At 29.7% G+C, this 138709-nt stretch overlaps 19 protein-coding genes, 2 long non-coding RNA genes and 1 other non-coding gene across 31 annotated transcripts; 13 read left to right on the forward strand and 9 right to left on the reverse strand.

The window, feature by feature from the left end:
• Window positions 1-18122: 18122 nt before the first annotated feature.
• LOC141533687 (uncharacterized) lies at window positions 18123-20195 on the forward strand. The gene is made up of 6 exons (XM_074252698.1): window positions 18123-18557; window positions 18653-18905; window positions 19172-19352; window positions 19420-19597; window positions 19715-19849; window positions 19942-20195. The coding sequence occupies exons 1-6, from the start codon at window positions 18143-18145 to the stop codon at window positions 20124-20126; spliced, it is 1347 nt and encodes a 448-aa protein (XP_074108799.1). The 5' UTR covers window positions 18123-18142; the 3' UTR covers window positions 20127-20195.
• Window positions 20196-21902: 1707 nt separating this feature from the next.
• LOC141533738 (uncharacterized) lies at window positions 21903-23019 on the reverse strand. The gene is made up of 2 exons (XR_012480338.1): window positions 22892-23019; window positions 21903-22169 (listed from the first exon to the last, which is right to left on the reverse strand). It is a non-coding gene; the product is annotated as an uncharacterized LOC141533738 (long non-coding RNA).
• A 13258-nt stretch (window positions 23020-36277) lies between these two features.
• On the forward strand, window positions 36278-41288 carry LOC141533900 (putative phosphorylase b kinase regulatory subunit alpha). Of its 3 annotated transcripts, none has more exons than XM_074252994.1 (11): window positions 36278-36426; window positions 36495-36985; window positions 37036-38011; window positions 38073-38182; window positions 38279-38426; window positions 38868-39046; window positions 39111-39261; window positions 39435-39742; window positions 39818-40031; window positions 40099-40907; window positions 40999-41288. In XM_074252994.1, the coding sequence occupies exons 1-11, from the start codon at window positions 36414-36416 to the stop codon at window positions 41224-41226; spliced, it is 3627 nt and encodes a 1208-aa protein (XP_074109095.1). In that variant the 5' UTR covers window positions 36278-36413; the 3' UTR covers window positions 41227-41288. The 3 variants fall into 3 exon arrangements, with proteins under 3 accessions (XP_074109095.1, XP_074109094.1, XP_074109096.1); XM_074252993.1 differs by lacking the exon at window positions 38279-38426 and adding an exon at window positions 38621-38768; XM_074252995.1 differs by lacking the exon at window positions 38279-38426 and adding an exon at window positions 38621-38768 and having other exon boundaries at window positions 36289-36426; window positions 36473-36985.
• A 1-nt stretch (window position 41289) lies between these two features.
• Mrpl28 (mitochondrial ribosomal protein L28) lies at window positions 41290-42792 on the reverse strand. Its single transcript, XM_074252997.1, has 5 exons — window positions 42658-42792; window positions 42341-42507; window positions 41871-42129; window positions 41649-41792; window positions 41290-41583 (listed from the first exon to the last, which is right to left on the reverse strand). The coding sequence occupies exons 1-5, from the start codon at window positions 42679-42681 to the stop codon at window positions 41344-41346; spliced, it is 834 nt and encodes a 277-aa protein (XP_074109098.1). The 5' UTR covers window positions 42682-42792; the 3' UTR covers window positions 41290-41343.
• A 655-nt stretch (window positions 42793-43447) lies between these two features.
• Window positions 43448-45752, reverse strand: LOC141533905 (uncharacterized). Of its 2 annotated transcripts, none has more exons than XR_012480353.1 (4): window positions 45585-45752; window positions 45314-45497; window positions 44537-44591; window positions 43448-44027 (listed from the first exon to the last, which is right to left on the reverse strand). It is a non-coding gene; the product is annotated as an uncharacterized LOC141533905 (long non-coding RNA). The 2 variants fall into 2 exon arrangements; XR_012480354.1 differs by having other exon boundaries at window positions 45595-45654.
• Window positions 45753-47314: 1562 nt separating this feature from the next.
• On the forward strand, window positions 47315-48993 carry LOC141533902 (uncharacterized). Its single transcript, XM_074252998.1, has 4 exons — window positions 47315-47504; window positions 47584-47769; window positions 48564-48714; window positions 48791-48993. The coding sequence occupies exons 1-4, from the start codon at window positions 47427-47429 to the stop codon at window positions 48922-48924; spliced, it is 549 nt and encodes a 182-aa protein (XP_074109099.1). The 5' UTR covers window positions 47315-47426; the 3' UTR covers window positions 48925-48993.
• A 969-nt stretch (window positions 48994-49962) lies between these two features.
• LOC141533903 (uncharacterized) lies at window positions 49963-52207 on the forward strand. Its single transcript, XM_074252999.1, has 4 exons — window positions 49963-50200; window positions 50282-50461; window positions 51412-51562; window positions 51652-52207. The coding sequence occupies exons 1-4, from the start codon at window positions 50123-50125 to the stop codon at window positions 51735-51737; spliced, it is 495 nt and encodes a 164-aa protein (XP_074109100.1). The 5' UTR covers window positions 49963-50122; the 3' UTR covers window positions 51738-52207.
• An 885-nt stretch (window positions 52208-53092) lies between these two features.
• LOC141533670 (uncharacterized) lies at window positions 53093-55186 on the forward strand. Its single transcript, XM_074252670.1, has 4 exons — window positions 53093-53356; window positions 53446-53625; window positions 53686-53836; window positions 54533-55186. Exons 1-4 carry the CDS (start codon window positions 53279-53281, stop codon window positions 54616-54618), a joined length of 495 nt encoding a protein of 164 aa, XP_074108771.1. The 5' UTR covers window positions 53093-53278; the 3' UTR covers window positions 54619-55186.
• A 651-nt stretch (window positions 55187-55837) lies between these two features.
• Window positions 55838-57286, forward strand: LOC141533736 (uncharacterized). The gene is made up of 4 exons (XM_074252761.1): window positions 55838-56014; window positions 56099-56278; window positions 56677-56827; window positions 56916-57286. The coding sequence occupies exons 1-4, from the start codon at window positions 55943-55945 to the stop codon at window positions 57008-57010; spliced, it is 498 nt and encodes a 165-aa protein (XP_074108862.1). The 5' UTR covers window positions 55838-55942; the 3' UTR covers window positions 57011-57286.
• A 964-nt stretch (window positions 57287-58250) lies between these two features.
• LOC141533904 (uncharacterized) lies at window positions 58251-59968 on the forward strand. The gene is made up of 4 exons (XM_074253000.1): window positions 58251-58403; window positions 58467-58646; window positions 59196-59346; window positions 59437-59968. Exons 1-4 carry the CDS (start codon window positions 58326-58328, stop codon window positions 59520-59522), a joined length of 495 nt encoding a protein of 164 aa, XP_074109101.1. The 5' UTR covers window positions 58251-58325; the 3' UTR covers window positions 59523-59968.
• A 1929-nt stretch (window positions 59969-61897) lies between these two features.
• Window positions 61898-62791, forward strand: LOC141533698 (uncharacterized). Its single transcript, XM_074252714.1, has 3 exons — window positions 61898-62126; window positions 62190-62452; window positions 62520-62791. The coding sequence occupies exons 1-3, from the start codon at window positions 62079-62081 to the stop codon at window positions 62629-62631; spliced, it is 423 nt and encodes a 140-aa protein (XP_074108815.1). The 5' UTR covers window positions 61898-62078; the 3' UTR covers window positions 62632-62791.
• Window positions 62792-62966: 175 nt separating this feature from the next.
• LOC141533697 (uncharacterized) lies at window positions 62967-65554 on the forward strand. Its single transcript, XM_074252713.1, has 5 exons — window positions 62967-63793; window positions 64196-64824; window positions 64879-64983; window positions 65213-65371; window positions 65451-65554. Exons 1-5 carry the CDS (start codon window positions 63601-63603, stop codon window positions 65511-65513), a joined length of 1149 nt encoding a protein of 382 aa, XP_074108814.1. The 5' UTR covers window positions 62967-63600; the 3' UTR covers window positions 65514-65554.
• A 613-nt stretch (window positions 65555-66167) lies between these two features.
• LOC141533695 (uncharacterized) lies at window positions 66168-68210 on the forward strand. 2 transcript variants are annotated; one of them, XM_074252712.1, is made up of 6 exons: window positions 66168-66239; window positions 66287-66591; window positions 66992-67620; window positions 67690-67794; window positions 67864-68022; window positions 68099-68210. In XM_074252712.1, exons 1-6 carry the CDS (start codon window positions 66178-66180, stop codon window positions 68159-68161), a joined length of 1323 nt encoding a protein of 440 aa, XP_074108813.1. In that variant the 5' UTR covers window positions 66168-66177; the 3' UTR covers window positions 68162-68210. The 2 variants fall into 2 exon arrangements, with proteins under 2 accessions (XP_074108813.1, XP_074108812.1); XM_074252711.1 differs by having other exon boundaries at window positions 67864-68182.
• A 158-nt stretch (window positions 68211-68368) lies between these two features.
• On the reverse strand, window positions 68369-75258 carry Liprin-beta (liprin-beta 1). 4 transcript variants are annotated; one of them, XM_074252708.1, is made up of 9 exons: window positions 73511-73796; window positions 71843-72450; window positions 71193-71354; window positions 70993-71124; window positions 70660-70921; window positions 69823-70178; window positions 69122-69670; window positions 68932-69028; window positions 68369-68565 (listed from the first exon to the last, which is right to left on the reverse strand). In XM_074252708.1, exons 1-9 carry the CDS (start codon window positions 73569-73571, stop codon window positions 68522-68524), a joined length of 2271 nt encoding a protein of 756 aa, XP_074108809.1. In that variant the 5' UTR covers window positions 73572-73796; the 3' UTR covers window positions 68369-68521. The 4 variants fall into 4 exon arrangements, with proteins under 4 accessions (XP_074108809.1, XP_074108811.1, XP_074108808.1 ...); XM_074252710.1 differs by lacking the exons at window positions 68369-68565; window positions 71843-72450; window positions 73511-73796 and adding exons at window positions 74043-74206; window positions 74335-74538; window positions 75111-75258 and having other exon boundaries at window positions 68789-69028; XM_074252707.1 differs by lacking the exon at window positions 68369-68565 and having other exon boundaries at window positions 68789-69028; window positions 73511-73797.
• A 629-nt stretch (window positions 75259-75887) lies between these two features.
• LOC141533825 (clathrin interactor 1-like) lies at window positions 75888-81221 on the forward strand. The gene is made up of 8 exons (XM_074252907.1): window positions 75888-76131; window positions 76387-76484; window positions 77824-77903; window positions 78010-78131; window positions 78665-79661; window positions 79793-79909; window positions 79988-80209; window positions 80304-81221. Exons 2-8 carry the CDS (start codon window positions 76444-76446, stop codon window positions 80369-80371), a joined length of 1647 nt encoding a protein of 548 aa, XP_074109008.1. The 5' UTR covers window positions 75888-76131; window positions 76387-76443; the 3' UTR covers window positions 80372-81221.
• Window positions 81222-81380: 159 nt separating this feature from the next.
• Nop56 (Nop56 ribonucleoprotein) lies at window positions 81381-84152 on the reverse strand. Its single transcript, XM_074252908.1, has 2 exons — window positions 83968-84152; window positions 81381-83129 (listed from the first exon to the last, which is right to left on the reverse strand). Exons 1-2 carry the CDS (start codon window positions 83968-83970, stop codon window positions 81645-81647), a joined length of 1488 nt encoding a protein of 495 aa, XP_074109009.1. The 5' UTR covers window positions 83971-84152; the 3' UTR covers window positions 81381-81644.
• Window positions 84153-84443: 291 nt separating this feature from the next.
• On the reverse strand, window positions 84444-86830 carry Eif3m (eukaryotic translation initiation factor 3 subunit M). The gene is made up of 6 exons (XM_074252909.1): window positions 86651-86830; window positions 86316-86495; window positions 86016-86110; window positions 85436-85923; window positions 85096-85239; window positions 84444-84873 (listed from the first exon to the last, which is right to left on the reverse strand). Exons 1-6 carry the CDS (start codon window positions 86693-86695, stop codon window positions 84650-84652), a joined length of 1176 nt encoding a protein of 391 aa, XP_074109010.1. The 5' UTR covers window positions 86696-86830; the 3' UTR covers window positions 84444-84649.
• Window positions 86831-87538: 708 nt separating this feature from the next.
• LOC141533823 (uncharacterized) lies at window positions 87539-91127 on the reverse strand. Of its 2 annotated transcripts, XR_012480350.1 has the most exons (3): window positions 90957-91127; window positions 87805-90409; window positions 87539-87665 (listed from the first exon to the last, which is right to left on the reverse strand). XR_012480350.1 is itself a non-coding variant. In XM_074252904.1 (2 exons), exon 2 carries the CDS (start codon window positions 90374-90376, stop codon window positions 87890-87892), a length of 2487 nt encoding a protein of 828 aa, XP_074109005.1. In that variant the 5' UTR covers window positions 90377-90409; window positions 90957-91126; the 3' UTR covers window positions 87695-87889. The 2 variants fall into 2 exon arrangements, 1 of the variants encoding a protein (XP_074109005.1); XM_074252904.1 differs by lacking the exon at window positions 87539-87665 and having other exon boundaries at window positions 87695-90409; window positions 90957-91126.
• Window positions 91128-93270: 2143 nt separating this feature from the next.
• Window positions 93271-94188, forward strand: LOC141533857 (uncharacterized). The gene has a single exon (XM_074252949.1). The coding sequence runs from the start codon at window positions 93271-93273 to the stop codon at window positions 94186-94188; it is 918 nt and encodes a 305-aa protein (XP_074109050.1).
• Window positions 94189-94596: 408 nt separating this feature from the next.
• On the forward strand, window positions 94597-97784 carry Cysrs (cysteine--tRNA ligase, cytoplasmic). Its single transcript, XM_074252905.1, has 6 exons — window positions 94597-94728; window positions 94864-95049; window positions 95168-95989; window positions 96068-96425; window positions 96797-97144; window positions 97223-97784. The coding sequence occupies exons 2-6, from the start codon at window positions 94874-94876 to the stop codon at window positions 97718-97720; spliced, it is 2202 nt and encodes a 733-aa protein (XP_074109006.1). The 5' UTR covers window positions 94597-94728; window positions 94864-94873; the 3' UTR covers window positions 97721-97784.
• A 13559-nt stretch (window positions 97785-111343) lies between these two features.
• Kr (krueppel) lies at window positions 111344-117041 on the reverse strand. Of its 2 annotated transcripts, XM_074252706.1 has the most exons (3): window positions 116837-117041; window positions 116631-116710; window positions 111344-113741 (listed from the first exon to the last, which is right to left on the reverse strand). In XM_074252706.1, the coding sequence occupies exons 2-3, from the start codon at window positions 116668-116670 to the stop codon at window positions 112444-112446; spliced, it is 1338 nt and encodes a 445-aa protein (XP_074108807.1). In that variant the 5' UTR covers window positions 116671-116710; window positions 116837-117041; the 3' UTR covers window positions 111344-112443. The 2 variants fall into 2 exon arrangements, with proteins under 2 accessions (XP_074108807.1, XP_074108806.1); XM_074252705.1 differs by having other exon boundaries at window positions 116631-117041.
• A 19763-nt stretch (window positions 117042-136804) lies between these two features.
• On the reverse strand, window positions 136805-136876 carry Trnae-cuc (transfer RNA glutamic acid (anticodon CUC)). The gene has a single exon. It is a non-coding gene; the product is annotated as a tRNA-Glu (tRNA).
• Window positions 136877-138709: the final 1833 nt, after the last annotated feature.

A 138709-nucleotide genomic window follows, 5' to 3' on the forward strand; every position in this document is an offset into this window, starting at 1 on the left:
TTCTGTAAGAGACCATAAGGCTGAATTTATTGTCAGACTGACGGCATCTGTCTCTCTATCTTTAATAGAAAGAGAAGGAAATAAGTTAAGGGTCTGCTGTCCTTACCTGCATTACAGACACACACAACAGCTCGATCTGATCTGGAATAGAGCCCATAACCTGAATATTATCCGTCTCGTCTACAATTCAACATGTCATGTTCGTCATTTCACTATTATAATTATTTTCCAAACATCGTTTGAAAGTTTTATGTTCCCAAAAGCCGACCATGAAACAACAAAAATTTATTTCAGATTTTTATTTCTTAAACTCAGACTATTTAGTGGATAAATAGTGAGGGCTTTTAAAAACGGAGTAATTATTATTTTTTGGTATCATTTTTCTAAATCTACATTGTAAATGTCGATCAAAAATCTTGAAAGCGCCGCCAAAGTCGCGTGTCGGGATTTAAAATGTTTTTCAAGGGATTAACTTTTGTCGGGAATTACAAGCAGTGTTTTTATTTAGATAGTTGGTAGTTGTAGTCTAATGCTGAGGATATTGAATGTAAATCGAGGAATTGAAAAGTTTTGAGTGGGTGGTCGGAAATGAGTCCTAGCATTTGGTACAAAAGATTAAAAGGCCAAATGCAGGCGGAGTATTATATCCTCCTTCCGGATATATAAGGTGTGGTACCTCACAAGTTGACTTTTTTTAGTTATTATTTCTATCCCGCTGATTTAGAATTTTTATTCATACAAAAACATTGTGCAATTGAATTTAGATACTCTTTATTGATGTAATTAGTGTGAATTAAATTATTGTGAAAGATTTTAAAGAAATTATTTGTTGTCTAAAAATGGTCAAATTTTTTGGGTCTAATTTTAATTAATTTGAAAGATGAGTAGCATAAAATTTTTTAATAGAGAAAAAAACAAAACAGAAGTTTTAAATTGGAAAAATTCAATAAGAATTTTTTTTATCCCCCAAATTTTTCACGGTTATTATCTAGTCATTATTTCTCAGACAAATAAAAAAAAAAAAAAAAAAAAAAAAAAAAATTTTTTTAATTCTCCCTTAAAAAAAAATGTAAATTAAAATAAAATATTTAAAAATTAATTTATAAAATAACAATATTTTTTTTACACTAAAAAATCTTAAATAAAAAAAAAATATATATAATTTATTAAATACTAAAAAATAATTCGCGATCCGATTTGTTGGGAAAAAAATGATTTTTTTTAATTATCAATATTATAAAAAGAATTTTTTTTTGATAAAATAATTTTTATCTAAAAAATTGCATTTAAAAAAAGAGAAGCTGCGTATTTATATTTGGACTTATCCGGAATAACACCCAGGGGTAAATATTGACATATAGGTGAAGAAATAATGACTATTGTAGCTATTATACCTGAGGTGAGGTATGTTGGTGAAAAGATTAACGGGTTGTTGTTAATTTAACGTGAGCAGAGATTCTGTTTACGGAGACAAGAGTATGGTAGAGGATATGACAATAGGTAGGACGATGAGACATTTAACATTGGGCGTGTTGTGCATCCGGGCCTATTCACCCGTTTGATAAAGGCTTCTACGCGTACGTGTCTTCGGGTATACACATAACATAGCAAACGGCTGGCTCGTTCACAATGTCAGGCATCTATACGTATATATTAGAGGTATACAGGCATATAGGTATATTAAGGCATCCCGGTGCGGGCGGTTGGCAAATATGTGCATCCCGAGTACATGTTGACTGTACCAAGGCGATTCAATGTGCTCAGGCACCTGTGACCTTTGTTCCACGTGTTATGCTACTGTTTAAGAAGAAATTATTTTTTATTATTTAATAATAATCAGTTTAAAAAAAATTAATTAATATCATCAAAGAATATTTTAAAAAATTGTGTGTGTTCTTGTGTAAACGCGTCAGAAGTTATACTTGCCTAAAGAAATATAACTTAAAAAAAATTTCTAAAAAGTCATTAATTCCTAAAAGTTCTTAAATTTTAAATAATTTTTTACTATCGAGAACACATCCGTAATAAAAATGATCAATCACAAAGAGCTTGTTGTTTTCTTCGAAATTTTTTACAATTCTATCCTACGAAATATTATAAAAAACAAGTAAAATTTAAATTTCAATATTTTCGTAACAATTTTATTTTACCCACATATCCGGCACAATAACGAGCTATTAAAAACTGGTCAAGCCGAAATTTTTAATTTTAATGGCAAATAAACTAGATGACCGTAAAAATGAACAATTGCCATTATAAAAATTCTTGAGTTTATTACGATCTGAGAGATTAGATTTCTAAGCCCTTCCGGGTGATAAAATTCCAGATTCTCCAAAACTGACTCACTGAAAAAAAAAAAAAAAAATAAAATAAAATAAATAATAAAGACGTTGATAATTTTTAAACAAACAAGCTCGTTATAAAATTAATTAATTTGTAAGCTTGTTACCTAGAGCAGCTGTCATTACTCACGTCAAAAGTTGTTTTACGACCGGAAGCGCCGAAACAAGAAATCGAGAGCGGTCATTTCCTATGTGTGAGGCTTGGATAACTATATTTATGAGTTCGGGTGTTATTATAATGTTTTTAAATGTAATAAGCGAGTGTCTAATGAAAATACTCATCCTAGCGTGCAGTCTGGTGGAGAATAGAATTATTATTAGTTTAAATTATCTAGGAAGTTAGAAGACGATAGAGACTTGAATTCTGATATGCTATTAGTCGAGCCGAGGTGTCATGGGCGTCATATGACCTTATGTAGTGTTAATGAGTGTCAAAATATAATTTATAATAATGACATTAGGGAGATAATAACGATAGTTAATACACATTTTATAAGAAGTTAATTATTAAATACACGGGAAGAAAATTGATGGAATTTTTCGTATTTTCGTTTAAAATATTTTTAAGTTACCGGTAATACAAGTATAGTCCAGCATTACTGTAGTTTTATCATTTATACTGTGTATAAATAATAATAACGTGAAAAAATAACAAATGACGTTTCTGCAAGCGAGAAAAAAAGCGCCACGGCGCCGCCTAGTGGCAAAACCAAGAACTATTTTTTTTTTATCGAAGCAATGAACGAGCTTAAGAAATTTTTTATACAAAATAAAATTCAATAAAAAAACTTTACTTATTTTTAATTAGAATTTTTTTTTTTTATTAAAAAAAAAAATTTTTTTTTTAATTAATTTTTTTTTAGCGAAAAAAAAATTATATATTCTTTACAATTCATCAGAATTAATTCATCAAATAATTATCTTAAATAATTAAAACGATGAAAATTTTAATTTTTACTTAAAAAATAATTTATAAAAAACAATATTGAACTTAAAGTCTGCATTACATCCAACATTCAACATTTATCTTTCTCTCCAAGTTGTCTTACTCTAGTGTACCCTCTAGACTACCATAATTATAACTGGTAGTTCATTGAATCGATGGTGAATAGATAGACGTAGATAACAACGTAAAAAGTTCACGGTATATCCACATCGACAACATCCACAGTCATAAAACTATAGTTTATTCAGACGATACTTGTTTATTATTAATTCAAAGTGGAGAGAACTTTCCGGGTGAAGTTTGCGAGCAAGTTCGCAAACTCTCCACTGAAATGCTTTGCCAAGCTCCACTATATACATTATAAGTTCCAATAACAAAGAGTACTGTACTCACTTTCAGTAGAGCAGTTGTTATTAACTACTTACCTAATTAATTGATTATTAATCTATAGTAGGTTGGATCAAAGACGGAGAGTTTTATTATTTATTTTGAAATTGTAATTGCAATGATAATTATTGTTCGTGATTAACTTCGAAAGCAGATAACATTGATTTAATTGTTTTGAATGTTGTTAAAGTGGCTATCTAAGTAACGAGTGTCGGTGGACACAATTGGGGTTAATAGGTCAAACGATTGACCAATAGAAGGATGGATTGTTATTTTCGTCAATCTTATTTAATTGGCTTTAAAATTGAGAAATCATTTTTGCAAGCACTCAAGAATGTCAAATAAAAAAAATTACAAGCCAGAATTTTTGTAAAATTAATTTGGAAGTAGAAAATAAATTGTCCTTTTTAAAAATTGATCTACACTCCAGTCACCAAATGCTGCAGACCGAAATTTCACCATAATTAGCGTAATAAATGTCCAATTTAAGTCGCCAATGTTTAAAAAAAACCACAAAATAGATGTAATTTGTTATTTGAATTGTTTGTATTGCTAAAGCCAAGAAATAATAATCCTTTGACGGACAAATATCAATCACCTGCACTTATGTATCCTCAATAATAAACCTAGAGCACGTGTATAAAAAAAAAAAAAATGTTCCTTCGACTGGCAGACTTTAAATTAGACTCGATTTTTGGTAGTTATCTTGTTAATAACACGAACATTCATGATTGCTCGGGGCACCGGCAACTCAAACTCTCCATTCCCATTCTTAACGCACACGATCATCAGCAAACATATTCAGAACAGACTTAGTATTAAAAATAATAACTGATGCATACTAACAAGCCTGGTTTAGCTCTAACGAATAATTACTAATCGGTGATCGTGGGTAAAATCGTTTCGAGATCTGGGCAAACATGCACCAGCCACTCCATACTTTTCTGTTTATACTTACAAATATTTTATTTACATCTCTATCTTATCCTTCTATTCTTACTGAGAGTACTAAAACGTACTCCGGCTCTCAAGCATGGGTAGTTGAATAATTTTGTTAATTTACTTGCTGTTTGGTCCGCTGTCAAGAGAATTTTTTGTTTATTCAGGTTTTGGTAATCAGTAGATGTTTGCTGAAAAAAGAAACAATAAAAATTTTAAGAAATATTAGTTATTTGATCAACTGCTTTTTTTTTTATAAATTTATCCATTAAAGCTCTGACTTCAGTGACAGTATTCAAGCAAGATATCAAGGATTCATTAAAATATTTATTGTATCGCAACTTATGAGCGTGCAGTGATAAAAAAGGGCAAAAAAAATTTTTCAGTAACGAAGGAGCTGTTATTGGTATTCGATATTTCTGTACAGTAAGCTTTGTATTTTAGATTTATAGAAATTAAAGTTTTGTATGCACTTAAGAGACCGGAAAATTTTTTCAATCATGTTTTCTAAAGAGGCTTTTTTAATTGATTAATTTAATATGATGAAAATGTACTGAGAGAAAAAAATTTTGGTTCTCTGAACTGGAAAAATCTAGTTAGTTAGCATCACCACTATTTAATTGAAGTTTTTATACCTAAAATAATTTATTATACTGTACCTTAATAACATAGTTACTTAAACTATTTTTAGTTAAATATATGGGCACAATAGTCATCTTGATTAACTTTAACTCAGTATGTCTAGATCTACATTTTAAGTTACTGTAACTCAATTATCCTTGGAGAGTTAATGATATACATTTGGCAGCTAATTTGTCATATAACGAAAAATTTTGGGAAAGGAGAGAAGAAAGGATAAAGAAAAAAGGGGGAACCACTCAGTGGGAATTTTTCGGCAACCGAAAAAATAATTCGGACAGCCCGGACCGGGAATCGAACCCGGATCTATTTGGTTACGCGCTAACAGCTCGGACAGTTAAGCTATCCGAGACATTGTCCGTAACTACCTTTCAGTCAGCTAATAATTTTTTCTTTAACAGTTATTAAAATGGACAGTTTGAGTTACTACAAGAAAATTGTAAGGTTTTAAAAAAAAATTAAAAATGGAGGATTTAATAAACCGAAAAGCGTCTCAAAACTTTTATAACTATCTGAAGAATAAATTAACGATAAAAAAACTTAAAATGTGGTTATTGGCTCGTTGACTTGCTGATTGTTAACTTGTATTGTAAATCAGCTTAATTTGGTATATTGCCGTTGTCTTGGCCATCAGCAGTACCGGCGCTGGAGGTTGGGAGAGGGGAGGCGCAGAAGTTGAAGTAGAAGGACTAAAAACAATTTACTTCTCAACGCTGAACTTTGTTTTAAGTAATTATAGGGTAGGACGGTGGTCGTCAAAAAAATTGGCGAGTACCGATCTACCGATCGAGTAGTAGCCGATCCGGTTTGGTATTAACGATTAAATTATGCAATAAAAATAAAAGCAAACACCGCTTTTGTTTTGTATGTATATTTATAAATTAAAAGAAAGAATTAATGTTAAGTTTAGTTGGTTGTCGACTTTGACGATCTTTTTAGGGCTTTTAATGATTTTTAAATGCTAATTTACAATTAATATTATCATTTTTGGGCTGAACTTTATTCGTTGTACTTTTAATGAATAAAAAATTTGGTGAATACAAATTTGCAGACCTTAATTAACATTTAATGAATGGAAATTTTTAAAAAAATTTTTTATTATATTTTTTGCAATGAAAAAAGCTTTAAGCTTGTTAGAGCTGATGCGTGTTCGAATTTTGGAAGTAAGTACAGCCTATTTAACTAATAATTAAAGGAACAAGTGCTCGAGATAAGGTTTTACACATAAATACACTGAGTGGAGATCAGTGACGTCGAAACAAGCTCGCGAATGGAAACAAACGTAAGAACGGAAGCACCTGTCCCAGCTTGGATAGCCCCTCGTTTATAAATCTAACATATAATCACGGGCTTTGGGTGGTGACTGAGCTGAGGAGCCAGGTACAGGCTAACAAGCCCAACTGAAATTAAGATTAAGACAGAGATGAGAAATATCTACGCATTTAAATTGCATAAGGAGTCTCTCGGCTGAAAAACTACAAGATGGTGATCAAGACCAACAAGATGATGGAGAATAAGGAGAACAACAAGGAGATTAAGAAGGTACGTCTTATTACTACCTTATTAGTATCATCATTCTACTGACATTTCAACTACAGCTGCTCTAGTTTACTGCTGCTCTCAGCAATTTAATCTTTAGACTCCAAATTTCTCGCTAGTCATATTTAAGATACAGATCTTTTGCCTTTTCTTCTTTGAGATATATTTTGACGTAATCTGGGAAGTATCTTTAGCTTTATTCTTATAAAAAAAGGATACACTTTTTTTTTTTTTTTTTTTTTGTTTTAAGGCTCAAAAAATTTTTGCTGCATTTCTTTATTATGACATTTTTACAATTAATCTTGTCAACAAGTCTAGAAAAATTTTTTAAAGGATTTTGGTGCAGGTAAAAAATTGCAATTTTTATTAACAATATAAAATGATATTTCGTTTTAAATAATTTTTTTATAACATAAAATGTGATTTTTAAAATTTGAAAAAATTCTACTATCTTCTTAACACTTGGAAGAATCGAGCCTTGAAGAAAAAAAATTTTAATCACCATTTTTCAAAAAGTTATATCAATTGTTAGCCTAAAAAAATTTTTTTCCCAATCTTTGTTGGCATAAACAATTGCATGAAAGGTATAAATAATTGGCTTAAAAATTTTAAACTTCGTGGAGCCCTTTTGATATATATATACTTCATAAGATCCTGGGATAAATTTTCATAAAAGTTTATTAATTTGTTAATTATGATTTTTTATAACTATTGAAAAATTTTAAAAATGTTGATAAAATTTTTTTTTTTCAATTAATATTTAGCTATGTCTGTTTTCACATTAAAATTTTTGAAAAAATTTTTTTTGCTCTTTTATTGTCCACAGAAAATTATGATTAAAAAAAAAATTTTTTTAAATAGGAAAATAATAATAAAAAAAAAAAATAATTTTGAATCAAAAAAATTTAACCGAGTTAAAAACAACACTTACTTGATTTAACACACTTCGAACTAACTTGAAAACAAATGCATTGAAACTTTTTACAATATCATCAACATCCGAAGCCATCTTACATATGTATGTTGGAATGTGTACATATAAAGTACGGGTAAGTTCAAAAACAAAGTAAATGAAGTAGCGTATCCGAAAAGCATCACCGGTGGTCTCACCGGTGGTCGATCGTCCTCTTCTTCATTCTCTTCTTCTATTAACTCTTGGACTCTCCACCCTTTGCGTTCCTCCCCACATAAATACATACACTTATCGAGTATTCTCACATTCTCACGCACTCTAACAACATAAAACATCAGCGAGCTCCAAAAAAAAAAAATGACCCATCGATTAATTTCCTCATCTTGAGCTGAAGCTGATTCGCTGGCGACTGGAGGCACGCGCTATCTTTTAATTTTTTTAGTTACGTCTCAGCAGACACCAAACACCATCCGCCAGACAAATAATTACAAATTACTTATTACTTTTATTTCAATCCCTTTCTTTTATGGATTCCGAGAGTACTTTCATTAATTCATTAAGTTGTTAATTAATTTTTCTACGGTACTAAGCTCCAGTTTCTGTAATTACGTCAAATTGTTCCACAAAAACAAAAAAAAAATTAAATTTTATGTTAAAAATTTTTGTATTAAATATTTAACACTTTTATGTGTTAATTTAACATTTATTGTGTTTTATTAAATAAATTAATATTTTAAATATTTTTTCGATCCACCACTCTGCATGCGAAAATTTTGAGCTAATTTTCGCTACCTATCGGCCGCAACGGAACTATTTTCCGAATTTTAAAATTACGCGCGAAATTTAAAATTTAAAATTTTAAAAATAAAATGAAAATCTTAATCATAAATTAACTATCGGCCAAAACAAGAAAAAAAAATTTTTTTTAGATATTCTTTTGCTTAAAATTATGGAAAATATTTATTAAACATGAAAATTTACAAAATTTTATAAAGAAATATTTTTCCGTGAAGATATAAATATCAGTTACTTGAGATACGACGCAAAAAGTACTTAAATTAATTGAAGTTCTTAAAAAAAAAAAAAAAAAAAAAAAAATATTAAGATTGTTTTGTAGAAACAAGTACAGAGTATAATAGAAATTGCTTCACCGTGCAATTATATTCTAAAATAATGCTGGTAAATAACATTGTCACGATCTTGAGGATCATCTAAGACGTGCGGTGAAATTCCTCCGTTACAACACGATTGCGAAAATAAAAGTACGAAGAAAAGAAAAAAAAAATAATAACGAGAAAGGATGAAATACTAAATGAGGTATCCCAGTCGAGTTGGGTTACACTAAAAACATGTAATGACAACTAGCAATTACCTCCGCTCCTCTTCTGCCTCCTCCTTACACATTTATTATTTTTTATTCCTATAAAACGTAAGTCGATAAATTTATTTTCGTCGCAAATTTTAACATGCTCAAAAATTTAAACCAGCTTATTATTGAAACAAAAAAAAACCGACTAAATATTTTTTAAAATCAATTATTCTGTCAATTTCATCACGATATTTTTTACTTAACTCCCAACAATTATTAGTTATTGCACGACTCATGATGCCCAAGCATATTAAAGTTGTTAATTTTTTTTTTTACACTGATAAGAAGACTTATTAAATATAAACAAATCCTTCTATCAGTGTAAAAAGCGGCAAAATTTTTCTAAACGTATAAAGTGCACTTATATCCCTCTAAATATGCAATTAACATCACTTAAACGCATCAACAATCTCTTGTCTCCCTTCTAATAGCATTACCACACAGGTGGTCGTCGCAACATACATTGAAGAAGCCTTACACCAAAAGCCTCGCAAATGATTACTTAACATGATGTTTTTAGTTCACTAGTGCAATTAACTTCACTAATACTCTCTTAATATAAGTCCCTTTCGAATCAAAAGGAGAACGATCTTGGATCTTGGATCTAATCTGATTAGCTGTTAATTTATTACATCCTTATCAAATCACAATTGAATATAAAGACTACCAATCTCTTTTTTATCTTCAGAAAATTCTCCCTAAAATTTATTTTTAAAAAACCTTGTGTCAATTTTAACAATAATTGTAGCTGAAATTTATCAACATGTATTATGTCGGCATTTTTGGAAAAATGGAAATGATGGTGTATTGTACGGGGGAATCAAAGGAGTTTAGGGTTGACATTGAGCGTAAGACGATTAATGTGTCTGTGATAATAAATAAAGTGAACGTTAAGTGGCCGTTAGTAGTTACTAGCATACAAACTGTTGTAAGAAGTAAATTTATAGTGTAACACGACTTAGAATATCCTGAGGCTTCTTCATTTGTGTGTTATTGTTGTCCGTGTATTTGATTGCTGGCAAACGAAACGCATTTCACGTTGCCAAGATCATTATCTGCATCAGTGTCGTCTCTTTTATTGCATGACTAATTTTTCCCATTCTTGTGGATTTTCTTCTACCGCTTTTTGATTGCTTGTTTTATTGCTTTCTTCAGACGGCAAGGGCTTACTTAAGTGAGTATAGAAGAATTTTTTTTTTTTTAATTTAAATTTTTAACAAAATAAGTCGACAATTTTTAAATTCTCAGTTATAGTTCTGTAACCGCCGATAGGTGGCGAAATGTAGCCTAAAGTTTCCACTTGCAGAAACTTGAATTTTTAAATATATATATTAGCAATAAAAAATGTTAATATTTGATCCAGAAATTTAAAATTCCTTTTAAATATTCTAAAGAGACGGAGGATGCGAATTTAAAAATTTTAATAGTCGATTTAAAATTAGATATGCATTAAAATAAATAAGACTTTGCCAAAAAAGGTTGCGGGAAAAATAAAAGATTATAAGTGAATCTTTTATTATAAAAGTTTCGTAGCTGAGACAGAAGACGATCAAAGTAAGACAATAAAATGCATGAAGAACAATTCTTAGCTTGGGTATCGGACGGCTCGAGAAAAAAAAAGGAAGCAAAATTCAATATAGTATTCTGAGGAGTAAGAGATTGTATAATAATTATTTTTTTCAAAACTTGGATAGTTTTTTTAATTTAACAATAAGGTCGATAGTTAAGCAAGTACAGTGCAATTTAACAAAATTTATTATTTAATAAAGCAAAATTTAATTTGTTGTAGAATTTTAAAAAACTGAGGATTTTCTTATGAAATACGAGAGTCTAATTGTGAATAGCATCGGGATCCACATTATGACCCCACGGGGTCATAAACTTAAAATTAGCGTAATAACCTTAGACGAGGTACTATGTATAGCTTTAAGGAGTGTTACTTAATTCTTACGTACATAAAGTTTGCTGGTTATGACCGCCCAGACAATGGGCGTAAAACAAAACCTATAATTTAAACCATTGGGTCTCTTGTAGCCAATAAAGCATTCCTCGGCACGCGCTGTTGACAATTACTATCCTATTATAATAATTATTAACTATTCCGAGCATTAAATACGTCTTTACTAGTTACAATTGTCATAATAATTTTTTTTCTTCATTTTCTTTTGATTCATTTTTTGTCATAAATTTTTTTATGAATAAAAAAAATTTTTTTTAACTTAAAATAATTTTTTTTTTATAAAAAAAAAAAAATTCAATTTTATTTTTATTTTTAATTATAGTTCGCAAAAAAATCAATTAAAATAAAAACTCTGATAATAACAATCTAAAAAAAGGTTTATAAAGACCACCCATCATCAAAACTCCAATTTCCGTGGATCTCGAAGGCCGTGTGGTCGTGATATATCGTCTCGGTGTGTCCTGGGGCCTTAAAGGGCCCATACTGCTCAGAGCATGCAATATACAATACACAATATACAATAACATCGTAACCAAGCTCCCAAGAACAGCCACCAGGGTGATAATTAAGATGGACGGTGATTTGCCGATAGCGAGTCGAGGTTAGGTCCCCTCACGACTCACGAGCTCCGACAAAATAAACCGAGACCCATCTTCGTTTTGATTTTTTTTATTTTTAAAATTTTCCACTCTTTTGGCCGAACAATGCAGCGCCTCTCGTGGCTTCCTCTTTAAATTAATAAGCTAAGATTTATTATCGTTATTTTATAACATCGCCATCTTGTATCTTGGTAGCATTTAATATTTTTAGACCAAAAGGAGGTCATATGATTTTTATTAATTTTTATTATTAATATTAATTATTAGATTACGTAGATTAAATTTAAGAATTTTTAGGAAGTCTTAAAAATTGACTACTTCACATGGATCTTCTTAATAAAATAGAACGATTTTTTCTTCAGAAAGTTGGTTGATTTTCGCGCTATTTTTGTATTAAATATCCATTGGTTGTGAATTGAATAGGTTTATTTATTACGTCGTGCGGAGGTTATAACGGATAAGAAAGCTACCGGCTGTAAGGAGTGTGCTGTATATATGTATGAAGAGCTGGGTTGATTATGACATTTATCATGAACGTGAGGCCTTAGATGTCTTCAAGTCGATCGTGACTGAATATTTTAGGTTGCTTTTTGTTGTTTATTTTAACTCTCCATTTTGCTTGATTTTTTTTTTTTTTTTTTTTAATAAAAAATTTATGTGACGGATTAAGAATAAGGAGAAGAGAATTCATGTTTTTTTTAATGGTTAATCTTGTTTATTCAACGAATTGCCCTGTTTTAGTCTTAGAAAAGTCAAGGAGAAATAACGCTTTGATTTCCTACGGGAAATTCTGGTGAATTTTAAATTACTAACGAATTAGATTGGATTTTTTGGGGAGTAAAGTGTATTTTTTTTTTTTTCGTAAATTAAGAAACTTAAATTTTAAATTGATATGATAGAAATCAACGATTAGATTGTTTCGTTAAAATGACGCGGTTGATATTGATACGATAAATTTGTGGTGGGTCGGGGGGGGGGGGGGGAGGAGTGAATCATAAGAGGCACTTAACCCCTGAGAAAGGTGAATCGCGACAGTCGTGGGTAGATAGTACCAGTGGTAGTGGAGAAAATACTTCTTCAAGCTCTTTATCACTTCAATACAACGGCAATACCCTATTAGACGGGCTGTAGAAGAGGATACTTCGAAGTAGAGAGTGCACGCTGGTCCATAAAGCGATAAATTGTGCTAAACTCACAGTTCGGTACAATGTGGTTCAACAGGCACTTAATGATGCGATGCCGGGACGAGCCCTCCAGCTTATAGCTCTTCTATATTTTTTCTTTTTATTATTATTCTTATTATTATTATTATTATTATTCAACAAATTAAAATTAAAAATCTAAGCTGCATTTAAAAATTCTCTAGATAGGTAATATAAGAAATGACCTTTTATCTTGTGAACTATTGACATTTTTTAAAATCTAAGCTCACCCTGAGCTTACACTCATCGAGACCTTTCATTTGAGTACCCACATCAATTTTTCATATATTTTATATATTTATATATATGTATATATGAAAAATATATAAAAAAAATCCATGTGGGCATTCAAATGAAAGCTCTTGATGAGTGTAACATCAAGATGAGCTTATATTTTAAAAAACTTTAATATTAAAAAAATTACAGTGCACTTTAACAAAAGTCATTATTTAATAAAGCAAAATTATATTACTAGTTATAATTAATTAACTGTCTAAAAATGTTTTCTAAATTTTTCGAGATTAATTAAGAATATATTAAAATAAATCAACAATAAACGGAAGTAATTAAATTATCTCTTTAAAAAAATTATTTATTACCCGTGTAATTAAAAAGAGTCACATAATAATGAATTTTTCGTAGCTCTTGCTCTCAATGTTTGATGCTAAAGCCTCGTTATCTCTTAATACAAGTTTATCATCACATAATTACACACATATCCTCCGAGTCCTCGACAAGTTTACTCGCAATTGGTAACCGGGTAAAATATAAATTACTTGGTGCAATTAAACCTAAATATCCCGGATTCAAGAAATTTTTTTTTTTTTTTGGAAATAAAATGCGTTCCGTTTAAAGGAGAATCGAATGTGTATTGTGTGTGTACACGGCGTGATGAGGTTATAAGCGAAATGAGGTTTGTATGTATGTAAGTGAGTAATACACCGGAAATTTGTAGTTTCGAAGGCTTCGTTAATCATCGAATAACAAGCAAGCATATATCCTTTTCGACGAAATTCACATCCAGACGATATTGTGTATTATGTTTTACTTAATGACGTCTATTTAACATTTAAATTGAGATATTAACCGGATAATTTCATTGGTAATTTATTTATTACGTTTTTTATCGGTACCAATTATTTTCACATTTAAGGATATTATTATGTGTGGTTTATTTATTTTACTCGATGGGAACATTTACATTATTATTGATAAAAAATTTATAAATCCTTTAACTGAAAAATAAAATTTATTTTTTGTCATTAAAAATGAATTTTTTTTTCTAAAAAAATTTTTTTTTTAGCGTACTGTTATTTTCACGGTAATGATTAAAGAAAATTTCCTTCCTTGCAATAATATATAAAATTATCCTTATGTCTATTTATAATAATTTGCTTCTTATTATATATATTTTACTCATATGTGTGTCATTATTGACGTTGTTTATTTTTCAATGTACAAATATCCGTAATAAGACATTTGTATAGTATTATATTTTAATAATACACTTCAACATATTTTCTATGAAATATACTTTCACGTAAAAAAAAATTTTTATATATTATTAATTATTTAGAAACATAAAAGGAAAAATGTCGCAACATATATTTTTTTTTTTAATTTATTTATTAGTTACTTTGTAAAAATTTTTTTTTATTTAAAAAAAAAGAGTTCAATTACTCTAACGAAATTTTCGCGAGATTAAATAATTCCGCGAGCGAAGGATACTTTGATACTGAACCCATTTCCAAATTAAAAACCGACTTTATCCGTAATAAACATAAAACTATCAGGCTATTATTCATTTTTTTCTCTCTGCTCACTTTGCTTCCGTTCATGTATAATTATTCGGTGTCAAAATGTCACGGGTAATTTTTATGATAACGAAAAAAGGTATTTAGAGACAGATATGGTATTAAGCTCGTTTATTCATGATTGAAGCACGGGAAAATTTTTTTTTTTTAATTATTATAAATATCAAGTAATGTAAATCATACTACGAACATTTTAAAAATTTTTTTGTTTCAAAATTTATTAAAATTGATATTTTACGAATTTTAGATATTTTTTAAGTGGCTATACAATAATTTTTCATTTTTTTTATTGACTATAAAGTAAATAAATAAAAAAATCAATAAAAAAAAAAATAAAAAAATCAATAAAAAAAAAATAAAAAAATCAATAACAAAAAAAAAATTAAAATAAAAAATAAAAATAAAAAAAAAAATGAATAATAAAAATAAAATAAAGTTAAATGTTAATAATTATTTACTGAGAAAATTTTTCAAAAATTTCTTCAAAAATGTTATTAATTAATTTAAAATATTACACTAGGAGGGTACTTGGATCTCCTTAAAAAAAAATTTAATAATATATTTTTTTAAAAAAACCTAAATTAATTTTTTTTTTGAATTTTTGGAAAAAATTCAAAACCTCTGCAATAAATCACCTGAAACTTATTTACCTTTCTTGATTTAATAATAAAATAACAATAACAAATGGTGCATGGTTATTAAGCATTTAGCCATTGACCACACACATAAATCGTAATTCTTTATCCAGAAAGGGGTTGGTCACAACTGTCGACGGTTCATTAAAAAGTAAAGATAATTATAATAACATGAAATAACAACATGCCAATGTTAAGAGTATCTATACAGTATTTTGTGTGTGTTAAACATACACAATAGACCAGCAATACATAGTACATAGTACACAGTACAGAGTACACAGTACACCCAGAAAGTATGTGATAGATCGCGTGACACTTGTGCTTATGGTGTGCCAACAACGACCCCCAGCGTATCGTGATATTTCATTTCATTGCACGACATCATACTCCTGAGCTTCGAGCTTAACTTGTTGGCTTATTCCCCAGTCACTATATTATACATAAATATGTGCTATACGGCATTACAACCGTTAGAATGTCTTTAATATTCACCGGGAGTATAAATTTAAGAGAATTTAACACTACTTAGTCTTTTTTCTCAAGAGATTAAGTATACCACACTTATTTTAACTTATTTTTTATCCCTATTGTTTATTAACCCTCCCCTTTCGTCGCTTCTCCGCTTTCAACCTCGTTTCTTATATTAGCAGCTCATTTACATTCCTGGGACATTCATTTGATAACAAACGGACATTTATTTCGTTTTTTTTTTCTCGAATTATGATTACTTTTAATCTAATGCTCTAGATTCTTAAATAGTATATTACACACCGAGGGAAGTAAAGTAAGAAATGTCTCAGATCACATGTAATTGTTGGCCGAGGCGAAGCCGAGGTCAACAAACATGTGATCTGAGGCTTTCTTATTTACTTCCCGAGGAGTGTATACTATTTTTTTCCCTGACGAAGGTGTAAAGCGGAAACTTTGTTTAGCGCAGCGGGGCTAAAGTTGACGCTTTACACCCGGAGGGGAAAAAAAGTTTTTTTTTTTTTTTTTTTTTTTTTTTCTTAATTCGTACTATTAAACTAATGAGACTTTTTTTCTTTAAGAAATTTTTTATTTCTCACTCTTGATAAGTATTTTTATTAAGAAATTATTAATTTTGTGCATCATTTAAAAATTTTGGAAAAATAGTTCCCGTGGCGGCCGCTAGGTGGCGAAAAGTCGCTCAGAATTCTCGCTTGCAGAATTGCAACTCAAAAAAATATATAAAGAGCTTAATTTTCTTTAATTAAGTAGAAAAATTGTTGAACTAAAAAATTATTCTTAAAGTTAATAAATTTTATTTAATTTTTGATCAAAAAAATTTTTTTTGTGTATTTATTTTACAAAGATTTTTTAATTAATATTCTTATTATTAAAATAATTGTTTTATAGGGTTGTATGTTAATAAAAAGTGGCTTCTGTAAATATTTGAACAAAGAATGTTTTAGGGCAACCTTATATTTATAATAAGCATATGAAAGAAAGAATGAAAGATTTGAGTCTTTTAGTACGCTTGCAAGCACTTCCTTTCTGGATTAGTTACCACAGACATGATAATCCCTGTTTTTCGTAAGTCTTGTATGACAAAAAACCCTATCTATGTCTAATTCTAAATCCCTCTCTGCGATGCAACTTGACAATAAAATAAAAACGCCAGCTGTTTTTTTAAAATGTATTTTCGGTTAATATAAATTAGTAGATTAAAGATAAATACTAAATTGCTGTATTTTTTTTTTTAATATTTTTAGAGTCAGATTAAATTATTTTGTAAAAAAAAAAAAAAAAATTTCAAACGTAAATTGAACTAAAAAATAAATAAAATCAAAATTTACTAATCCGCCTCTCAATTGAATATAACAAAAATATAAACGTATAAATTCCGTTCATCGAGCGTTAATTTTGCCGACATAAAATTAATGAATGCCCGTACATTAATAACCATTACTACCAGCGTATTGTTTTGTAACTTTTATTTCATTTCCACTTAGTAAAATTTGTTAATTGAATCCATTAAAATTTATTGAATCGTTTTTGGATTAATATTAAACTGTTTTTAATTTATCCAATGTAGGTTCATTTATATAAATTAATTAGGATAATAAATATAAATGGTGAGTGGAGAGTTTGCAAATGCATCTGCGGTAGTTGTATCAGTTTGATAAATTAAATTCATGTTCGCGGGCATTGATTTTCTCGAATTGAGTGAAAATTGATTAAAATAAATTTTAAAATCACAATAATAACTAACTAACTATTTATTTACATTATTATCATTAATAAGAATCAAGGAAACTTTTGTTCGATTTTTTTTTTTTTTTTTTAGAAAATTTTCCTTTGAAAATGGGTTCGACCCTCTTTCCAAAATGGCTCTTAATTTTCTTCTATTTAAAGCCGGATAATTTAGTGAAATTACTTTGAAAAGCATGAGCGATTATCAAAATAAAGACCGAGTAAATAAACAAAGTATAGAATAACAAAATAAAATATTTTCAAGTTTATGAAATAAAACCCCCTGGGCTCCGGCCGGCTGACAAAATATCTGACTCACTTAAATGAAATCTATCATTTGGACCCTTTTCTCAGTTCAAATATTAACACCAGGTGCGTTTAATCCATGCTATACAGCTCAAACTTAATAAAATTACTCTTTATTCATGCTTTTTATAAACATTAGTAAATTTTTATTAAATAAAATAGTAACGGTGGTCATTTAATCATTTTTACAATCTACTATTGTAAATTTTATTGTAAAGACTGCAATAAAAACAATAATGTCTCTCTAGAACTTCCTGCTTAGATATAAATATGATTAATACTGACAAATTCAGTATTTGAATATTTTTCAAAGTATTAACACGCAATTCTGTAAAATGGAGCCAAGAAGAAAGAATGTAGGCGCCAAACAAAGAAGAAGGAGTTTAGAACATAGTTTGAGGTTAATTATCAAACACATGAAGACCTCAACAAAGTTATTGAAGCTCCGCATCGTAAGCGAGTTATTTAACTCACTTATAAGTGAAAAATTAAATTCCGAAAGATTTTGGAAGAAACTTTGTTATAAACACGAAATAGTTCCCTGGCTTGCAAAAATAAAGAAAAATTTATTCTCGTTAATAAAAAAAGACAATATCCTTAATTTATTTTTAATCAATCAGAGTAACTGGAAAAAGATGTATCTTCATTACAGAAAATGGAGAAATATTTTTAGATCTTTGAATTCCTCTAGCTGGAGGGATTTGCACAATGCCGGTTATGGTGAAAAATTCCTTTTCGTTGCAAGCTTTGGTAAGTTTTAGATTTTTTGCAGCTAATTGTTGCAATAGATTTTATGACTCTTTTTATACTGCAATTACTAATTAATAATTATTGTTTTATTGTAGCGGGACATTTAGCCATAAATGTTGACGATAAATTTATTGACGTTATAATTTCAACTAAAGGCAAGACAAGAAAATTTCGATTGATCAAACCGGTGGCTCAAGAAAATTTTACAGTGGAAGAAATAGGTTTTTGGAATGCTAAAAACGGTGGGATTTTACTGTATGTACTATTGGATAATGGATACTTGTATTTCGGAAAACATACTATGACTTTGTGGATGAGCAATAGTCAAGCATTTGAAAATATTTTATGGTAATAATTTAATTAAAGTTCTTATACCTAAATTAATTTATTGTATTAAAGCTCTGACTTCGGGAACCGAAAAAATAATTCGGACAGCCCGGACGGGGATTCGAACCCAGATCTATCTGGTTACGCGCCAACGGCTCAGACAGTCAAGCTATCCGAGATATTGTCCGTAACTACCTTTCAGTCTGCTAATAATTTTTTCTTTAAGGAGATCCTTTTGCCGTCATTGTTAAATAAAAAATATTAAATTATTCTTAAAAAATTTACAGCACTGAAAACGATGCTTTGATATCTATCAAGGACGACTTTACACACCTGAAAGAACATCTCCGTTCGCCTAGTTCCCCGTACAATCCTATTGTTGGAAACTCTAAAGAAATTACAGGGCTACCAAGTAACATAAATTTGGATGAATACACAATTATTGGCATGTTTGGCGATGCCGACAATGTGAGTAAATCAATCGTATTCTCTTATTGGATGATTGGTTATAAATTATAACGTTGATTATTTTCAGCTTATATTAGCTTGTCTTAAGGAAAAAATGTTACTAAAAATAAGGATTAAAGTTCCTAAATCTGCTGAGTCAACTTACGAAATTTATAAATTCACATTATTAACCCTAGATGATTCCAACGCAAGAACCCCTTTTTATTGCTATATACCGCACAGTGATGTTATGGTGATAGCTAACGGTAATAACTATTTTTAAATCGTTCATAATTATTATTAGATTTTCAAATCAATTTTTTTTGTCAAAAAAAATTATTGCAATCATAAATTAATCTGTAATAATAATTATTGATAAATAGGCCCGCACTTGTGGATCTCTTGCGAGTACAAAATTTCCAACGATTTCAGTCACTACTTGCGTCATGTAAATTGCATAAGAGTTGTCACTTCTCTGACGATGCATTGCAATATTATACTCGCTGGTTTAGACAATGGTACAGTATAATTTTTTTTTTTAACTCTTTAAGTACAGTAAAAGGACCGATTGTTGACATAAAATAATAAAAATTTATTTTTTTTACTTCAGGAACAATTTTGGTTTTAAATTTCGAAAATTATCAGGATCACAATAAAAATCGTCTTGTTCTTATTAAAAGACTTTGGATTGATACTGTCAAAGACCCAATTATCTCTGTTAATATTGACGAGGTTAATGATCGATCAAGAATCATTGCTGGGACTAAATCTACAATAAAATATTTAGACTTTTAATTAAATTTGTAAATTACTGCAATTTTTCAGTAACTTTTTAATAAAAATAAAATAAAAAAATTAATTTATCATTTATTTATTTTTATTTTATTTAAGGAACCTTGTAAGAGTTTTTATTATAATTATTTAATTAATACATTGCAAAGCTAAAAGAGCGTATAATTTTAGATAATTAATGAACGATAGTAATGTCAATAGTTAATTTGATGGTACAATTAATTGATTAAAGTAATTAACAACGGACAATAACAGTAAATAACAATCCGGAAATATGTGATGGATGATTGGAATTGATAACCAGCTCATTACCTGTCGACCATACTTTGCGACAGTTAGACTCCGACTATTTCGAATGTTGTTTTGTGTTGTTTGTGTATAATTAGTGTTTGTGTCCATTAGAGATGATATTGTGAATTGCACTGCGGATAATAATCGACCACCAGTCTCTATTTTCCGAAATTATCATCTTGGGGGAAATATCCGCGGTCTAGTTGTGTAATATCGCGGAATTGTATGCCCACATTGTTGTAATTACATTATTATAACTAATGGAGAAAGAGAGAAAAGGGGTATTTTCCACTGCAATAGGTAATTTTAGTGTCATGGCGCCGGCGAATAATGTTTTAATTAAAAAAAAAAAAAAAATAAATAATAATAATAATAATAATAAATTGCAATATCAATAAATTTAACGGTGAATAATTTAAAGATACTGCAATATCTGTCATGGGAAATATACTTGTTACTGATGATGGCAATATAAAAAAAAAAAATCTTTAATTTTCCGGTCACTGGAGAAAATTCTTTACATTTTATATTAATTTTTTTATTTTTATTCATCAGCATAGATCTAAAATCTTTTTCTGTTGGTCATTAATCTCTACTAAAAATTTCAATACCAATTCAAATTACTATTTTAATTTATTGCATGCCTTAAAGAGATCCAAGTACCCTCCTAGTGTATAAAATATCTATAAAAAAGTAATACGTAGAAATAAATTTTTAAATTAATTTATAAGATTTTTAATCAAAAGCTTATTATTTTTTTAATCAAATTCAATAAAAATCAAATTTTTTTTAAATTGTTAATTGTATTAAATTTTTAACTAAATACACGGCTAGTGGAATTTTTATTTTACATGTAAAAATTACAATTTTCAAACTTAATTAATTTTTTTTAGATCAACTAATTGTTGTAATTATAATTAAAATTTATTTTAACAATCTTAAATATTTATAAATTTAATAATGAATATAAAATATTTTTTAATCTTAATTTCTAGGGCAGTTATCAAAAGTAAATTAAAGCGATAAAAAATTCCTCGGTAAAAAGAAAAAAAATCTCCGAAATCATAAAGCTGAATACCATCAGCTCTATTTATCTCTAATTTACCCCAACTTAATCCGGACACAAGTAAACAGAATGAAAAGCACAAACTAAACAGATGACCTGTTAAATCAACCGGCTAGACGCTTAGCGTAGGTGTGAGTGCCGAATATCTGACGGCGGTAAGATTAAGTCCCTCGGATCTTTATCGGGAGTCTCTTTATTTCAACTTTAACCAGGAAGGGGCAAGGGGAGGTCAGGTCTCTTAAAATGATCACGCGATATATTTTCTCCGCACGCAATACCGTCACTATCATACTTACTAACTTAATCATTTATAATTAACTACCAAGTACTCTGTTTATATTTATTTTTCATTTTTCATACTCTAAATAATTAAATTTACTAGATTCTCTTTTCAAGCGCATTAATTATCGGAGCTATTCAGATAATCCAAATCAATTTTATTTTAATTTTAATTATAATTAAATAATTTATTTATCAGCTCTTAATAATAATTTTACAGCAAGTATAAAGTTGTTCTATTAATTATTTCATTTCATGACGATGAACAACTGCGACGCCTCCATTGCTGCCAGCCTGCTCCTCCAAATGAATTCGCAAACTGCCCAAAAACTACGGCGTAGGTTGTCAGGACCAAAAAAATGTAAATTAATAGTAACATTTTATTTGCTGCCATTTTGAAGATTTTTTTTCTGGAAAAAAAATTATTTAATTATTTTTAAAAAAAGGAAAATTTGGGATCATTGGAAAAGTCTTGTATCGTGTCAACATTGACATTTTTGAAGATATAAGCTCATCCCGATGTTACACTCGTCAAGAGCTTTCATTTAAATACCCACATCAATTTTTCATATATTTATATATTTATATATATTAAATATATGTATATATGAAAAATATATAAAAAATACATGTGGGTACTCAAATGAAAGCTCTTGATGAGAGTTACATCAGAATGAGCTTATATTTTCAGAAACGTCAATATTTAAAAAAATACAGTGCAATTTAATAAAATTCAAAAAAGTGATAAATTTTTTAAACCAAAAAAAAAATTTTTTTTTAACCAAAAATTTAATCTTAACTCAAAAAATTTTTTTCTTGACTCACCAAATTAATTATTAAATTAATCCGCCATTTTTACGGATAAAAATTCTGGATCATTAAAAAATAATTAATAGCAATAATAATTTTTTAATTTCATTTAAAAATTACCCGAATTTTTTATATAATTATTAAAAAATAAAAAAAAAAATAATTAAGCCGAAATTTTTGTATAAAAAATTCGTAATTTTAATTTTAACTAATTCTTGAAATTTTTATAAATGTAAATTACACTTTTGTTATTCTAATAATAATAAAATGAGAAGAATAATAATTAAAATATAAATTTTTGTATTTTTTAAATAAAACATACCTGTTTTTAATTTTATAAAAAAAATTTTTTTAAACTTATAATTCTTAAAAAAACAATTTTATCTTTACGATTTTCTTCAGAAGCGCAATGTGCAAGAGCCTCAACACTTATGTCTCCTTTCCCGGGACTTGCAGGCTTTATATCTATAACGTGCCTCATTTTCGCTGATAACAAAACAATGTGTGTATAAAAATTGTGCTACAATAATCTTATGACGTGGAATTATTTACATTCAAATCACGTAGTGCTTTTTGACGATATACAATAAAATAAGTAATTATTTAGTTTGTGCCCTCAGCTAATAATATTGACTTATTACGTCAGCTTCGTATAAAAATTTAACAATTCTATCCGAATATTCATAACATGTTTATTATAATATTGTCATATTGTATGTATGAAATATAATTTATTGCGTACTTAACACTTGTATTTGGCACGTCATCTGTTTGAGAAATGAATCTGCCTTAATTTCCAGCCAACATTCTTAATCATGTATCTGTACAAATATTTGAAGGTTAGTAAATGGAACTCAATTGATCGGTCTGATTTATTACACAAGTTGTAACATTGTGAAATTTTTTTTTATTTTAATACACAAAAAGTAATTGATCTTGCATATTAATTTACGGTCTAAAGGCATATATTTGTTATTATATAAAGCGTGTAATTTTTTTTTTGTCTTCAATGAAAATTTAAGAGGTCTAGAAAAATTAAATTAATAAAATTTTGATTAATTATGTAATGACTTTTATTAAATTGCTCTGTAGTTCCTTAACCATTGAGATTTATAATAATATAAGCTCATCCTGATGTTACACTCATCAAGAGCTTTCATTTGAGTACCCACATGCATTTTTTTTATATATTTTTCATATATATTTATATATATAATATATATAAATATATAAAATATATGAAAAATGCATGTGGGTACTTAAATGAAAGCTCTTGATGAGTATAATGCCGGGATGAGCTTACATCCTTAAAAATGTCAATATTTCACAAGATACAAGGACATTTTTTTACTATACATTAATTAAAAAATTCCAAACATATATAAAAATAAAAGATAACTTCTCCTTCTTTTTCTAAATGACATTTTTCCCATTAATGTAATCTAAAGAAGCATTTCTTAAAAAAGTGTCACTATTTCACAGGCTGCGGTGTCGCGCCGTGCGAGAAGGTGTCGAGTAACTAATAACGGTTACAGTAGCTTATTCAGTGAATTGCATCGTTTTACCACTTGGTTGTCTTTATGTTGTAAGCTACATACTCCTCTGTATACATCTATACAACTATCAAGTGGAATAATATATTTAAGTGTGCTATACGCTTAGTAATATATTATTTTCAGCCATTTATCTTTCAACATATTAATCCACTGTTATTATTATTCTCTTAAATTATTATAATATTCCGAAGCTTTAATCCAGAAAATTTTATTTAAATTCAAAAAATTAGATCAATTTATTAATGGTCTATATGCTATTTAACATGTTACCCATAAATAGTTATTATCAATTTTTTATCTGTACTAATGGACTGATGAAATAATTTCAATAACGTCAAGGGATTGATAAAAACCTAATTGATAATTAATCTGACCCTGGAAAAGTCAAATTTTACGTGACTTTTGTCACATTTCTTTTTAATACTAGTAATTTTTGTTAAATAAATTATTTAATTAAAAAAAAAAAAATTACCGCTTAATTTTTGATTAATTTAAATTAAAAATTTTTTTTTTTGGTTAATAAAAAAAATTATAAACTCTTAAATTGTTTGATGGTTAAAGAAAACTTGAATAAAATATTGAAACTTTAGACGCAAATTCTTTATCGATCTTAGCCTCGAGTAATAAACGAATGAATAAATAAAATAATATAGATAAAATAAATTAAAAATTTTTAAGAAGTTAAAAAATAAAAAAAAGGAGTTTTTTTAATGAATTTTATCTAAAATATAATTAAAATTATGGTCTAATACTATTTAATAATAAAATTGAAGTAAAAACACTCGATTGAAAATTCTGCAAGCGAAAACTTTAAACTACAAATCGCCACCTAGCGGCCACCGCAGAAACTAATTAAAAAATTAATTAAATTTACGGCTTATGTGCAATAAGATAAGAATTTTTGTAAAGCGTTGCTTAAAAAAAATAATTTTCGCATCAATCGTATGTAACAGCTGATAAATCGATGAGAGTTCCTCTTAAAAGCAATCACTAGAATAATTAATTTTTAGCTGAAATAGTACACAAAAGAACAATGTACCGATTGGTAAAAAAGTAAAAAATATCATTCAAGTTCATTTAATTTTTTTTATTATTTATTGATCTATCGGCATGACCTGGATTCAATCATGCCAGAATTGAAATGTTAAAGATTGCATTTGAATTGCATTGAAATTTAAAACATCCGCTTCTTTTATCCTACCAATTGGTTTTTTTTTTTTTTTTTTTTTTTTTGTCACGCTCTTATTAATTTACACATCCAGCGAACACTTTCACGTGAATTTTTTTCATAAATTTATCCATTAAAGCTCTGACTTTAGTGACAGTATTTAAGCAAGATATCAAGGATTCATTAAAATATTTATTGTATTGCAACTTATGAGCGTGCAGTGATAAAAAAGGGCAAAAAAAAATTTTCAGTAACGAAGGAGCTGTTATTGGTATTCGATATTTCTGTACAGTAAGCTTTGTATTTTAGATTTATAGAAATTAAAGTTTTGTATGCACTTAAGAGACCGGAAAATTTTTTCAATCATGTTTTCTAAAGAGGCTTTTTTAATTGATTAATTTAATATGATGAAAATGTACTGAGAGAAAAAAATTTTGGTTCTCTGAACTGGAAAAATCTAGTTAGTTAGCATCACCACTATTTAATTGAAGTTTTTATACCTAAAATAATTTATTATACTGTACCTTAATAACATAGTTACTTAAACTATTTTTAGTTAAATATATGGGCACAATAGTCATCTTGATTAACTTTAACTCAGTATGTCTAGATCTACATTTTAAGTTACTGTAACTCAATTATCCTTGGAGAGTTAATGATATACATTTGGCAGCTAATTTGTCATTTAACGAAAAATTTTGGGAAAGGAGAGAAGAAAGGATAAAGAAAAAAGGGGGAACCACTCAGTGGGAATTTTTCGGCAACCGAAAAAATAATTCGGACAGCCCGGACCGGGAATCGAACCCAGATCTATTTGGTTACGCGCTAACAGCTCGGACAGTTAAGCTATCCGAGACATTGTCCGTAACTACCTTTCAGTCAGCTAATAATTTTTTCTTCAAGAAGATCCTTTTGCCGTCAATGTTAAATAAAAAATATTAAATTACGCTTAAAAAATTTCGCCCTTTGGCGGAAAACAAGTTAATTTAAAAAATTATTTAACCGACTGCCTTCCAGTAAAGCGAAGGTAATATCAAGGTAAAAACATTAGCTAGCCATAAAGCGACCCCAAGTACACAAGTTTTCATTGTAGGACACATTTTCTAAGCATTAGTACAGCACACAAAGTGCCGAGCGTCCATAGCCGGTGAAGTTGCTCTACTAGAGCCCTAGAAAGACTCGGTCCCTCAGTATTCAGTAGTCAAAGGTTAGTTGTTGTTATATTGTGTGCAGTCTATACAAAACTAAAGGGGTTACAGCAGCTCTAAGTAGCGCCCCGGGCTACTCATACACTCAGACTTATAGCCAAGCACTATTCAGCTTGCAATGTAATGTTACATTACGGATTTACGGCGAAAATGGTCTTTAACTATGCCCCGACAGTATAATACCACGCTCACTGTTTATTGTCTGCTTACGCTCGCTCATTTCTAACCATAGCCCTTACCTTTTGTCGAAAGGTTTTCATATAAATTAGTACTTTGTTTCCTACCATGCTTCAGTTTTAATTAAATTTAATAATTTCTATCTTTCCGCGATTTTCAGGGGATAATCAATTAATTTAACCTTTGATCAGAAATTTCAATGCTTTGTCCCATTAAATTGCTGACAATTATATAATTTGATAAAAGCACAAAATAAAAATTAAAAAAAAAATTTTTTTTTATTCATTATTTTTTAAATTTATTTTTAATAGTGTACAGTGGATAATTATAATTTTTTTTTTCCTTTTGTTAAATGTAATTTATTTTTATGCGCAATTTAATAAATATAAATCGGCTTTGCCATGACATCAAATTAAAGTTGGCTCTGTATTTTAAATTAATACACACTGAAGATATTGAATCTTATGTCAAAACATCAATTGTTACTCTAATAGAATCCTCTTTCAAGCTATGCTGCGAATCTGCTAATAATACTGACGTCATTTAAGTCTCTATTATGAACGGAAAAAATGTGGTGGCTTAAAATAGCAAAGTAAATTAGGTTATTAGTACTGTATTGAATTTTATGAAAAAAAAAAAAAAAGCTTCAATAATTGCGTAAAAATTTTTTTATTTCTTAATTCTTGACATTTTTAAAGATATAAGTTCATCCCGATGTTATATTCATCAAGAACTTTCATTTGAGTACCCACATGCATTTTTCATATATTTTATATATTTATATATATTATATATGAAAAATATATGAAAAATGCATGTGGGTACTCAAATGAAAGCTCTTGAAGAGTACAACACGATTATCCTAATAATAATAATAATAATAAATAATTTTTTTTAATTAAAATTAAATGATTATTAAGTACTTTGCTGGTCTCTAAAAAATAGAAGCGGAAATGTAAGAGCGAATCTTAAAAATTTAGAAATGATAAAATCAACAAAAGTATTCTTGCTCTTCTCAACGTATCAAATGACTATTTCTATTGATGAATAAAATAACAAAAAAAAAAAAAAAAAAAAAATAGAATAGATACAAATAAAAATGTATCAATTTCTTAGCAAGCCCAATTGGGAACTTTTTATCGAAATAGTTTACTAGTTCGCTACTGGTACGTGCCGCGTACTTGTCGAGGCCAATAAAGAAATGTAGAATGCAACAACAGAATTGTTAGGTCGAGTTATTGTGATTGTCGACCATCTATGATATACAAGAGAGCCATGAGGCATCTGGAGATCTTATCTTGGATACTATAACGACTATTTTCAATAGACTCGACTAAACTCGGTGTTTAAATTTCTGCAGGCCAGAGTTTATACAATTGCATTCATCGATATTGATCAAATAGCCGATTATTTCAACAGTTCAATTTCTGGATATTTTATTGCGGCGGCACTTCAATCCGAATTTTATAAAAAATAGTCTAGTGGACATTTTGGAAAATTTTGAAAATCTCTTAATTTTGTTAGAAAATTTTTATTATTTAATTTATTTATATTATTAATTAATAATTTTTTTAAATTATGTAATTTATTAAATAAATAATTAATTTATTTTTATAGCAAAATAATTAAAATCACCGTCATATAAAATTAATTATTTTATTACAAACACAAATTAACATAAAAAAATATTTTTTAATATTAACAAATATTTATTTCTATTAAAAAATTCTTTGTTAGCATTAAAAAAATTTATTTAATCAAAAAAAGTGACTTATTTAATTTTAATAGAAAATAAATTTTGCCCTAAAAAAAAAATCATTAAAATAATTTAAAAAAATCTTTCAATTTTTTTTTTTTTAGATTACACATGTAGTAGTCCGTAGAAACAAGTAGCGTCTTGACTAACAATTTGTTAAAAATTAGTGCACACACTAATTTTAAAAGACAGGTGATAGGACGATCCAAAGAACACATTATCGGAAATAAGTATCCTGGATTTTAAATATTTGACATTTAATATTAAATATTTATTTTTTTTCCGTCAAAGTCGACTGCATACTACAGACGCCGAGTGTTTTATTTGTTGTAGGAGCGACTGAGCAAATAGAGTAACTATGAATTTATCGTAGGAAAAAATGCGTTTATTATTTATGGGTTTATAGAGAATGACTGTGAGGAACTTTATTGTGGCAAAGTATCACCTGAAAATTAACCGAAAGGAAATTTGTAGACCCGGGACCGGGAAAGAAAGATAAAGAGTGGTCCTAGATAAATATCCTGGCTTGCGGCTCCTATGTAAATATTGATAGTCTAATGCCAACAGAAAAAAATCTCTGGCTTTAAATAAAAATTGTAAAAAGCTTAATTTTATTTTTTTTAATATTAAATTTAAAATAAAAAATTTTAATTATTAAAAAATTATTTGATAAACTATAGAATTTTTTTTTTTTTGTAAATGTAAAAGCAATAATTTGCCTTTTAAAAGACGTTAAGTACAACCAGCAAGTTCACTGTCCTCGAAAGTGGACAGAAAAATAAATTACAAATAAACAATAAGAAGAAAAAAAATTATCCGCAGTATTGTGAAGATTGTATTGAATATATTTGTCACACTACGGTCATTAAAAATGACAAATAAAATAAAATTAATAAAAGAGAGACGTATTATAAAGAATGGCGGTCAACTGTTGTGTGAATAAGAAAGATGTCTCTCCATGAATCATAGTCTCTACTTTTTTAAAAACTTTACGCTTTCAATAGACGCGGGATGTATGTATTATATTAATATATTTGTATATATGTATGAGTATATACGTGGATATAATAGGATAAATATATGGAATGACAACCCGAGCGGTCTTTTAACTCTTTAAAGCGATTACTCTGCCCTAGATATTGTGTCCCATAAGCTCTTTTTTTTTTTATTCTCAACACTAAATTTAATGAGCAGCAATGTAACAGGTCAACGATTTTTTTTTTTTTTTTTTTTTTTTTATTATTATTTTTCAATCCTTTCGAGTCTTAAATAACTCGAAAAATTTTTTTTTTTCGTCAATTTTAATAAACGGTCATTTGATTTTATACAAAAGAATTTTTTTTTTGCCAAATTTTATCCATGAGAATTTTTTTTGTAATTAATTATAAAATTTGTAAATGTTAAAAATTATCTGCAAAATTCCGCAGCTTCAAAATTATTATTATTATTATTATTATTATTATTATTATTATTATTATTATTATTATTATTATTATTATTATTATTATTGAGGCTAAAAATAAAAAATTAATAATAATTATTTAAATGAAAAGTCAGATGAAAAATAAAATTAAAATAATTTGACCAGCTGTTTTAATAACATAACAACATAACACCTTCCACACTTCTCTATTCTTCTCTATTTTATCAGCTAGCTTATTTACCAAGCGGCATAAACGGAACAAAGAGACCGCTTTTTATTGATACGATTAGAAAAGCCCTCGGATGAATAGAATTAAACCGCCAACACTTTTCCAAAGGTTGTTCTTCTTTGTTCGGGGTTAGATGATATAGATACCGACTAAGAGAACTCTTGTCAAAGGTGTCTATTGTTTCCTTTATTTTTTTCGGCGTTGGTGATAAGAACCAAGTGATATGTACCAGTTAAATATAATTTAATTGGACTAATTTATCGTTTATAAATTAGGTGTGTAATTTATAATTCAAATTTGAATTAAAAATTTTTTTTAAAGATATTCTTGCTGAAGAAAAAACATCGAAAAAAAATTTTTTTTTTTTTGTGAGGCCTTTCTGACTTTTAACTATAAAAAAAAAAAATTATTTTGATCGAATTTACAAATTTTTAGGAAGTTTTTACATTTAAATTGTTGGCCAAAAAAAAAATTTATTTTTTTTTTTTTAACGTTACGGTCTAATAATTAAATGCGTATTATTAAAGTCTAGCCAGGCCAATCCTTACGATTAGTAGTTAAATTCATCCTCTTTACAATATATAGTATAACGAGGTAAAAATAAAACTAAAAAAATTCCAAAAGGTAAAATAAAAAATAATTCTTTTAATTTCTTATCTATCTATTTAACGTTTTACACTTAAATAATAATAATAAATAACAAAATTCTCGTGTTGAATTTCTTCCTATCCATTATTATCTCTCCGACAATGTAATACACGTAACATGTAACACACTGACGATAACGAGCGGAGTGAGAGACCGGAAACTAGTTACACATGTTTGAGTATATTTATCTCTAGTCTCTTGGAACTAAGAATCTTAAACTTAAACTTAGAACCCTTGACTCTCAAAATTAACTCTTCCTTCGTGTATCTTAGAAAACTACGTCATTGTTAATTACCGATACCATTTTCCACGTCGGTTCTTTTTTTATTTTATTTTTTTAACTATTTTGTGACAGATACAGTTTTAAAATTCTGAAGCTTACGACATCGTAGATTTTTTTGTTAGTTTTTTTGGTGACATCTTAATTATAACAGACATTAATATTATACTTAAGGTTAATATTAGAATATACGTCAAGCAATTTATCAACTTTAAATGCCGACGTGATTTATTGCTCTGTTATTATTTATAATATCAACAGCTATTGATGGATTTATTTTTCAGTTCTACAATTTTATTAATTTTTTAATTATATTATTAATATTTTTAAAATAAAAAAAAAATATTTTTTTAATAATAATAATAATAAAATTTTTTTGACATGGGACGAATTTTATATTTTTAATTTCAATTATCTAGCATAAAAAAGTAAAATTATTGATAAATGAACTTTTCAATGAATCTCTCTGAAGAGAAAATTAGCTATGGAATTAATTCAAGTGATAATGAGCATCAAATACTAATCCTTACTCTGTAGCGGAGCTGATTAGTTCTCATGCTGACGTGGATCATTTTCAAAGTTAAATCCCTTGAAATAGTGAGTAATCTTCGGTTTCATCCCCTCCGATAGGGGGTCGAACGAGACAGGATATATAAGGCTACATCATCACTGTGCTCGAATTAGAGACGAAAACAGCAAATAGAAACGAAAGATCTACAAAGGGAATCGCTGAAGTAGAGTTCGGTTGGGATTATTGGGGTACGTTGCCCAGAAACTGAGACTCGATATACAATATACAAGCCGAGGGTGCAGATTCGATCACTGACCTAGGGATTTAGAGCATCCTGCTCTATCTGCTCTATATTATCTATCACCAGCGACGAAACTTCAGTTCTTATTCAGCTACGGAATAAAAGTGTCCAAAGATCTAGAATCCTCTCAAGGATCAAGCCCTTGTTAGTCTTGTTACACGGAGATAAAAATTTTAGATACAGAAAACAGAAATATGGTCGTAAAGGCTGATGATAATAATAATAATAATAATAATGTCCTGTATTATATGAAAATAAAAAAAAATTACTCGAGATGGCTGCTGAATGTTTTAGGTTTCGTTTTCGAGTTTATGCTTTTCTTTTACAATTTTCAGGACTTAACGTGGCTTCTTGGACAGAAGTTAATAATGAAGGGAGCGAAAATTGTTTTTCAATCCTCCGGGCTTAGATTTTTTTTTTTTTTTTTTTTTTATAGGAATGAAGCACAAATTTAATCAAAAAAAATTTTTTTAATTAATTTTTTAGTAAAAATTTTAAACAGTTATATCTTGTAAAATATTGGCATTTTTTAAGAAATAAGCTCACCCTGACATTACAATCATCAAGAGCTTTCATTTAAATACCCACATCAATTTTTCATATATTTGATATATTTATATATATGTATATATGAAAAATATATGAAAAATGCATGTGGGTACTCAAATGAAAGCTCTTGATGAGTGTAACATCGAAATGAACTTATATTTTTAAAAACTTCAATATTTAAGATCGTACAGTGCAATTTAACAAATATAAATTACATTATTTAAAAAAAATAATTTACAAACAAAAAAAAATTTTATTTTTACCTAAAAAATAAAATTAAAAGAAATTTTATTAAAAAATATATTTTTTTTTTTCAGTAGAATAATTTTACTTAAAAAAAAAAAAAAAATCATCTGCCTCGTTTATCAAATTTACACTAAAAACTATTGTGACGTATAATTACACGCCGACGCTTTCAAAAAGTAAACATAATATTAAAAAAAAAATTTCCACCTGCCATTTAGCACCGGAATTTTTTAAACAATAATTACTCGCATCTCTACAGGTGAACGTCCTGCAACCTGTAATTAAATGAAGAGGACTAAGTGGAAGTGGACAGCTACTTAATTCAGAATAAGAATTACCAATGACTATTCCGTTTGAAGATTATTGTAGTTGTAAGCCTAAAAGGGGGCGGTAACAATCGATTATCAGCTAGATAGGACAATCTCTCAATAATCAATGATAAATAATTTAAACTTATAAATAATTAATTATAAATAATTCAGAGTTGTAAAATATCAGGACAAGAACAGTGCAATAATTTAACTCCGACTTATGACAGTGTACTTTATATTTATGGATAGAACGGGGAGTTTATATATAAGTAAGTATATATTTATGTTTAATATCGCACTGGGAGTAGAGAATAGAGACAAAAGTTTGTATTTTGTATTCAATTTCATTTTTTATTTTTATTTCTATTCTTTTTAAACTTTCGTTACATTGTCTTGTTATTTTTCCGCTCTTTTTTACTCCGATGTTCTAGTTATGGAAACTTTTGTATATTTTTGTAACTGAACCAAAGTTTTTCATCAGTTGTGTATAATAAAAATACAGGATCAGAATTAATGAAAAAAAAAAAAATAAATAAATAAATAAATAAGTTTAAGAGTTTACTTTTTTCATTTTGTTATATAAGTGAAAAATATTATAGTTTAGTTATTAAGAAAAAAAACTTCGCCAAGTCACAGTATGCCTTCAGCGCTTTTAAATAAAAATTATTAATTAATAAATATAATTTTTTATTTTTAAATTTAAAAAGACCCGCGCAAATTTTTAAAACTTCTGAAAATTTGTAAATTTAATTTACATTGCCTAATAATTAATAAAAAAAATTTTAAAACAGTAATTTTTTAATTATTTTACAAAATTAAATTATTTTTTCGTCCAAAATTTTGTTTTTCATTTAAAAAATTTATTTTAAAAAATCTAACGATATTTTTGGGCAAAAATCGGGGTCTGTAATTAAAAAACCCATGGGAGGAGCAGGTAAAGCAGATCTGAAGTAAAATTCTCCAGACCTTAAGGCTTAAAATATAAACATAAAACACAAACTCAAAAATACGAAACAGATGAAAATTCAAAGGAAGAATATACAACAGACGGAAGAAATAATCTAGGCGTGGCATTTCAACAAACCTTTTTATTTTTAATCACCTTTATACCTCGAATACTTTCAATATAAATTCTTGCAACTGTCGCTTATTATTCTGCATTGTTTGCCCGTTTTTTTTTTTAATAAAAAATAACTTTGTTTGAGCTCAATCGCCATTTGAAACTTAACTACAGGCTTTTCTTCTCACGTCTTGATTGATAAAATTTTTTATTACTTCCAATTTTTTTTTTTTTTAAATTAATAATTAAAAAAAATAAATTTTTATTAACATCAATAATAATTTAAAAATTCAAATTAATTAATGTACTGAATATATACACACAACACTACCGCAGAAGCTTACAAATATGCTTCTTCGTACTAGAAATAGCCCTTGACACTTTTTTATTACATTTTTCTTCTTTTTCTCGGGTTTTTATGCCTCAGGAAATCTAAGAAGCTACTAAAGAGATTACTACGCGAGATGCGGTCTGTTAAATATTTCTTTCGGGTTTTTTTTTTTTTTTTTTTTTTTTTTAATTCGAGACCCCTAATCCTCCGCACACGTGGTTTGGTAATTATTTTATTTTAGAGGCGATAAATATTGTAAGTAGTCATTTTTTGAATTTTTTTTTTTTAATTATTAAGCTACGTAGATTGAATTTACAAATTTTCAGGAATTTTTTTAAATTTTATTATTAAATACTCAGATTTTAAAATTCTAACTGTGAGAGCTATAGCCACCTAGCGGAATTTTTCTAAACTAACTTTTTAATCTAATTTATTTTTAATTGTTTAGTAAATTAATTCTATCAGTGTATAAATTTTAATAAAATTTCAATTGTAATATTTTATAAAAAATTTTTTTTTTTTGTAAAAAAAAATTTTTTTCTTAAAAAAATAAATCTAAAAAATCTATTTAAAAAAAAGAAATTAAATTAAAAATTGATTAAAAAAATGAAAATTTCACACAATTTAATAAAATCTACAATATAAAAAAATTTATTCGATAATAATTTACAAGAAAAGTATACCCTGATGATATTTAATAGTCAAACAGATGTATAATGACGAGGATTATTCGGCTAACCGAGGAAATAGGTATGATTAGAGAGTGACTTAGTGACTACTTTATATTTTGAAAAATAGGATGTAACGATGGTTAGATCACGTAATGATGTTGTGTCCCGGGTTTGTTAATATTAAGACGGTGATTTTTAGAAAACAGCTGGAAGCCGAATGTACGGGGGACGTAGGTATAGAAGAAAAGTTAACTTATAGATCTAGTGTATAGACTTATAGCCCACAGCCTAGAGATACAATAAAAGCGAAGAAGCGCAATAAGAAGAAAAGCGACAGAAGATGGAGGAGTGTTTTTGATGTTGTAGATCTCGTTGGTTTTAACTTCAGGCTTTACATTTTAGGTCTAACTTTTAATTTCGGAGTAGGTGGGTCCAAATGTCTTGTAACATCTATAAAATTGATGTAGTACACCCGGTTTATTATTTATAGGTTAAATAATCATGGAGATTTTGGTTATTTATGTGAAAATCTTGGGACGTAGTCTTTATGGACCGTGATAAATAAATACGGTAATTAAAAGTTACAGGAGTTGATGGATATGTTACTGTTTAAATTTATTTATCGTTTGAATATTTTCTTTTTTTTTTTTTTTTTATTGAAAATTCTTAAAAAAAAATATTCAAAGAAATTTTATTAAAAAATTAAGAAATGACCTTGCATCTTGTGAAATATTGACATTTTTAAAGATATAAGCTCATCCTGACATTACACTCATCAATACCTTTCATTTGAGTACCCCCATCAATTTTTCATATATATATATATATATATATATATATATATATATATATATATATATATATATATATATATATATATATATATATATATATATATATATATATATATATATATATATATATATATATATATGAAAAATATATAAAAAATGCGAGTGGGTATTCAAATGAAAGCTCTTGACGAGAGTAACATCTGGATGGGCTTATATCTTCTAACCCGTCAATATTTAAGAAATTACAGTTCAAAAATTGCATTAAAAAAAATTTTTTTTTAAAATAAAAATTATACGTCAAAAAGATGTCTTAAATTTATTTTCTCTCACCAAAATTAACAGAGTTAGAGCAGTCGAAGGTAAAGAAATAAACTCCGTAAATATGGCTACTCAACTGCTTATCCTGGCGCCATCTAAGGACTCTTATTCAAACTCGGTACCCAAATCTTCAATTCGTTATCATCCATCTAAACAGAAACAAAACACTGTCTATTTATACGTAACATTTGACATTCGTTTAACATTGTCACAATAATTAATATTTATAAAAACAATAAGCCGAGTTGACTAATGTGTACATTATCAATTAGATAGAAGAGTAACAAGTGTCGCGATGAATATGTAAATGAGATTCCAAGGTAACTTATTGAATAATGAATTCAGTAAAATTTTATTTAAGTTCAGTGAAGTGATTTGGATATTTTAGATAAAAAAATGCGTAGCAGAAGCGACTCTGGAGTGAGGCTGGACTACTACCAGCGGGTGATCCACAATGTGATAATGAACCACCAGAACCCGGTAACAGGGCTGTTTCCGCTGAGCGAAGACCTGGACCACGCTTGGATCCGGGACAATGTCTACTGCATCCTAGCAGTGTGGGGGCTGTCGATGGCTTACAAGAAGATCGCAGATGTTGATGAAGACCGAGCGAAGACTTATGAGCTGGAGCAAAGCTGCGTAAAGCTGATGCGAGGGCTTCTGATGGCGATGATGCAGCAGAAGGACAAGGTGGAGAAGTTCAAGATCACCCAGAATCCGTTGGACGCGATCCACGCCAAGTATTCCTCGACAACGGGCCAGGCTGTGGTGAGAGACAACGAGTGGGGACACCTGCAGATTGACGCAGTGTCTTTATACTTGCTGATCTTGGCGCAGATGACAGCCTCAGGATTGCAAATTGTCTTCAACTTGGATGAGGTAAGAAACCTTTTATTAGATTGTCTGTCTTCTAACCCAGTTTGCTCTAGGTCGCCTTCATCCAGAACTTGGTCTTCTACATCGAGTCCGCGTACTGCATTCCAGACTACGGAATCTGGGAGCGCGGGGATAAGACCAACCACGGATTGCCTGAGCTAAACGCCAGCAGCATCGGGATGGCCAAAGCAGCCATGGAAGCTATGAACGAATTGGACCTGTTTGGCGCCAGAGGAGGACCTACATCAGTGATCCACGTGCTAGCGGACGAAGCCCAGAAGTGCCAAGCTGTTCTACAATCGATGCTTCCCCGAGAATCTAATTCTAAGGAACTGGACAGTGGATTGCTTTGCATCATAAGCTACCCCGCGTTCGCCGTGGATGAACCTAATCTGATCCAACTGACCCGGGACACGATCACCAAGAAACTCCAGGGGAAATACGGCTGCAAGAGGTTCCTCCGCGATGGCTACCGCACGCCCAAAGAAGATCCCAACAGGCTGTACTACGAACCTTGGGAGTTGAGGATGTTTGAGAATATCGAATGCGAGTGGCCTTTGTTCTACTGCTACCTCATCCTGGACTACTGCTTCCAAGGAAATGCCGGAGGAGTGGCGGATTATATGAACGCGCTGGAGAAGATTCTGGTCAAGAGGGAAGACGGAATTAACCTGGTACCAGAATTGTACGCAGTGGCGCCGGAGAATGTAGAAGCTGAGTACGCTGAACCTGGAAGCCAGCCGAGACTGCCTTTAGGACGCTGTCCCTTCAAGTGGGCCCAGTCTTTGTATATTCTCGGGAAGCTACTGCAGGAAGGATTCCTGGCTGTTGGAGAACTGGATCCACTGAACAGAAGACTCTGCAGCGAAAAGAAGCCAGATGTCGTTGTCCAGGTGGTCATTCTGGCTGAAGATGATGATATCAGGGAGAAGATTGCCCAGCATGATATCCACGTGCAAACTATTTCCGAGGTGGCGCCCATCGAGGTCCAGCCTGCTAAAGTTCTCAGCCATTTGTACACTTATCTAGGTAAGTGGTCAGATAGAAAGATTTTGATTGTAACCTTGGTTCTGATGTAAAATTGTCCTAGGCCGCAATAAGAAGCTGGGTCTTTCTGGAAGGAAGTCCAGGGACGTTGGGATCCTCAGCACCAGCAAACTCTACTCTCTCCAGGACAAGATTTTTGCGTTTACACCTCAGGTAGGTGAAAATTAGGCAGTAGCGAGTCTTTTCAGGACAATTGGGGAAAATTCGGTTGATGGGTCTTTAAAAGAAATTTACTTAATTGCTGAACAGTTAACCGATATGACACGTTTCTACATCGCATCAGACTACGAATTAATGATCGATATATTCAAAGGTGAAATAAACTTCTTGAAGTCTAGCTGGCAAAATATGTTAGGTCGACCACTTGTTGTAATGCCACTCAAGAATATCCACCTAGGTAAAGTAGGTCCAAACTACCCCTTGTCCTAATGTGTAATGTTTAACCAATTAGGTGTTTCATTGATCATCAGCATGATTGCTTCCAATTAGTTTAAATTTAAATAAACAAAAATGGTTGATAATAGTTACTTTTAATCGTTAATAGATCGATTAGTTAACAACCGAGTGTATTTTTTTTTTTGCATGAATCAGAATTTCGATGCCGAAGAATTTTACGTTACGAACGACGCCGATTTTTTAGCGAGTATTTTTACAACAAACTTGGCATTTCTCGGTATCAACTGGAGACAAATGCTTGGCAGACCGACAATAACTATTGTAGCTACTCATAATCACTTAGGTAATTCCGCAACTAATACACTTCCTAATGAGCATTTTTTGATCAGAATTGCTGTCAAATTTAAAGCTTAGCTAGAAAATTAAGAGACTTTGGTTCTAGATCACGGCAAAATCCCGCTAGCGATGATCACCACGATGAAGAAGTTGAAGAGTGGTTACATCAACGGTACTCGAGTGTCCTTGGGTAATCTCAATGACTTCTTGACCACTTCTTGCATCACCAATCTAAGTTTCTTAGGCAGCGCTGAAGACGGAAAACCAGACATACTAAATCCTCAGGTTCTTATCCAATTTTTGAATCAGAACCTTGGACAAGCTCTCCAATATTCCTTTCCTGTTCCAGGTTCAAAAGTACTTGGACGAGCACCTGATGCGCGCCTTTCCTCTCCGTTCGGGGCTTCTAGATCGTCCCGCAGTGCGCAGCGGTAAAAACTTGCGACGGAAAATGTCCTTCAAGGGAGCGATTAAGAAAACCCGGTCGATTGCTGTCGAACGTAAGCTCTAATCATTAAACTAGTTCCTTATTATAACCAAATTCTAATATGCATGGGCATGATTACTTACCAACCGGTTTTTCCTTCGTTTCGTTGAAGGGAAACGTAAGTTACCCCTAGCAACTTAGTGCGTTTTAGAGACGTAGATTAGAAAGAAATGGACTTTTTTTTAGCTGAAATTCTTGGAATGGCAGGCGAAGAACGGCGACCTTCTACCGTCATGCCCGTTAGTCCTTTTATTGAAGTCACGGATGCAGCTTCGACGTCTCTGCAAGCTGATGCAGAATCCAAGGCTCAACCTGAACCTGAGAAAAGGACGCCTTCACCAGAGATTCCAGCTGCTGGTGATGTGCTATCTAGGAAGCACAGAATTCGCACTCTTACAGAGACTCAGTACGCTGATACCGAAGTCGAGGAATTGATGGCGATGCTTCGAGAAACTGAGAGCTTGGAAGAGCAAGGGGACATTTTGCAGTATTTGGTAAGTTCCCTATCGTAAAAATTCATACGGAGAAACTTGATCAAGAATCTTGAGCTACATTTCCACAATTGGTAGGTTGATACCCAAGGACTGCAGTTCAATACAGGAATGATAGAAAACGGGCACCCTGTTTTGGTGAAGGATCTGTTGAAGGGTGTTTATGAAAAAGCTTGCCAGCAAAAAATGTGGGGGATTGTCCGGCACACAGCGGGGATGTTAGGAAAAAGGGTGGAAGATTTAGCCAAGGCTGTTACTGATCTTCTGGTGCGTCAGAAGCAAGTTACAGTTGGTAAGAATCATTAGATCTAAAAATAATGGATGTTTTCGTAAGAAAACTTGTTACCTTTTTCTTCCAGGAATGCCACCGACAAATGAGCAAACGATTGTAGCGCCTCTTCCAGAAAACGAGCTGCGTTCGCTAATCCACCAGGCCTACGGTGACGACGAGTCAACAGCGATGTTAACCCAGGAGCTCCTGGTCTACTTGGCGATGTTCATCCGAACGGAACCGCAGTTGTTCCACGAAATGCTGCGACTTCGCGTGGGATTGATCATCCAGGTGATGGCGACTGAGTTGTCACGAACCCTGATTTGCAACGGCGAAGAAGCTTCTGAGCACCTGCTCAACCTCTCGCCTTTCGAGATGAAAAACTTGCTCCACCATATCATGAGCGGGAAAGAATTCGCGATCAGCAGCGTCGGTCGCGGAAACTTTTCGATAATCTCCTACAAGTCGAACCGGGTGAGCAAGAAGTCACAGATCGGAGGGTTCTTGAACGATCAGGCGGACGTCAACGAGGCAGAGCCTGATCGTCAAGGTCAGTGGTTGAGAAGAAGGCGCCTAGATGGCGCTTTGAATCGCGTGCCCAGGGATTTTTATCCGCGAGTTTGGCAGGTGCTCGAGCGCTGCCAGGGGCTGGTTATCGAGGGAAAAGTGCTACCCCAGCACCTCACCCAGGAGATGACTTCAGGGGAACTGAAATTTGCTCTGGCGGTTGAGACTGTTCTTAATACCATTCCGCAACCGGAGTACAGGCAATTGGTGGTAGAGGCGCTGATGGTTCTCACGCTGATTACGGAGTACAATGTCGTCGCTTCTCTAGGGGGGATGATTGTTGTTGAGCAGTTAGTGCACCAAGCTAACGCCATCTTTCTTGAAGATCAGGTAATTTTCACCCATTTTTTTAAATAAACTATTATAAATCTATATTATTAAGAAATAACCTTTTAATAAATCAAAATTTCTTCTTTCAAAGATGAAAGTCGACGGAGACGCAACTCTATGCTGTGCAAAGCCCAAAAATCAGCGAGAAACAACGCCAATGGGAACTTTACTGTGCGGCGGCGCTGCATACATCTGCCAGCACTTCTACGACAGCGCTCCAAGCGGTAGTTTTGGAACAATGACTTACATAACGCGTGCCATAGCTTCTTTTTTGAACTTTCTGCCCAAGGAGGGTGACCTTGAGTGCAGTATTTCTTGATACTCGTCAAAAATTGTTATTGTAATTGTTATTAGTTAAATATATATTGAAAAGGAAACTAAGTAACTTGATAAATTCAGTAATTTATTGAAATTTTAATAATTACACATTACATAATTAAGCTTTTGGGCTTTTGGAAAAAGGATTGACTTTGTCGAGCCAGGAAGTGCTTTCCGGTTTTTCAACTTCTACATTTACGGCCTCGGCAATTTTAGCTTCTTTTAATTTGACAATTAACTCAGATCGGTATTTTATTTTTAAGGGTGCACTTTCTACTTTACTGCGTTCGATTTTGAAGAATTTTTTAACTGCTTCTGCGTAGGTGAGTCCGTACCATTCAATTTCTTCTCGCGTGTACTAAAATAATTTTTTTTAAATATTATAAATTGCTTTTCTAAAAAACAAATAATTAATTAACTTACAGCAGTTAAATATTCTTTGTACTGATTGTAAATTTCTTCACGTTTTTCAGGATCGTCTGGGTACAAAGTTTTGTCAGCCAAGGCGATTAAAATAAGACGCTTGAGTCTCAGAGCTAGCAAAGACCTCAAATCACAGGCTGGTGTCTTAAATTAAATTAAATAAATAATTAATTAATTTTTTAATTATTATTTGACTTAATAGGAAAAATTTTGTTGTACTACCTTCAACAAATAATGATCAAAGCCATAATGCTCGTTAATTAAATCAATAGTGCGATGAGTAACTACTGTTCTTATGTGTTTGTCTAGTACTTCGCTGTAGACTACGGATTTATGTAATCTAGGTACCCAAAATTTGGCAACTCGCCTTTTTTTCTGGTGTTTCTTCACGAACCCTTGGACTACGGCCTCCCCTCCCCATATTCCTTGGTCCAGTTCTTTTGGATAAAGCAATCGCAATGGGACATTTTGTACTCGAACTCTAGATACATAATTAAAAAAAATTTGAAATTTTTGGGTGATTTTCAACGAGCTGTAACTCCGAGGAAAATAATCGTATAGTAAAAAAAAAAAAAAAAAAAAAAATGCAAATTGTAGCTCCAAGTGTCTAGTTTCCAGGATATGACCATGAAAATTTTTTACTATAAATAAATTAAATAAATCTTTAATTTATTTTTTAATAAAATACTTACGGCATTCCAAGCTGCTCATCAAAATAATACTTCCTAGTATTAGGAACATAATGAACCGCTGCTGGTTGCTGGTTTTTCCATTCACGCCAAAATTTTTTGTACGCTTCTGGTAATGCTGCACCTACACCCTTCGACCATCGGGTTGGTTTCGGGAAATAATACAGTTTCTAAAAAAATATAAATGTATTAAAAAACCATATTTTTTTTTTTTTTTTTTATAAATTATAAATTCATTCAGTAAAAAAAATTACAATATTAAATAAAAAATACTTTTCAATAATTTATTGTAATTAATATAATTATAGTTAATTACTTACGTTAGTAATATTTGGTGTTGCCATTCTTGAATATTTTTAATTCACAATATTAATTAAATAAAATAATTTTTTCGCTCTTGTATTTTTTTTTCCTGCTCCTATTTTTGGGTTATGTTTATAAGTGAAAGCCACAAAAGTAATTTAAGAATTTTATTTCACTCCCTTCACAGCTATTGGCTGATAAGGGGCGTTGCTATAAGACTGAACGTTGATAGGATAGATTTTAGATGGTAAGTTTCTGTTGAATTCAATATGGCGCGAAGTGGAGCGTAGTAATGCGCATGCGCGACTTTTGAAAATTAACGCGCCGCTAATTTTAATAAAAATAAAGAAAGTGTAGAATTTTTTAGTTTATTATAATTTTTTATTTGAAATAAAATTAAATATTATTAATTAAAGGCCTGAAAAAATTTTTTCTTATTTTATTTAATGTAAGCACTGATTTTTTTTAAATTTTATTGAGTTTATAAATGATAAATAATACATCAAATTTGAGGAAATCAGGTTTTTTAACGATGAAATAATTTTATGTTCAAATAAAGAATTGACGAAAATATATATTAAATTAAATTTATTGTTTATTTATTTATTGATAAAAAATTAACAAAAATTATTTCAAGGCAGAAAATTTTTGAATTAAATAAAATTTACTTAAACCAAGAAACATTTCTTAGTTTAAGAATTTTTTTACTCAAATTAAAAAGATAAAATTATTTACTTGATTTAAATAAATTTTTTTTTATGTGTAGCTGTCTCATTATTTAATTATTATTATTATTAGTTCCTTGTACTTGTGGTAATATAAATAAATATAAGTGGAATTTAAAATATAAATTTTATTGATCTCTTAAAAATAACAAGGGTTAAATTATTACTAAAGTTTTTCCGCCTAAAAATCAATTCTATATTTTTACGAGCACAATTTTACGTAAAAATAATTAATTAATATTAAATTTATTATTAATTATAATAGTCATTACGCATAGACATTATCAATATAATCTACGCCTTAATTTACTAAAAAACTGTCGACTTTTAAAACCTTCGTGTAATTTAAGACCTTCAGAAAAAATATTTTTAGATGAAATATTTTCAAAGTCAAAAAGTCATTAGCTTCAATAAAAAATAATTTTGATTTGTCTTTTATTATCTTAATGATTTTTTTTTATTCTTGTTTCGTTAATTGCCACAATTGACATTGCTTCAGGCAATAGTTTGTCAGGTCGTAGATACCTCTTGAGAATAGTCAGATACAAGGTATTATACGAATAAGTTAAACAAAAAAATGATTGTGATTAAATTAAAAATTATTTCTGTCCTTTATTTATTTTCTGCGGCTTCGTCGATAAGTTCTGAAGAGTGCATTCCATCTGGAATAGAAGTGATTCAAATAAAATTAATTTTATGTACTGTAATTTATAAAAATTTATAAAAAATTTTTTACAGTGCAATTTGAAGGGAGACAACATAAATTGTTGCAATCCAAAGGAAAGATGTGTAATGAAAGAAAAAATTGTTAATGGAACGTCGAGATTCATTTGTTCACTACCCGGTAATTATTTAATTTTTTTTTTTTTTATTTATTCCAAAGCTTATTAATTATTTTTATTGAAAAAATATTAAATTAGAAAGTTAAAAATTAATTTTGTCGATTAAAATTGTCTAGACAAAAATCCAAAAATAAATTTAATAACTCTTTCGTAAGAATCTTTGAAAGTAATTAATTTAATTGGAAGAAAAAAAAATAAAGCTATTAGAAATTGTTGATTTTATTTTTATTGCGTTATTGTGTAATTGCAATGTTTTATTAGCGGTGTTAATATTTTTGTAGCTCTCAATTGTAAAAAAAATCACTTTGAAAAAAACAGGACTTGCGTACCAATGGTGGGAGCTAAGTGCAAAAAATCTCTCTGTCATGGTCTCGATCATTTAGTCTGCAGAAATAAAAAATGTCGATGTAAAAGAAATTATTTTCCCTCGGAGGATAATAAAGCGTGCTTTCCATACACATTAAGTAATTAAATTATTTTTTAAATTTATCTTACACAGAAAATTAAATTTAATCAAAAGAAAAATTTTTAAGTCAAAAAAATTATTTTGTAAAGTTGTATTTTTTTTTTTAATTGGAGGAAAAAAATTTTTTAGTTAAGTAAAATTATTTTAAGGGGGTATTTTGGTCCAGAAGCTTGAATTTAAGGTAATTTTTGAAAAGGAAAAATTGAAAAAAAATTTTTTCATTAAATTTTGGTTGTCTAAAAAAAAAAAAAATTTTTTTTATTACTTTTTTTGACTTTTTTGAATTTTAAAAAAATTGCAAAAATATTGAGTGCCTTTTTTTTTTTACGAATCTTCAAAAATTATCAAAAAAATTTTTCAAAATTATTTTTTAGGTTTAAAAATTTTTCTCTTAATTCAAATGAATTTTTTTTTCTGTAAAAAAAAATTTTAAACTAGAATAAATTTTTTTTTCTCACAAAAAAAAAAGGTAAAATAATTTTTTCCTAAACAAATTATATTACAGGAGTCGGTACTTTTTGCACAAACAATAAATCCTGCGAAAGGATCAATTTTTCCGAGTGCAAAGACTCAAAATGTCAATGTAGCGATGGTTACTCTTTAACAAACGGAAGATGTCTTCCAAAATTACGAGGCGCACCTTGTAACAGTGACGACGAATGTTCCCATTCAAACGGGCTCTGCATCTCCGGTATCTGCGATTGTTTTCACCAATTCTCAAATTTTGACGACCGCTGTCCGCCTATAAATTTCAGCAAATGCTCAGCCGAGGAATCCTGTATAATCAGGAACTCAAATTGTCACCCACTTGTCAAGATGTGTCTCTGCAACGAAGGTTACGTGTCCAATTTAAGAGGAGTGGCTTGCGAGAAGGTAAATTTCAAATTTAACACTTTAAAATTCTTTTTTACCAAATTTTACATTTTTTTTCAGCCGTTAAGATTCAAACCTTTGTATCATCGAGCTATGACCAATTCTGCCATGGTTTAGAATTAAAAATACTTGTAATTTATTTTTTAAATTAAATTAAATTAAATTAAATAAATTAATTATTTTGTTTAAAGTCGGAGGAATTTATTATCCCTGAAAAAAAAAAAAAAAAAAAAAAAGAAATAACGATCCAAAAAAAACAAGAAAATTTACTTTTATTTTAATTAAAGTTATTTTAAAAATACTTTTTTTTTTTAGATTAGCATCAAATCTAACAATTCAAGATCTCCCCTATAAAAATTTACCCTTGTAAAGTCACCAAATCAATAATTATACGGAAACCAGTGAGTTTCCCAAATGCGTAGGTTTAAATTGAGGGCGACTCATTAGGCGACACAAAAAAATACACAACGCGCGTGCGCTTTTTTTTTTAAGGGTATTCTTGAAAAGTTTTGTGCCAACGGATTATTAGTACGCGTCTGTTTACCAAAAGTTCTAAACATATTTGTATTCAAAAATGGTTGCGGTTCAAGATAAAAGCATTGTCGACAGATTTTGTGGAATGAGTTTAAAAGTTTCATTGATTTTTTTCGGTGGCGTAAGAATTGTAAGTATTTAAACAATTTTTGAAGATTTTACCAAATTTTAATCAAATTTTATGGATTAATAATAATTGTAATTACAGATGGGAGCTTTGGGACAATTAATAATACCTGTTAAAAATCATATTGAAGATTTATTAATTAAGAGTTAATTAATAAAATTTTTTAGAATAGTAATAAATTTCTGATTGCATCACTTGCTATTGACGCGTTCCAACTTGTAATTCTGCCGTTTGTATCATGGTACATTTTAAGTAGTTACGACAACCATGACTATGGCGCAGTCGTGGAGCCACTTGTAAATTACGCTTACATGGGTAAGTTCATAAATAAATAAATAAATAAATAAATTAATTAATTAATTAATTAATTACTTAAAATTAGCTTATAAATTGTTTTTCTTTCAGGTATCATAATGGTGTACATGATCCTGGCAATCAGCCGGTACGAAGAAATAAAGGCTTCCAAGATGTACTGCCCTGCTGACGACGCCGATGATCAAGAACCGACTGCTGATAATGAGGATGAGAAAATTTTACCTAAGAACGGAAACGCCGAAGGAAGTTCTCGGGGAACAAACGAGGGAAAACTAGAAAAGTTTTAAACTGCAATTGTTAATTTAAGCATAAAAAATTTAGTCAATTAAATCACTAAAATTTGAAAAAAAAAAAATTGTATTTTAATAATTAAATTTACCGCGTAAAATTCTATATTAAAAATATTACTACAATTTAAATTAATTCTTCGACTTACCGCTCTGCAAGCGAGAACTTTAGACTACTAAACGCCACCTAGCGGCCGCCAGGGAACTATTTTCTCATTCAAACCATTTTTTTCACCTAAATATTCAAAATTTTTGATTTTAAATGATTCTATTATTTTTTAAGATACAATTTTACTCAAAAAAAATTTGAATATTAAATATTTTACTTAAAAAAAATTTTTTTTAAGAATAAAAAATCGCACGTAAGCACGTAAACATTTATATTTACATCTACGAGAAAATTCCGTTGCATCTTATATTAGTCAGAGTGATAAAATAGAGCTCATGCGCACTGAGAAGAAGCAAAGTCATATTGCGACTCTACAAAACAGCCACCAACCATCAGAGCATTGTAAGTGACTCATTCGAGCAGTTGTTGAGTGATTTTAATTTTAATCTGAATAATATACATTGTAAAAATAAGTGAATCTACTACTTAACATATTTCAGCAAGAAAAATGTCGGGAATTAGAGTTTGTGGGTGCTGTGGCCACGATCTAAGAACTGCGACTCTAGTTATTGGAATTCTCTTTATCGTAAGTCTTATTTTGATTGAATAAAATGAATAAATTGAATAAATGTCTTGCAAAGCATACTTTAAAAGTATTTATTCAGGTTCTCAACATCGGCAACTTGATACGAACGCCGATAGAATATACCCAAGCATGCAGCAGTGGTATGACACTCGACGACAGTGTCTTTTGTTCGTGGACAAAAGATTCCTCGAACTTGGGATTGGCTATCAGCAGTTCTGTTGTTGAAATTATTTTAGAGGTGCTCATGATCTATGGATCCGAAAAGGTAATTATTAGGACAATTGTTTAGGCTGTTAATCATGATTACTTATCGCAATAGTCAGCAAATGATTTAGAGCAGCTATTTTTACTTATTTGCCAAGAGCTTAAGCGTTGCTATTTCTTCTTGAAAAATCAACAAGTTGATAATTTGTTTAAAACCACAAAAAAAAAAATAAACACTTTATCAAATCACTAATTAATTATTAAATGTAATTTTAGGATTAGAAGTAATTTATTAATTAGATCTAGTGCAGTTGGTCGGTAAAAATATTTTTTAATCTCGTAATATACAATTGGCTGCATAACAATTGACCCGCAGACGGAATATTTATTGTTTTTTCATTCTTTCTTTAAAATTATTTAAGTATGAGTAAGTTATTTTTAAATATACATCAATAGTATTTTTTTAAGAGGGAGGGGGGCGACCCCCTCCCTCCCCCAAAGTAATAATGATTCATAAATATAGAGGATGAAGAAAAAAAATCTAATTAATTTTTTTTTTGGTTTAAATAAATTTTTTTTTTGACCGACAATTTTTAATAATTTTAATGATTTAGTTTTCTCAATTATTTATAAGCATAAAAAAACATTTTTAGATTTTATCCAGCTAATATTATCGAAAAAATATTTTATTAAAATTTTTCCTGCTATTTAAATTATTTATTTCTTCTAATATTTAAAACAATTAATTTTTTTTTCCAAAGATTAATTCCAGTGCATTTAATATTTATGCTTACCTAATGATGACTCTTTAAATTAATTTCAGCACACTATCTAATTACAAAAATAATTTTCCAGGAAAAATACATGCTAATGCTACCATTGCTTGTAATTCATGCAATTGGACTAGGATTAACTTTCGGAGTTTTTTGGTTCATTATCACAGCAGTCGTTGATATTACCATGGGAGCAAGAGTAATGATACTATTGATTGGTCATTTGATATTCGGTAATTAATACCTCATAATTAATTTTTTAATTTCGTTTTTTAATTGACTTAAATATTAATAATTTCTTCTGTTTAGCTGTCGGTACGTATTTATGGATGATTGTCTTCAATAGATGCCAAGAAATCAAAAGACAGTCTTCAATGGACCCCGAGAAACATCAACTTCCTCCCTATGAACAATTTGAAAAGGATTATAAAGTTGCAATTTAAATATTCTACATTTTTTATAATCTATTAAATATAATTATCATTAATAAATAATTAATCATTTCAAATAAATGTTTTTTTTTTTTTTTTTTTTAACTTTTGTACATTAAAAGTTTTTTAAATTAAAAAAATTTTTTTCTGTCTCTCATTAAATAATTTTCCAAAAAAATATTTGTAAAATTTAATAAGACCAATTTTCAATAAAAAAATTTATAATAATTATTATAAAATTTTAATTTATTGAAAATTAATTCATTTTATTTATTTTTTACTTATTTTATTATAATATTATTAAATGTATTAAGCGGAAGAATATAGGGGTCATCCCGCGCGTAAATTAAATGTAAACAGATTGCTGCTGACAAGGTCATGACTGAGAAAAATGCTTGCGTCATCCGTTCACTGATAGTGAAAATTCATAACATTTTCTATAATATTTTCTTTTACACTTTCTGCATTAAATTCTGTAATTTTTTAATTTTTTTTCCACCTCGAGGAAAAAAAAAAAATTTATCCTAGTCTTAAAAAAATCTTAAAATAGTTTTAAAAAGATCTTAAAATATTTCAAGTTTGTGTCATATTTAAGATCTCAAACAAACGACAATTTAAAAAAATTTTTTTTTTACATGGTTTAAGAAAAAAAAATTTTTTTACAATATCAGATTAAATAAAAATGATATTTAATTTTTTTTTCTATAATTTATTCTATAATTACATCGACTAAGATAACGAGTTGTTGAATAAAATAAAATTTTATTTGTACAGTACTATTGCGCAGTTCAATTTTATTTTTTATCATAAAATTTCTATTATTAAAAAATAATAAAAATAAAAAAAAAAAATGTAAGTGTAGAAAAAATAAATTTTAAATAAATCCTTTAGATAATTTGGAGTCTTAAATAAAAATATATACGACCCACGATTAGCTTAATATAATCGATAACATTTTGTCCAGCCGAGAATTTTAATTAAACAAAAATAGATATGATTGTTTATTAATATTGATGTCTTGGGTCATTATTTGCATTTACAAATAAAATTATGCAACATATAAGTCTCGATAATTTCTGTGGTGCTCATGCGCAGCAGAGACATACGTTGAATCGCAGATAACTAATAATATTCAGTCAGTCAGCCGCAAACGTTTGTTCTGAGCATTAATTACATTTCTGTCTGAATTTTTGAATTTAAAAAATAAAAAATGGGAATTAAACTACTGGAAAAGTGTTGTTGCTTTGATTTAAAGACAGCTGTGCTGATTATCGGAATTTTTTCAATTGTAATTATTTAAGTGATTGATGATTGAGGAATTTTTGGAATATGTGCTGTGTTTTTTGACAAAAATTGCTGATATTTGCAGGTTATTAGTGTGGTCGGATTAATAGAGGCGCCAATAAGTTACAGCCAAGCATGTTCGGGTGGCGCGACGCCACATAATGACACCAATTGTGCTGCAGCCAGTTCCAAATTAGGCGGATCGATAAGCAGTGAAGTTATTGGGATCATTTTGATGGGCCTTATGATCTATGGATCACAAAAGGTTACAGTTATTTTACTATAGATCTTTTTTTAAGATAGAAGGGTTTATTAACTACTAATAATTTAATTTATTTCAAGATAATTATTTAATTTATTTAATTTAAATTAATATTTTTTAACATTCAATAAATATTTTTTTATTTGACAGAAAATTATATTTATTAATTGTTAATAAATATTTATTTAATTATTGACAATTAGAGTTTGGAAGAATCGATATATGTTAAGGTATTATTGAAGGAATCCGTAAAAAATATTTTATACTCTAAAATGCTTCATGGTCTAGAATTCCGAATGTTCTTCCAGAGTTTATTTTAAATTACTTCAGTTAGAAGTTAAAAATACCATCCGCTTATTATTCGTTGGAATCCAGAGTAGATAAAAAAAAATTTTGTTGTTTTATTTTACGGCTTGTGGGAGTAATGAATTGAGTGTATTCAATTTATTATAAGTTATTTTTGGGTATGGTGTAATATTTAAAGTGTAATTGAGATTTTAAATTAGATTTAGGATTAATAAATTGAAAGTATCAATGATTTATGAAAAAAATAATTTTTTCTAGCTCCAATTTAATATTTACTACACAGAAAAAAAGAAAAGTCTTGAGTAAAACGTAAATTTTCTTTAAATCAAGAAATTCTTAAGGAAGATTGAAAATTTCTTCAACGAAATTAAATTTTTTTAAGCCAAGAAAATTTTTTCTTGCTCCAAAATAATTTCACTCTTTCTTACAATTTTTTTAGTTCAAGAAATTTTTTTTTTCTCTGTAGAATTGAATTTTTCGCGCCTTAATACAGTGTTTAAATTATTATTATTATTAAATTTTTTTTTTCTTAAATAAAAAATCATAAAAAAAAATTCAATTTTAAAATTAAAATAATTTGAGTTTATAAATTTTTTTAATATAGTTTATAGTTTATAATTTTATTGAATAATATTATTAATTAACAGGAAAGTTATGGATTAATGCTGCCAGTAATAATTCTCCAAGCGATAGGAATCATAATAATATTCCTATTCGTTTGGTACATAACAATCGTCTTCTTTACGATTTCCGTTGGAACCGGATTTCTATTCATGATTCTTGGGAATGCAATTGTCGGTAAGTAACAAGTCATAAACAAACATTAACACATTATTAATTAATTTACAATCAATTAATTATCAACAATTAACAATTTGTTTTTTTAGCTATTACCGTCTACTTTTGGCTAGTTATTTACAGCCGATGCCAAGAAATAAAAAACATGACTTACACTGCAGCCAATACTGCATAAAATTTTCTACCTAATAATATGATTAATTTAAGGATTTTATTTTTGATATTATCAACTTTTTAACAAGATTATCTTTATATATTTAGAACTGTTATCTCCACAATGATTAAAAATTTCTGAGAAAATTACTCAATCAATCTATCTGCAGATTTTCACTTAATAACAGTAACTATTTTTTTTTTTTTTTTTTTAATTAAAAATAACTGTAAGAAATTTTTTTTGTAAACTAAAACTTAAAATTCAACTTAAACAATCTCGATTACAAAAAAATAACCTGAAAAAAGAAGAAATATTCTTCGCATATCATCCCGTTGATAAAAAAAAAAGCGTCTACTATACCGACTGTCGAATGGAACAGCGCTGTTATGATTAATAACCTCTAAACAGTTATTAAAACTGTAAATAATAGACTTTACAACTATTTTTTACTGTAAAAAAATGATAAATATATTTATTTAACATACACATGACATTAAATGACAAAATATTTATACAATTATATTTTTTTAACCAAAAAAAATACCAAATTTAGATTTTATATTTTTTACAGCTATAAATAAGTCGATGATTATTATTGTGATAATAATTAACTGAAATTTAATGTCTTCAGCCTTGAAATAAATCGTCTGTTTATTTTAATTCTTGACAGACTATTTTTATTACTAAAATTTTTACTGTATTTACTGTAGCAACAAAAAAAATGAACTATCTTTTGAATGTGATTTACTAAATTAAAAATTTCTATATTTAAACTTAAAAAAAAAAAAAAAAAAAAAAAGAAAACTTTTAAGATATTAAAAATTTTATGAATATTCTAAATATAAGAAAGTATTTAATGGAAAAAATATATATTGTGAGTGTTAAGAACAAATAATTAATTGGAAATTAATTTTGATTCCTTGTAAAAGTATATTGTGTATTTTTTTTTTTTTGGAAATATATTTAAAAAAAATAAATTAAAAGTGATTTTTAATTTTTTTAAGCCTATTAGTAAAATTTTACTATTTTAAATGGTAATTTTTATTATTTATTACAGTTTATTTTTTTTTTTTTGTGTAAATTTTAAATTTTACCCGTCAAAAATTCAAAAATTAACTAATTAAAAAATATTCTAAATTTTTTTTTTTATTTATTTATTTATTAAATAAACATTGAAAAATATTTTATTAAAAAATTGCGCTTGTAATTTTTCAAATTTTTTTAAAAATGAAATTTTTATTACAGTTTTTTTTTTTTTTGTGTAGATTTTTCTAAAAGTCTTAAAAGAATTTTATTTTATTTATGTGCGAAATAAAATTGTTTTATTATTAAAAAAGAATTTTTTTTTTTCACACATTTATTATTCAATTTAATTGCCATAGATCAATAATCGTATTTGAAAAAAAAAAAAACATGTAACTTTAGTCGACACCATGATCATCTAGCTCATGCGCAATTGACGCAAATCTTATTGCGAACTTGAGATAAATAATAATATCAGTCTGCGGCAAAAGTTCATCCTGATATAATCATTGTAATTCTTCAAGTTTAAAAAATAAAAAATGGGGATTAAAATCCTGGAAAAGTGTTGTTGCTTTGATTTAAAAACGGGTGTGCTGGTAATTGGAATTTTATCAATTGTAAGTGATTAATTACTGATTAAATAACTGAGGAATATTTTAAATATTTCCTGCAATTTTTTTTGTACTAAAATTATTGATTTGCACAGGCTGTTAGTATCGGTGGATTAATAGAGGCGCCTATAAGTTATAGCCAGGCGTGTTCCGGTACTCGAACGCCAGATAATGACGAAGAATGCACTGCGGCTAGCTCGACATTGGGTGGAACAATAAGCAGTGAAGTTATTGGAATCATTTTGATGGCTCTTATGATCTATGGATCACAAAGGGTAATTTATTAAGTCAAAAGTTATTTAAAAAATTACTAAATTCTTTGTAAAAATTAACAGGAAAGTTATGGATTGATGCTGCCAATAATTATCCTTCAAGCGATCGGAATCTTCCTGATATTTCTCTTCGTATGGTACCTAACTATCGTCTTCTTCATAGTTTCCTTTGGAAGCGGATTGCTTTTTATGATTCTTGGTAATGGAATTGTTGGTAAGTCTTGGGTAGTAATAAAATGCAATCTTTTGCGTAATTAACAGCTAGCAACCTTGTATATAGTCACTATTTTGGAAATAAAAATCTTTTTTCATTGAAGAAATGAATAAAAATCTTTTTTGCAAAAACAAAGAATTTGAAGCTTCGGGGCACTATGAAAAAAAAATCCCAGCGCTTTGAATTTTTCAGGGATTTTAGGGGACACTTGGATGTTGAAAAATTACCAACGATATCCTTTATTCATCCATTTTATCCAAAGTTATACCAAGTTATCCAAATATCCTTAATTATGCGAATTTTTGTCGTTTTTTCAGTTAAAGTTTTCAATTCAAAAAAAATTTTTTTTACAAAAGCTATTCACATTATCTTATAGAGAATATTCTGTAGTTTTTAAAACCGTCCTTCGATTTTCTATACGATCATTATTTCTAGAGTTATTGATTGTCAAAGTGAAAAAGTACTTTTTTGCTTTGACTGACGATAACTCCGCGGCAAATCATCGTATAGGCTTTTTGATTACGTCAAATTGAAGGGCATTAAATTTTCTAAAAAATCTTGTTTCAGCGAAACAATGGAAAAAAATTTTTTTGATGCCCGTAGATTTTTTTTAAGACGAGAAAAAATTTCGAAAATTTATTTTTTGTGGTTTTCTCTTAATATTAATTAGATTAATAAATTATTTACTTTTTTTAGGTATTGCTGTCTACTTCTGGTTAGTTATTTACAGCCGCTGTCAAGAAATAAAAAACATGGCTTATACTGCAGCAGATATTGCATAAGCTCTTGCCACTTAACAAAATTTAATAATTTTTGTCTAATTTATTATTTTTTTGTTCTTAAAAAAATCTTAAATCTAATTAACGAAATATCAATTATAAAAAATTGCAAAACGAAAATCTGAGTGATGAAAAATTTTCTGAGGTTGCCAAATGGTTAGTAAGAGAATTATCTACCATACCGACTGTCGAATGGAACAATAATAACTCTTATAATTAATTTATATACATAACCTCAGAAAAAGTTGCTATAAGTTACAAACTTTGCGCTTAAAATTTTTGAACAATCAGTTATTTGCACAGATAAACATGACAATAATAACTATAACGAATTATACACATAATGTTTTATATTTATTTTAAATATATAAATACAAATTTATAGTTTGTATATTTTACAGCTATAAATAAATCGATAAGAATATTTATTATTAAATAAATGATTAAATTGCCTTGAAAGTAATCGTCCGTTTATTTAAATTGTTTACAAAATATTTTTTAGACCAAAATGTTTACTGTAGTAAAAAAAAAAGTTAATAAAAATTAAATAACTTTCACGATTTTATTTACTTTAGAATAATTTTCTCAATTTGATTTAATATATTTGCTTTATTTGCTTTAATAAAACTTTACTCAATGAAAGTATTTACTGAAATAAATATACATTGTGAGAATTAAGAAAAAAGTATTAAATTAATTAAAATTAAATTTCAAATACTTGGCAAGAAAAATTTGTTCAAGTGTTTAAAAGTATGCTATGTATTTTGTCGAAATATAATTTTAAGAAAAAATTAAAAGGTATTTCCTTTTATTTTTTAGGTTTGTAGATTATTTATTTATTTATTAATTTTATTGAATTTATTTTGGAGTAAGAAGAAATTTTCTTGGCTTAAAAAAATTTAACATTCAAGAAATTTTGAATCTTTTTAAAAATTTTTTTAATTTAAGACTTTCTTTCTTTCTTTTTGTGTACGACCCTCAAAAATACGCCATAATTTTTCTGTTTAAGTTTTATTCCGTCTATCTATGAGTTTACATTCAACTAAAATAAATCTCTCACGCATGAGCACTGATTCTTCAAACTGATGCCCTTCGAAAATAAAGAATAAACCAAAGACCAAGCTAGTCAAAACTTAAATTTTAGTACTATGCATTATATACCTTTCGACAGCTGAATAGTTACCGATCGCATGTGTGTTGGTAGTTGACCTCCTAAACTTTTTTTTTTTTTTTTTTTTTTTTTTTTTTTTTTTTTTTTTTATATTATCATAACTATTGAAATTTTACTTTAAATTATTTGATACAAAAAAATCATTTAAAAGAAAGAATGTTTCTTAAAAATTGTTGTTTTTGCATAAGTTTAAGGGTGGGAGTCCTCGCGGCATGTGTTTTCAGCATCGTAAGTAAAATATTAATAAAAATTACGTCTTAAATTAATTTCCAAATTTTTGGAAAATTTTAAAATATTTTTTGACTACTTCAGGCCTTATCTATCGTAGCGCTATTAATCGCGCCAATCAACTATGGCTATGATTGTCAGGGTGTGAAGCACACCGATAATAATCCGACTTGCGAATGGGCGGATGTAAAATTAGGCTTAATTGTTCTAATGAGTGTTATTAATTTGATAATCAAAACTCTTGTTATCTGCGCATCACTTCAGGTAATATTAATCAATAGTTTAGATTTTATTTCAAATTTTTTAAATTAAAAAAAAAAATTTATTGTGATAAAAAAATAAATTAATAAAATTTTGTTTTAGTAAATTGCACTGTATTTTCTTAAATATTGGCGTTTTTAAAGATATAAGCTCATCCCGATGTTACGCTCATCAAGAGCTTTCATTTGAGTACCCACATGCATTTTTTATATATTTTTCATATATACATATATATAAATATATAAATATATAAAAAATTGATGTGGGTACTCGAATGAAAGCTCTTGATGAATATAACATCGGGATGAGCTTATATCTTTAAAAATGTCAACATAAATTATTTAAATTATAAAAGAAGAAATATTTTAAAAAATAAAAATTTTTTTTTTTTTTTTTTTCAGAATCGACACGAATTATTGCTAAAAACAATTATTTTAGACATCTTTCTCTGGGGAGGTTGCATAATATATATCTTGTACTTGACGGTCATTATTTTGTTGACCAATTTAGAACATAAACTGCTCTGCCTCGCTATTGGCGCTCCAATTATTGGTGAGTTTCAATAATTAAAAAAAAATTTTTTTTTCTAAAACAAAATTTCAAATTTTATTTCTAAATTATCAAAATAATTTTTTTTCAGCAATTAGCTCATACATGTGGGTTATCTTCTTCAGCCGCTATCAAGAAATAAGAAAATTGCAGTATGGAAGTAAAATGAGAATATTAGAAGCTTAATTTGTAGTGTTTATAATTTTCTGAGTGATTTTAAGGCCATCAAAAATTTTTTAAAAATAATAATAACCATTTTTTATTATTAAAATAATTTTTTTTTTAGTTAATAATGTAGTTGCTAAAAAAAATATTTAAGAAGACAATTTTTTTTAAGAAACTCAAAAAAAAAAATCAAAACTATTTTTAATTTTATTTTTGCGACTCAGGTATTAATCATTAGTATTAATGTGTTCAATGAAATTAAATATAATAGTATTAAAGTGTTTTATTTAATTAATAATACTCAATATTTAAAAAATATATTTTTTTACCTTGTAATTGTATGTTAAATAATTTACTGTATAAAAATAATATTTATAAATACAAAATGATCAAATAATTTATTTTTGTGTACGAAAAAATTCGCTGTAATTTTTTTAGAGTACTAAATTATTTGTTAATAAATAATTTAATAAAATTATTTTTATTGATTTTCTTAACTCCTTAATTTGAATGAATAGACCACAGTGACGTAAAATAAAATTAGGCTTTCATATTTAAATGATTTATATTATCAAAAGTGTGGTTCTGATTATGAAACCGATTATAATAGTGACCCTCAAGCATATGTTAGCCTAAAATATAAAAAGGTAATGACATCACTGGTTTTTTGTCCCTGAGGCATGGATCTCCGGCTTATATATATTAGTTAGTGTGTATATATTATATCTAAACATAAGTGTATGTGTATGTGGTAAGTATGTGACAATAGTAAATATAAGCATAGAAAAGGCCTAAACGTAATTCCATCGGCTGGTGGTATATAAAATAATACTCAAAACTCAGAACTGAGAGCACCTATTCTATTTTTATAAATTTCTGGAAAAATATGAATCTTTACAGGAGTTCCGCTACTTTTTTACAAACTCTAATAAAAAAATTTTTTTTAATAAAAATTTTGCGTCAAAAATATTTTTTTTAAAAATTTTTGTGTTAAATATTTAACACTTTTTTTCAAATAACTGACTTAATTTCCGGGCTGTAGGTCTTGAATTTTTGTAAATCAAAAATTCAACTTCCCAAAAGTCCGATTAATAAATTACAAATAAATGTACAATCACTGAACAAATGAAATGACGCATAAAGCAAGTAAATACTACGTTTTAACAAATGTTGAAAGTAAAACCTACGATCATGCGCAGGGAAATTAAACGAATGCGAGATCCCATCCCCAGCTTCTATTGAAATGTTTCGAGCGTCAGTTTTCAGTCCGCTACGCACTTTGTCAGTTAGCATTTACAAAAAAAAAAAAAAAAATTTAATTTAAATTTCACCCAAAATGGGAATTAAAAAACTCGGGGGTTGTTGTTGCTTAGATTTGAAGACCGGAGTGCTTATAATTGGAATTCTAGGAATTGTAAGTCTTAAATTGATATTAAGTCAATTATTACAAAATTTAAATAATAAAATTGATGCTTAGCTGGGAAGCGTTGGAAATTTAATCCGAGCGCCGTTAGACTACAGCAGTGCGTGCAGCGAAGGAAAAACTGCTGAGAACAATGAAAATTGCGCGGTTGCGGCTTCAAGATTGGGAGGAGCAATTGCTTCTTCTGTTATTGTTCTTATTATGATGGTCTTGATGATTTATGGATCGCAAAAGGTATTTTTTTTAATTAAACTTAAAATATCCGCGATAAGTCGGAGGTTGTGCATAATGCACAACCTCGCGCGCTTTGAGGTGTGCAAATTGATTCTTGATAAAAAAAATAATTTTTTTCTATTTTTGATTTTAGAAATTTTTATTTTAACAAATAGTAACTGGAAAAAAAAAAAAAGACAAATTATTTTTGGATCGATTTATCGATAATGTGGGTGTAGTGCTATGTTTCCGGTTTAATTTACCAATTTATTTCTATTTACTTAAATTCTATTCTTTACTTTAATCAATATAAGGGTGGCTCAGTAAAAAATCAACATTTTTAATTAAAAAAAAAATTATTTTATTCTTCAAGAGTTGTCAAAAAAAATTTTTTAGCTCTTAAAATTCCAAAAATTTTTTTAAGGTCCCTAAATAATTTTTTGACTTTTTCAAAATTCAATTTTTGAATTTTTTAGATTAAAAATTATATAAATTCTTAAAACAAAGTATTTTTTTTTTTTTTTAATAAAGGATACATTTGTAAAAAATACATTTTTTTATTTTTTACAGGACAATCATCGATTTATGCTGCCGATCGTTATACTAGAAGCTATTTCAATAATAATTTTAGTGATCGCAATCTGGTACTTAATTGTAATCTTATTTTCAGTATCCGTAGGAATGGGATTCTTAGCATTGGCTATCGGCAATGCAGTGATAGGTGAAATATTTCCTAAAACTCTTTAATCTCAGGAATATTCCTCAAATTTTTAACAAAATAGAAAATTTTATATGTAAATATTTTTTTCAGTGCTTACTGTGTACTTTTGGTTAGTTGTTTACAGCCGCAGTGAAGAAATCAAGGAAGCTAACTTTTCATCAAGAGGTTGCGCCTAAAAATTTGTTCAATTTTTTAATATTCCTCCGAATCAGTTTTAACATATCTAATTTTGAATCTATTATATTTTATAAGTAATTTTTAGTAAGTATTTTTTATGCAGTATCAAAGTCACCTAATTTTCCAATTAAGTACAAAACTTTATCAATATCCATGAAAAATATTTTACGCACTAGTTTGTTAATGCTTGTGCGCGCGCATCTACTACTCGAGCTGAAAACATGCGCGAGATAATTTTTTTAATTTATGATTAGAGAGTTAAGTATTTTTTTATTTGCTTTTTATACTTTAAACTGACTTTTTTTCTCATTTTTTTTTTTTTTCTAAATATAATTTTTCGTATTTTATGTTATTGAAAAAATAATTTTAGATAAGAATTAAAATAAATTCAACCTCTATGTACATTTTTGTGTGTGTTTAACAAATATACAGATGTTTATATAAAAATTAAGTTTATCGATTTATTATTTATTTTATTTTGATTTTATATTTTGATTACTTAAAAATATTTTGTAATAATAATAATAATAATGTAATCTATTGACAAGGCTGTAGGACAAAGTCTTCTAACGGCCTAAAGATAATATAAAAAATATTTACAGAGTAATTTTGTGATAATTATAATAATAATTAAAATATGTTTTTAATGTTCAAATTTATGCTAATATTATCTTTCTAAGTCATTATAATGAGTCACACGTCCAAATGATGTAACTCATAGTAATAATAATAATTATTATTATTATTAGTAATAGTAAGATTCAAAACTGATAGAACCTAAGGACATTTAAAATAGTTGTAATACTAAAATAAAAAAAATAAAAATTCAAATGAAAAAAATAAATTCTATACTTTTGATAAAAAATACTAAACTTTAATCATTTTTTTTTTTATAAATTCAAACTATATATTTTAATACTCTCATTTTTCTCTCCTCTCTTTTATAAAATAAATTTGGCATTTTTTATTTAATTAATTTTGAAAATTAAATATTGCAATTAATTAAATTAAATTAATTTTTTTGTTTGAATTATTACAATGATGAGAATAAAAATTACTTCAGGCTTGTCCATTATATATTATATTACGTACCTAGTCACCTATCTTAGAGAGCTGGGTTTTACCAGCGAAATTTGGGCCCATACAAAATAAAATAATAAATAAAAAAAACACCTATGGTTTGATTAACGGTTCATGTTTACAACATTCGGAAGGTTGAAAGATGAACTGCGCTCATGCGCACTAGAACACTAGATTCAAGCAAATTCGAACCTTCGGCGTTCAGTTTATGGTACGCTTTGTCCAGTATTTTCTATTTTTTTTTTTTTTTTATATATAGAATTTTGTTGGCGGACATATCTTGAATTACCATGGCGATTAAAATTTTAAAGAGTTTTTGTTATTGTTGTGATTTAAAGTCCGGAGTGCTTGTGATCGGTGTTTTGGGTATTGTAAAGTTTATCTTAGAAATTGTATCTTTTAAATATTAATTTTTAATTAAAAAAAATTTATTTATAACTTTTTTTTTTAAGTCCTAATTTTTAAAAAAAATTAGTAATATTTTTTTCAACTACAAAACTTTCAAAAAATTTAATAATTTTTATTTTTATATTACAAAATTATAAGATTTTTATTTTAATCAGTGTCTAATAAATTAATTAAAACAATTAAAAATTATTTTTCCAGTTGGGCAGCCTTGAAACTTTGTTAGTAGCTCCTATAAGCTACCGTGAAGCTTGCACAAGAGGAAAAAGCCTCGGAAAAACAGAGTGTGCTACTGCTTACACAAGAATGTCAGAATTAATAATTTATTCTGTGATAACGCTTGTTTCGATGTCGCTGACGATCGTCGGCTCTCAAATGTTTAATTAAAAAAACAAAAAAAATAATTAATCAACCTCTACTTTCTATCAAATTAAAAATAATGAATTTAATTTTCCAGGAAAATCCTTTAATGATGCTGCCAATTGTAATTCTCAAAGGAATTTTAATCCTTGTTACATTTGTCGCTACTTGGTACCTATCAATTTATTCTTTTATATTTTCAAGTGGGAATTTTTCGTCTATAATTTTCTCCGGCAATATTTGTGGTGGTAATAAAAGTATGGTAATAAAAAAATGGAAATAGTTAGACTAATTACGTTTGAATGTTTTGATTAAATTCATAGATTTATTCACTTAAGACAAATTTTTTGTATTTTTATAAATAAATTGTTTGTAAAAGAATTAATATTATTTTTATTTATTTATTTATTTATTTACTCCCCAAATTTTCTTATAATTTTATTTTAATACTTTTTAGAATATTAAAAATTTTTTAAATAGGAACTGGGGCCAATAACCTGTTGTACATGTCGAATTCTCAAAAATTCAAATATATATTAAAAATGTTCAAAAAAAAAAAAAAGTCAATATTACACTCATAATTTTTATCTATTGATTAGTATTGTTATCTTCCGATAGTCTCACTAATATTATAATATTACAATTCCTTTACCGCGATAAAACTTTGTTCGGATATTTCCAATCCTTCATTTGTTGATTGAACTTCCTAGATGTCTTTATTGGCTGAAAATAATTTAGAAACTCACGTGATAAACGAGGTAAATTTTAAACCAATTATTATTATAAATTACAATATTAATAATTAATTAATTGGTGATTAGATCAGAAAAATAATCCGCAGAAAATGGGCTAATATAGAAAAAACAACTAAATATGGTTGGATTACGGCGTACTTCCACAGTCGTAATATAACCATCCCGAATAGTGAAATTATAAAAAATTTATCGAAGAAAATTGGGGAAGAAAACAGCGAATTGGCTTTGAAAAAAATTGAAGAGCTTTCGAAGGTTGTTAAGAATCCAATTGATATTCCTCGAATTGCTGAACAAGTTTTTGATCAATTTTATATTAATTATTTAATAAGGTACCTCAATTATTATTATTATAAATTTTTTTTTAATATTAATTTTGGATTTTTGGGTTCTATTTAGAGCGAATTCAAGAAAAAGCAAATTAAAATGGAGAATTTATCCAGAGACGCAAGATATTTATACTATTTCAGATAAATTGAAAAAATCAAAAATTGGTTTAGTGATTAATTAAATTAAGTAATAATAAAACAAATTAAATAGAAATAAATTATAAAAATGGAGAAATATTAACAAACATAAAAAATTTATTAAGTAGACAAATTTTTAAAACTTCCTGAAAAATTGATAAAATATATGAACAAAGTTTACCTTTTATAACTGAATAAATTTAATTAAGATAAGTAAAAAGTCCTAAAACACAAAACAAAATAAGTAAAAAATAAAATCATTTTAAAACTTACTAAAATTTAGACTTAAAATTAATTCTCGCTATAGTTAGCACAATAAGCAGCTTAAGAACTAACAGCAGAACTGTCAATAATATCTCATCCTTCTATTGAACTCTTCTTTTCTTCTACTGCGCAGTCTGCTATTGATTAATATTAATAATTTTCACACGCAAAGTAATATTTTTTTCTTCGAACGCATTATCTTCAATTTCTTCTTCTTAGCTATTTTATTATGCAAATTATCTTCGCGTGTGAAGCATCAGCATCGATCGAATATTCGTGAAAAGCCAAAAAAACTTTTACCAGACTCTACAACAAGTACAAAGAAAAAAAAAAATAAGTCTGTTCTATACTTATAATTGAAGGTAATTGCTAAAACGTTTTTCGCATTGAGAAAAAAAAAAAAAATTGCAATTGCGCAAAAGTTTTATTGAAAAAAAAAAAAATAAATTTTGTAGAAGAGAATTTTGTTGCGGGGTATTGATCAATTGCAATAAATAAAACTAAAGTACTTTTGTTTTCTTCAGGGAATTACAGTGATGAGGAAATCACCGATAATAACACACCGTTCGACTCTCAACTGTTCATTGCGCTTAGCAAAGTATATTAGCAACAATATAATTGATTATTGTAATTGAATTGTTGTTAAAAATTTCAGTTTTTTCGGGTTGTATGACGTCGACGATAAATCACTGGTCAAGTACATCGTATTCAGTATATTCCGCACGTTTAATTGGATTGTCGTGTCACAAATGGTGGCTGCTAATATTGCAGATTTCTGCATTAACATTGACGATATTCTTGAAGTATCATACAATCTAGGCTTTATACTTGCGTTAATAACGACCAATTTTAAAGCTGCGGCTATTTATTATCAACAAAATAAATTTCGACAGCTTATTGATGAGGTTCATCGACCAATTTCGTTGTTGAAGTATTCGTCAGGTCAATTGAAATATATATTATGCCATTATTTTAGGAGTTATGGCCACTTTTATGTTTCGGAGTCAAAAATTCGAATTTTCGATTTTTCAAATCTCAATATCTCCTAAAAAAAATTTTTTTAGACTTATAAAACACATAGATTTTTATAGGAAATTTCCCGAGGAACAATTTAGAGTGATCAGAATTGCGATTAAAGCTATTATTTTTCGAGTTTCGGTCGCTGAAAGATCCGGAAGTACGAATTTTAATTTTCGACGATTCAGAATGGCCTATTTTGCCCCTAAAGTCATTATTTTAGGAGTTATAGCCACTTTTATGATTCAGAAACATAAATTATAATTTTCGCCCTAATTTTTTTCCATTTTTAATCTAGAAAGTGTTTTAAAAAAATGTTTTTCACAGACCTCGGCGTATTGACAATAATCCGCACGGGGCTAGTATTCCAAAGATGCGACTACGGCGCCTATATATTCTCAGCAGCCTCGACAGTCGGTACAAACATCCTCCCAATGAAACTAGTCCTGAAAACCCGTCAACTGCCTGTCCGGGGAGAGTACCCCTTCAACGGGACAGTGAGTCCAAACTTCGAAATAATCTATGGCGCCCAAAGTTACGCGCTATTAGTCGCCTGTTTGTGGGTGCTCGTGTTCGACACCACACTTCTAGGATTCATCCGCTGGATCAACGTGCAATTAATAATTCTCCAAGCGAATTTCCGGCACTGCGATGACATTGTCACCGGACGAGCCAGTTTCTCAATGTCAGACCGGAACTACGAGATCATCAAGAGCTTCAGCTTCTTCGGAGTCCCGGAGGAGCAAGAAGAAATCAGGTCCTTTATTCCGTTTACTGAAGAAGAGGCCAATGTTGAGGACGATTCTTTCGTGATAAGATTCCGGTCTTGCGTGATGCACCATCGCCGGCTGATCAGTCATCTCAATGAATTCAACGATCTGTTCAATGTCATCCTGTTTGGACAAATATTAACCAGTTGCACCCTGACCTGCGTTGGAATGTTTCAACTTGTTTTGGTGGGTATTCTGACGTTTATTATGTGATCGATTGGCTTGAAGGTTTATTTCCAGGCGTTGGAGAAAAAGAGAAACACTTTTAGAGCTGCTACATTGTTTGCGCTAGGTTTGGTTCATTTGATTTATTGGTGCGCTAATGGTGATCGGATTATTGTTGAGGTGAGTTACAAGCCTTAAAATTAATTAACTGTCCATAAATAAATTTTTTTTAAATTTAGTTCGAAAAAAAATCCGACAGGTGGCGCATGGTTAATTTTTTTTCTCGAATTTAGAGAGTTCATCTAGAAATTATAAGTTTAATTAATTCCTAAACAAATTTTATAAATCATAGACAACATTTTAATGTTTTTTTTTATAAATTGCCTAATTATAATTTTAATTTTTTTAGAATGATAAATTATCAGTGAGTATATATCAAAGCGGATGGGAAAATTACATTTCTAAAGAAACAAAAGGACTTATATTAAACGGATTAATCCAAGGATTAATGCCTATGAAAATGAAAGCGGGAGCTTTTTTTATTTTTTCCATGAAAACTTACCTTACGGTAAATTATTATATCAAAATTAATCAACTCATTTATTTATTTCTTTTTAGTTATACCACGAAAATTTTTATTTTTACAGGTTATTCGGACATCTTACTCGTATTTCGCAATACTCAGCACAACGACATCTAGCGATGATTAACTCTTGTTACTTCTTTCCTCAATGTTACTTCTCCGGCGGCTTTTTTAGATAGCGCAATCAGTAATATCTAAACTTTAACCTTGCAGATTTATATTTTGAAGAGAAGCTTTGTTAATATAGATTTGTTGGAATTAAAACGATTGATAGACAATGCTAGAATTTATTATTATTAATACCTAGATTTTTAATTTATTAAATAATTTGTTGATTAATAAAAAAAAAAAAAATAAATAATAATTATGAAGCATAGCAAAAACAATTTTTTTTTTTTAAATTTAGTTTTAAAGAAATTTAATTAAAAAAATAATAAGCTTTCGATGAAAACAATAAAAAAGTAATTTTCCGATTTATATTTTTTATGAACAATCACAAGGAACTTGAACCTCTTGAATCAATACTGACAATTTTTAAACCACCCGCAATTTTCTTCAGTACCTTCCCCTTCTTTACACCGCAAATTATAGCTTCACACTCTGTAACAGCAGCTGATACATTATTCATGGAAAAAACTATTGCGTGCACATTAAATATAGCAAAATTGAAATAAAAAAGCGAAGTAGAAGGATATAATTTTCTTCTATACTTTTAATTGAAGATAATATCACATTGTTTCTGTAATGTTCTGAGAAGTAACAAAATAATATCGCGAGTGAAGAAAAAAAGTATGGAAAAATCACCGATAATAACGCACCGCGCAACCCTCGACTATACATTGTATCTTGCGAAGTACATTGAAAATAATTAACTTACAAAAATAAGCTATTGATTCAAAGAATTGTTTTGTATTTCAGACTTCTCGGGTTGTTCGAAATCGACGAAAAGCCACTTAGTAAGTACTTGGTGGTTACTTTGTTCAGAATATTCAATTGGATTGTAGTAACGCTTATTGTTGTGGCGAATGTAGCTGATTTTTGCATAAATATTGACAACTTTTATGAAGTCTCTTATAATTTGGGTTACATACTTCCGTTTTTGATGACGGAATTTAAGTCAGCGGTGATTTATCGTCAGCAAAATAAATTACGACGGCTTATTAATGATATTCACGGGCCTATTTCGTTGTTGAAGTATTCTTCAGGTAAATGTAATTTTTCTAAGGAGATTTTTTAAATTTTCTTTATCATACTTTTTTACTATCGTAATTTTTATTAAATAAAATAGTAATGGTGGACTATACTGTGTACAAATAATAATAACGTGAAAAAAAATATTAAATAACGTTTCTGCAAGCGAGAAAAAAAGCGCCACGGCGCCGCCTAGCGGCATAATTAAGAACTATTTTTTTTTTTTTTTTTTTAAATTAAAGCGGGGAAGAAAATTATTCGTGTGTACACTTAGACAATAAATAAATAATAATTTAAATAATTATTGTAAAGTAGTAAATAGTCCAGCATTACGAAAGTTGTATTGGAAAATGTCGTAGAAATTTTCTTCCGTGTATATTTTTAACCTCATACCCAATTAACAATTATTTCTAGATTTAGGAGTCCTTACAATAATCAGAACTGCAATAGTGTTCCAAAACTTCGACTACACAATATTTGTCATCGCATCAATCCCTGTCCTAGGCCTAGGAATTCTTCCAATAAAATTATTCCTGCGCACCCGTGAATTTCCAATCCGGGGATCGTTCCCGTTCAACGTAACCCAGAGCCCAAATTTCGAAATAATCTTGGGCAGCCAGTGCTACGTATTATTTATCGCCTGCATCTGGATCCTGATCTTCGATACATCGCTTCTCGGATTTATCCGATGGATAAACGTCCAATTGATCATCCTCCAAGCGAATTATCGCCATTGCAATGACACCAGCACATCCCGCGCGAGTCTTTCAGTGTCTCAGCAGAACTACAACATCATCCAGGCCTACCAATTCCTAAAAGTCCCCGAGGAGCAAGAGGAAATCCGGTCCTTTGTGCCGTTTACTCCCGAAGAAGCTAACGTCGCAGCCGATTCATTTCTTCTGAGATTCCGAGCTTGTGTCGTCCATCATCGGCGGCTCATCGACAATCTCAACGACTGCAACAGCTTGTTCACTGTTGTCTTGTTCGGACAGATATTTTCAAGCTGCATTCTCATCTGCGTTGGACTTTTCGTCCTTGTTGTGGTAAGTATCTCTTCAACATTCTTTCTTACAGATTACTCGATATTTTCTATCTAATCTAGTCTTCTTTAGTCGCTCCACGAAAACAGAAACATCTTCAAAGATATTGTTATGTTGGGGATTGGATTGGCCCATTTATTCTACTGGTGCATCTACGGCGATCAATTAATGATTGAGGTAATCATTTTTTTTTTTAATTGTGACAGTCAATTGTACCAAACAAAAATTTATTTTACATTTCTTTAGAACGACAAATTATGGATCAGTATTTATGAATGCGGCTGGGAGAACCATTTATCTAAAAAATCCAAGCGACTTATATTGAACGGGTTAACACAAGGATTAACTCCTATGAAAATGACCGCTGGGGCTTTTTTTGTATTTTCTATGCAAACATACTTATCGGTAAAAGCTGTTTTATTAATCCAATATCTTCCTACTTTTTTAAATTATTATATTAAAAACATATTCTTCTTTGAAGGTTATAAAAACTTCGTACTCCTATTTCGCACTTCTGACCAATACGGCGTCTAATGACGCCTGAGTTTACAATATCAGTTCTCCGCTTGCCGGCCAGATGGCGTGAGTAGTCAATTCTGTACAAATTGTACCTTGTTATATATTCTATATTTAGTAAAATATTTTTATATAATGTATAAAATTTGTTGGATCAGTAATAAAATTTTATCTACATAATGTAATTTTTTCTTACAGTAAAATTATTATTGTCAATTAGTAATATATAAATACATATAAATATCTACATTAATAGCCTAGTGTATAACATTTATAATTAATTAATAATTGATAACATTATATAATATAGTGATATATAATAGAAAAAAATTATTTAAAAAAAAATAATTGGTCCCATTTAATTATAAAATAAATTAAAATGATCCATTTAAATACAGCCGATTATTTTCCGGTGCTCAACGATTTCCAAATCTAAAAAAATAAAAATAATTAAATTAAATTAATATTAATAATTTTGTTTTTCGAGAAGAAATATTAATTGATGAATTATTAACGATTAATAATAACCGTAATAATTATTTATTAAAATTAACCTGTTAATTAGTCGATTGCATGATGAGTTAGTAATTAATCGTAGATGCGCTAGGCTACTCAAGCGTAAGCTGATAAATGAATTAAAAAAATAAACATTATATATTATGTATTAGGTATGTTTTATGCATGAACGGTAATAATAAATATTATATTATAGTTAATATTATTATTTAAAGCGTTAAATTGATGGCGAGTTGAGGTTAGGACTCGCTGTGGCCGACGAGTGAGTCGAAGTTGGTGTACCTGGTGGTGAAGCCTCTAGAGGGCAGACTAAGTTCGCGTAGTCTACTTCGCTTTTACTTTTCTTTCGCTTCAAGGTGAACTGCGACTTCTTTGCGACCTTAAATAAAAAATTAATTATTTTTACATCGCTCTAAAAAAAAAAAAAAAAAAAAAAAAATCGTCGGAATTTAACCTAAAAAAAAAAATTAACCTTTAATCTAGCAGTAAGAGTAAGTGGCACAAATCCAAGCGTATTCTCTATCTCCCTTTTATGCTGCACGACATCGCGCCCCAGGATATCATTAAAGTGAGTAGTAAGATGTCGTCTTAGAAGCGTCTTAGATGGCGGGATGCTCAAAATGGCCGCCAGCAACTCGGTGGTAAAGCGGCCCTCATGGACGATAAGTCCCCCATGAACGCCGGAGCCCCGCAAGTTTGGCGCGTACTCCGCTAAGTCGACGACTCTGAGCCACTCCATCACTCGGTGGTTCGTCCACAGCGCTATATTGCTGCCGTCAGCGCCATCTCCGGTCGCAGATCTGCGTTCTAGGTTATCGAACTCGAAATTCAGCTCGCGGAGAACTTGGATTCCACGGCGCAAGCTTGCGGCGTGCAGCTGCGCATTTACTCCGAGGTTCAACAGATCTTCTGTCGTCAAGCGGTGCAACACTCGGCCGTCGACTTTTGCCGTTTGGAAGGACTCTTTGTGTTGAGGGAGACCTATATCGTCTAGCCAACGCAATACTGCTGAATTGTCCATCTAAAATATAATTTTTTACTTGCAAAAAAAATTTTTTATTAAAAATATTAATAAAAAATTATTTTTGACTTAAAAATGCAACTTAAAATTAATTTTGAAGATTATAAAAATTAAATAATTAATTTTTTTCTAAAAAAAAAAATTCTTCTAACCTTTTCAGATCCCAAAAATCCTACACCATTGCATCGTTCGCACTCAATAGCATACATCAATTTCTTCCTGTGCAATGAATTCTTAATATCCAGTTCTTTCTCAATCTGATGCGGCGTCGAGTCCAGTAACTTAGGACCAGTGGCGCCCCAGCGCCTCAGTTCGCCGGAGTAGCATTCTAACCCCAATTGGGTCAGCCAATACTCAACTTCTTCCATCGACAAATCTTTGAGCGACTTCGAAATAACTGAAACTGACTCGATTTCTTCCTGCTTGTTGTAAAATTGTTCGTGTTGCCGTTGAAACTGTTTTTGCGGCGAATTCACTGATTCGGTCGCTATGATCTTATCTTCTTCAGCTGCGCAATAGATTGTTTATTAATTTTAGGCTAGGGTCGTTGCAAAGGCGTAGTAGGAAGATGCAATGCACTTCAAAATTTTTTAAGAAGTCAGTTAAAGAAGTACAAGACACAAATTTGGACGGAAAAATTATTTTGAGTTTCTAAATTTTTTGAACAATATTTTCAATAGCTTCTGGATTTATAAGCAACGTGCAAACGATGCAAGAGCAAAAGTTTGTTAAATTATTAATTAACCCTTCGTAGGTCGACGATTTTTTTTTGCATTTTATTTATTTTTTTTTTTTTTTCTAAAGAAAATTTCAGTAGAAAGTTTTGAAAAAAATTTGGTTTTTTCTTTGAAGCATTTTTTAAATTTTAGCGCGAAAAATTGAATTTTTAACACGAAAAATGAAAAAGCAATGTCGACAAAGGGTTAAGAGAATAAAATTGAGGTTAAAAACACATTAAACATTCCTTGAAATTGACAAGTTTAAATAACCTAAATGTGGTGCGGACAAACATCGTGAAGAGATGATTCCTCTGACATTGACCGGCGGAGAAATTGATTGGGACTGTAATTGGATTTGCGATTGCGACAATAAACCAGGATTGTAAATAACTGTTGGTAAACTAGACTGCGATTGTGACTGGGGAGTCGATGTTCCGGACAATTTCTTACCAAATGCTACGCCTTTCTTCGGAACCGTCGGCGGACGAGGCAAACTGCTGTACTGGCCAGTATGTCGGCTAAATTTTTCTCCCTAAATATTTATTTCAATTGCATAATTATTTTCACATTAAAAATTAAATAAATCTTATTATTTGTTCTTACATTAGCGAGGGAAGCGGAATTGCGCAGTGTCATATTTTCGTGCTCCAAACTCGCTTGTTTCAACTTCATTTCCGAAAGTGAGGTTAATAATTCTAGTTTTTGAGTTTCTAACGCACTTTTGGACAAAATTTCCTGAAATAAATTTTTTTTCTCGAGGAAATTATTATTTTTTTAGGTTTTTTGGGACATTTTATACGCACTTGCTGCAATGCATCATCCAATTGACGCAGACAATTCTTCTTTTCTTGAAGTAAATGTTCCAGTTCCATTATTTTGTTCGATTGTGCGTCAACTTGTTCGGATAGAACCGCAACTTCCATGTTCAGCCCGGCGCGGTCATTTTCTAATTTTCTTAATCGTTCCTTGAAGATAAAAAAAAATTTAATTGTTTTTTTTTTTTCAAGAGCTTAGAATTGAAAACTTTAATTGTAAAGAATTTTATATGAAGATTGGCCGATTTGGAAAATAAAAACCTAGATATTTATTATTTTAATTGTATTAATTATGATATTTATAAAATTTATAGAATTTTCATTAAAAATCAAAAATATAACTTTAATAAAATTTAACTAGCAACTGTAACATGTAAAATATTAATTAAAAAGCATTTTGCTTTATTAAATAATAAATTTTGTTAAATTGCACTGTACTTTCTTATTTTTTTAAAAATTAAAAATTTTTAATTCTACATATTCGCGTTTTCGTCCTGAATCGTGCTAGGCTTTGAATCAAGCGTCAATAAATTTATTTTTAATAATTATTATAAACCAATTGCAACTCGTTTTTGCATCCCCTACAAGATTTTTATGCCAAAAATACTAAAAATATTTAAAAAATTTCAAAAAAATACCTCAGTATTATTATTGAAGCAATTAATACACGGATTACTCGAATACTGACAGTGAAACTGCTGCAACGAGCAATAATGAAGCGGCGTCACTCGGTCGCGTTCGTAACACAAATCACTCTGAGATTTAGCGCGTTGATCGCGTTCATTGCGATTGCGTAACCGCTTTCTTCTTCTATCCAACGAATTGCTAGTGCAATTACCACCAGCGACTGCCGCTCCGTTCCCAATATTCGCCCCGCAATTGTTTAGGTTAATTAAGCGACTGTTGTTGATCAATCGCGCATTACTGTAGTTCTTCTTGTACTGTTTATTGAGAGTCTTACTCCCGTTGCACCTCTTCATGGCATTTAGCTCCTTAGCGACGGACTCAGAGCTGATTTTTTTCCTGCTCTTGCCGGATTTTATCGATGAGAAGTAGCTGGATCTGAAAGAGTTATCGCACTTTTTTAGAGACTCTGTTGAAGTTTGGGAAGAATATTCTTCGTCTATGTCTTCGTCGTAATCTAGGAATTCTTCGTCTTCGTCAGCGTTGTTTTGACTATAAAGTTGACGACGCCAGTGGTTCTTCCAGTTTTTTATCGTCGAGCTATCTGACTCAGATATTGAGTCTAGATTTTTTTAACAGAAGAAATTTATTTAATTTAAAAAAAAAAAAAAAATTCTGAAGAATTGTTTGAGTTTAAGGAATAATTAATTTTTAAGTATTGGATTTTATTGAAAAATTAGAATAACTTTACCGAAGATAAATTTGGTTTGATATTTAATTAAGACAAGGAAGTTAAATTCCTTGGATTTAAATCTTTGAGAAAATTATCAAGCTGTTTGACACTTGAGCAGTACATTAACTTTAAGAATAATAATTTCTTGACCCGCCAAAGGACTTTTCTTGAGCGAAGAATGTTATTTAGTTGACTCTCGGTTATCAGAGTCTCCAGCCAACAAAGTTTCGCCCCGGATTCCCTGACAGGTCAACAGACACCGATAAAACTATAATTTGGGTATAATTGGTAGAGCTTCGACAGCTCTAAGGACAGTCCTCAATACTTTTAATCATAAATATCTGAGTTAAAGTCCTACCAAAGGACACCAACGATTTTATTTTCAATAAATCTTTCAACAGCTCGGCAAATTTATTTCTTCCAGGCTCAATAAACCGCCTTTCGATACTTAACAAGACAACTGTCTTAAAGAGCAACAAATATATTTATCGGGTTTTTTTGAGGAACATGTTAAATGCCCGAGAAGAACAAAACATTCTCAAGCCCCACCAACACTAGTTTAAATCTTCAAAGAAATTATTGTTCTTGGCTCGATCATTTTTTCTATTGAGTCTCTTTATTTTTTCTCGGCTCAGTAGCCAACTGTCCAAGGCCAGCAAAATATTCGTCGGCTCGAGAAAAACATTAACCCGACAAATTTTTTCTCCGCTCAATTTATTTTTTTCCGACTAAATGTCTACTATTAAATTTATCATTTCTTCGGTACTGTTATTCTAGATCTTTATTATTATTGAAACTAATCTAAATTCCTTTTGACATTTTAAATTTGTTGGTACAATTGAAAAAAATTAATGAAATTTAAAAAGACATTTTTTGCAATATTTTATAAGCTTAAAATCCAATACTTAAAAAAAAAAATCCTCGCAACAAAGAAAATTCTTTAAAAAACCTTTAGACTTGTCTTCTTCTTCTATTATCGGATGCAAATCTTTCCCGTTCCAATTTTCCATTCTTGATTACTTAATTTTATAAAATCACCTACTTTTTATCACTTTTTATCACCAATAAATTAATTGAAACAAATAAATGAAAGACAGTGAGGAACTTAAATCTAAACAATCCACTAAATGAATGCTGAGGAACTGAAACAGAGTTGATTTTAAGCGGGTGTGCCGCTAGAAATTCGTCTAAAATTAACACGCACCAAATAATCCAGACTTGATTTATAAATAGACCGACTGTATTTATCCCTTCTAGCGCATTAATTCATTTTAGTTAATTTTTATGCTTTTAATTCAACTCTTCTTTTTTTCTTCTTAATACAATTATTCCATAAAAATTCTTTAAAAATCCCAATAATTAAGAAAGTACACTGCAAAGTTGCTAGTATTAAATAAATAGCTATATTGTATTAATTTTGGGTAAAAAAATATTGTTTAATAAATTTTAACCGTACAAAAAAAAAAAAAAAAATAACTTACTGGTTTCAGCCATTGCAATAAAATTTCAGTGGAACTTTGATCTGGAGGCGGTGGTAAGTAAGGAGCATTTTTGATCGCCGATATCAGTCCTCGTGTTGCTTCTTTTACTGATTCCCGCCAATCACACAAGGAATGCGATCCATCTGTTGTGTCTGCACATGTGCCTGTTGAGATTATTTATATATTTTTATTGAGATGTTAGAATATATCACGTTGGCAAAAAAAATTTTTTTTTTGCTTACAAATTATAATACTACTTATAATAATAATAAGTGTAGAAAAAAAATAGTACCTGATATTATTCCATCCATTTGTAATAAAGCAGCTTCTAACATTTTGCTGGCTTCAGTAGTCGATGATGAATTATATTTATTTGAACTGCTTGATGAATCTCCATCCTCGGATCCATTTGAGTCTTCACCTTTTCCCATTTTTTTTAATTTTTATTTTTATTAATAATTTATTTGTATAAATAAAAAGTATCTAAAATAAAAAACTTAGAAAAAAAAAATTTAATTTAATTATGAAATAAAATTTAATAAACAAATTTTTTTTAAATAAAAAAATTTTTTTTTAATTAAAAAAAAAATTGAAAAAAAAAAAAGAATTTTTTTTCAATAAAAAAATTTATTTTTGAACAAAAAAAAATATAATTGATGAAAAAAAAAATTTTTTTAATTAAATTAAAAGTAAAAAAAAAAAAAAACATTTAAACTATTGACAAATAGAACAACGCCCATTTTCATTTTTTTCTCACCTTCAAATACTAACCTAATTGATAATAAAACTAATTACTCTTAATATCTATTTAATTATACCTGATATTAATTACAATTACAGCAATAACTAAAATCATTAAAAATTTTACTTTTAAAATTTGGCAATAAATATCACATTAAAATTGAAATATATATCTGAAAAGATAAAGAAGAATGTAAAAATTATCAACAGACACTTGTTGCTTTAAATTAATTAAATTTTTTTAATTTACTAATTAATTTACCTGAAAGTAATTTATTTTAATTTTTTTTTATTTAAAAAAAATATTTTAGAGGGTCAAATACTTACTTGATTAATTTATTTATAAATATAAAAATTTTTTCAAAAATTTGAGGTTACTGTCACTGATAATTTTTGAATTTTATTCAATTATTAGTCATTATCACTACTATTTTTCTAATTATTGTTTTTTGTTAAAATATTCTTGGTAGATTTTAATAAAAATTAAAAAACAACATTGTTAAAAAAGATTAAAATTGTAAAAAAATATTTTTATAAAAAATGTTATTGCAATTATGAAATTAGAAAGTGTACTAATACTTCCATATTTACATTTTATTAATTTTACATACTTTGCACTTGTTCACTTGTATGTAAATTGAATATAAGTATATTGTAGTGACATCTACGGTTAAATATATAATCAAAATTTTACGCCGGTTTAGTTTTTAGTTCCAGATTTAAGCGCTGGCGGTAAAAGTTAATTTTTGGCGGGAAAATTTGAATTTAAAAAATTAAAATTACGATAGTTTTATTAAATTAATTAAAATTAAAAAATGATCAGATAAATTTTATACTAAAAATTCCTTCAAGTCTTATAACTAATTTTAAAAAAATTCTAGTTTTGGTATGTCATTAAATAATATTTATTAAAACATTTTATTTTACATTTTCATACAATATTAAACATAAAATTTCATTCTAAAAATTTAGAATTTACAAAATTAGCCAGAATTTTTTTCATGGAAATCGTATAAATTCGAAAAATACTGTTTTTCATGTTTTTACCATCAGTCTATTAAATCTGATGTATTCAACATTGAATTCTAAAAATAAGTTCCCAAGATTTCCACAGATGTCGCCACTGCTCTCTTCTTTTCCACTATCACAACACGTACATGTCATAAGCTACATACCCAAAGATAAGGATAAAAAAGTGAAAAGTAAAGGACAAGATACACGAGTAAAATAATCAGCTGAAAATGGTCACACCGTAATTTCACATTACAACACACATCTCACACACAAAACACATATTTAAAACCCAATTATCATCAGTTAGTTAATATTATTTAACAAATAAGTTCAAGTGCGTGCTAATAACGTTTTTTTTCTTACTTTAATTACCTTCTTCACCCCGCTAATTCATTTTTTCACCCACAATATTGTTGATATTTTTCCCCCACTCCATTTTGTTTATGACTAAAATAATTACTCCGCTAATTGTTGATCAATTTTTTATTCAATTAACAATTCATTTCACTTTAATATTGATCATTATCATGCATCCATTGTGGTGAGTTATGACAGAAACAGTTTTATTAATCGAATTTTTTCCGTTCAGGTAATTGGGGATTACGCTAGTTATCATAATTGATAAGAAGTTAATAAAAACGCAGCTATGATGAATATGTGGAAAGTTCGAGAACTAATGGATAAAGCGTGAGTACTAATTTAAAAATTTTTTTTTCTTACTTAATACTCAAAGAAGAAAAAATAATTAATTGATTAATTTTGTTTCATTTCAAGGTCTTTTGCTTCACTGATTTTAAAAACTTGTTTGTCCTTGAGAAACTAGTAATTTTTTCACAATTTGTTTCCGCAGGTGGGGCACTCAATTTTCAGCCGCGTAAACAAATCGGCCAATTATTTACGCTACTAAATTAATTGAATCGTTGATTAACGGTTAATAAAAGCGGCCATTTTCTTGACAATATTCTTGAACCTCGGGTCAAGGAAGTTAAATTCCTTGGATTTAAATCTTTGAGAAAATTATCGAGCTATTTGACACTTGAGCAGTACATTAACTTTAAGAATAATAATTTCTTGTCCCGCCAAAGGACTTTTCTTGAGCGAAGAATGTTAGTTAGTTGACTCTCAGTTATCAGAGTCTCCAGCCAACAAAGTTTCGCCCCGGATTCCCTGACAGGTCAACAGACACCGATAAAACTATAATTCGGGTATAATTGGTAGAGCTTCGACAGCTCTAAGGACAGTCCTCAATACTTTTAATCATAAATATTTGAGTTAAAGTCCTACCAAAGGACACCAACGATTTTATTTTCAATAAATCTTTCAACAGCTCGGCAAATTTATTTCTTCCAGGCTCAATAAACCGCCTTTCGATACTTAACAAGACAACTGTCTTAAAGAGCAACAAATATATTTATCGGGTTTTTTTGAGGAACATGTTAAACGCCCGAGAAGAACAAAACATTCTCAAGCCCCACCAACACTTTTTTAAACCTTCAAAGAAATTATTGTTCTTGGCTCGATCATTTTTTCTATTGAGTCTCTTTATTTTTTCTCGGGTCAGTAGTCAACTGTCCAAGGCCAGCAAAATATTCGTCGGCTCGAGAAAAACATTAACCCGACAAATTTTTTCTCCGCTCAATTTATTTTTTTCCGACTAAATATCTGCTATTAAATTTATCATTTCTTCGGTACTGTTATTCTAGATCTTTATTATTGTTAAAACTAATCTAAATTCCTTTCGACATTTTAAATTTGTTGGTACAATTAAAAAAAAATTAGTGAGATTTAAAAATACATTTTTTGCAATATTTTATAGAATTTTATTTTTCCATAAAACAGAATTTTATCATAACTCCGACCCTGAATTTAATTACGCTAACTGTTCGTCCAACTCCAGAAGCATTTTTATGATTATGACCTGTATAATTACGAAACTTTCTACAAGTTTAATCAATTTTCTCTTACAGCAGCAAACTAAATATTTTTACAATTAATAATTCATAATTGAATATGTCTCTGTGTTTAGGACAAATGTCGTTATGAATTACACCGAAACAGAGGCTAAGGTACGGGAAGCTACCAACGACGACGCTTGGGGCCCTACAGGTTTGTAAAACCTTACATATGATCAACACCTGTTAATTGTATTGATTTATTGGTAAATATTATATGTAGCCGTAGATGATAAGAGTTTTGTTTATTTTTAAAACAGGTGCTATGATGCAAGAACTTGCCCAGGCGACATTTACGTACGAGCAGTTTCCTGAAGTTATGTCGATGCTTTGGAAACGTATGTTGCAAGAAAATAAACGTAATTGGAGACGTACGTACAAGGTAATTGATATTCTCGAAATATAAATAAACTATTTTTTATGAGTAAGTAATTTACAGTAAATATATGGTTGAGTTATTATTTTTGTTTTTTTATGATTGGTCGGAAAATTTTTTTCTTACCTGAAGATTTGCTTAAAATTTGATAAAAAAATTTGTATAATTATTTATAACAGTTATATAATTATATATTATCTCTTCTATAATTTTACAATGCATTGCTTTAGATAGAAGACTATATGAAGTGAAAATTGCACTGTACTTTCTTAACGATTGATATTTTTGAAGATATAAGCTCATCCCGATGTTACACTTATCAAGAGCTTTCATTTGAGTACCCACATGCATTTTTTATATATTTTTCATATATAAATATATAAAATATATGAAAAATTCATGTGGGTACTCAAATGAGAGGTCTCGATGAGAGTAATGTCGGGATGAGCTTATATCTTGATAAATGTCAATAATTCACAAGATACAACAAGGTCATTTGTTGGTTTAGAACGAAAGTAAAATTTTTTTTCTGATTCTAGAGTCTTTTGCTACTAAACTACTTAGTACGCAACGGATCAGAACGAGTAGTGACGTCATCTCGTGAGCACATTTACGACCTTCGGTCGTTAGAAAATTACACATTTGTGGACGAAATCGGCAAAGACCAGGGAATAAATGTGCGACATAAAGTTCGGGAACTAATAGAGTTCATTCAGGACGACGACAAGTTGAGGGATGAGCGTAAAAAAGCCAAAAAAAACAAAGACAAGTACGTCGGAATGTCAAGCGAAGCAATGGGAATGAACTTCCCGGCTGGCGACCGCTGGTCCGACAACCCAAAATGGCAGACGAACAACAAGACCGAAAACTCTGTGTCCGCTTACAACGACTGGGGCGACACTCGGCGGAACTACGACGACACGAACAATTCCGACGACGGCGAACGCGAAGACTCCGACAACGAAAATGTCAACTCAAGGTCGCCGAAGAAGACGATAGAGAGCAACAAAGATATCCGCGAATCGCTAGATACTTTGGACAAAATAAGAAAATTCACTGCCACTGCGTCGGTTCCTGCGACGAACTCGCCCAATCGCACGCGGCCATTGAAGAAAGTTAATTTGGGCGCCGCTGCTAATTACGGTCGCGATTCTAATTTTGATAATAAAGACAAAGATAAAGATAAATTTAAGGAAAAGGATAAAGATATTATTAATGTTGATATTAAATTAAGTAGCGAAAAAAGTAAAAATATATTTAATGATATTTTTGATTCTCAAAATAATGGCGGAGATTATGATGATGATTTTAATCCTAGAGAGAATTCTGAGACTGGGAAAAATTCGAATTTTGATTTTAATAGAGCTTTTGATAAAAATGGTAAAGAAGATGAGAAAAAAGAAAATGGCGCGGATGAATTTGCGGATTTTACTTCGGCGTTTAGTACGGCTGTTACGATAGACAATTGGGCCGCGGCACCAAAGGAAGATGATTTGTTTGGGAACAATATTACGAGAAATAGCAATAATAATACAGGTAATATTTTTTACCGATTATTTTTATAAAGTTCTGTTAAAAATTATTTTTAACTTTTAATTTTAAAAATTGAAAAATTTTTATGTAAGCTTCTAAAAACTTTAGGTAATTTTTTTTATTTTTGATTTTAGTGGCTGCAGATTTGTTATCGGATTTTGATGGGTTTAATACATTTAATAGTTCACAACAAAATGTTAATATTTTTAATAATTCTACCAATCTTGACAACAGTGCCAATTTTATGTCATGTAAGTATTAATAAATTGCACTGTACTTTCTGAACTAGAATATTATTTATTAAAACATAAAATTATTAATTAAAATAGGTACCAATGATTCTGGATTTTTATCACCAATACCAATAAACAATAGAACGAATGAATCGATGACATCGTCATCGTCAACGATAACACCTCAAATTGGCTCGACGTGGGCTGGAGCTGGTCTCAAAATCGATTTAGATAATTTAATGGGCAGTAAAAATAAACAAACTGGTCCAGCGCCGACTATGAATCAATTAGCATCTACAAGTCCCCAACATCAATCTCGTAAGTGAAATAATTTTTATGAACCCGATAGTAATTCAATTTATTTAATTGTTTCTATTTTTTTTTTTTTTTTTTTTTTTTTATCTTTTAACAGAACCGAATTTAAGAATGCAGCCGTTAAGAACCCAACAAAATCCAAATACTTTTCCATCGTTTCTTTGAGTATAATTTTTCATTATTATTGATGAAATATTTTTTTTTTTTTTAACTTTTATTAAGTAAATAAGTATTAAGTTTTGCAGCTAAAATGTCTGATGGCATTAAAAAAAATTTATAAAAGTTTTTTCTTTTTTTATAAAGAATAATTATTAATTAATAATAAAAAGACAATACTGTAAGCTTCCGAAAAAATTAATTATAATTTTCTGTTTTAGTTTTTTCACGTGAAATTAGTATTTTTATTTGCGTTGCGACAAAATGGCCGATAGTTAATTTTTCTATTGTAATTCAATTTAAATGTCTAGAAAATTGTTATTTCATGGTTCATACCTTTCTACTTGTCACTTACTTCAACTCCATGTAATTTTTTTCATCAAGTTCCACAGTGGAACATTTGGAACCGTTTATGCGCATGCGCAGACCTGAAAAACTAATTTAAGCGCTGTTTACGTTGATTTTTACTGAGCTAATTAAAATGCAAGTGTAAATACTAATTTCACCGAGAATTTTAAATGTTTAAACTAAAGTTTAGCCAAAAAAAATTTTTTTATTTTTTTAATTAACGTTTGAGGTTGGATAAAATTTATTTTGGTGTATGTAATTAGTGTGATTCGGGGTTTGTAAATTTACTTTTTAGTTTCCAGACTTCTGACCTCAAAAAATTGGCTTAGCACAAAAATTATCATTCCAATAATAAAAAATTGCAATAAAAGTTTATAAAATCATTCCAAAAAATATAAATAACTGTAAAAAATTAATTAGCAACCATGTAAAATAGACTAAGAACATAAAACATCACTTGTTAACAAAACAAAAAAAAAAAAAAAAAAAAATAAAAAAAAAAAAAAAAGAACATATCTGTATATTTCATACGTCAATTAATTTGTTAATTGTCTTAAAATTGCTAAGCAATAAAAACTAAGTTAATTTAATAAAACTAAGTCTATCGGTTGAGTAAAACAAAAAACAAAAAGTTAATCATAATTAAAATTGTTAATTAATTTAAGCAGGATTATTTTATTAAATTCTTTATTGTACCACCTTAAATGTACATACGCAATAATTAGTGCATTTGATAATGGATAATTATAGTTGTACATTGATATTAAAAATATTAAGCAATTAATAGTCCTTAAGACTAAAAAACCATACAATTACTTTTTTTTTTGTTTATAATTAATGGTTACAAAAAATGTTAACTGTTTATATATTTTAATTAAACACTCATTTGGTGCTGGTAAAAGATTTATTATTTAAACCTTAAAATTACATAAATTTACTCAGCCTCGCTCTTCTTCTTCTTCTTTTTCTTCTTCTCGCCATTTTCTTTACCGACGCCATTTTCCTCTCCATTGACCTCCTCCGTAGTAATATCCGCATCTTCAGCCTTCCTCTTCTTGTTCTTGTTCTTCTTCTTCTTCTTTCCCTCTCCGTCAACCTCTCCATTTCCATTGACCTCCGCCTCAATAGCAAGAGCAGCTTCAGCCAAAGCTTCCTTCATAACCTCAATGTTCTTCTTAGGAACATCGCCGGTCTCATAGAACTTAAGCCTGTCCTCAACTTGCTGCCGGAGTTTCTCTCCAAAAACGCTAGATGGCGCGTCAGTGAAGCAATCTATTCTAGAAGCGATACTGCATTTGTTCGCAAGGTATCTAGAGATTCTTCCCTTATTTTTGGCGCCTGCGCGTCCGATAAAAGTCGAGTGGAAGAGTAATCCGTACTTGGGAGTGTTGCCTTTAGTTTTTAGTGCGCGGAACAGAGCTTTCTCCGCCCCCAAGATCTGGACAGTAGAAGCGGGGTACTTGGCAAGATTGGTCAGCGAACCCGCATGCGCAATAAGCCGAGCCCCCACTTGGTCGCCAATGAGCGTCGCAAGATTTGGCGCCACGCCGGCCATTTTGCTGCGCAAATACTCCGCTAACTGTTTTCGGTAATTAGCAAGGGCAATTACGCGACCAGCGAACATTTCAATGTTTATTAAGTCTACTGGGGAAATGTCCATCCCCATGGAGGATTTGGACGCGTCAAGAATCGCCTGGGCCTTGGCGCTGTCCATTACTATTTCTTCAAGTTCCGCCATTTTGTCGGCAGTTAGTTCTTTGCGGTTTTTGACAAATTGGGCGACTCGCGCGTAAGTGTAATGTTCGGGAACGATTTTTACCAACTCTGGGAAGTGATAGGAGTACCACTCGCGGATCCGCATGCTAAATGTGTTCACGTCCTTGTCCAGCTGGTCCAAAAGCGCGATACTCTGGATTATCATGTTGTCCACACGGTTGACGTTGAACTTAACCTTGGCTCGGGAGTAAGAGTGACCGAGACCCAATTGCGCCACTGCGGTGCTTTTGGGAGTTAATCCTTTGACCAGGCGCGCGAAATGGAAACGGATTCCACGGAGAATCTCGGGGATGGCGCCAGTGTGATCGCATTTTATGGAAAGCGCTTCGGCGATTGAAGCGCTTAGTTTCGGGTCCGCGGTTCCTAAGGTTATGTTTGAAGCTACTTTTGGGGGCAATGCGGTGTCGAGGAACAACTTCAGGTCCTCTGGGAGTATTCCTTCTGAGATGGCGTTGATTGACTCCAACGCGGTGATGGCGGACTTGAAAGGAATGAAACTTACCAACTTGACGATCGCGTTGAAACGGGAGAGGTCTGTTACTGAGGCTTCTACTTGAGGCAGCAGCATTCCTACTTCCTCGAACTCCGAGACTGAGAACAATGCGTAACCCGCTGCGTGCTCGTACAAAACGTACAGGCGACCCTGGAACAATTTTTATTGTTGAGAAGGAATTCTTATAGAATGTTTTTTTTTTTTTTTTTTTTTTTTTAAATTTATTTATTATTAAAAAGCTTGGACAAATATTTTTTAAAATAAATTTTTTCCAATTTTTTGTCACAAAATTTATAATTTAAAGAAAAAAAAGTATTTAATATTAAAAAAGTAACAGTAAATTATTGTTTATAAATACAACATGACAATTTTAATGTTTTAATGGTAAAAACTCTGTTAAATTTTTTTTTATGCTAAAAAAAAATTAATTTGTTCAACTTTCTTTAATTTTTATAAAAAAATTCAAATTTTTAATTTAAAAAAATTAAAAAATTTTTTTAGATTATTTTTAAAACAATTTTTATTCTCAAGTCATGTAAAAATAATTTTTGAATGAATTTTAAGTTAAATAATTAAAAAAAAAAAAAAAATTATTGAGTATTTTGATCAATTTTTAAAAACACGTGTTGATTGAAAAAATATTTTTTTTTGCAATATTTTGTCAAGAAAATCGAAAAATAAGATTGAATTAATTTTGTTTTCATTTAAAATTTACAAAATTTTAAAAATATTTATTTAAATAGTAGACAGTTAATAAAATATAAATATTTACATAAAAAATTTATTTTCTGCAAAAAAAAGTTTTTACCAATATTTTGTTTTGATAAAAATGAAATTACAATTTTCAGAATAGATAAAAAAAAATTAATTTAAAAATTATGATGTGAAATTAAAATTGTTTAGAATTGTAAATAAATAGTTAAATAATAAACCAACAAAAATATTTATGAAAAAAAAAAAATAATTTAAGGTTAGAAAATAAACTTACCATGATTGTTGTATTTCTACGTGGAATGAAACTAAATAATATATAATTATTTAATCCTTGAAAATATATTTATTTATTAGAATATTACCAATTTATCACATTGGTAATTATTTACAATTATAAAAGATAAATTAAATTTGTCGGCACATGGAGACATGTGCTCACTAAACACTTTGTGAATTAACACGCGTCTACTACCGCAATCCGGATGTCCTCAATTTCGGCGCATGCGCAGTAGTTTTTAAAATAGTTTTTGAAATTCCCACTAGAGGCGTTGCGCGGGAATTTTTGAAAATTTTATTTAATATTATTTTGAATAAATTTAATTATTAATTATAAATTAATTATTTTATTTAATAAATAATTTTAATTAAATTATTTTACTATTTTAATAATTAAAAAATATTTTGAAAAATTCCAATTTATATTTTATTAAATAATTAATTTTTAAATAAAATAAAAAATAAAAATAAAACTTTCTTACAAAAAGTGTTTATTGAAAAAAAAAAAAAAAAAGAAAATTTTACACAATTCTGTTAAAAATTATCAAACAGCTTGTAATTATTACAATTAATAATTATTTTATCAAATAGCTGGTAATTAATACAATTAATTACTTTTATGTTATTAAATTTAAGCCCGTGTTTCATAAAAAAAAAAAATAAATTAATTAATTAATTAATTAATGAGCAACAGCGGGCTGAGCTTTAGAAGCAAGTTCAATTTGCGCACTTGCGACAGACTTCATTCCTTCTTGCACGCCGGTCAAATTGGTCTTCCAGGCAGCTAACAAATCGCGAAGTTGCATCCACTGAGGTCGACCAAAGGTCCGGTGCATGGTGCTTGAAATCAGTACTTTGCGGTTAGCCTGGTCCATACGTGCGCGTACTAACTTTGTTTTCAAAACTGCAAAAATTTCATTATTTAAATTTTAAGTAATTAAAAAATATAAAAATTGTTTTTTGTCGGATAATTTGATAACTTAATAAATTTAATCCATTATCAAGCCAGTATTAATTCTTTTGATATTCCCACTGCAAATTTTTTATTTTTATTTAAAAAGAAAAAAATAAAAAAAAATACTTTGCTTTGGGATTAAAAAATTAAAAATGATATTAGAAAATTTACCGTCTATGATAAAACTTTCAACATCAGCTTCCTCGATTTGCAACTCGCTTTGAATTGTTTCAAATGACATCTCCGGGTTTGTTTCAGCCAGCTGCATGAATGTCAATAGACGCATTTTTTTCATATTTTGCTCGTGGTTTAATCCTAAATAAAAAAAAAAAAAAAATTATTAGAATAATTAAAAATTAAATATAAGCTTTAGTGATATAAAAAAAAATTTTTTTTTTATAAAAAAAAAATTATTAAAAAAAATTTTAGGAAAAATTGTAGAATTTAAATTGATTAAATTTTTTGTATTAATTTTATAAATACTTAAAAAATTAAAAAAAAAAATAATTACCAACGGTATGTTCAACAAAGTCCTTGTGATCCTTATAAAAATTCTGATAAGCCGGCAACTTCTCTCTGACAAAGATATAAAGCAGATCATGGATGAGCTCACCCTCCAAGAAGCGGACGGGCTTGAGAGCAAGCAGAGGGTCCAACAAAAAAGTGTTAGGATCGGCAAGAGCCGCCTGGATGCAGTGCTGGGCGTCTTCTCGAGCCTCGCTGGCGTTCTCAGCCGTGTAAGTTCCCAGCAACTCGACCATCACCGCAGCAGCCTGGTCGCCTTGCTTGCAGCTGAGGAGAATTTCGTGGAGAAGACGCAGGAGCTTCTGCATTTGCTCGTTGTTTGGCGGGAACGCCTTGAACTGGTCTTTGAGTTGCTCGACTCCACTGTAGACCGCGTGCATCTGATTAACGTTCCTGGCTACCTGAACCAAGTGATAGTACACGTGGTACCGCATTGGTGATTTCTTCTCCAGCGATTGGAAGAGAAGCCATAATCTGAAAATAATTTTTTTTTTTTTTTTTTTTTTTTTTTTTATATATATACGAGCACAATCATCAAAGTTAGAAATTTTTTTATTTTAACTTACGCTTTCAGACAAACTAAACCAAGTTTCTGGCCTGGAGCTTTCTTTAACTTATCACAGAAAACTAGGATTAAATTTTCAGCACGTTCAACTGGGATCTAGAAAAATTATGAGCAATTTTTCGATTTTTATTCATTTTAATGAAAAAAAAAATTTTTTTTCTTAAAAATCTTTATTTTTCAATCAAAGAAATTAATTTTTCAAAAAATAAAAAAAAAAAAATTTTAATTTTTTTTTTTTATATAAAAATTAAAATTAAATATTGTAAAAAAAAAAATAATAATAATAATAATAAATACGTACGTGAATTAATATGGATACAATATCATTAAGCGTATTCTCAATATCAACTTCATTAGACTCCTTGAAACAAATGTCACAGACTCCAATAATCTTATGGAGATCATCCTCAATTCCACGTGGTGATTTTTCCTCGCTAATTTCAGCCCCAAGACTCTTGAAATAAACCCTCAATTCTTGCGCCTACAAAATTTCAAAATAACTAACAAATTCAAAATAACTTAAATAATAATAACAATAAAATCTATAAAAATTATAAATGAAAATTTTGAGTAAGCTGTCGTAGAGGTTATAATGTACAGATAGTTGTTTTTAATTATCATTAAATGAGTAATTACCTGATCCTCAGGTGGAAGATCCATAAAAACAGCTGGGACAGTCATTCTGATGTTTGTTTATATATTTCGAACAAAATAGATATTACAACCCGGTGAAAAATAGCTTTCGGTATTTTATTTTAGTAATTTATTAATGGGTATTGGTTGAGACACGTAATGATTGCCATTTTTTTTTTTAGAGGAGAGGAAAGTAAACGCTAGAGAAGCTACAGATTGCTGTGAGGCCGCTAGGTGACTTTTTGGCGGTGAATTTACGAATGCGCATGCGCTGAAATTTAAATTTTGTTGCGCAAAAATTTAAAATTAAAAAATTTATATTAATAATAAAAATAATAATAAAAATAAAAATAAAAATAAAAATAATAATAATAATAATAATAATAATAATATTATTATTATTATTATTATTATTATTATTATTATTATTATTATTATTATTATTATTATTATTATTATTATTATTATTATTATTATTATTATTATTATTATTATTATTATTATTATTATTATTATTTTTTGAAAATTTATTTTCAGCACAATAATTTTAATTTTTTGGTGGACAATCTTTCGGTAAACAACATTTATCGATGCAGGCGAGGTATGGTGGGTTACATCGACAACCTCCTGTTACACTGTCAGTGCATTGCTAAAAAAAATTATATTAATTATAATAATTATAATTATTTATAACTATAAACAACTTACTATTCTTGGGCAGTTTTTGGGGCTTGGATTATCGCATGACGGTGCACATATTTTCCCACATATATGATAACTTGCGTGGTCAACACATCCGTCACCTAATTAAGTCAACCAAAAATTTACAACCATAATTAAAAAAGTTATAGATTATTTAAAAAAAAAAAATAATAGCGATTTTATATTCACCCGCATTGACGGCAACAATCATCAGAACAAGGAGGACTATTAAGTATCGCATGCTTGAACTTACTGGTATTTTTTGTAGCGACTGAAGCACAACTGACACAATTTTTGTTATATCTTATCTCTTAAGCTAATAAGGAAAAAAAATAAATATTGAAATTTCTTTTAAAAAAATCGACAACTTTCTTATTTAAAAAAATTTTGTTTATAAACAAACAAATCTTATGTGCACTTTAAAAAATAATTTATATAATTTCACTAATATTTACATTCTATGCAATGTAGCACTCGTAAAAACCCTGAGATTGATTTTTCTCTAGAAGTCTTATCCAAATTGTTAATATTTCTAAATCTTTAATAATTAGGCCTGGGTTGTTGAATTCCATCTGAATCTTGTGGCATTGATATAACATAAATATTATCTTGATGAGGTTGTCCCAAAAAAGAATTTCCATCTGAACCAACCGAAAATCTTTGATGACTTCTATCTGTACCAACAGAAAAACTTTGGCTACTTCCAGCGGAACTAACAGCAAAATTTTGATGAAGTCCTGGCTGTCCAAGATGACTGTAACGAAGATTGGGATCTGTTGCTAAATCCAGCACCTGATCTTGCCTGTACATCATGCAACTGGATTTAATCCACGGTTGATAATCCCTCGAAAGTGCAAGAGGCTGGACGAACTCATGCTGATCTTGAAGAATTGGTATTGCCTTGCTAACAATCGGAAACTGATAATTCGGAATTGGAATTAAATTGTGTCCGTCATTATTTTGAGGAGCGTTCGGCACTGGAAGACTTGAAGAAGCCACAAATCCACTAGCTACCCTCTTCTGCAGCTGGGAGTAATCAGTGGGATACTGCAGCAGTTCATGCTTGATGTTAGCTAACTGAACTGGAAGCTGGCTTGTCTGCGATTGATACTGAGATCTAGGTGAGCTGTGAACACTGCTCAGACGAATCGGTTGAGGTTGCACAACACGAGGAGGCTGCGAAAGGTTCTCTGGCTCATCATCACTGTCACTAATTGTAATGACGGGTATTTCGCGTGACGGAATGTCGCTAGCTGTGCTGGATCGATGAGCGTACGTGCTGGTCTCACCTTGACTCTGAATCATCCGCCATTGTCCCGAAGTGGTTGGCAGGTGTCTCCCAAAGCTAGGAGTGCTTTCTCTAGGTCTCTTTGCTCTTGGCGACTGAAGCACAGAGAAGCTCCTAACTCCGTTGTTCCAAACTGGTGAACTCATCAGAGAACTCGGATTGTAAGGCCTCGGAGGCATCGGAGTGTTAACGACTATAGGTTGCCGCCAGTCGGGGCCATCGTTTGGTTGAACCGTTGCAGACTGAGGCGGCTGTTGCCAAGTCCCAGTAACTTGTGGGGTTGCAGTCCAGGATGCTTGCACTGGATTAGGAAGCATCACTGGCACCGTTTCTGCCGATCCTGGAACTGGGTATTGCTGAGCCGGTTGTTCTAAAGACTGAGTTGTCTGAATTGGTGGAAGTGGAAACAGCGACGCCTGATTACTGTTGAACAGCGGGTACAAATTGCACTTCAGATCTCTAGCCGGCCGCTCAGGTTGCTCTGCCAGCTGGTTGATGACGAAGTTGAAAATCACCGAAGTTGGAGATAGCGTATTTTGATTTACCACTGTACTTTGGCTCTTGCATATCTCCATTGCATGGAAGGAAGCTTTCACGTTGTCGCAGTGGCCGTAATCCCCCAAGTGTCCTAGAGTCAGAAAGCTATGGGTCAAGGCTTCTTCGGGCTTCACGCGATTTTGCTGGTCCATAGCGAGCATCTTCTTCAGAAGAGTGAGGAACTCTTGTCTGTCAGCAATCTCTGCAAGCAACTGACTCGCTTCCAAGCCTGCTATGGTGTAGGCCTGGGTTATGTCGTCCAAGCAGTTCAGGATGAACTTCCTCGTTTCCTTGGACTTCTTGACGCCTGTCTCTGCTTCGAACGCCTCCGGAGTCTTCAGTCGCCAAAGTGGGTGCTCGCTGTTCTGGTCTTTGTAGAAGAACTTGCTGGTCTTGCTGGCGTTGTTCAGCATCTCCTCCGTTGGCAAGCCTTGGGTCTGACTGATGTACCGGATTTGGTCGTACTCAGAGCGGCCGGGGTAGAGTGGCCAGCCGAGAAATAGCTCAGCGATGACGCAGCCCAGAGACCACATATCTATTGCTTCGTTAAAAGGAAGACCCAGAATTATCTCCGGAGCGCGGTAGTACCTTGATTGTAAGTAAGTGTTGCGAACTGCCTTTGCGGCGTAGGACGCTGATCCAAAATCGATTACCTTCACGCGGAACGACTGGCGAATTGGGTCCACTAGCATGATGTTCTCCGGCTTCAAGTCCGCGTGGATTATGCCAAGTTTCTTGAGCTTGTCCAAGGTGATGAGGACTTGCTTGAGAATCGGTCTGATGTAACACAGTGGCAAAGGCACGAATTTTTTTTTTTGGAGAAAGTCGTACAGGTTTTGCTCTAGCATCTCGAATACCAAGCAAGTGTGGGATTTGTGCGTGAAACATTCGTAAGCACGGACGAAATTAAATTCATCAGCGTTTTCCTTTCCCAAGTAGGAGAGGATTGAGATTTCTACTTGGCCTTGGCGAGCGTAGCTAGGGTGGCTTTTGAGGATCTTCACCGCGACAATTTCGTTGGTTCCTTTCTTCCAGCATTTTACCACTTGGCCAAAAGTTCCTCGGCCGAGGTAGTCAAGCACTTCGTATTGTTGAGTTGGAGAGCACAGGATTTCGTGCTTTACTAAGTGGTAGTCTCCTTCTCGTCGGGAGGTACTGGCTCCGCTGGTGCTAACTTCAGTTTTTATCTTCTGGGACGTCATTTAGATGCGGCGTGACTTGAAAGGTTGTCATGCCTAGAAGAGAAAACATTGTTATGTCAAGATTATAGCTAAATTATTTTATAGTCCTAATTAATTTAGGACTATATTTAGGACTATATTAAAATTAATTTAGCGACGTAACAAACTGCTTTGTTATTACAACTTGACTAATTTTATTAAGAAAACTAATAAATTTTTTATTTCGGCTAATTTTTATGCTTACGAAATATTTCAATATAAACTAAAATGCAAAATTACAATATTGTTAAATAATTAAAATACTTCCAATTTTTTTTACAAAATAGTTATAAATTTTTTTTTATTTAACAAAAATTTCAAGTTTGGACAATTTTCCGAATTCGTAAACAAACCGCGATTTTTTTATCCTACCTCACCAGTAGCTCACGCAGAAAGAACCAGGTTCGATTCCTCGATATTGTAAAGTACTTTTTTTGCCAACAAAAAAATCTCAAATCCCTCAAAAATAATTTCTAACTTTAAATATAAAAACAACACTTAAATATTTATTTTTCTGAGTTGAATTAAAAATTTTATTTTATTTAAATAAATTTCTACTTACGTTGTCAATAAAATTCACCATTATTTATTTTTTATTTCCAGTAATATAACTTAAAATTAATTTATCCACTAAAAACTAGCACGTGTTCACCGCATCGTGTTATATTACTGTCCTGCCAAATTTGAGACTACTTGCAAGAAAACTGACCCTAAGAGATTCCACTTCCACAATGCTCTTTTGACAGGGAAAGGGCCCGTATACATTATTTACTTTGCATACGATCCGGCGTGCGCATTACGCTTTGCGCATCTTCAAAATTTGAGGGTAGCTTAAGCTATCTTTCTCTTTCTTCCCTATTCTTATTCTAGAAGTCTTATATACATGTATATAAGCAAGTAAGCGGAAAATTTGTCTAATGACATGCTATACTCAGTTCAATGCATTTTTCTATCACAATAGAACTTCTGAGGAAAGTTATTGTCCACTGTAATAAGGGGCAGATGGTCAGAAGCTTGAGCTAGGCAAATTAGAAATAAAAGTAAATTTAATTACTTAATATTCGTAAAGTAATATTGATTGTAATCAAATGTTAATGCAGTATTTAACGAAGTATTTATTAAAAGAGGAATTAAAAAAATTTTTTTTTTTTTTAATTATTTGCTAAAAATAGTTAAAAATTTTTTAATATTTTTATTATTGCAAAAGATATTTTTTTTAATGAAAAATATAAATTTTATATTTTTTTAATAAATTTTAGTATAAATAATTTTTAAAAATTAAAAAACGATAAAAGCCAATTTTTTTCGTAATTAAATGATCAAAAATAGTATGCCATTAAAAAGAGGAAAAAACAATGTAATTAATTTTTTTTAACGCTTATATGTGTGCGTTTAAAAATATATCAAACCACCCTGGTTAAAAATATTGATTGAAAAGGATTGAAAATGATGAAATTAGAATACTTTTGAATAATTTCAATTCTTTTTCATGTATATATAGATATACAGTTCACATAGGGTGACTGATTCCCAATACTTTTCAATCAATATTTTTAATCAGGGCAATACAAACTGAAATTCAAAGTATAAAACGCAGAATTGTTCGCAATAAATTTTCAGAGTCTAATTTCAGAGTCTAGAACAAAAAGTAATTTTAAACTTAAAATGATGTTATTAATAAGCCTTCTTATTAATTTATAATTGTTCGCGCGGATTCTTTTTCAAACTCTCCAGAGGAAAATTTGATCCGAAAATGGAACCTGAATGAGAGTTTCGTAAAAGAATGGGAAATTAACGTTAATTCATACACGGAAAATGCATACACTTATGGTTTGTTCCTTGGACCGAAAGAATTTGTGACCTTTTCTTAGAGCGTTAAAAAGTAAATTAATTTTATTTATTTTTATATCAATTCAGAATTCTTGTTAAAGAATTTTGGTAATTATATTATTTTCCAGAATTGAAGCTTACCAATCCGTTAACGTTACTAATAAGCACAATGTTAAAGTGCCACGGATAATGAACCTCTCTGTTAATCACAAGAGTATCTACTTTGGCATGGAATTGAGCAAAGAATTCGAGGAAAGCCAACGAGAATTCGCAGTTCTCAAAACTGAAGACGAAGTTATTTCAGAAGCTGACGTCACTGCTTATACTTTTATCGAGATAGCTGAAGATGTCAATCAAGTTGACGCTAAAAAAAAACCATAGTTTTGGTTGGCTTGGCGTCAAACGGTCTCTACAAATCAAATGATACTACTGATACTGTCAAGTAAGTTATCAATTTAACTGGACTTAATATTACAACAATTAATTAAATAACCAGGATAAGAAATTCTTATCAATCTTATCGTTATGATTATGAAACTGAAAGCCTTGTGATGCTGGAAGAATTCCTAATGCCATAATTTGATTGTTTTTTAAAGAAAAACTTCACTTATTTATGTAATGAATTAATATCTAGAAAATAAAATGACAAATTAATTATAAAAATTGATGACGATAAAAAAAAAATCCATTAAAGCTTTATCAAACAACTTAAATTGAGTTTTTAGAATTTTTTTTGTAATATACCTAAAAATATATTGATGTGTCATAGGTTTTATAGTCTTATCAAATGTTCATTAATTATTTCCCAGTATGTTCATTAGTAATTTTTTATTTCCCTAGACGGGATATAAATAATAAATTTATTGATAAATGTCAGAACAATAAATTCCGAAGGTAATCTAATAAAACTTCTCCGGCTATAAAATAATTTTTTTAAGATTATAGTCTTCAAAATTTTAAACAGAAGGTTTATAAAGGAGAATTCTCGATAAGTTAAATTGAATTTTTTCTTTCCAAAATCGAATTAAATATTTAGTTCCAGAAAGATGTTACCACGAATTTTACTGCTGTGCATAACAATTGGATCTGTTCATCAATTGGCATCCTGCATGATAATCAACGGCTACAAAGACCACAGTGACTTTATTTCCAAGATACCTGACAGTCAAAGGATCCGAAATCTAGCCTTAATCGGAACGTACCATTCAGCAGCATCCAAGGCGATGAAATTCATTCGTACGCAGAATTTGAGCATATCCGAGCAACTGCACGCAGGAATTCGCGTTCTGGACATTCACTTGAGAGAAGTCTTTGATGAATTGAAAGTCTATTACGGCCCGGAATACTTAAACTGCACCTTCGACGATATACTAATCGAAGTACTGATCTTCATATCTCTTAATCCCGGAGAAGTGGTGATAATTCTACTGTCGATACAGTCGGACTTCTTCCTGAACGACGATACGAGGTGCGAAGTGTTTGACGCTTACGTCGAGAGATGGCAGAAGCGCGGATTGAGGTTAGTGCAAGATTGGTCCTTGTTAGATGATTACGTCGGAGAGCACCGAGGTCACGTTTTACTGGGCCATGTGGAAGAGTCTGATTTTAACAGCTGTTCAGTGTACTTGCCCTGCGAAGTTCAAAACAATTGGAACGTCACCGATAAAGAAAAGAAGTGGAAGTTTGTTAAAGACAGCCAGGATGGTATGCTGTTTCCGTATCATTCTTATCACTCTTGTTACATCAATTATTTGGCTAGTTTGAATCCGTTGATTTTCAATAATTGGCAATCTGAACCAAATTACAAAAATGACGAATTGAAATTGGGGCTCAACGAAATTGAAGAGATTAATTACAGGATGGCCGAGTATTATAGAAATCCTTATGATACTATGGATATAATCGTCACTGAATTTCCGAGTCAGAAGTTGATTGATAAAGTTATTGGCAGCAATTTTGAATAGAGGATTCGATAAAAATTGGTTGGAAAATTTTGAAAAAACAATTTATTTTTTTTATTCAAAATTCAATGAGAGTTATGAGTCGTGAATATTTTGAATATTATAGAACAATACGAATTGTTTTATTATCTTAACCGTAAAATAAATACTTAAATATAATATCCATGTTATTTATAATTATTCATCTATATAAATTTAATTTTCTTAGAAACTAAATTTATTAACTTAAATTTTATTTAATATTATGGTATAATTTTCTCTGAAAAATTTTCCAGATATTTACATTTTCTCCAGTAGAAAAAAATAAAATCCACAATTTCCGCTACCAATCTTTGATCTCTAATTTTCCGACGCAAGATACATTTTCACTATCCAAAAGCTTCCGCTTCTTTCCGCAATTAGCGTGAGGTCGCGACGCATCACCACAAGACTCGTATACATATGTTGTATATATATATCACAACAAAATAGAACAGTAAAGTACTGTCAGTACACGTGTGAAAACTAGCCGAATTAATATTTATTTATTTTGTAATTACGCAGGTAAGTACGTATGTAATTATAATTTTATTGCTAATGGGTATTATTAATTAACTAAACTAAAAATGAAGTTACGAAGAAACAGGTAAGTAATTTATAAATTTTTTGGTTATTTCATGATTCTGTTATTCCGAGTAGATTTAACAGAATGAGTAAACGAACGCAGCCCGCTTGGGAACTCCCGAGCTCTGATAAGCCAACGTTAAAGTTATTTAATAGCTTAACGAGGCAAAAAGAAGAATTTGTGCCTCAAAATGGAAACCGGGTACTTTGGTACAGCTGCGGTCCGACTGTTTATGATGCATCGCATATGGGACATGCTAGGTATTTTTTTTTTTTTTTTTAATTATCAGTATATTCCCTGTTTAAAAATATTGATTGAAAAGAATTAAAAATGATAATTTTTAAAAGCGCATAAATTTTCTAAAATCAACCTTTTCAGGTCTTACATATCCTTCGACATCCTGCGCCGCGTATTGTCCGATTACTTTAACTACGACGTGCACTACGTAATGAACATAACAGACATCGACGACAAAATAATAAAGCGCGCTCGTCAAAACTACCTTTTCGAGTCTTACCTCGAAAAAAATTCCTCAAGCCTGGAGCAGATCCTCCAAAACACCCGCGAGGTGATCACAAGCCTGTCTTTAACGATTCACAGTGTCACTGATCCAGACAAAAAGATCATGCTGTCTTCAATGCTCCAGAAAATCCGGGAGTCTATTGAAAATTTGGAGAACTCTATAAAAAACAAGAATGAGGAGGAAATAAAGACTTACCAGGCCCAATTGCTGACCAACGCTAGAGACGCGATAGCAGATTGGCTGGACAAAAAGTATGGCGCACAAATTTCGGACGAGAACCATGAAATCTTCGAAAAGTTGTCTTCTTACTGGGAGCTTAAGTTCCACGAAGACATGGACGCTCTCAATGTTCTCAGGCCGAATGTTCTGACGAGGGTCAGCGAATACGTCCCGGAAATAGTCAAGTTCATTGAGAGGATAATCGAGAATGGGCTTGCGTATGTCTCAAATGGTTCTGTGTACTTTGATGTCAATAAATTTGACGCGGATGGGCGCCATCACTACGCAAAATTGGTCCCAGAAGCTTTTGGGGATGTCAGTAGTCTTCAGGAAGGCGAGGGTGACCTCAGTGTTGGAGCTGACAAGCTTTCCGAGAAGAGATCGGTCAACGATTTCGCGCTCTGGAAGAATTCCAAGGCTGGGGAACCCGCTTGGCCCAGTCCTTGGGGAAAAGGAAGGTCAGTATTGAACTGAAGCATTTTTTGATTCAAACCGATGAGATTAAGATTCATTTATTAATTATTTTGATAATCTAGACCGGGTTGGCACATTGAGTGCTCGGTGATGGCCAGTGCTATTTGCGGACCAAGCTTGGACATTCATACTGGAGGTGTCGATCTCAAATTTCCGCATCATGACAATGAATTGGCGCAATCTGAAGCATATTTCAATAATGATCACTGGGTTAGGTACTTCTTGCACTCTGGGCATTTGACAATAGCTGGATGTAAAATGTCCAAGTCGCTGAAAAATTTTATTACTATCAATGAAGTTTTAAAGAAACATACTGCTAGGCAATTGAGACTCGCTTTTTTGCTACATTCGTGGAAGGATACGTTGGATTACAGTGAGGGGACCATGGAAATGGCTGTTCAGTATGAAAAGTTCGTTAATGTAAGTTTATTTTGGCCAATTTTTGAACCCGTGAAAAATTTTGAAAATTGCCAAATTTTGATTTTGTATTAATTGCTGATCATTTGCCAAGTTTTGAATATTTATCAGTCATTGGACAATTTTAATGAAGCTTAATATCAAACTGTGGAGTAATTTTTGAACATAGATCAATTTTTAACTATGGACTAAATTTTTAACATCTTCCAATTTTTAACCACTTTGAAATTGATCCAATTTCATATTGCATACTAATTTTTGAACCCGCCCAAAATTTTGAACCAACAAATTTTTGAGCTTGGTTCAAAATTTACATTCTAATTTTCAAATCTAGTTCAATTTCTAACCACAAAACAATTTTAATATTTTTCCAGGAATTTTTCTTGAACGTAAAGTGCCAAGTTCGTAATTTAGGTACCGGAGTATCCTTACAAACCTTCACCAAATGGAACTCCCTGGAACTGGAGCTAAACAGTAAATTCTCTTGCGCAAAAGACAATATCCACAAGGCGCTTTGCGACAACGTTGACACCAGGACAGTGCTGGACGTAATCAGGGACTTGGTTGGACATTGCAATATCTACTTAAAAGAATCAAAGACTCCCAATATCCTTCTACTTAAGGACATCGCTGTCTACGTCACAAGAATGCTGACGATTTTCGGCGCGATAAAAAGCCACGAAGGGATTGGATTTCCTTTGGAGACTGAAGCTGCTGTTGACGTAAGTGTTTGTTGTATAAATATAAACGATTAATTTATTAATCGATAAAAAATTAATCAATCATTTGAATAATTGCAGGTGGAACAAGTCGCAATGCCGTACCTCGAAATTCTGTCCAACTTCCGCGAGAAAATCCGCGCTCACGGCAAAGAACTCAAGTCTAAGGAAATCCTGATGGAATGCGACAAGCTCCGCGATGAAATTCTGCCCAACGTCGGGGTCCGGCTTGAAGACGACATGGATTCAGGGACTTCCAAGATAAAACTTGTTAATAGGGAAGAGTTGCTTAAAGAGCGCGAATTGAAGCGCAAAAACGAGGAGGAAAAATTGGCGGAAAAGGAACGCAAGAAGGCTGAAAGCAATCAGAAAGCTTTGGAGCGTGAAGAGGCCAGGAAAATTTCTCCAAAAGAGATGTTCAGGAGCCAGACTGATAAGTACTCGATGTTTGATGACTCCGGACTGCCGACTCATGATAATTTGGGCAAGGAGTTGAGCAAGGGACAGATTAAAAAATTGCAGAAGTTACAGCTTGCGCAGGAGAAAAAGTATAATGAATATTTGGAGAGTCAGAAATAAAATTTCAATATTTGCTGTATTTTTTAAATGAAAAATTTTTTGAATAAATATTTTTTAAGTTTAAGTTTGACAATTTTTTCCACCTTTTTTTCCCTTTTTTTTAAATAAGTTAAATTCCTTGGATTTAAATCTTTCAGAAAATTATCGAGCTGTTTGACACTCTAGCAGTATTAAAGTACATTAACTTTAAGAATAATAATTACAATTGAAGAAAATTAGTGAGATTTAATAAGACAATTTTTGCAATATTTAATGCAATTTTATAAGCTTAAAAAAAGCGGTGAAAAAAAAAAAAAATACTACTAAAGGAATAAAATATAACGTCACTACATCATGAAGAAAAGTTATAAATTTTTTATTGTGATTTAAAATAAAAAACCGTCAAACTAAAAAAACTCGACATTCTTATAAGTCAAGAGGTCATTACATGTGATTTTACCAAAAAAATATCCAAACAGAAATAATAATACCGCGTTAAAAAAAAAAAAAAATTGTATCAACTCCAGAGTATCGAGTGTTTAAATTTCTGATTGACGTCTCAATCGTTTTTCCCGTGCATATAAAGAAGTCGCTGGCGATGCCAAGAAAAAAAAACTCCCCTGAATTTTTTTTCGCGCCTCCCGGGGACTTTTTTTTTCCACGCACGACTTCATAAAACTTAACGCCGGCTAACGAGCGTCATTTTGTAATTTTTTTGGTGATAACTTTTTTTTAAGTCATATCGAATTATTTAACGGCTTTCCAATCATAATTTTAAAGAGATTTATAAAATTGTGCACAAAAAAAAAAAAAAAAGAAAAAAAATTAATTTGAACCTCGTAAATAATTTAAAATTAAATTTTTTCTATTCTCTGTATTAATAAATATTTTTTGGCAAATAGAGAAATAAAAATTTTTTTTCTGACTTTAATTTATAAAATTATAAATAAAAAAATTTTTTTTTGAATTAATAATTTATAATTTTTTAAATTAAATAAAATTATTCTTTATTAGAAAAAAAATTCTTGAAATAAAACAACTAATTCTCTTTAAAATAATTTTTTTAGAGCAAGAATATTTTTTTTATGAGTGTAAGAAAATAGTGTTTTATTTTTTTTTTTTTTTTTGGTAAATTTTAAACGTAATTAAAGTTGAGATAATGGTTGTTAAAAATAGAATGTATCATTATCAGATATATTAGAAAAATGTCTAGCTGTCATGTCGTAACAATAATGAATAGAAATATAAGAGGGATACATGGCGACATTTTCCCTCGGAATTCTCCTTTGCTTTAATATTTGTATCACTTTTGTATTTATAACCACGTCACACAAGTTGACATTGATATAGGACACATAAAAGGGGTATTATACTACAGATAATATAAGTATCCATTGCACGAGATAATAATTGTTAATATATTTAAAAAAAATGGAAGTAAAATTTTTTAAAAATTAAGATCAAATTCATCAATTGCATCGTTAGAAAAGAAGGTGTAAAAATTAAAGACAACAAAGTAGGGAGAAATGAGCCGCAGCGCTTCGTCACTGTTATGAATGTCCATCTTAGGAGAGCGATCGCGAATACCTAACCCGCCCAAGGGCATAGGGGGGTCGGTGGTCAGGCTGCGGATGTCCAGCACGGGCTCGAAAGACGGGTCGTAGTAGCAGTCGTCGTCGAAAATTTCCAAAAAATTTATCCAGTCGTCCTCGATGTTCCTTTCGGTGTCCCAATCTGGCTCGGTGATTATTTTGAGCCTGTCGTCTATTGTACTCGCGCCTACTACAAGTCTCAGTACATCGTCGTCTAATTCGAATTTGAGTCCTTAAAAATTTATTATTTTTTTTTTTTTTTTAATTAATATAGAGCTCGAAAAAATTTTAGCAATTTAAATTAATTAGCAATAATTACCGGTAACAAATTGCGCCGGAGGTAATTTGACACCACCCATGTCAACGAACGTCTCATCAGCAAATACATTTATCACAGCAGTGTCATCGGTTCCGTGAGATATATTTTTTGGCTGCCAGTAGACGCTCAAGGGATCAATCGATCCATTTTCAAGCTTTCCGACTTGAATTGTCGGGTATAAAGTATTGTTGTAGAGTTCAAATTTCATTCCAGTCACAACTCTTTAAAAAAAAAAATTTTTTAAATTATACGCGGGTAAATTTATTTTAATAAAAAACAATATTACTCATTTTTTTCGGTATCAGCACAGTGTAAATTCAAACTGACTCGAGGAAAACGATGAATAAAATTGGGATTTGTTTTCAAGTGACTATTATTGCCGAACTTTAATTCAATTGATCGGAATTTTTGGTAATGAGATCCTGCAAGTAAGTAATATTAATATTAATATTGAATAAATTTTATAATGCTGAAGTTAGCCGTCAGCTGTCAATTTAAAAAATTTTAGTTACAATAAAAAAATTCTTCTAAAAATTTTCACTTGTAATTTTTATTAATTTTTTCTTGTTGAATGTTTTAATTTATTTTTTTTATAATAATTGCATTATTATAAAATTTGATAATAATTTTTAATGTCTGCCAATTTCAGTATCATTAAATTTTAATAGATAAATAATAAAAATTTACCTAACTCCCACTTTTTTGGCGGACAATTTCCATTAATTTTGTGCGCAACTTTATTATTAGTTCTCAAAAAGTACCGCGTTTTTCTAGATACGAGCAAAATTGCATTTTTATAATTTTTTACAATACTGTTAAGTCGGCTCTCGTAATTAATGTTCCACAGTGCGGTAAATTTTTGGTATTTTAACCTGAAAATTACCAATGAGTGTCCTTGAATAATTGTCCTAACTCCTAAATTATAAATGTGTATGATTTGTTCCCACAAAGTTGATCCGCATGGCTATAATTAAATTTAAAATAAATTTTTATTAAAATAAAAATAAATAATAATAATAAAAGTAATTTTTACTTTTTCCAATTTCCAATTTTTCACCACAATTTGCAAAACATTATTCAAAGATTCATCAATATCTTCGTTAGTTTTATCAACAATTCTTCTAACAACAAAATCAACGGACTTTTTTAAATCCTTGAGCCCTTTACGAGTAAGATTTTCTTGGAAAAATTTTTTATTATCCTCTAAACCAAAATTATTCCCAACAAAAGAGTCAAACAGCTGATTAACAAATTCCGATTTTTTAAAAAACACTTCAATAATATTTTTCTCAGTCTCGCTTTTAACAAAATCGTAACTGTAGTTATAATTATAAGCGAATGAAGAATTGAATATTTCGAATGCGTTGAAGAATTTTAATTTTTCATCGTAAGAAACGTCAGAAAATTCCGCGTTGTACTGAAGGTTTATCGACGCATTGATTACTTTTGTAAGCAAGTCTTCCGCAATTATTCCCGGGAATTGCTGGCTCCAATGTGTCACTGACAATAAGAGTAAACAAATAATCGTTGATTTTAAATAAAACATGGTTAAAAATTTTTTACTTAAAAATTGAAGAAATTTCGTTGCCTTTATCTTTATATAGCCAGTTATTTTTTTTTTTAACAATGATGTCGGGTGTAATTAGTATCTTTGGCTGTCGGGAATTGATTGGCCGATTGGGATCGTTATGATATCTTATCACACTAATAAAAATAATAATAATAATACAAGTTAAATCACTTAAAATTTTTTAGTATTATAAAAATAAAAAAATATTTTTATTAATAAATTTATAAAATTTTTTTTACAAAAAAAAAAAAAATACTTTTTTTCTTAAATTACCCCTAAAAAATTCCCCCGAGCAGGCTCCATTAGCTTCTCTAATTAATTAAACAAAAAAGGTATCTGGATTTAAATAATAAAAGTTCCTTGGAAGCTTTCAAGTCTCGGACCGGGTAAAAAGAAAAATAAAAAGGAGAGTTGCTATAGAAACACTAATTCCGTCTCTCTCGGTTTCCCCTGGTTAATATTATGGATAAGACCTACAAGGTAAGAGAGGGTAGAAAAAAATAAGAATAGAAAAAAAAACTGAAATAAAAAAATATCGAGGGTGAAAAAAACCTCGGGGGTGACTCGGGTAAAAAAATACGGATCAATATTAACTCTTTTTTTCTCTGGGGTTCGAGCTGCCCGTCTTCCGGTTTCAACCCTTGTCCTATATTTAAATGGGAAAAAAATTATTTACTATTTTTTTTTTTTTTTTTTTTTTTTTTTTTAAATTGTCTTTTGCGCTCGAGGGCTATCGATCGTAACCTTGACCTCCGAGGGCATTAATTGGTCACTTTTAATTCAAATTTTTGGACATTGGGGTCAAGCGGAAAGGCACCAAAGGGTTTTTAATTGAAAGCAATTAGTTTGCTTTAATTAAAAAAAATTTTTGACCATAATAATAATAATAAAAATTTTATAAAGATTTTATCCAAAAAAAAAAAAAAAAAAAAATAATGATAAGAATAATAATAATAAAATACAAGTATATCCCTCGTTACCCTTCATGAAAATCCAAAATGGCCGCCAACATAACGCCTCGGTTAATTACATGAAGATACTTTTCCGTTGGCTGGTAGGTAGGACAGAATAAGAATTACTGAGCGTAGGGGATGAGTGTCGTCGTCGTCGTCGTCTTTCGTTGGACTGAACTCCCAGAAAAGCGGGAAGAAAGAGGGCTGGATCTTAAAGGGATGAAATAAGAAGGGAGAATAATTTTCCTCTTCTTCAGCCTCAACTTGTCCATCTCCCTCGACTTTACTCTTTCTTACTTTTATTAGAGACCTTTTTTGTTATTTTGTTCCTTCGCGATATTTCACCGCCTTTGTAACCTAACTCTGTCCTTATTCTCAAAGTTGTTTACGGGCTGAGATAAAAAGGGATGAAAAATGGCATTTGTGCTCGAGAAGATAAAACTCAACCCTTAAGACGCACTACGGCGCAACGCGTAAGATAACACGAATCACAAGGGTGCTAAGTTACTCAAGAGTTTTAACGAGTACCGAGGACACTAGATACTTACTTTTAGTATTTTTTCTTTTATTTATAAAAAATTAAATTATTTTTGTCATACATCTTTAAAAATGTAAACAGTCAACAAAATACAAGGTCATTTTTTAATCATTGACATTTTTAAAAATATAAGCTCATTTCGATGTTACACTCATCAAGAGCTTTCATTTGAGTACCCACTTGCATTTTTCATATATTTTTCATATATACATATATATAATATATATAAATATATGAAAAATTAATGTGGGTACTCAAATAAAAGCTCTTGATGAGTGTAACATCAAGATGAGCTTATATTTTTAAAAATGTCAATATTTCTCAAGATACAAGGTCATTTCTTAATTATTCATCTAAAGACAGTGCATTTTCTTTAGATACTTATAATAAATTTAATCTTAATTTTATTATTATTATTATTATTATTGACTAAAAAAAATTTTTTTTTCGTATAATTATCACTTTTGGAGACACTAAGAAGTTGAGTAAAAAATAAAGAAAAAAAAATAAATTATAGTTCTTAAAAAAACAAACAAATGATTAATATCACCCATAAAACAACCCTTAGAATTTTTACCCCTAGATTTAGTTTTGAAATTCGTGCATACGTTTGACATTAATCAACCGCCTACTGTTTTTTCAAATTCACAACCCTATCTTTTTTTTTTTTCTTCAGTAAAAAAAAAAAAAAAAAAAAAAAAAAATTAGCATGCAAATAGTTAATCGTCCATTTATTTTTCATATTTAGTCGACGAATTATTTAAATGTGTGTTTAAAAAAATTGACATTGTATTTCACGCATGACTGCTAATTTATGAATTTTATTTATGAACTTTTCTCGTTGACTAGTCTTTAAAATTATCTGTGACGTCAAAGGAAAAAAAATAACATAATAATTATAATTATAACAAACAATAAGAAACCCTTTGATGAAAGTTCTTAAATAAAACTACGAAATGTTTTTTATCTGAGCTCTCCGCGGATCCGCGATCCCGTAGGGGTTGAACGAAAAAAAAGGCTCGGGTGGGTGATCGCGGGTGAGTCAGAGCAATCGAATCCGTGGGGTTACTTTTTTTATATCTAACCCTCTCGGTATTTTTTTACTTTTTTTACTCATGGGGTGGATGCGGACTTTTTTTATCTACTGGGATTTCAAGCGCCACAGTCCGGTTTCATCTCTACACCCTCGTTCCCTTATCATTCCCCTGGCTCCCCCCTGCCGCGAACCTACACTCTTACACATAAAATAGTAACCCCTTTTTTTTCGTACGGGCTTTTACGATCAATCTAAAGTATTGAGAAATTATTCATGAGATACTAGATACAAGAAGGGTTGATATTAAAAAATAGGGCTAGTGTGTTTTTGAATTTTTTTTTACTGTCAAAAAATTTCTTAAAATTTTTTTCAACTCGTAAAATTTAAAAAAAAATTTTGTTGGTGGTTCAACATAAACCAGTCAGTTGGTACAAAAAATTTTGATGGTTAAATAGCTTATTATTTTCGACAAATAACTATTTTGTTAGCTAAATTTTATAAAAAAAATTTTTTCCAAGACAGTAACTAGATTTTCGAGCTCGAAGTTGGATTTTTAGCTTCAAAAGCAACTAACTTTACAATATAAAATTTTTTTAGGCGTTTTTAACTTTAATATAACAGAAAATTCCTAATTAATCATATCCAGGATTTTTATATTGTTACAATAATAAACAAAATTTTAAATTATAACTTTAATGACAATTTTTGAGAAAAGCTTCTCTGAATTTTACAACTATTTTTGCCAACAAAATTATTTTTTTTTTGTCCAGCCAGACTATTAGCTCACGCAGAAAGATCCAGGTTCGATTCCTCGATATTGTAAAATACTTTTTTGCCAAAAAAAAAAAAAAAAATCTAAAATCACTAAAATATAATTAACAATAAATAAATAATTAAAAAAAAAAAAATTAAAAAGTCCATTATTGGTTCGTTAAAAAAAAAAAAAAAAGTATCTTAAATTTTTTTATAGCAGTCTTATTTTTCGTGCACCCTCAATTTCCACCCCCAGAAGTCCACCCTCGTCCAGGGAAGTTTCTCTGAGCCCCTGACCCCCCTTCGCCTCTTACCCCAGAGGATTTGATGGCTCGTGAGGGTAAGAAACGCCGAAAAAAATCTCCCGAGTAAGAATAAGACCAAAAAGGAAGAAGAGAAGCGGAAAAGAAAATTCTTGGCTCTTATTAAGTGCAAGCGAGAAAAAATGCTCAAGGGTCGCTTCCACCTCCCCCTTTTTCCCCCTCCTCCCCCCTCCTCTCCCCGTGACTGCCTTGTAGTTGTAGTTGTGCTTGTAGTTGTCGTAAAAAGAAGTAGGCCGCTTAAAAGGGATGAAAATAACCCCTAAGCAAAATCCACCCCTTCACCTTCACATCTCAGAGACATGAATAAAAAAAAAAATTAGATCTCGCGTAACGATTTTTTTTAACGTCGCACCCACGGTTTAAATTCGTCCCCTCGCCTTTTTTTTCAATGTCATCTTCAACCCTCTCTAATTATATTTTTTACCCCGGACATTTTTTTACTCTATTCCAGCTTTCGCACTTCTTAATTAGTTTTGTACCGAAAATTCTTACACCGGCTACTGGGAAGTCAAAATAACAGAATTTTTCGGAAGTTAAAAATTCTTTTGGATAATAAACACCCAAAACTTGGCTTTTAGAGCAACTTTATTATCAAGGGTAGCCTGGGCTAATAATTCATGTCTCATGAAATTTAAAACGGGACGAAGTGTCCGGAGATGTAAGTGCTAACTTGGTGAATTGATACGAATGTTAAAAATGTGATTCGTCGTAAAAAAAAATCTGAGCATAAAATTTAAGCTAGTTAATTAATTTTTTGTTAAAAAATAATTTTTTTAGGACGATAAAATAATTTATTTTGTTGAAAATTTGGAAAAAAAAAATTATCAATAAAGGTAATTTTTATGTTAAAAGTTAGAAATTATTTATTTTTTATTATATTTTAGTGATTTTAGATTTTTTTTTTTTGACAAAAAATGTATTTTACAAAATCGAGGAATCGAACCTGGTTCTTTCGGCGTGAGCTAATGGTCCGGCTGGATAAAAAAATCGCGGTTTGTTTACACCTCCGGGAAAATTATCCAAACTTGAAATTTTTTTTAAGTAAGAAAAACTTATAACCATTTTGTAAAAAAAATTTCAAGTATTTTAATTATTTAAAAATTTTTTAGATTCTATTTTTGACTTTTTTACAGTCAAGTTGACAATTTCTGGTAATGACTTAATCCAGCAGAGTGTTATTGACGCAAGATGGTGAATTTAATTCAAAGTTTACTAGGGGACGATTTGAGTGAAGAAATTGCATTAAAGGGTGTCGAGTACAAACCGAAAAATCCGATTAACGCGCTCGCATTCAACTGACGTCTATTTTAAATTCGTTATGTGTTTTGTACTTCTTTGCAGCCTGATGCGTTTAATCTATTTTACGGTTAGTTTTTTGGCGGGCCGCTAGGTGGCGTCTGGCGCTCTGGCCTTCTCGCATGCAGTTTGGTAGTCTGAATAAATAACCATCACTTGAATTATTATTTTTTATTACTCAAAGTTAGTATTTTAATGCCCATGTCAGCTGCGGTAGTAACCCTTTAACGAGAAACCGTGGGTACAAGGTAGAAAAAAAATTTGAATGAAAAAAATATTAATGACACGAGTCTGGGGTGAGTATGCTAATTCAAAGGGTTGACTGGAAAGCCTGCAATGGCACAGAACGCTCCGATCATAAATAACCAGGTTAGTTTTAAAAAAATTAATATAAAAAAATTCAGGGGAAGAATCACGCGTGCCGGTAATTGTACAAAAAATTCTAATGCATCGATAGTTTGCTAGTTGGCAGCTAATTTAATGCTCTGGCGGGTTGGTTTGATAAAAAAAAAAATTTGTGGGAGCTAAATATTTTTTTTTTTTTTTTTTATTAAAAAGGTCTTTTCGCGATCAATGTTAAATAAAAAATATTAAATTAATTTTTATCCAATAGTTAAAGTCCTGATTTATTTTTTTTTTAATTAAAAAAAAAAATTATTTTTTTTTTTTTTTTAATAAAAAAACAAAATTTTTTTTTTTTTATTTTTTTTTTTTTTTGATAAAAAAAATTTTTTTTTTCTTCCCTGATAGCCAGCGCTTTCTCAGTAAGTGTTGACTTCCAGCAGTTACGGTTAATTTATACATCAAGTGGGCGGTAATTCTTCTTTCAACAACACTTGTAAGCAAATTGACGGAAATCTACGGCCGCAACTTGAATACAAGTTAACAATCAAACTTGTAGTTAAATTTCCTTTCAACTTTACTACAATTTGAAGGAAATACTTGTATAGCAAGTTTTGACGTCTATTTGCAGAGTAAGTTATAGGTAACTAATAGGTAATCGCTCGCTTTGCCAACTCTTTCCGTCAAGTTTGCTTCAAATTGCGGACGTAGATTGACAGTAAGTTATAGGTAAGGTGGCTATCAGGGTTGTTTTAATAATTATTGAAGGTAAAAAAAATTCTACAATCGATAAATATTTTTTTTTTTGCCGATAATTAAGATTACTTATTGATAAATTTTATTATCGATTTTTTTTAAGACTTAATCTATAATAAAATTTAATAGATGGCGCTACAATTAAAAAAAAATACTAGCTTAATTTTATGTGTAAATTTTTTATGAAAAAAAAATTTTTTATGGAGAAATATTGTTAATAAATTTTTCATAAAATTTGTATCAAAAAATAAAAAAATAACAATTTAAACAAGAAGATATAAGTTATAACATGTTATGTATATAAAGGATGTAAGATCTAGGAACACCTGCAAAAAAGGTGTTTTATTGATTTATACATAATATATATTTAAATAAGATTAAAATGATAGCGGTGCAAAGGCACCGCAACCGTTTAAAATTGTTATTTATTTTAATTTATTATTTATTTACTGGTGTTATTATTATAATTACTCCGAAGGAAAATAATGTTTAGTACCGAAAAAGTTACACCTTTATAAATTTTGAATAAATAGAAAAGCAGGTGAAATTATATGGTTTATCTTGTTTTATTACGGAAGTTTTGTATTTGATTTTTATGTATTTTATTTTTAGGGGAATTAATTATTATTATTATTATTATTATTGAGGATATATTTATGGTATAGACAAGGTGTTAAGGTTTATGAATGGGATAATTTAATTGATGTTGAGAATAAATAAAGATTTAATGATCAAATATTAGAATTTCATATCAAAAATATTATTTTAATATATATTATATATTATAAAGTCTCAATTATTACAGTGTAAAGTGTAAAACGCAGTTTTTTTCTACAAGGTACCTCTTTTTACTCTAAAAAAAAATTTTTTTCCGTGCATATAAAATTAAAAACAGTTTTGAATGAAACAGAAATGATTTTGTACCTTTTTTAGGAAGTCGGGGCCTATAATTACACAGCACGCGCCAATAATAAATTACTCAACGTTCCACGAAGGATATTTAAAGGATATCCTTAATCCTTGATCTAATAGACGAGACTAGGCTATTATTTTTTTTGGCTCTGTCTAGGATCACCATATGGCGAATTCGATTCGACTTTTGCTAAAGCCGCTACTCGTTGGTCTATTTTCATTTTTGTTTTTTATTTTTTTGGCTAAAAACTAACCTTTCTATCGCAACTCTAAATCGCTACACGCACGACAGGTGTCTTTAAAACAATATTTATTATTTATTTAATTCAAAAAAAAAATTATTAAATTGATTATTTATTAAAATAAAATGTAAAATTTTTTGAAGAAAATTAGAAGAAAATTTTTCTAATTTAAACGGAATAAAGAGGTTACATCTGCCACGTGCCCTAAAAAAGTATTACGGAGATATATAATATGTCACTGTGTCACCCCTCTCTCGGATTTCACATACGCGAAATTGCATGTGTGTATGAAGAGCGCACGCTCGAAAAAGCCACCCCTGCACGTGGCACCCGCGTGGAATCCTAGATTTCGGAAACAATTTCAATGAATTTTATTTGTGTGCGTACACGGAGTATTTTGTGTGTAGAATGGGCCCAGCAACAGCTGAATGCAGGTCTTTCTGCTTAGCTCAACAGCTCGAACTCGATAAAAAATAATCGAGACTTTGGTTGCTCGCTGACAAAAACCGTCTACACTAGTGAGTGTAGAGTAACTAAAAAAATATTTGGGGAAGGAGGAGAATAAAGAAAGATCGCTCGAGTATTGACAAACACTTCAATGCTTGTAGTCCTCTGCTCAATGGATGTTTTGGTATCGATTTTTACGAATTATCAAAACTTTCTTGGAAAAATTCGTTAAATAAATTAAATTCCATTAAATATTGCAAAAAATTGCAATTGATTGTCTTTTTAAATCTCACTCATTTTTTTTTTTTTTTCAATTGTATCAATATATTTAAAATGTCAAAAGGAATTTAGATTAGTTTTAATAATAATAAAGATCTAGAATAACAGTACCGAAGAAATGATAAATTTAATAGCAGATATTTAGTCGGAAAAAAATAAATTGAGCGGAGAAATAGTTTGTCGGGTTAATGTTTTTCTCGAGCCGACGAATATTTTGCTGGCCTTGGACATTTGGCTACTGAGCCGAGAAAAAATAAAGAGACACAATAGAAAAAATGATCGAGCCAAGAACAATAATTTCTTTGAAGGTTTAAAAAAGTATTGGTGGGGCTTGAGAATGTTTTGTTCTTCTCGGGCGTTTAACATGTTCCTCAAAAAAAACCGATAAATATATTTGTTGCTCTTTAAGACAGTTGTCTTGTTAAGTATCGAAAGGCGGTTTATTGAGCCTGGAAGAAATAAATTTGCCGAGCTGTTGAAAGATTTATTGAAAATAAAATCGTTGGTGTCCTTTGGTAGGACTTTAACTCAGATATTTATGATTAAAAGTGTTGAGGACTGTCCTTAGAGCTGTCGAAGCTCTACCAATTATACCCGAATTATAGTTTTATCGGTGTCTGTTGACCTGTCAGGGAATCCGGGGCGAAACTTTGTTGGCTGGAGACTCTGATAACCGAGAGTCAACTAAATAACATTCTTCGCTCAAGAAAAGTCCTTTGGCGGGTCAAGAAATTATTATTCTTAAAGTTAATGTACTGCTCAAGTGTCAAACAGCTTGATAATTTTCTCAAAGATTTAAATCCAAGGAATTTAACTTATTTAAAAAAAGGAAAAAAAAGGTAGAAAAAATTGTCAGACTTAAACAATGAAAAATTGATTTTATTTATCATTAATGTTTATAAATAAAATTTTGAGATATTTTTGCATTAATAAAAATATTTTTTGACACATTGTTATCATAGATATATTTCTGTTTTTAATATTTCAATAAATATTTATTAGTTTTATTCGTTTACAATTTACACGATAAATATCGAGATACGCTTCTGTTTTATTGATCAGTTGCAGTGTAAATAAAAACAACACTCAATTCTCTGGCATAGTTATCTTTTTTCCTTCATTTAAATAACATTACAAAAATTAACTCTTTTCTATTTCTTTTATCTTATATTATTTATTACAATAGTCATTATTTATCATTATCATTATTATTATTATTATTATTATTATTATTATTATTTATAGGAATACTATGTGTATAATATCAGTCTTGTGGTTGAGATATATTTTTTTCGTGTGAGTGAGGTAGTGATGGCAGTTTATTTATTTATCAAAGGATTGATTTTCAATTTTTCTATTTTTTAACTTAGATTGTCTTTTAATTTTTCTTTTAAATTACCAAAAAAAAAAAAAAACCGAAAAATTCTTTCTCAATCCTCCAATATTAGTATACTTTTATTATTATTTTAAATTCATTTTTTTGTACCGCGTACTCGTTTCAATATTTATTTTCAATATTAAATATATATATTTTTTAAATTATTTTATATACTTTTTTTTTTTACTTTGCTCACTAATTGACAACAATTATAATTAAATATTAAACCAAATTTTTAGAGATTTTTTTCGGTTTTTAATTTTAAAAATTAATTATTTGGAAAATATTGCTTGTATTAAAAAAATTAAAATTTTAATTTCCAGCACATAAAATTTCTAGCAATCTTGTTTCAAAAAATTTTTTTGAGTTCAAAAAAAAATTTCCAAAAAAAAAAAATCTCTAAAATTTTGATAAAAATTGAGAATACAATTTTACATTTAACAAATAACAACTTTCAAAAAAAATTACACGAACTTTCGAATTTTTTTCATCAAAAGAGAAATCTCGGTTGGAAAATTTTCATGGTTTAAAATAAAAATTCTTGATTAAAAAATTTTTCCGGAGTTTTGAAAAAATTATTTTTAATTTAAAAAAAAAGAAAAAAAAATATTCCCACAGTATTTTTATTAATTTAATACCAAAAAAATAATTAAAATATAAAAAGGACTTCGTGAATACGTAATAAGTTCACACGAATGATCTTTAGCATTTGAAGGCGTTATTTTTTGCAACAAACCCAATTTTAGCACCTTCAAAATTTTAGAAAAGAATCTTAAGCTTATAAAGGACCTCGTTCTTTCAATTAAACTCGGATTCAGTGTCAGTCCCCATGCAAATTTACTTTTTCATACGTAGGAGGTCACTTGGCTTCTTTGTGAGCTCAAGTAAAAAATATTTTCGCTTGATTTCTCATCGTTTTTTTTTTTTTTTTTTTCTATTTTTTCTATTTTTTGACAATACAATGACGTGTAAGGGGTTTTGTCAACCCTCGACCAATGCACGATTGCACGCGATTTAAATCCCTCGGGATATTTTTATCCAACTCAAGAAAATCTACAGCTTAAGAAAAAACTCCGGAAAAAAATTTTCTGAAAGAAAAAAAAAAATGAAAAATGAAAAGGAAAAAAAAATGCAACAATTAATCGTCAACTTAATATACTCTATTTTAACTGATAATAATATTTACAAAAATAATAATTATCAACTAGTATTTAAATTCAATAATCAGACTTAAGGAATTCATACAAAAAAAAAAAAAAAAAAAAGAGAGGCTTGTTATATTGTCTGTCCAATATATACACGATAAAAAGAAAACTTAAATTTTTATATTGGCATTTTTGAGCCATAGAAAAAAAGCGAGTCTCACGACCTATAGCTCAGTGCCAAAAATATTATTTAAGCCGCCTCTCTTTTGGAACGGATATTTAATCTAGACATTTGTACTGATTTCAAAAATCCGTTTTTTTTCTTACGAGTAATTGTTATAAATAATTATTTACACTTATTTAAAAATACATAACTTTTAATTCTTGTTACTCGGTAACTATTAAAAAGAAAAATATTTTTTTAAACTAAATTTAGATAAAAAGTCCAAAAAATTTAATTAGAGCCAAAAATTTACGAGTTATCGCTTTTAAAACAATTTTTTGGGCTCAGCTCAAAAACTAGTGGGTCCAAAAAATTCTTGACACCCCACAGAGATATCCCAGAAAATTTCCCCCAATTTTTACTTGAAAAATTATTTTCTGTCCCTCCTAATTCCTAAGCTCCGCCCAAAAAACCATTTCAAAATTTGGAACTCGCAATAACTCGTAACCTATCGTTCAAACGCAAATTTTCTTCGACCAAAATTATCCCCCAGAAGTTCCTCTACAATTTTTGTCTTCATAGCTTTTCTCTATGCCAGCTAGTTTTTAAGCTAGAGCCCAAAAACAATAATGACCTTGACCGAAAATTTGACACCAGGCCGAAAACTGTCCCCCCCTCCCTTAAAGTTACCGAGAGCTAACTAAACCCTACTTTTACTATGATTAACCCTATGCCTAAACACATCAAGATTCTGCTTGCTCAGGAACAGCCTTCCGTTCAAATCATCAATGTCCTCATCATCATCATCATGAATATCACTACTAGGACTCCTGCTGAGCGGTGAATCGCCTCCACTGTGGCTATTGGAGTGTCCGCGCATAGAACCAGTGCTCATGGAGAGATCCTCAGGTTCTGTCTGTTCCGGAAGTTCCATAGGAACCGACAAATTAATAGGCAAATCCGCAATTTTCTTCCTCTCCAAATCTTCATCTAAATCGTCCTCAAAGTCATCACTGATGACAGACTCCCTCTCTCGAACGTACTCCCTGTCCCTGGCCTGAGCAAACCTCTGACTGGCCAATTGAGCGTGCGCGGAATTGAGCAAATCCTGGGCCGTAGCCGCAACTCCGCACTTGTGATGAACAAGGTGGTGCCTGCGGCGGAACCTGACGTTGCAGTGCTCGCACTCAAAAGGTTTTTCGCCCTTGTGGATCAGCAGATGGGCTTTGAGCTGATTCGAGTCGCTGAACTTTGCGGAGCAGAGCTCGCAAGCGTACGGCCGCTCGCCGGTGTGAACTCTGAGATGGCGGCGGAGGTTGGCGACCTGGACGAACTGCCGGTCGCAGTGGGAGCAGTGGTAGGGCTTTTCTCCAGTGTGTAGCCGCATGTGGGTCTTGAGGTGGTGGTCCCTGGTGAAGCGCTTGTGGCACTCGGGGCACTCGAAGGGCTTCTCCCCGGTGTGGGTCCGCTCGTGGTTCTGAAGGACGTGCTTGTAGCCGAAGGACCTCAGGCACACTCCGCACGTAAAAACTTTGTCGCGCGGAGCTGTGTCCTTGGACGGCGCTTCAGGACTCACGGAGTTCGGCGGGCTGGGCGGGGCTTGAATTGACACCTCCTCTTTGGCCTTGGGCCCGCGCTTGCGCGGCCGCTTTATCGGCTCCGTAGGGCTAGTAGCCGTACGCTTCAAAGACTGCTTTAAAATCGGAGAAATTGGAGCTTTCGGGGGCGATGGTGGGGGTATCCACCCTGCGAACAGCGCCATCTGGTTCTGGTTGTACAAAGCTGAGTTTGCCGCTGCGGCTAAGGTCGCTTGCAAGCCTGGGGGCAGCCGTGTGTTCATCAGGGCGGCTGTTTGCGTCGCTAAGATCTGTTCCGGAGAAAATAACGCCATAGGCCGTGGAGTCGAACCTTGCAAGTGCGGAAATAAGGACAGTGTGTTGTTGTTTAGTGGCGGTGATCGCTTCTCTTCCTTTACGTCCAGTTGGCCCGTGCTCAGACCTGCAAATTTATTTTATTAACGGTTAATCAGTTTGTTTAGCAACGAAAAAATTTTTTAAATAAATATTTTATTCTCAATTAGAGTTCAGCAGACGTTAGGGGCGGGCTTGAACGTTGCTCTTGGAAACCAAGGGATTCTGGAGAAGGAAAAGAGATAAAAAAATGAGAGAAATAGCGAGAATCCTTAAGAAGTAGAAGGGTGTCGTTGTCAAGGAAATGAAAACTTGTCCCTATCGATTATTAGGTTTTCCTTTTTATTTTAAATTATTTTCGGGGTATTATTGAAATGTTTTTAGTATTTATAGTGAGGTATTGTGATTATTTTGGAAATAATTTTACAAAAGATAGAAAATAATAGTTAAATAAGGAAATATAATTTACAATAGTTTATTGTCTGGTTAGCCCCGCCTTAAAGTCATTAAATACCGTATACTAGTAATTACAATGCTTTGGATAGTAAATTTATTATTTGGCGGTATAAATAGGTGATAAGTACTTGTATAGTACAATGCAATATGACTTGACAATTTTAAAAGCGTGTATATTTGGATTTTTTTTTTTTATTTTGAAGTCGGTAATTAGAAAATTATCAATTTTATTGTCTAATTAATTAATTAAATCATTAATGTTCTTTTTTTTATTAAAATTTAATTTTTTAATTAAGCTAAATGTTAAAAAATTAGATTTTTTTTTCTTATAAAAATTTTAATTTTTATTAATTTTGTTTAATTTTATACTAAAAGTTTCAAAATTGGCTTTTTTTGTGCAAAATTTTCCTTTTTTTGCATTCTAATTTTTTTTTTTAAGCAAAAAATAAATAACGCGAATTTTGAATAAAAATTTTTTACAAAATAAAATTCTAAAAATTAAATTTTGTTTATTTTTAAACTAAACATTTAAAAACTTCCTTATTTTTTTTTAAATTATTCTTTTATGCATTAAAATTTTTTTTTTAAAACAAAAAATTAAACAAAAATTTTTTAAAAATAAATCATCTTCTTTTAATAATTTTTATTTTTAATTAAATATAAATTAATTTAATATTTTTTTAATTGAAATATCTTCTTGATCTAAAATATAAAATAATAACCAAAATATTTACACTTAAAAAAAAAATAAAATAAAATCATATCAAATCATAATTATTAATTAAAATGAAACCATACTTTATTATCAGCGTACTTTAACAAAATAACAAATTACCCGGTACTATCACAGAACATGTGTGAAGATAAGGCTTAAATGAAATAAGTACAGCGTACTTAAAGCCGAATAATGTATATTAACTGATAATTTTTTAAAAACTTTTTATCGTTTTAATTTATTGGTTAATCATTTACAATATTAAATCTCCCTATCAATTATAATTACAATAATTAATATAAATATTTAAATAATCAAATTTATAATTTTCTATTTAAATATTAAGATAAATAATTACAATTATTATTATTATCCATTAATAATAATCGAGAATAAAATATATGGAGTAGTTAGTTATTGGGTTATCTTTGTATTGTGGGTACTTTGAGCTATTTACATTTATTACTTTTCAGTAATTTACTTGTTTGTTACAATTTTCCATTGGATTTAAAATTGATTATTTTTTAATTTAATTCAATTTTAATTGTTTTAATTAGGAGCTGATTATAAATTCAGGTGAAATTTAGTGATTTTAGTTAAAAATGTAAAGATTAAATCGAAAAATTTTTTAAGTAAGATTATTTTGTGATTTAAGTAAAAAAAAGTCAAGATAAAGTTAAAATGAGGTAAGTTTGGGATAATTTGGAATTTTAAGTGAACTAAACTCAAAATTAAATCAAAAAATGTAGAAAATATGTCAAAAAATCAAAATTAAGTCGAAAAATTGAGAGAATAAGTCAAAAAATATTTATTGAAGACAATTTGGGATTTAAGTTTGGAAAAAATTGGAATTAAATTTAATTTAATGGCAAATTTAAGACAATTTAGTATTTAAAATGAATGAAAATCAGAATTGAGTTTTTTTTTTAATTTATTTAGACAAAATAAAACAAATTTTACAAATGATTTAAAATAAATTTACATAGTGTAATTAATCTTAAATATTTTTCTTATCCAAACATCAACATTAAAAAACTACTTAACTTTCCCAATTACTTTTTCGCCGTAATACTTCCTAATAGTCCCTTGATCCGTCAACATTCAGCTTTCCGGTAGAGTAATCCTCTAAATATTTACATTAACCCACAATTTTCGAGAAAACGTAAAAGTTTTTCTTCATTCATTTCCGTACAAATAAATTCTCAGAAGTGATAAATCAACGAGTTATAAAACTTAACAAGATTCCAGACTTTAAAAACCTCTTTCAACATATATATGTATATATTTGTCAGAAGCTTCTCAATGTATCTTGAGAAATGTTTTTCAACATTTTCATTCCGATCAATCAACTATGGACATTTTTCGAGTCTTTATTCACATTTTTCTTTATAATATTGATATATTTCCGATATTTACAAAAAAAAAAAAAAAAAAAAAAACAATCTTTTTCAATGATAATAACCTTGTCAATGTTTAAGAAAAAAATTACAAGCTTTTGTTGTTTTAGATCACTAAATTGTCTTAAATTTGCCGTTTTATTTTCTTTTCTTTTTTTAAACTTAAATCATTTTATTGTTTTTAATTTAATTTTTTTCTAACTTAATTTTCAAGTATTTTGTGTTAATCTTGACTTTTGTTTTATTTATCACTATCAAAATGCCCCATAGTTTAAAAATTCCTCATAAAAATTCCCCAGATAATTTTCAAAATTTCCCATGAAATTTTTCAATTTTAATTTTTAAAAATTTCAAAAATTCTCTAGATAATTTTTAAAAATTTCCATAAAACTGAAAAATTAAAAACTACCTGATTTAAGTTGTGCTTCTTGTAAAAACGAAAGTGCCATTCTCTGATCCGTGGTGATAAAGCCACATAAACTCCATCCACTTAATAAAAATAAAAATACTTAAACTTTTCAAATGCTAGTAAAATAAAATTCTTCACTATTTCAAAATAAAGAAAAAAAAAAAAAAAAAAAATTATCAACCACTGACAGCAACAAATTCACTCACAGTAACAATAATAAAAGTAAAAAAAAATGAAGGCGTTAAGCAACAAAATAATTCCAAAAATTCGGCGTGGACTCTCGTTATGTCATCGGTGTTTCAATGCAACAGTAAGACTAAAGAAAAAAAAATCAACCCGATGTCCTGCCGGCGGAAATTAGAGCAACAATAACTACGAACATGCTACCTCGGGCTGACCTAGCCTAACTGACTAACAATAAGCGAGTTTAAAACTACTAAAGTACGGCATCCCCTCCTTTAGGATTTTTCGGAGGTTCTATGTTCAATTCTGCTCTATAATATCTAATGCGACTACGAGTTCTGCTCCTTATTCACTTCTATTGTGTGTCACACCGAGCCCCCTCTTTGCCACCAAGGGCCAATAGGAGATAGGCGCGCGAAGGATCGCGCGCAGACGCAAACTTTCCCGGTAATGTGTTACGTAAAGTAGGAGCGCTGCGTATTTAGTTGGGTAGTTTTTTGAGGGTGAAAGTTACCGAGGGGTGAATTACATGCGTGGGAGGAAGGTGGGGGAAGCTGGATCACGGGTTATTATTGTGGTGGGAGCAACCTGTTGGCTTCGGTGGGGAGAAACACGCTCTTATTATCGTTGAGGGGGGGGGGGGGGGTTCGAGGCTACTGAACTTGTCAGGCTTTGTTTTTGTGCTTTTGTTATGTAATCAGTGAGTTTTTAAGTTTCCAAATATATTTTTTAAATACTTCAAAATGACACATAAAAAATTCCCCATAAACGAAAATTTAACAAAGTCATAAAAATTTGTCAGAAAATTTTTTTATTAAAAATAGCCCACAAAATCAAATTTTTAAAAAGAAAAGCTCAAAATGCCCCATAAAAATTTTATTAAAAATGCCTCATAGAAATTTTATTAAAAATGACCAATAAACTCAGATTTAAAAAAAAAAATCTCAAAATGCCCCATAAAAATTTAATTAAAAATACCTCATAGGAATTCTAACAAAATTAGCTATAAAAAAAATTATTTTGTTCTCGATAAAATTTTAATACAAATTTTTTAATCATAATATTGACCGCTGGCGACATCTAGGTCTACTTTTTCTATATTCTGCCTCTAAAAATATGCTAGGGAATTTAAAAAAAATAAACATACTTATTTATTAATATTAACATTAAAAAAAATTTTGAATTTTAAATTAATTATAAAAATCATTTTTAACTTTGCATTTTTAACAATTGGTTAAAAAAAATTTTCCCAATCTCAAAATAATGAATTAAAATTTTAAGTATTTAAAATTTATGATCATTACAAAATATTTAAACTCCTTATCTAATAAAGTTAAACAAACCTCCCATATATTTCACCTGTAAGAATAGCATTACAAATTCTATTACCTCCTAAGCTTCTAAAAGAGTGCCTACTGATTCGAGTAGGTAAATCCTTTCAGATAACAACTGATAAGAATAAGAAGCTCATTATTCTATTTCTTAAAATTCCCAATACATAATATAAGCCCTTTTTGCAATTATTAAGAAATACAGTACCCCAAAAATAATTCCATCCACAATTTATACTTTCCCTACAAAAAAAAAAAAAATCCTTTTGATTTACAACTCAGGCGAGACAGTATTGTCTAAATGCGGCGACTGATCTGGGTTATTATCTGTTATTATCTGTCTGCAGTTGGGCCCGAGAAAATTTTCCATTACCCCGAAAAAAAAAAAAAAATGATAATAATAATGATAATTGTAAGTGATATATCAGGGCCTTATTTACGAAAATAATGACAAGTTGTATTGTCAACCCTTGGACATAATGCCGACAATAGCGAACCTTACGAGTAATAATAACACACTAAATCGGTTAAATCTTTAACCTGCAGCTCAAATTTTTGTATTGTATGTCTTCCATCACCCTTTCTCAATGAAACTAGATGTTTTTCAGACCTGATATTTTTCAGGTAGAAAAGGGTTAGAAGGGTTAACCATACACCAAACACCATTCGCTAGAAAATAGGGACGTAAAAAAACATTAAAATGACAGGAAAACGATCACAGGTAGTAAATTTCTCAGCAGTTATGGGGTTTATATGGATAGTTTGTATCTGGAGATATTTATAAAGGGTTTGGTGGAGAAGATCATTTTTTTCGGTTTTAGAAGAATGGAATTTCCTTTGTTGGGAATAATGGATAATTTTAATGGGCTTCTTTTTAAATTATTTTGTTTTTTAATTTTACTTTTTTTTTTTTTTTTTTTGAGTATAATTTCAAAGTTTTACAATTTAAAAATATTTTTTTAAGTATGGGAAATTTTTATAATTTAAATATTTATTTAAAAAAAATTTTTTTTTGTATTTAAAATTTAGATACATTTTTTTTTTATAATCTACTAAAAAACGTCTATATAAATTATTTCGAGCAACGAATTCTCTTTTTTTTGGAAGAAATTATCTTGATTCTAAATTCCGTTGGACGAAAAAAAATTATATAAAATCTCTAGTCAATCGTAAATGCAAAAAATTAAACGAAGAATTCGTAAAAAAAATTTTAGATCAGATATTCAGATTTAGGGAAGATTTGTTATCGATATACTAACCGTTTTTTGATAAAAAAAATATATACGTATCGACACATGAATATATATTTATATATTTATCTATTATGACGTTATGACTAATAAATAATTACAAATCGATAAAGAAAATTGAATCCTTTGATAAATATTAAAAAACAAATACTATAAGTTTTAACCGATTTGAATTCTACATCAATAAGTTTATCTAGCAAATAACATACACTTTTTTTTTGTTGGTTTACGAGATATTTAGTTATTCCAAGAATTTTTAAACCTTTGTACAATCTTATGTTTATTAAATTATAAACTAAACTTTTTTTTTTTTTTTTTTTTTTTTTTTTTTTTTTTTTGAGCGTAGATTAAGTATTTATACAAAGGATTAACGCTGAATTTTGTGAGCGTACAAATATGTCAATATATTTTCTATCAGTAGTTTTTAGATAAAAAAAAATTATTTCTATTCTTAAGATGATTTTATAAAAAATTACTTCTTAAAATAAATTTTCTATAATTCAAAATTATTTGCATTTAAAAATTTCCCATAACTTGAAAATACCCCATAGTAAAATGATATCATTTTCAATTTTTTTAAAATTATTTCTCTGCTATTTAATATTTTACTGGCAAAATTCCCCATAATATCAAAATGCCCCATAAAAATGACCTATAAATAAAAATCTTTAAATTTTGTAACAATTTTATAAACTTAAGATTTTGAATAAAAAAATCTAAAATCCCAAAAAAATGCCCCATAACCCTCAAAATACCTCATAACAAAAATTTATTTTTTTTTTAATTTTGTAAAAGTACTTCATTGATTTTAATTTTTTACTACAACAAAATTCCCCATAATTTCAAAATGCCTCATAAAAATGCCCCATAACTTTTCATTATTTTTCTGACCCAAAATATTGAATTGCAAACAATTTTAACTCTCTTAAAAATTTTTTTCTTACATTGCAAACCATTTCTACTGTCGAAATTTTAAAAATTTAAAAATTTAAAAGCACAAAAATTCGACCCAATTTTTTAACAAAACTCAAGCTTATTTTATTTGTTAAAAATGGTTCTTTTTAATTTTTAACTGATGTTCAATTACCATCAAAAAAATCATCCAGCATCCCGTTAAAACTCGGTCACAAGTTGTAAAAATTATTATTTAAAATTTATTCAAATTCTCGAACCTAAAAGATAATTTATGAAATTTTAAACAGCTTTTACATGATTCAAAAATCTTTCCAGCAATAAACTGGGACTCAAGTTATTGTCAATGAAGTCGTTAAGATTTCACCTTTTTCGGACTTTCAGAGTAAAAATTCATAAATTAAAACTATAATGTTGGTCAATATTTATTGGTCATAATGTTCCCCAATGGCATTGAACCATTTCAATTATGTCAAATGTTCTCAAGATCTTCCTTTGTAATGACAATACCATAAGAAAACAGTAAAGGGAAGTTTTGACCATCTTACCCTCTTACCCAAAGTATAAGATTATTTTACTCAATAGCAATTCATAGAATTGCTCCAGTTTCTGACAATTATTCTCATGAATCTAATATGCCACTCTTTCAGAAAATTTTGGATAATTTATTGGAGCATCTCATCATACCTTATTTATCATTCATAGTCAGGACTTGGACTGTTTCCCATTAAATAACAAAAGGGATGATAAGCACTTGCAATAATCATGTCAAAACTGTCCAATAAATTTTAGTCTCCTAATTATAAAATAAAAAAATTTTTTATTGTAAAATAAATATAAAAAATAACTAAATTTTGGTAAAATAAAGGCTTAAAATGGAGCGTCCTTCAGAATCGTAGGCTGCAGGTTAAAAAGTGAAAATAAGTTAAGCGGACGTCCTTCCTAGACCAGCTGTTAAAAATACTAGTCACGTTATTCGCAAGTTTAAGACCAAGGCTAAGTATAAGGAAGAACAAGGAACTATTTTTAGTTTATTTTTTTAAAAGATCTAGGTAAGGGTGTTGTTTTCGTTTTAGGTTTTAGTCTTTTCGTTTTATCTATTCGCACGCCACATGTTCTCAAAATATTATAAATTATAACAATCGACTAGACGAAACCTGGCTAACATCAGCTCTAATTAATCTTATTCTATTCTTCTATTCTTCGAAAGTATTCATCTAAATTGGAACACTAATAAATTCTGCTGAATTTTTTTTTTTTTTTTTTTTTTTTTAGGGAACAAGTGCGCCGGATTTTTAAATTTATGCAGTCACAGTGGTATATTTTAATATAAATGTATCTAGTAGCGATTGCACTTTAGTCAGACCGAAAAAATATTTTTTTTTGGAGAAATTATTTAAATTATTATCATTGTTGCCGCTTGTAGTTGATTTTGAGGTTTTAATTTTTTTTGTAGTTCTTGTTGTTCATGTTCTTGTTCTTATTCTTGTTCTTGTTCTTGTTCTTATTCTTGTTGAGGTCAATATCATTGTTCTTGTTCTTGTTTAGGTCCATATCATTGTTCTCGTTCTTGTTTATGTTCTTGTTTACGCCCATATCATTGTTCTTGTTCTTGTTTAGGCAAAGTATACAAGAAAAATATATGGGATTCATTGCTGTAAATATATTTTTCTAAAAAAAAAATCCGGCAAAACGATATAAACCATTTTTTAGTCAAAAAAATTTTTCCCAATTAAAATCAACTAATTGCCTTCAATTAAACCCTCTGAGGTCTTTCCGCTTGACCCCAATGTCCAAAAAAAAACCTTTTTTATATACATCATGTTTTAAAAATATATTACCGGCATGTATTGATAATATTCAATAATCCGAGTTACCAAATTTCGAACAATGTATCAAACAACTCAGTCTTTACAGCCGAAAGAGTAATTGTCATTAGATTATCGTCAATGGAATTTAAAAACTTGTTTTTCACCGAGTCACTGAACGATACAACCGCCGATAATTAATGTCTCTCAGTAAAGTAATAATTGATAAATATAATACTTACAAATATCTATTATTCTTTTGTCATACAAGTTTTCACTAACACTTAAGTAAGTACATACTAACAATTAACAGTGCTAATCACCCAAAAATAATACCGATACACGTGTTTAACCAGCTGCGTATCGGCAGTCACTATTTTTTTCATTTTTCCCAGAAATTATTATAAACTTTTTGGAAAAAAAAACTTGGAATATTTATTTACAGAAAATTTAATTCTGCAAAAAAAAATCTTCAACAATTTCCGCGCAATTGGCCTTTGAAGGGTTAAAAGTAAAACCTAAAAAATAAAAAATTTAATTTATTAAATAATCTATGAACACACAAAATTAATCAATTTAAAAAAGTTAAGCGAGATAACGAATTTAAAACAATGACCGGTCGTTGCACTCGAAAAATTTTTGAGTTAAGGTTATTATTATTTCACGTGTTTAATTGTTAATCGTGTCGATAAATTGACGCAGTCAATTGAGTAAACGTCTTCAGGCATTTTTTTTTTTTTTTTTTTTTAATTACTATTTAATGTACACGTTGCTCGATTAAAAATATTAATCATTATTTTTTTTTGTTATCTTCATCTATTCTCTGAGTCGAATTTTTATCAATTTTTGTCGCCGTTGAAAAATAACTATTAAGATTATTTCAGCTCTAGACGATTCGAGGCACATTTTTATTTGTAATTACAGATATATTAAGAAGGACGATTTATTTTTTTTGGAAAAAAAATTTTTATAGGCGTTTAATTGTTAAATTATTTTTTTATTTTGTCGATTAAATTTATTGCAATCTCTATGAGATCGATGAACTGAATTAAAATCGTTTATTTTATTAAAAGAATGAGCGAAATTTTGTGGCGTGTAATTATATAATAAAATGGGTTTTTATGATTAAATTTGGTATCGTTGGAAAAGTCTTGGCCTTGTATCTTGTCAATTATTGGCATTTTTGACGATATAAGTTTATCTTGATGTTACACTAATCGAGACCTTTCATTTGAGTACCCATATTAATTTTTCATATATTTTATATATTTATATATATTATATATATGTATATACATAAAATATATGAAAAATGCCATGTGGGTACTCAAATGAAAGCTCTTGATGAGCATAACACCGGGATGAGCTTATATCTTTAAAAACTTCAATAATTAAAAAATTTAATTAATTGATTAAATATCAAATTTTTTTTTTTTTTTACTAAAAACCGGTAAAATTATGACAAGAATAGTCAATTAATAATCGAGCCTCATATTACCCCCCCTTGGCCCTTGAACCCTTCAATGGCCGGGGGGTTGAATTGAGTGAAGGTAGAAAATAAAAAAGTGATCGTGGATAAAATTGACGTATAGTGGAAAGTATTTAGGGCGAGTCAGATCTACGAGTTAGAAGCTGGGCGCAAGAGTTAAGGGGAGGGGGGGGAGGATTAGAAATAGGGTTGCAGAGCCCCACGCATGTGGCTCAATCGAAGGTTAGAACGTAATCCCCTTTCTCTCAGTTGCGTATTTTTGGGGTAAAACTTCATTTTCAGAATCCATAAAGGGGGTGAATTGATCTAAGGGGTGAAATGGAGCAGCAGTGGGGGAGGGGTGCGTGTGCCGGGCATGGGGTTTTCCGAGTAATTCGAGGTGGGTTGTGTGATGCTATCCTCTTTTGTGTTGATAAGTGCACAAGGACAAACGCACCCTTCATCACACACACGCACGCATTAATTTTATCGTATCCTTGTTTTCTACCCTATTGAGATATTTTGAGGGTTGACCGCTCGGGAGTGACTCGTCCATTGCACAGCATCCGAGTTCTTGCTTCTGGGTTTTGGGAAATGCTTTAACCCTTACGCCATTTTTTATTTTGTCAAATTTTAATCAAAAATATCATTTTAAAATATTCTGTCAAAAATATCGTATCAAAAATAATTATTTTGGAAATATAATTTCATAAATATCATGTCAAAAATCATTAATGTAAAAAATAATATCTTTATCCAAAAAATGTTTACAAAACCAAATTTTACCATATTTTTACCTCTAAAGATTAAGTCCAAAAATACCTGATAATTTTTAAACAATCGCCACCTTATTCATAAGCAGGTGCCGACTAAAACCTCCAAAGAATGTCATCATCTTTTTTTTTTTTTCTCTCCAACTTCTTACTATATCATTAGTATTTATGTTTCCCGAAAAAAGGTAAAATCCGTAAGAAAAATCAACCGAAGTCCAAAGCTAGCACGTGGCGCGTGATCGCGCATTTAATTTATAGTTTCTGATAATAATCATAATCCTAATTCCTAATCCCACACATAATAAACTTTACGAGCTGAAACCGATGACATTCTATGAATTAACACTATTTTTTTCAATGTCACTTTCGAGATTTCAAACTTTTTTATGGTGCAGATCCCGGGACTAAAAAAAGGGGGATGAGCGACATATGTTGAAAACGATTGGCTAATTGTCAGAAAATTAAACTGTCATCATGACATGTTTTTTTTTTTTTTTATTTTCAAACGGGTGAAATTAGATTTTTAGTTTTACGGAAAAAATTTTTTCGAATTCAAAATTTACAATTTAAAATTATTCCATTTATTGTATTAAAAAACCGGCTAATAATAATTTTGAATTTCCTTCAACAATTTTTTTTTTTCCATCCAACTTCTCCAGATTTAGACATTTCCCATCTGTTACCCACGTACACATTAAACGTCTGTTTTTCTGTTTAAATTCAACTTTTCCGAGGTAGTAGATCGGCTGCTTTCTTAGATGAATATTTCCCAGTCTCGAAAAACCTTAACTGGCGCCCAAGATCTAATCATTCTTGAACGATAACTCGAGTGTTGTTCATACTATGTCCCAAATAGATTACCGATCAGATCAGTGATTCACTTTTACGAACTGTAACCATGTAGACAAACATTCCTCGAAATAAATTTTTAAAAGACCCTCTAAAAATAGAAATTGTGTATTATCTTATAAAATGGACGATAAACAGAAAAATATACTTAATACTCAAGTGTCCGCCTCCCATTAACAAGAAGGCGTTGCGCTGATATTAATCGATACCAAAACCAAAGGGTTCGTCAAAGGGTGAGTTAAGTTAAAGGGTGAAGGGTTAAGCCACGCCTTTTAATTACGCTCAACCCCTTTAATTTAAATAAAATTCACGCTGGAGGGGGGTTAGAAGGTTAAAGAAAAAGTATAATAATTTTTTTTTCGTATCCTTCCAGTATTGCAGCCAATATTCAATAACTCGCGAAATATTGCAGATACGAAGAAAGTCAATGATACCTTTTTTATGTAAAATCATAAATCCAACAAATTAGTATTCCTAGTATTTATCCATAAAATTGATATTTTCGAAGATAATTGAAAAAAAGTCCATTTTTTTTTTCCGGTTTTCATTATTTCGTCTTTATCAGCGTCGATTGTGCGCTAAATATCAGATATGAAAAAAATCAATGAGACCTTTTCTCTCTGGAATTTTAATTCCTACCGATTAGTATTTTTAGTTTTTTTTTCTAAAATTTATATTTTTGGAAAAAAAAAAAAAAGATTAATTTTCATTTTTTTTTCGCTTTTTTTTTTATTAATATACTCGCGGAGTAAATGTACGTGCATGTGTGTTACATAGGTAGGTTACGTGTTCAAAAGCGGAGGAACAGATGCTTCCACGCTTGGCCGGTCAAACTTAATCATGTTTATGCAACGAACGCGTGCCCACAGCTCAATTTTTTTATAGTTTTTTAGTCCTTTATATTCTGAAGAGTATTCTTCAAAATGTTGAATGTTAAATATAAAAACAATTTTTTTTGAGCATGGGCATGTGATTTTTCCATATCTATTTAAAATATCTCCGATATATTTCAATTCTTTACAATGTAATTTTTTTTTGACACAATGTAAATTTTTTTCTCTTAAAAATAACTTTTTCGTTTGAATTTTAACAGTTAAATTTTTTTCCGGAAAAATTTGAGGATTTTCCAGAAAAAAAATTTAATAAAAAATTTTAGAGTAATGACCGGTTGAAAATTACTCCACTTAGGAAGTACTTAGCCCTCGATAAACAAAAAAAAAAAAAATGTTTTAAAACCCTATTCTATTTGTTGCAGGCGTGGTTCAACTTAAAGGCGTTTTTGATATTTATTTTTAGATAAATCAGACCGCACGCGTCTATTATTATTTTTTTTCCTTCTAAATATTTATTCAGATTTTTGATAAAAAAAATTCTCGTCGGATAGGAAGTGAAACAGAAAATAGATAAATAGGAGGCTGAAGAGTATAAAGAGGAAGAAGGACAGGTAGTGGAGGAAAAGAGATAGCTTTCGTGGAATAGGAAGTAAAAAGCAGATAAAGTGTGGGGCGGTGTCGGCAACTTAGAACTTAACTGAGGTGCTTTCAACCGTGAGTAAAAAATATTAAAAAGGATAAAAATATCGGTCCTCGTGTTCAGCACGCTTATGTGGCGCCAATAAGTAATAATAATAACTAGCAACCTTGCAATTATAGATTTTGATTTTTGGAGAAATTTGAAAAAAAAATTGAAATTTTTTTTTTTTTTCAAATTTCTTGAAAAATTAATTTCTTTGATAAGAAAAATGAAGATTTTTGAGAAAAAAATTTTTTTTCATTGAAGAAATGAATAAAAATCGAAAAATTGCTCATAATGGTGATTTTTGCAAAATCAAAGAATTTGAAGCTTCGGGGCACTATGAAAAAAAAATCCCAGCGCTTTGAATTTTTCAGGGATTTTAAGGGACACTTAGAGGTTGAAAAATTACCGACAATATCCTTTGTTCATCCATTTTATCCAAAGTTATACCAAGTTATCCAAATATCCTTAATTATGCGAATTTTTGTCGTTTTTTCAGTTAAAGTTTTCAATTCAAAAAAAATTTTTTTGACAAAAGCTATTCACATTATCTTATAGAGAATATTATGTAGTTTTCAAAACCGTCCTTCGATTTCCTATACGATCATTATTTCCAGAGTTATTGATTGTCAAAGTGAAAAAGTACTTTTTTGCTTTGACTGACGATAACTCCGCGGCAAATCATCGTACAGGCTTTTTGATTACGTCAAATTGAAGGGCATTAAATTTTCTAAAAAAGCTTTTCAGCGAAACAATGGAAAAAAATTTTTTGAAGCCCGTAGATTTTTTTTAAGACGAGAAAAAATTTGGAAAATTTTTTTTTTTGTAGTTTTCTTAGGATTTCTCCAGATCCGAACATGATAAAAAATTTTCATCGTCATATCTGAAAACTAGACACTTGGAGCTACAATTTTCTTTTTTTTTTTTTTTTTTTTTGCTGTACCATCTTAGTGTTAATTAAAATTTTTTAATTTTTTTCTTCAAATAAAAATTTAGAGCCTTGAAAAAATGTTTACCAGCAAATTAATAATTTCTGGAACAAGATATCTTTTTTAGTGTTTACAAAAGTCCTTCGACCAAAATAGGTCTAAAAAATTTGTAATTTAATATTTGGTTGTAAAAAATTAGTAAATATCTGGATTTTCATCCACCCTTTTATACTCGGAGGAAATAGAATCCTAGTTTTAACAAAAAATGAACCCGTATTCGTATTTTAAAACGCGCACGCTCTAAAAAAGAAGCTGATTCGTTACGCATCAGGCCTGTGCTCGGTTTCTCCTGAAATAAGGAATAGTATAATAATAAAAGGTCGGATGAAAGAAGAGGGATTGAATTTTAGTCCGACAACGGCGAGGAGAGGGTGCGGTTTCGAGTGAAACATCCAGGCGAAGGGTGCTCGGCATCTGCGTAACGAAGACGAAGAAAAAACCAGCACGCTTATAATTTTTTTTTTATATTTTATAAAAAAATTGGAAACTCAAGGGGTCGCGCCACGCGTAAAACTCGTTCTAAACTTTCTGAGTTCGTTTTCACGTTCTCGATTAAAGGGGAGACTTTTTTACCGTAAACTCTTTCTGTCGTTCAACATTTTTTTCGCATAACCCTTGATTTACAGTTTCATGCTCGGATTTTTGTAGTTAACGGATTTTTACTCCATTTAGGTTTTATTTCAACCCGATCTGAGAAATTTGAGCTTAGATTTTTTATATTTTTGATTTTTCTGCGGGTTAAAGATGAGATAGAGGCTTGAATTTAGGTATAAAAGTTCATTCAGGTCTTTGGCTACAATTTCAAAAAAAAATTTTTCAAATTATCTCAATTAGTTTCCTCCTAAGACCGATTTTAAAAATGACCAAATTTTGAAGTATTTTTTCCTAACTTCTCTAATTTTTATTCTAATTTTAAAAATATTATTTCTCGGAATCTATGAGGCTTAGAAACTTGAATTTGGGCTTAAACGTTTTGTGAGGCTTTAAACTAACTAAGCTATAACAAATTTTCCAAATTATCTCAATTAATATCATAATTACACTGATTTCAAAAATCACCAAATTTTGTCGTATTTTAGCAACTTTTTCTCCTGCACTTTAAACACTTATTTCTCGAGTTCTATGGGGCTTAGAGTCTTGAATTTAGGTACAAAAGTTACGTTAGACATTGAACTGACTCCAGAAAAAAAAATTTCCAAAATATCTCCATTACTTCTGTCGCAACTCCTCTTTAAAAAATGACTAAATTCTATTACTCATAAAAAACCAAATTTCTTTTGATTTTTTATTTAAAAATTATCGAAGATAGAGGCTTGAATTTAGGCCCTAAGTCTAAAATTCTAATCACTATTCTCCAGCTAAAGTAATTCTTTGTAGAAGAAAAAAATCCGGCCAATTAAATCCCAAAAGATTGTCGCATTAATGGCAGTGTTGTGACAGCGAATCACGTCGTCTTACAAAGCAGTGAACCCTTTGACGCACTTACACAAAGCTTGGAAGGGTTGAACAAAAACTAAAGGGTGAAATATAATCTGATGTAAGTCACCGCTTATTGTGTCGGTAAAATGCTTAAACTGACTCGTATCGTTACAAAATGGCCGCTGATTCATTAAACGTCAATAAATAAAATCTTTGATAAAACAAAAAAATGTAAAGTAAAGATTCTTTTTTTTTTATGATTATTGTACATAAAAAAAATTAAATTGAATCAAGAAAAAAATTTTTAAGCTAAAAAAATAATTTTGAAAAATTTTCACTCAAATTAACAAATTAAAATTCTTAAAAATTATTTAATGATTCAAATAAATTTTTTTTTCTGTGTTTGATTATTGTTGTTGTTATGTAAGGTATTATGTTTTGGAAAAGTGAAATAAAATATAATTTATTTGGCGTCCGTTGGCCGTTGGATCTCAAATATTAGGATCCTTTATACTATTCAATATTCAACAGTAGAATTGGTAGCCGTAGTATGTACTGATGATGCAAAAGTTTAACTGAGTTGAGGAAAAAGGGGCTCCGGTGCACAAAAACGTCCAGCAGCTGGGTTGCAACCCCTTGACCCTCACAACCCTCGCTCGCTGGTCACTAGTTATTTTTATTTTTATTTTTTTTTAAACGTTCCCAGAGTTTAGTCCAGGCTCCGGACCCTGCCGTGCGGACACGGCCTTTATGGATCTGGGTTACACAATAATGGGTAATATATAATATACAATACATTTGATGTTAGCTGTGTACATTTTATTCATTTTATTCGTTTTATTTAACTGAATTTTCAGGAATTTTTAACGATAGTTTTTTTTTTTACTTATTAAATTTAATTATTTTTATTGATAAAAAAAAAAATAATAATTTTCCTTGTAAATATTAAATTTATCAAAAAAATTTTTTTAATTAAATAATTAAAAAAAAATTACTTAAATTAAGTTGAAAAAATTTTAGTGTTTTTTTTTTAACTAATTTTTTAAATTTAATTAAATATTATTTGTTTTTTTGCAGGAAATAAATTTTATTTTAAATAAATAGTTCTGGGACCGCCGATAGGTGGCGAAAACTGTCTAAAGGTTCTCGCAAGCGGACGGGTCATGAAAGTATTTATACACCATTTAAAAGTTACAATTAATGCATCTTTAAATATTTATCATTTTTATTAAGTTAAAAAAAAAAAAAAAAAAAAAAAAAAAAAAAAAAACTTGTGAATATTATTTATAATTAGTTTAAATTCTGAATTTTGAGGAATAAAAATTTAGCTTCCTGTTTTAACGAGTTGATTAAATATTTAGTAAAAAAATTTTTCATAGAATTTTTTATAAACTTAACGCAAATTGAAATTAAATTCTATATGAATTTTTTTTTAATTTAATCGTTGTTTCTTTTGTAACTTCATAATTTTTCTAAAATTCCTTCTAATATTTCTTAATTTCCTTCAAATTTTTTTTCTACACCATCTATCCCAAAAATTTCCCCAAAACCTTCCACAGCCTCCAAAAATTTCCCTAAAACCTCCCACAATCCTCAAAAATTTTTTTTCTTTTTTTTTTAATAAAATTTCTCCTTTTCCACCATAATTACTCGATCAAAAGCATCTCAGCAGACAAAAATCTTGTGAACCCCCCTCCCACAAAATTCTACCTGAGCGCGTGCGCCTCGCGCGACAAAAAACACGACAATATTTTTTATTCCCTTTCTTGAGCTTGCTTCTCTCCTTTTCTTCTCCCAGAGCCTTTTTTACAAGAGCAACAAGCAACATATACTAGCTACCTGGGACAGGATCACCACACACGAATTAATACATCGTGTAATGGGCGCCCAGACCCGTCTTGTACGTTCTTTTCTTCTTTTATTTTTTTTCAACAAACTACAAACTATCTATCTATTTTTTACCTTTATCTTCCCACCCCTTCTGGCATTCTGGCATTCTGCCTACCTGAGCAGCACGTGGTCGGCACGTTTCGACGCTTTACTCATTTTTATTTTTTTTGTTCCTGTTTTTTAGTCGAGCAGTGATACAGGTATAAAACCCGGCATCAGTACGTGGCACTTAACCCGCGTATCGACACACGGTTTAATAGATCACGTGTTAACCCATCTACCCGGTTTAACCCCTTGTATTTACAGAATTAATCCCTCGGTCTTATTTATTGCTATACCTGAATTTGTGGGTAAATAGTTGTCGATTTATTTTATAACTTCTCTATTCTCCGGTAACAGGTTGCTAATATTAGACTTTGACTCATATTGCGAATAATTCACGATAATTTTAGTTATTATTTCATTTTTTGGAACACGAATTTTCTGGACTATAATTTAACGTCTGTGTAATTTTAAGCTGAAGTTTAAGTCAATAGTTTAAGAGTTTTAGCTTGAAATTCACAAATTGTTGAAATTTAAAAATCGATTTTTCGAAATTTAGTCATTTCAAAGTTTAAAAAGCAATTGTGTAAAATTTATTCAAGATAGAGACTTAAATTTGAACTCAAAAGTTTCCTTCAACCCTAAACTAACTTTTCTATAAAAAAATTTGAAAATATCATTATTATTTTTTCCAAAATTTCAAATTGAAATTGATACTAAGCTCCAGAATTTTTTGTTTAAACATTGAAAATTTTTTTATTTTTAAAAAGCAAATTCTCAGAATCTATCCAAGCTAAGACCTTAAATTTGGACTCAAAAGTTTCGTTTAACCTTAAACTAACTTTTCTATAAGAAAATTCAAAAATATCATAATTATTTTTTTCAAAATTTCAAATTGAATTTGACACTAATTTAAAAAATTTTTTGAGCATTAAAAATTCTTTTATTTTAAATGGGCAAATTCTCAAGAATTAAACAAGCTAAAATTTTGAATTCAGGCTCAAAACTTCCTCTGAACCCTAAATTAACTTTTGTATAAAAAAATTTGAAAATATCATTATTATTTTTTCCAAAATTTCAAATTAAATTTACCACTAATTTAAAAAATTTTTTAAACATTAAAAATTCGTTTTCTAAAAATTTTTTTTGTATACGCCACAAGAATAAAGACATGTCAGCGGAAAACGGCGTAAGTCCGATCAATCGACGATTGTCTCCAAGGGTGTAATTTAATGGGTTACAAAGGCGTCCGTAGACCGGAGAGGGGTAACCAGGTCGGGTGTTGGGGAAGTAAGAGCGATTCTATTCGTAGAACCCTCGATAATTCATTCGTAGGTCTTCTGTCTCAAGCCTGTACTGCATTATTTCTCATAGTTTTTGTGATATATATAGATGAGTTCTTTGTCTAGCATCGGGCATGTTTTATATGTGTTGATGTGTTCATACGTCAGTGTTAAGGGAAGCCGTACCAGAATTATACCGGGAGTGCAGAATGAGGGTGAGTTATCGATCCAACTATAGACACGTAAGGATGAACTTTGGATCGCTCGGCTTATTATTGGTCAGTTGCGATGCACCCTCGGATCTTGAGGGTTGGACGCCAGGGTATCAATTGTAAGGGTGCGAAAAATCCTGATGTATCGTCTGAATGATTAATCACTATTTTTGTTTATTTTGTTGTTAAGTTTGGTAGGGGTAAAATAGTTTGCTGGACCGAAATAGACGCTGGAGATTGGAGCTGAAGTTTTAATGGGAAAATTTGGAAGAATTGATTAAGATGGTGGAAAAAAATTTTTTTTTTTTATTTGTGTTATGAAAAAATTTTTTTTTTTATAAAAAAATCAATTTAAATTAATAATTGCAATTTATTGCTGCTTAAATAATAGATAAAATATATTTAAAAGTGTAAAAATAAAAAATTTATAATTTTTTTAAATTCGAAAAAAAAAATTTTTTTTTTTTTTAGTCCACAATAAAAAAAAATTTTTTTTCGGACCACTAAAATCAATATCAATTTTTTATAATGAAGTTGTCAATAAAACAAACAAGAGAAGCAATTTTTTGAGATAAATTTTTCAATTTACCGCTAGGTGGCGCCGGAGCAGAAATATTTCTCGCTAGTGGACTTGTAACTAGAATAAAAAAATTCTGTTTAGTAAAAAAAAATTATGTTTAGATAAAATGGACTTGTAATGTCATATTTTCTATCAAAATTCAATTTTTTGAAGAAAAAAAAGTTTATAATGTTCAAAAATTATAAAAAAAATTTTTTTTTTGGATAACTAAAATGAAGAAAATGCAGCTTGGTTCTCAAGAATCCTTCTAAAAAAAAAACTTTCTTTTCTGCATCATCACCACCAAATTTTTCCTTAAAAACTTGACGCCCTTCCAACAAATCTATTAATTCTTCTCCAACCGAAATTCATTAAAATGAAATGATTAATAGCTGAGTTGTTTTTTCAATCATCACTCTCATCCCACCCTTTTTCTCAACTAAAGAAAAAAAAAACACAAACAATTAAACAATAAGAATTATTTTACCTTTTTCTCAGAATTCTTTTTTTCTAACGCTAAATTATAGGGTTAGAAAGTTAAGCAGTCGATAATTATTAGCCCGATCGTCGGTTAGTCCTTTGAAAATTTTAAAAACCGGAAACTTTGAACACAATAGATTCTAAAGGGGAAAATCTTTTGGGTAAAAAAATGTTTTGTACAAAAAAATACTTAAATATAGTCTTTTTAAACGGTTTAATTTAGCCTTTAATTAAACTAATGATTGTTCTTGGTTTAAATTTTTTTTTTTAAATATTTAATGTCTAGAATTACAGAAAAAAATTTTTTTCGTAATAATATTAGATTTTTTAATAAAATTTAATTTTTGCATTTGTTTTTTTTTTTTTTTTTTTTTTTTTAAAGAAGAAAATATTTATGTCTAATTCAATCCAGGGATTGAGTTGGCTTGACATGAGTGATGGTGACGCAAAAAAAAAAAAAAACGCCGTAAAAGTGACCACCAGTGAAACAACAAGGAAGAAAGAAAATACTTTAAGCCTATTGGCGAAGCTTTTTAAGATCAAACAGCCCTGGATAATGGATTAAGACAACAGATAATGCTTGTCTATAGTTATTATTAAATAATGTTATTTATTTAGTAGACGGTGATTGGATTTACTTGTAACTTTTTTTTTTATTATTAAAAAAACTTCTTCAGTGCATGATACGATGATTTATGACCTCAAAAAAAATCGATTAATTTTTACAAAAATAATATCCATGAAAAAAAAAAAAAAAAAATAATAGTATATAATTATACTGATCTTGTTGGAGGGATGCAAGGGTTGTAATTATCGAGTATAGAAGGGTTTTGCACGGTAATTTTGATCGTGGGACTTATGGATATGTTTTATTGTGTATTACAAAGATGATACGGCATATTTGAGTAGCTCAAGAGGGTAAAAAGCTTCGATGGTCTTCAGGTATATAATTTCGAGCGTTTACTGGAGGGTGCAGTGGGAGGGAATTTAGTTATTTATTTATACAGAGCGTTTGGTCTTTGATCGGGTGCATTTTTAATAGATACAGTTATATTCTGAATAAAATATGTTACTGATAAAATTGTTTTTAGCATAGAAAAAAATTCACAATTTGTTGAAATTAAAAAATCGATTTCTCGAAATTTAGTCATTTCAAAGTTTAAAAAGCAATTGTGTAAAATTTATTCAAGATAGAGACTTAAATTTCGACTCAAAAGTTTCCTTTAATCCTAAACTAACTTTTCTATAAAAAAATTCAAAAATATCATAATTATTTTTTCCAAAATTTCAAATTGAATTTGACACTAATTTTCAAAATTTTTCAAACATTAAAAATTCTTTTTATTTTAAATAGGCAAATTCTCAAGATCTAAACAAGCTAAAATTTTGAATTTAGGTTTTAAACTTCCTTCGAACCCTAAATTAACTTTTGTATAAAAAAATTTTAAAATATCTTTGTTATTTTTTCCAAAATTTCAAATTGAATTTGACACTAATGAAAAAAAATTCAAATTTTTTTCAATTTCTCTCGGCACCTTCCAGTGCAATAAAAAAAGGATTAAAATGAACCTGTTGTAGCGTAAAATCTATTTTTTTCCTAGACCATTATCCGAGGTGCGAGGTGACATAATACCCCAAAGGGTTTTGTTGAATTTACGGGACAATTTAATCCTTTAAAAATGTTATACCTGAAAAATCCTCTCCTTTATTTCCTACCGCTATTTAACCATCTAGCGGACTTGTTACAACCGAAGGGGTTACAAGGGGTTCATCCAACCCTTGACAATCCTTCATATTACCGTAACGCATCGCAGGTGGTATTTATTTATTTCCATTATTATTTTTTTCCATGTCCGTGCTCACATGACTCATGTGGAGCTGAGCCGTCCCTCTTCCGAGCCTGGAAGGGTTCCAAAGGGTAGCATCTATTTACCGATCAGGGTTCTGCTAAGAATGTATTTACAGGTGCGTGATATTTAACCAGACCACCCAATTACATTTTTTTTTTTTTTTTTTTTTTTTTCCCCAAAAAAATACAGCAAGTGAATTTTTGATTTTTTTTTTTGCCTAAAAATGTTTATTAATTAGGACAGGGCCAGTAATTGGGCCACAACAAATGTTCGACAACTTTATAAGATAAAAGTAAGAAAAATATATTTTTATCTTCCCTCTTTCGTGTATAACTTCCCGAAAACATCCTTCGTTAAAAAGACATTTGCCCTCCCGACATTAATCAGAACTTTTAGAATGGCTTTTTATAACCCAGAAGACAAGAAAAAAAGAAGTTTGCCCATTGTTTATATCTCATTGTCAGATAAAAATTTTTTTAAAGGCCTTAAACTTGCCCTTTATTATTATTATTGTAATATTTACCGAATAAATTAATCGGATTAATTTTTTTTAACTTTTTACAAGAATGAAGATGATAAAAAAGAATATCCGGCGATACTTAATTCCAAGGGGGTAATAAGAATAAGAATAAGAAATAAGGAATAAGGAACGAGGGATGGAAATTATTTTTCTTTCCTCTGGGGCTGTGATATATTAATAAAAATAAAAATAATAATAATAACCCACCGGATTTATTTGCTGTAAGATTAATTATTGAGATAACAATATTAAAAATTATACAGTGATTTTTAGTGTTTAATAAATTTTTTTTTTTAAATAAAAAAATACGTAAAAAAATATTTTTAGAATTTTCAGGAGAAAAAAAAATTTTTAATTCTTAATAAAAAAAAAATAAAAATTAAATTAAAACCAAACACTTTCGAAATTAAACATCGCGGTAGCACAAATTGAACTCTAAAATAAATTTACCTTTCAAATAATTATATTCCCCCTCTTTTCGGCTGCTATCATCTCCTTGTACTTCCAAGGCACAAGCCTTGTATATACTCTATTACACTTGAATTTTTTTTTCGTACTTTTCTTAGTAAATTTCTTATACACAGACATTATCCACCCTGAAGCCTCTTCAGGAGGGTGGCGTTCGACCCTAAGCCATCAGCGGTGCCACAAGATAAAAGAACCAACTAAAATACATTATATATATATATTCTGTATCTATATTAGGGTAGCCATTCTTGTTAAATAATTAATTATACTGGCGCCTGTTTGCTTTAGTACTTTATGTACTTTTATTATTATTTGTGTACAAAGAATTCTTTTGAAGTTATTTTTTTATTTTTGTAGAATTATAGTAAAAAATTTCCGGTACCGGGAATCGAACCCGGATCGCCTGGGTGAGAGCCAGAAATCATAGCCATTAGACCATACCGGAGATAGTGCAAATCTTAGCTGTTTGAGTATTCATAACGTTGGCTATTTGGCAAACTTCCATCAGTCTAATCTAAAACACTTTATTAAATTTTTAGATGTTTTAATTTTAAAATTAAAATTTTTTTTTAAATAATTAAATTAATTTAATTTTTGTTAAATTGCACTGTATTTTTTTAATTATTGACATTTTTAAAGATATAAGCTCATCTCGATGTTACACTCATCGAGACCTTTCATTTGAGTACCCACTTGCATTTTTTTTTATATATTTTTCATATATACATATATTTAATATATATAAATATATAAAATATATGAAAAATTGATGTGGGTATTCAAATGAAAGGTCTCGATGAGTGTAATGTCGGGATGAGCTTATATAGTCAAAAATGTCATTAATTGACAAGATACAAGGTCATTTAAGCAATAATAAGAAAAAAAATTTTTTTTCTAAATAAATTTAAAAAAATTCAAAGATAAATTTATTTTTTTTTTTCCAAAAAAATTTATGATCGATTTTTCATTGCAGAAAATCCCAACGGAAGCCAACAACAAAGGAGACATTTAAAAAAATATGAAAATCATATCCTTTGGGTCCGAAGAAGAGTAAGAATAACATCCGAACAAATGACGTGTTACGGTGACCAAAGTTATGATTGTCATGTTTTGTCAACATAAAACGGTCTGACTGGGCCCATTCTGCATGCCCATCTCCGAAATCTGAATAGACGGATGGAGTTACTCGTCAATTTTAACTCCGAGCTGTATTTATCTGAAAAAAATAGGCGCCGACAAAAGGGCTGGAGTTAAACAGCAAAATTGATGGAATTGAGAATGCAAGATGTCTTGGACGCTAGAGAAGATCTTTGCAAGGAACTGAAAAGGTAAATCCAGAGAATAATGAAAACTAGTTAAATTTAGTAGGTTGTAGTTTGTAAATAAATGCGTTTATTGTGTTTAGTATTTATTTGTCGAGGAATACAAACGAAACGGAAGTTTTGTTATTTTATAAATTCGTTACGACGTATTATAATCGCAGTACAATCCTATTTCGGGGATATTACTATTCGATCAGGCGTAGATACAACTTTCCATCTTCTTTTTTAATGGCTATGATCGTTGATGTTTGATGTCTGGTCAGTGTTTGCTGTAACATGTGGAATGTATTATTGTTGAATGTTCATGCTCAATTTACGGATGAGTAAATAGAAAAATATGTTTCTTTTTACAAGGATTGATGCTGAAGAGTCTGCAGATCTAGAAGAGAGTAAAATTAAAAGGATATTTTTCGAAAAATTTTGTTGGTGGTTCAACATAAACCAGTCAGTTGGTAAAAAAAATTTTTAATGTTTAAATAGCTTATTATTTTCGACAAATAACTATTTTGTTAGCTAAATTTTATAAAAAAATTTTTTCCAAGACAGTAACTAGATTTTCGAGCTCGAAATTGGATTTTTAGCTTCAAAAGCAACTAACTTTACAATATAAAATTTTTTTAAGCGTTTTTAACTTTAATATAACAGAAAATTCGAGGGATTGCCTTTAGAGTTAATCATATCCAGGATTTTTAAATTGTTACAATAATAAACAAAATTTTAAATTATAACTTTAATGACAATTTTCGAGAAAAGCTTCTCTGAATTTTACAACTATTTTTGCCAACAAAATTATTTTTTTATGCCAAAAAAAAAATGACTTTGTTAGAGGAAATAAATGATTTTGTTACTACAACAAAATTAACAGAGTAACGGTAGCTAAATTATTTTATAGTCCTAACAAAATAATTTTTGGACAACAGATTAATTTAGTGACGTAACAAACTGCTTTGTTATTA

Source organism: Cotesia typhae, unplaced genomic scaffold (assembly GCF_013202065.1).
Source record: "Cotesia typhae breed Kobodo isofemale line unplaced genomic scaffold, CoteBio_Ctyphae scaffold_121, whole genome shotgun sequence".
NCBI classification, from domain to species: Eukaryota; Metazoa; Arthropoda; class Insecta; order Hymenoptera; family Braconidae; genus Cotesia; species Cotesia typhae.

Excerpts from the sequence above, each read along its gene's own strand:
- Cysrs (XM_074252905.1), top strand. The coding sequence starts at position 94,874 with ATGAGTAAACGAACGCAGCCCGCTTGGGAACTCCCGAGCTCTGATAAG. Across the intron at positions 95,990-96,067 it reads AGTCCTTGGGGAAAAGGAAG|ACCGGGTTGGCACATTGAGT; the intron begins GTCAGTATTGAA and ends TTGATAATCTAG. Across the intron at positions 97,145-97,222 it reads AGACTGAAGCTGCTGTTGAC|GTGGAACAAGTCGCAATGCC; the intron begins GTAAGTGTTTGT and ends GAATAATTGCAG.
- LOC141533857 (XM_074252949.1), top strand. The coding sequence starts at position 93,271 with ATGTTACCACGAATTTTACTGCTGTGCATAACAATTGGATCTGTTCAT.
- Mrpl28 (XM_074252997.1), bottom strand. The coding sequence starts at position 42,681 with ATGGCAACACCAAATATTACTAAC. Across the intron at positions 42,130-42,340 it reads GATGAGCAGCTTGGAATGCC|AGTTCGAGTACAAAATGTCC; the intron begins GTAAGTATTTTA and ends TTATGTATCTAG. Across the intron at positions 41,584-41,648 it reads ACAAAGAATATTTAACTGCT|TACACGCGAGAAGAAATTGA; the intron begins GTAAGTTAATTA and ends AAATTATTTTAG.
- Kr (XM_074252706.1), bottom strand. The coding sequence starts at position 116,670 with ATGGCACTTTCGTTTTTACAAGAAGCACAACTTAAATCAG. Across the intron at positions 113,742-116,630 it reads AGAAGCACAACTTAAATCAG|GTCTGAGCACGGGCCAACTG; the intron begins GTAGTTTTTAAT and ends ATAAATTTGCAG.
- Liprin-beta (XM_074252707.1), bottom strand. The coding sequence starts at position 73,571 with ATGGAAAATTGGAACGGGAAAGATTTGCATCCGATAATAGAAGAAGAA. Across the intron at positions 70,179-70,659 it reads TTTGTCCGCACCACATTTAG|CTGAAGAAGATAAGATCATA; the intron begins GTTATTTAAACT and ends TCTATTGCGCAG. Across the intron at positions 69,671-69,822 it reads GATTTTTGGGATCTGAAAAG|ATGGACAATTCAGCAGTATT; the intron begins GTTAGAAGAATT and ends ATTATATTTTAG.
- LOC141533903 (XM_074252999.1), top strand. The coding sequence starts at position 50,123 with ATGGGAATTAAACTACTGGAAAAGTGTTGTTGCTTTGATTTAAAGACA. Across the intron at positions 50,201-50,281 it reads TTATCGGAATTTTTTCAATT|GTTATTAGTGTGGTCGGATT; the intron begins GTAATTATTTAA and ends TGATATTTGCAG. Across the intron at positions 51,563-51,651 it reads TCTTGGGAATGCAATTGTCG|CTATTACCGTCTACTTTTGG; the intron begins GTAAGTAACAAG and ends TTGTTTTTTTAG.
- LOC141533902 (XM_074252998.1), top strand. The coding sequence starts at position 47,427 with ATGTCGGGAATTAGAGTTTGTGGGTGCTGTGGCCACGATCTAAGAACT. Across the intron at positions 47,770-48,563 it reads TGATCTATGGATCCGAAAAG|GAAAAATACATGCTAATGCT; the intron begins GTAATTATTAGG and ends ATAATTTTCCAG. Across the intron at positions 48,715-48,790 it reads GATTGGTCATTTGATATTCG|CTGTCGGTACGTATTTATGG; the intron begins GTAATTAATACC and ends TCTTCTGTTTAG.
- LOC141533695 (XM_074252711.1), top strand. The coding sequence starts at position 66,178 with ATGGAAAAATCACCGATAATAACGCACCGCGCAACCCTCGACTATACA. Across the intron at positions 66,240-66,286 it reads TATACATTGTATCTTGCGAA|AATTGTTTTGTATTTCAGAC; the intron begins GTACATTGAAAA and ends ATTGATTCAAAG. Across the intron at positions 67,621-67,689 it reads GACTTTTCGTCCTTGTTGTG|TCGCTCCACGAAAACAGAAA; the intron begins GTAAGTATCTCT and ends AGTCTTCTTTAG.
- LOC141533698 (XM_074252714.1), top strand. The coding sequence starts at position 62,079 with ATGTCTTTATTGGCTGAAAATAATTTAGAAACTCACGTGATAAACGAG. Across the intron at positions 62,127-62,189 it reads AAACTCACGTGATAAACGAG|ATCAGAAAAATAATCCGCAG; the intron begins GTAAATTTTAAA and ends ATTGGTGATTAG. Across the intron at positions 62,453-62,519 it reads TATATTAATTATTTAATAAG|AGCGAATTCAAGAAAAAGCA; the intron begins GTACCTCAATTA and ends GGTTCTATTTAG.
- LOC141533823 (XM_074252904.1), bottom strand. The coding sequence starts at position 90,376 with ATGACGTCCCAGAAGATAAAAACTGAAGTTAGCACCAGCGGAGCCAGT.
- LOC141533697 (XM_074252713.1), top strand. The coding sequence starts at position 63,601 with ATGGTGGCTGCTAATATTGCAGATTTCTGCATTAACATTGACGATATT. Across the intron at positions 64,825-64,878 it reads GAATGTTTCAACTTGTTTTG|GCGTTGGAGAAAAAGAGAAA; the intron begins GTGGGTATTCTG and ends GTTTATTTCCAG. Across the intron at positions 64,984-65,212 it reads GTGATCGGATTATTGTTGAG|AATGATAAATTATCAGTGAG; the intron begins GTGAGTTACAAG and ends TAATTTTTTTAG.
- LOC141533904 (XM_074253000.1), top strand. The coding sequence starts at position 58,326 with ATGGGAATTAAAAAACTCGGGGGTTGTTGTTGCTTAGATTTGAAGACC. Across the intron at positions 58,647-59,195 it reads TGATTTATGGATCGCAAAAG|GACAATCATCGATTTATGCT; the intron begins GTATTTTTTTTA and ends TATTTTTTACAG. Across the intron at positions 59,347-59,436 it reads TATCGGCAATGCAGTGATAG|TGCTTACTGTGTACTTTTGG; the intron begins GTGAAATATTTC and ends TATTTTTTTCAG.
- LOC141533687 (XM_074252698.1), top strand. The coding sequence starts at position 18,143 with ATGGAGCCAAGAAGAAAGAATGTAGGCGCCAAACAAAGAAGAAGGAGT. Across the intron at positions 18,906-19,171 it reads GCATTTGAAAATATTTTATG|CACTGAAAACGATGCTTTGA; the intron begins GTAATAATTTAA and ends AAAAATTTACAG. Across the intron at positions 19,598-19,714 it reads TGTTATGGTGATAGCTAACG|GCCCGCACTTGTGGATCTCT; the intron begins GTAATAACTATT and ends ATTGATAAATAG.
- LOC141533825 (XM_074252907.1), top strand. The coding sequence starts at position 76,444 with ATGATGAATATGTGGAAAGTTCGAGAACTAATGGATAAAGC. Across the intron at positions 78,132-78,664 it reads ATTGGAGACGTACGTACAAG|AGTCTTTTGCTACTAAACTA; the intron begins GTAATTGATATT and ends TTCTGATTCTAG. Across the intron at positions 79,910-79,987 it reads CAGTGCCAATTTTATGTCAT|GTACCAATGATTCTGGATTT; the intron begins GTAAGTATTAAT and ends TAATTAAAATAG.
- LOC141533900 (XM_074252994.1), top strand. Across the intron at positions 39,262-39,434 it reads CCGGTCGATTGCTGTCGAAC|CTGAAATTCTTGGAATGGCA; the intron begins GTAAGCTCTAAT and ends ACTTTTTTTTAG. Across the intron at positions 40,908-40,998 it reads CCATCTTTCTTGAAGATCAG|ATGAAAGTCGACGGAGACGC; the intron begins GTAATTTTCACC and ends CTTCTTTCAAAG.
- LOC141533670 (XM_074252670.1), top strand. The coding sequence starts at position 53,279 with ATGGGGATTAAAATCCTGGAAAAGTGTTGTTGCTTTGATTTAAAAACG. Across the intron at positions 53,357-53,445 it reads TAATTGGAATTTTATCAATT|GCTGTTAGTATCGGTGGATT; the intron begins GTAAGTGATTAA and ends TGATTTGCACAG. Across the intron at positions 53,837-54,532 it reads TCTTGGTAATGGAATTGTTG|GTATTGCTGTCTACTTCTGG; the intron begins GTAAGTCTTGGG and ends TACTTTTTTTAG.
- LOC141533736 (XM_074252761.1), top strand. The coding sequence starts at position 55,943 with ATGTTTCTTAAAAATTGTTGTTTTTGCATAAGTTTAAGGGTGGGAGTC. Across the intron at positions 56,015-56,098 it reads CGGCATGTGTTTTCAGCATC|GCCTTATCTATCGTAGCGCT; the intron begins GTAAGTAAAATA and ends TGACTACTTCAG. Across the intron at positions 56,828-56,915 it reads TATTGGCGCTCCAATTATTG|CAATTAGCTCATACATGTGG; the intron begins GTGAGTTTCAAT and ends ATTTTTTTTCAG.
- Eif3m (XM_074252909.1), bottom strand. The coding sequence starts at position 86,695 with ATGACTGTCCCAGCTGTTTTTATGGATCTTCCACCTGAGGATCAG. Across the intron at positions 86,496-86,650 it reads ATCTTCCACCTGAGGATCAG|GCGCAAGAATTGAGGGTTTA; the intron begins GTAATTACTCAT and ends GAAATTTTGTAG. Across the intron at positions 84,874-85,095 it reads TGAAAGTTTTATCATAGACG|TTTTGAAAACAAAGTTAGTA; the intron begins GTAAATTTTCTA and ends AAATTTTTGCAG.